The 144,179-nt window shown below is 40.9% G+C and overlaps 1 protein-coding gene across 3 annotated transcripts; it reads left to right on the top strand.

Moving 5' to 3' along the window:
• The first annotated feature begins 28,890 nt into the window (after positions 1-28,890).
• ZEB1 (zinc finger E-box binding homeobox 1) lies at positions 28,891-131,731 on the top strand. Of its 3 annotated transcripts, none has more exons than XM_048952282.1 (9): positions 28,891-28,994; positions 113,858-114,058; positions 117,787-117,846; positions 118,487-118,648; positions 121,324-121,526; positions 124,559-124,664; positions 126,185-127,995; positions 129,165-129,345; positions 131,002-131,731. In XM_048952282.1, exons 1-9 carry the CDS (start codon positions 28,937-28,939, stop codon positions 131,562-131,564), a joined length of 3,345 nt encoding a protein of 1,114 aa, XP_048808239.1. In that variant the 5' UTR covers positions 28,891-28,936; the 3' UTR covers positions 131,565-131,731. The 3 variants fall into 3 exon arrangements, with proteins under 3 accessions (XP_048808239.1, XP_048808241.1, XP_048808240.1); XM_048952284.1 differs by lacking the exon at positions 28,891-28,994 and adding an exon at positions 29,313-29,441; XM_048952283.1 differs by lacking the exon at positions 28,891-28,994 and adding an exon at positions 95,016-95,156.
• Positions 131,732-144,179: the final 12,448 nt, after the last annotated feature.

Genomic DNA, 144,179 nt, shown 5'->3' with positions numbered 1-144,179 from the left:
GGCCACAAGAGCACACTGCTGGCTCATGGCCAACCTGTTGCTCACCAGGACACTCAGATCCCTCTCCACAGAGCTCCTCTCCAGCAGGTCAACCCCCAACCTGTACTGGTGCATGCAATTATTCCTCTCTAAATGCAAGACTCTACACTTGCTTTTGTTAAACCTCATCTGGTTTCTTACTGCCCAGCTCTCCAGCCTGTCCAGGTCTTGCTGAATGGCAGCACAGTGTTCAGGTGTGTCAGCCAATCCTCCCAGCTTTGTATCATCAGCAAACTTGCTAAGGGTGGCCACTATCCCCTCATCAAGGTCATTGATGAAGATGCTGAGTATGGCTCAGCCCACCCAGCGTGTGTGGCCCCCACCAGTGCAGAGCTATTCCACACCAGCACTGCTTGTGGAGAGGCTCCTAGCTTTTGGGAAGGTGACCTCAGCCTTGAGAAACACACTTTTTTGGGAAATACCAGCTTAGTTTTGGGGATAACCATGAGGAGACTGACTACAGTGCAAAAGCTAGGTACTTTCCACCTCCTGGCTTCCTAACAGCAGGGGACTGTGAGATCCAACTGCTGGAAGGGGGGGCCAGGCATGTCCAGGCTAGAAGTAAGGTGCTGCTTTAAGGGACAGTTATTCAGCTTTGAGGCAATTCAAAATTAATGTCTTTAAATTGAGATAGGATCTTCTCACATAACGCCACAGTTCAGGGAGGCTGCAAGTTTGGACCCAGGCCCCTTGTAAGGGGTTCTATGCTGTTAAAGCCCAGGAAGCACAACTCTGGTGCCTCTGGAGAGGGAACTTTTCTCCGTATCAAGCAGAGACTTTGCTCAAGGACAGCACTGTTCACCTCTGTGTTGCAAGGGCTTCCTGTAGCCATGAAGCATTCAGGAAACTCACACTTCTGTAGATGTTGTTCATCCAGTAAGGTCTGGACCTGTTGTGCTGGATTTGGTTCACACCTCTGCAACTTGACAAAACGTTTCTTTGATTTGACGGCAAACACAAAAACAAGTGAGCAAATTGCAACTATTCTAGCCAGATGATCTTCCTTTGGTCTTTGGATATAAGCAAGGATTTATTATGCCACAAAAGCCACAAGCCTTCATCCCAAGATACTGGCTCTTTAGGCTGCAGCTGATGGACCATTCGTGGGACAGGGGAAAGGCCCCAAGTACACTTGCTCTGAGGACAGGCACAAAGACCTTTTTCTCCATATGCTCCTTCCAGCAATTTTACACGACCACCAAGTCCAGAGAGCAGAGAGACTTACATAGAGAAAGATAAATTGCCCTGTCCGTTTTCTTCTAAATGTCAGACTGTTTCCTTAACTCACACGTTCAAAGGAAAATTCCGAGAAAGATGATGTGAGTTTTTCATACAGTTTTTCACTTGAGACCAATATTCTCATTCTTTGAATTCTGCCAGTCATTTTGAGGGTTTCAGTGCAGAGGAAAACATCTTGTCTCCATAACCACAAACAAATAAACAAAGTGGATACCTCTACCAGTTTCAAACTCAGTCTAAGAATTTATCAGAGCTTTTAATATGGTTTGTTTTTAGCCTTTGCAGCTATGAAAGCATTTTGTTACTTAGATTCACAGGTTCAACATTTCTGCTAAGATAACCGTTCAGGCACTGTCTGCTAGGTGGATCCTTCTGCCATCATCTTCCTTCAGGAATGAAGTCAGTGACAATACACACTTCAGCCACCTAAGCTCATTCTTAGAAAGGTGCCACTTCAGAAAACTCTGTGCTGCTTTTAAAAGTAAAGCTGAACACAGTTGCTTAACACATGCCTTTATTATGCTAACCAAATGCAGGAGCCGTCCCTGGTTAGAAACAACTGAAGCAAAGTCTTATCCTTCAGAGAGGAGGCTGCACATCACTGTGACTCTGCTGTGTTTGGCAAGTGTGGAATGTACATTTTTGGCTCTTTTTTACTAATTTGAATCACATTTTTTTTGTTTACTCTTTCCTTCTCCACAAACCCTTCTTATGGCAGCTTGCATATTTTAATATTAAGATTTATTTTCTTCTCATTTCTTAATGTACCCCAGAGACAGTAAAATGACTTGACTATCAGTTAACATTAATTTTAAAACTGAGTCCAAATATTTAATTGAATTGGTTGTGTCAGTGTCTTAATCACCTAATTGCTAGCATTTCTATTTCTGTGGTACAGATTGCCAGTGACTTTGAAAGATCAGCTGTATTGCGAGAGACTGGAAATAATCTCCTTCCAAATGTTATAAATAGCTAAACAACACGAACATACATCTAAGTGCAAACTCAGAGCACCATGTCTGTTGTTCTGCACATTGGTTTTTACAGAATACAAGGTGTCTATTGAGTTATACTTAAAATGATGGCATTATTGATATTATTATTTTGCTTGTATATCCTAGAAACTATAGCTGTGATTTTTTTTTTTCCCCTAAATGTAATCTTGTATTACTTGGATTAAAGATATGGGAGCAATATGCTCATTTTAAAGCATATGCAATCCATATCACAATCTTCAACCATCTGCAGCACAGAAACAGAGAGAACCTGGAGGGCTGAAGCTTTTTAATTCCAGAAGGAAATGTCATAAGAAAAGAGTGAATTAATCTTTGGAAACTTGACATCCTGTATCTTTGCCTTAAAGATGAATTCTAGATAGAATCTCATTATCCTTTCTGTTTTAATTTAAGTCTTTTATATAATGTTGAAAACAGTATTGCTCAGAATCTAGATGTTATAATTGTTGTACATTACAATATTGTGCATTGGTGATTCTGTATGAAGTCTGCCAAGTTCAACCAGTGCTACCCGAGTTGCTCAGCTCAGCTGGGGTCTATTGCAAACCACAACATGTTCCAGAAAGCTGAGGGCTGGCACTGAGTGGGAGCCAGGAGTGAGAGTGCTTGGGCAAGGGGTGCTGTGCCTGCCCTTCTGAGGTGGCTTGGTTTTCATACTCTAATGGCTCAGGAAAGTACAATTCTGTGGCAAATCCAGAGATATTAACTTACCTAAGTCACAGAATCACAGGATATCCTGAGTTGGAAGGGACCAATAAGGATCTAATCCAACTCCTGTGGTTATGCTGCTCTGCTAGCAAAAGAGGAAAAGCCTTCTGGTGACACCAAGATGATCTTGGAGATCCTCAGTGAGGACACAGCCATGAAGGCAAAGGTCAGAGGCTCTATGGAGGAAGCCAGCCCATCAGGCTGGGGAAAGACATCCAGCCCCGTGGACTGCACAGTCACACAAGTACACAGAATCATGCAAGTACACCAGCTGTGGGCAGGACCAATGCAGTGGTTTTCCAAAATATCACACTCTGGATTAAGCTGACTGTGCATGTGCAAAATATCATGAGATGTTGTCAGCACTGACACTCATGGACTTTATGCATCTGGTGACCTTCAAAGGCTGCAGCTGGGTACCGGCCATGTGGCTTCTTCATGGGCTTCTCTACATAGGCCCATCCCTTTGCTAAAGAATTTTAACTTGAACACAGCCAGACAGATACTGCATTGTTCTTGCATTTTGTAAAATAAATTCATTGCCAGACTGGGACCTTGTGTGCCAAGTTAAAGATGAGAGTGCATTTTATGGCTGCATTATAAATCCCTGAAAGAGGAGTTTGCAGTATAAATGCTGACACCGCCAGAACTGTAACTGAGTGAATGATATTGCTATGATATCTTATTTACCTCCAGCAAGGCCTATATCAGGAAAACTAAATAATGTATTCCTGATGTTACAGATTTTATTTGATAGGCTAAAACTAGAAAGTTCATGCTTCGATTAAGGAAAAGTAGCATCATAAGAGCTACCAATTCACACATGATAAAGTGATCCCATATTTACTTAGAATTTATTAAACATCTTTTTAAGTAGAAAAGGGCAATTCAGAAAGAACAGAAATGCATAATGTAGAATAAGTGAAACTGCAGCGGCGGTTTATCACAGCCACTACAAAAGGGATGACCAGGTGACTGCTGTGTGTGATTGAGTACCCAAATACTAGCTGGTGCTGCTTCTTTTTCACATTTGAATAATTTACAGCAGAAGCTCCAGAAATACTCTCCTGCAGCTTGACATCTGCTTAATTGAACAGGAAAGCATTGCACTGAGCAAGTTGAAAACAGGATGATAGGCACTCATAGGTAATGTGCACAAAGCAGTCTGAAAATCATGGCTAGTGGCTGCCATTCTCTGCTGCTAACTACATGGCTGTTACAGATCTAACTGGTGCAGGGTTTCCATAACCAAGTTATGTCTAGGTTGGTTCTTTAGAAGAAACAGCACCTATGCTTTGTCATTTTCCTGCTGTGACCTCTTTGATGTCCAGGACTGGGTGTGGAAGCTGGGATCTGGCAAGCTGCACTGCAAAAGAAACCTGCTAATTTTGAAAAGTGGTGTTTTGGGCTCAGCTGTCACTTCTGGATGAAATACATTCTACCTTGCAGAGTAGACAAATAAGGCTGCCCGTGCAATGTGTAATGTTTTCTTTTGTCCTTTATAAAACTGAAACGACTGAAATAATATTTCAGGAGAAGATTTTGATATCCTTGTTCCAGCGTGCCTTGGCAGTCCCCACGCTGTGAATAGTTTCTCCAGCTCCAGTGGAATGCCTCTTGGATGGAAGATAGCCCTCACAGTGAATTCAGCTGCTCTCCTGCTGCAGGAATTTGCGGGCACACTGTTACACATTATAGAGGGAAAATTACACAAACGTGTCCAATGACAAGCGTACAGTGTCGACAATGTATCCAAGAAAAGCTATTGTATGCACTAAAGAATGTGTCTTTTTGGCACTTGCTGAAATAAGAAGAGGCAAGACTTTGCGGTCTGGACTCTTCTTAGATCTTTACACAATGAGGCACAGCAAGTTTCTGAACACTTCTGCAGCACTTCCCAGTCCCTTTCCCCTCTCCCCTCGTTGACAATTCTGTAGAGCATTTGCTCCAGTTCAACAGCTGCTGACAAATCCTGCACCTTTGTGCTTCAGCCCCTTGTTGCTTACACATGGGAATGAAACAAGCAAAAAATCCTCAAACTTATTTTCTTCCAAGTAACTTGTTTATTTCTAAACCTACAAAGCAAATGCATTCTTTGCTCTGAAATTTAATGTCTGCCTCTTTTTCCGCCAAGGTTGATTTGGTATTTCCTTTACAAACCTCATGGTTTGTTGGCATTACGAACTTGGCCATTTCAACTTGACTGGACTAAAACTTGGCAAACAAATTGTGAGCTAGCAGTTAAATTGTTTCAGTAAAATTTCTTTCTTTTTTATCATTAATCTGTGACCAGCACTTATCTCTGTAGTTCCCACCACACTTCTATGTCCCCTGAAGGTGAATCGCTGGAAGTAACTGGCTTGGAAGTGCAGCTAACTGCCTGTACAAACACTTAAATAAGAGACCCAGAACCCCATAAAAAAATGCAGTTTCACTTTGTTTTTCTGCCTGCTGGCAGCCTTTCTTACACTTCTCCATATCAAGGAAGTGTCCCAGGAGAAGCCACAAGATAGAGTCCTTAACAAAGCAGGAAGAGCAAAGAACCACAAAGGCACATAGCAAGTCACTATTAGGTCAAGGCCCGTGCTCGCCAATCCTGTGCAGAACTGGAGATGCAGTGAGCATTCCATAGGAGCCAGTGGTCAGAGGGCCAGCAAGGGTGGGACTGGAGGAATGGCCATGGAAGATGAGAATGAAGAATTCATGCCGTGTAAATGGTGGCAGCTCTGACACCATTGGGAAAAGGGCTCAGCAGCCTTCTCCCTGGTGCTGTGCCATCAAAAGAGAGGTTTTGGTCTGCAGTTCATCTCAAGAAGGTCATCGGTTATTGGTCTACACAGCATCTTACCCCAAAGTCTTAGGGCAAGGTGTTGTTTGTTAGAAAAGGAGGCATGCCACAAAGAAAAGTTTTTACTTGTGGCACTTAGAGGAGGCTGCACCAACTAACTGCCTAAAAACAGTGGGACAGGAGAGGAATCTGAGTTTAACAATTAGACTGGGAGCTGGGCAGCATTTACTTGGCAAGTCCTTTAGGTCCTCTGTCCAAACCCTCCTTGCTGCTAATCAAGCCCTCCCAGAAGGATTACACCTTTCATTTGCCTTCATCTGTTTTATCTTGCAGCAGCAGTCCCAGGCACTCTGCTGGGATAGCTTAGCATCCCTAGTTTCAGATAGGACATGGAGCTGGGATTTTAACACATATCACCCAAAAACTGTGTTTGGCTAGCCACTGATGATCAATCCTAGCAACACAGCAACAGCAACAAATGCCCCTTGTTTGTTTGTGCTGGAACAACTGTGATACCTCAGAAAGATCAAGTAACTGTACAGCAGAAACTTAATTTAATGGGACTTGCAGTGGGCTCAAGAAGTGTAAACAATTTAAATATGATTCTCTTCTCTTGTATTTCTTTCTCTAGTGAAATAACGGAACTGCCAATGTGGTACAAGATGCAACTGGGATATATGGGGTTTTTTTTTTCAGGGAAATGCTTGTTTCTGTCAGGATCTGGAGCAGGGAATATTTTGCAATTATGTGAACTCAACTCTAGGCAACTGCTGAGCAGATCTAAATGGCCAAGTGAAGCAGAATCCAGTGTTCTTTCACTGCCGCAGAAGTCATGAGTCAGAAAAGCAGACCATCTTCAACAAGCATTCAGCCCTTCAACTGCCTCATGTCCTTCAGCTCATGGCACGGCCTAAGGCTGAGCAGGGATTGCCAGGTCAGCTGGAGGCCTTTAACACAGACCTCTCTATGACACAGGCAAGCTTAGATTCTAAAATCAGGAATTTTAAAAGCTATTGGCAAAGATTAACTGATTTGAGCTCACTAAGTTAAATTACATCTAAGGAATATTTAGGCTTGGTGAAAGTGTGTTTCACTTTATCATATGTGAATCCTGAATCCAAAATACACTAATTTCTAAGAAACACAGCAATTAAACTGCTTTGCCAAAAGTATGGCAAGGATCATTTGGTTAAGCCACCATCTAGCAAAGACATTGAAAGCTCTAAGATGTATGCGGAAAGATAAATATCTATGCTTAGCTTTATCTTTAAGATGTTTTTATAATGATTATTCTGTGAAATAATATTCATAACCTGTGGACATATTGTGAAACAGTTTTCCAATATCAGGGCCATCACTGCATTTTCGGGAGGATGCAACTGTTTCCTTTTTAAAGCTACCAAAGAAACCATCAGAAGAAAAGATTTGTGCTCATCTTTCATTAATCTGACATACAAAAGTAAGTTTGATTTTAGGAAGAATTTTGCATACAAAGCGTCTTGTCATATAAATACTTAGGACCAAGTTTTATCTCTTTCTCTCAAGTTTGGGAACTTTTGTTCCTCAATTGAAGACAGCAGCATGAGCAGGCCATGAATCAGAACGAAATCATAATCTCTGCACATAATTTCCTGCACAATTAATTCAAGATAAAACACAATTTTTCTTCCAACCCTAATCTTCTGTAACATTAATACTGACACAACACTAAGAAGCAATTTGTAAGTTAATGGACACTGTATGCAAGTCCACTTCAGTGCTGGTGAAAGCCAGCCCCTAGTGACATCCCACAGGAGGCTGGGATGCACCAAGTGGGCACTCAGCCCTCTTCCTATAGGAGCATGTCCTGGTGGCATCCCCACTGCAAGGGAGCTCCTTTGAGCTCATAGTCCTGTGTCAGCCAGTGCTGCTGAAGGGGAGGTCAATCAACAAGCATGGCCAGGCATGTTTGTCCAGAGTGAGCTGGTAACTAAAATTTGATCCAAGCAAAGAGAAAACAAACAAACAAAACAACAACAACAAACAAGAAAGAATAAGAAAAATAAACAAATCACTTGCTGTGAGAGAATCCTCGGAATCAGGTGGGAGTGCTCAAAGAGGCAAAGGGTAATAATAGTATTTAGTTCTCTTCCTTATAAAGCTTTGGGTGGCAAGTGTTCACCTTTACCATCTCTGCCTGCTGCCCCACACTGAGGCCGTGCAGCCCATGGGAGCTTGACTTGCAGCGTGGGAGTGTGGAAGTCAGAAGGAAGGCTTCCAGATGTGGTCAGTCATGAGATTCCCAGGAGCTGCTGCAGAGCCTGCTGACTGCTGGCATGTTACTGACACAGGTAATTGCAGCTTTCAAAGGAAGGCCTCTCCTGTAACTGCAAATTTTGGAGAGGAAGGAGATAGCCAGAGGCCTGTGGTTTGAATTCTGGATAGCACCTCCACTTCCGGTCTGCAAGCAGTGAAAGGCCACTGGGGCGAATGGTGCTCCTTATATTCTCCCTCAATGGCATGGGAAAAAATGTTGTAAGCTTCATGTGCCAAGATGGATGACATTAATTTTCTAATCCCAACTGCAGCAGATTCCCTTGGGAGAGGTGGCACAGCATCTGACTCATCTCTGGTGGGGAGTGCTGCTAAGTGACCACAAGTTAAATAAACTCAAATTCCACAGTCATGACTGAGGGATAACGAAGAAAGTTCCCTGCATGTAATTCCTGCAGGTGTTCGACATCTGGAGCTCCCTCAGCTCCCAGGACCTGCTCAAAGCAGAATAAATTATTGTGTTTGGGGGTAAAACAAGTGAAATAAGTGAAAACAAGAAAACAAGAAAACAAGAAATGGTGAACAAGCATTGTTTGTAGATGCTGGCTACAATCATTCCCTTGACAAACAAATTTCCTTTCACTATTACAACAGTCTCTTTGGTTCTTCGCGAGCTGAAAAAGTTACCTGGTCAGAACAGCCCACATAAAACACTCAAATAAATTCCCAGGCATGTAAGTCATTTGTTTTATCATGTCAGAAAAACAGAGTTTACTTATAAAGCCACATAACCCCATAAAGATAACTTAAGCTGAAATCCAGCAAAGCTTCTTATTTTTAGTAGTTGCAGATCAGAAGTGGACATTTTACAAAGAAACCTACAAAAGTTGGTTGTGTGTTCTGGTAGTAATTACCTCCCACAAATATGACTCACTTCTGCAGCTTAAATGCAATGCTTTAGTGTCCCAAAATCAACAGTTTTATAAATAAATCTCTGAATCACAGACCGAATGCCTGAAGCGTTCAAATATTTCTTACTGCTCTGGGAAGCAGTTTTTATTTCGGGCTTTAACTTCGTAACAGTGAGCAGTGCTGATACTAAGGGCAGTAAGCACGCACCGCAGCCAGGCCGCAGCGAGATCTCTCTGTCAGCGCAGCCCCGCGCCGAGCCGTCCCGCTTCAGCGCTCCGTCTAACGTCAGTCCGGGCCGCCCCTTCGCACGGGGGCAGGAGCGGGAGCGGCGGCTGCCGGCACACCCCGGGCAGATGAACGGGAGGCGGGGCGCGGCCTGCACCCCCCCGAGCTGGAGGACCCGGCACGGCACGGGCCTGGCGGGAAGCGCTGTGCAGGCCGCGCCGATGCGGCCGCGCTGGCAGCCTTGCCTAATTTAGAAGCGGTTGAGAAAAAAAAAAAAGAAAGAAAGAAAGAAAAAGAAGAGTAATCTTACCTGTAGGGCTTTGCCCTAAGAGAAATTAGGAAAAAAAAAAAAAAAAAAAAGCAGCACGATTTTGTGTTAAATCCTGTGGGGTTCATCACGTTTAGCAGCACATTACACTCAGATTTTCCCTGCTCAGGAAAAAAGGTCGCGCTCCTCAGTGACACTGCTCTGCCTGCACAACTTTCCTGACTCAGTGTGGCCTGAACTACGCTGATCTGATAGCTCCCAAAGCAGAAATGTCTGCGTGTGCACGTGGAACAAGTCTTGATTTTACACAGCAAAGTGCAAAGCAAAAGCACATGGAAGAAATGCAGATATGCAGATGGAACTTACAGACCTTCCGTCTTTATTTAATTGCAAACTGCCAGTTAAAATCATTTCTGCATCTGGAAATGCTGGTGAAAAGCTGTATATGGGGAGTCATCCCAGAACGTGAGGTCCTTTTTATCTTTTTATTTAATTAGAAGGGAAAAGAATGAAAAAGGGAGAAGGCATAAGAACAGAAAGCTAAAGAAATAGGAGCTGAAAAAAAAAAAAAAAAAAAAAAAAAAAAAAAAAAAAGAAAGGAGGAAAAGAGCAGGGACATTTCTGATGTCATTCTCCAGCAATTAATCACAGATTAGTAAAAAGTTCAAGCGCAGAACCTGCAGCCTTATCTTGGTTTCTAAGTCTCAGTGTGATCTTCAGAACAGCCCACTTAGGAGAAAATGCATTCACCTCCTGGCTGACTCATCCTCAGACATTTGCCTTTCGCCTTTATTTGTATTTCTGCTACTACAGAACCTCTGCTGCTTTGCCAAAAGCACCTTTGCAGGACTCTCCAATCGCTTGTTTCTGCAGCAGGACCGGAGAGAGACCTGCTGCCCTGCCTCCTGAGATGACAAATGCTCCACCTGTGATTTCTTAAAATGCTTTCTTGGGAAGAGGATGAGGAAATTATATTCTCTCAGTTTACTTCCAGAAATTGGAAGGTTTGCTAACTTAGGCTGAGCGTTACATCTGTTTACATTCATTCCATCTAGAGATTGGTATTCCTCTGATACTCTGCAGGTAAAGATTAGGATAAGGCACATCACTACAGACATTGGGAAACTCCATTTTTGAGGACTGTGCACTGTACAGTTGAATTGATTGCATGAAGAAACTGCAGTGACTTCCTGTAAGCTGCAGACCCTGTTCACATTGCTGGCTTCACAAGCCTACAAGCCCCAGTGCAGTGTGCAGACACACACAATCTCACATTATATGAATTGATGCAACTCCCTCAAAATATATATATATATATATAAATAAAACAAGGCAACCAAGTTCTCATGATTTTCCTAATTCTATTTTAAGTTTTACATTATTATTTTATGTACAAGAGCAGTTCCAGGAATATATTAATGAGGATAAGACTGCATCATCAGAATAGCATGTCTTTTCAGTATCAGAATGAGCTAAGAAATAGAAATGAACTGGAACTTACCAGTAGTAAGTATGGGATTAGGATCTTTGAGCAACAACAAGGAGGAAGAGGAAACAACGGAGGAAGGAGTGCATTGATTGATGGCAGGATTACTGTAGCCCACCAGACAGTGTAATTCTATAAATGACAAAAATGATCACAGGGACTATAAAGTGTTGACAAAGAAAAGGGAGAATTAGGACCTTTCTGCGAGGCTCTGTGCACCTCACCTGAAATCCTTTAGTCGTCTGTCTGTCACATTCAGACAAAGTCAAATTGGGATAGGTGCAGAGGAAGACTGCGATGTTAAGCAGTTTCTATTATGAGTGTCCTGCTTTATGAGATTAAGAGCCTGCTAAATAAAGCCAGTCTTCTGTTCTACAGTATGTCCAAAGCCATGGGGGTACTCTCATAGCCTATGAATTCTCCCCATTTTCTACCAAGCCCCACTTCCAATGGGAAGCAGGTTTTTCTTAAATAGCCTTAGGAGAGACCACGTACCCTCTCCTGCATGATGGCTCTAAGAAGTGGCAGCAAAAAGTGCATCAAATAGAAGCACCCCAACCCTTAACCCATCAGGAACAGAGGAAGCCCAGATTCAGCCTTTCCTGCTGCTCCTGCAGATTTCTGCTGCTCTCCCTTTGCTTCCCAGAACAAACACATCACTAAAGGTCACGTTTTTCATCAGGGACTGCGAGTTCCTGCACAGGTTGTGCCCAGGGCAGAGCTGCGGCACAGCGCCCCATGTCCTCACCCGCTCTCACTTCCCTGCAAGGAGGCCAGCATAATTGGCTTCCTATTTTTGCTCTTGCTAAAGAATGCCTGAGAAGGAAAAAAATCTCTTCTAGGAGGAAACAGGTTTGAAAGAGAAGAAATATGCCCTGAGCCTACTGAGCTTAGTGACTGTAGTGATATACCCCCTAGACATGTTTAGACACTTAAAGAAGGTGCTCCAAGTCTTCCTCCTGGTGTACCTGTACTCTGTATGAACACTGGTCTCCCAGAGCATGTGATCCCTGCCGTGCAGAGCTGCAGACAGAGGCATGCTGTCCCAGCACTGGCTGTGATGAGTGGAGCAGAGAAGTACCCGAGGGAGGCATGGGGCAGGTAGGTGCTGGGAGCAGGAGATCCAACCAGCAGATAAAATGAAGCGTCCACAACACAAAAAACAGGCAGGGGCTGTCCTTTGTTTCTTTATTTGTGACTTTGCAATGTGGATTTGATTACAGCGCTCTGAACTCAGCAGATTTCCTCCCCGCGCACAGTGGAAAACATTGATGTCCTATTTACAAAGAATTTCTGGGAAGCCTGTTGCACATACGTATCAACAACTGCCTGCTTGGATGGTTTTTATTTAATAGTGTTTTGAAAAGCACATGGAGAAGATTTCTACTGTGGTACATTTAACTCAGAAATGTGTTGTGCCTGGAGGAAGGAGCTTTTAGGAGTTACGCTGCTTTGTATCTGTGAAGCGTGCTGGTGGAGGGATGTGCGTTTGGGCTCTTGTTTTGCTGTAATCTCCGGAGCCTGTGGCTGGTTTGTACCTTGATGGAGATCTTGGTTTGTATGCAGGCAGAGCTCAGTGCAAGTTCTATTTGGTAGAATTTTTGCTCAAGGCTTTGAGTTTTATAACGCTTTTTATGACATTTGCTCTTTGGAACAATATCTGCGATACGTTCATTTTCCTTTACTCCAAGCTCCAGCAATCACCCTAAAAAGGTATTACATAATGTACCACATCTGGCCTTGAAAAGGACGGTCTGTATTTGGGTCACGATCATTACTTTAATGGAGGCACAGTGAGGAGATTTGGAGATAGGTAATGTCCCCCAAATTTGACAGCGTCCTTTTATGGTATTTGTTTTAACTAATGGTTATTTATTTCTAGACCACAGGAGGAGCCTTTCGCAGCTGGTGCACAGGAGCAATATAGAGTACAAGCAAGATGCGTCTGCAGTCTGTAGGAACCCAACATATCCTGCATGAGCAGGAATTGCAGCCATTGGACCCCACAGCATTTAGCTGCTTTTGACTTTCTGATGATTTTCTCCATTGCAAATAATTTCTGAATTTGTTAGCATGCAGTAGAAAGCTTGAAGACACAAAAGCAAACCAATGTTTTTTGGACAGACTTTTTTATTTCAAAATAACCCAGTATCTGATGCAATTCACTTTAAATAGTACATCCTCAAATTATTGTTTTAAAAGGTTCCTTAAAAAATCATGGGGGACTTTTCTGTTTCCTCACTGAAATTTACAGCGGTCTTTTCAGCAAGGAAGAAACTAGTCAGGGTGCCACATCTAAAAGTCTTTGCACAGACAGCTAACCAAAATAAAGGTAAATGTGCATGTAAAGTCTTTGCAGCAGTCAGACCCAACTAACCATAAAAGCTGTATGAAACAAATAAGAAAACTGTCCAAAGCAGAGAGCAAGCCAGAGTCGTGTGACTGTTTGGTAACTTATCTCAATTTCAGCAAGTTGCAAACATGTAAAGTGCAGATTTCTCAGCTCCATGATTTTAGGGTGAAAGGCAAACCCTCCCCTTTTCAAACAGATTTCAAACAGATCTCACAGTTACTTGAAAGTGCAGCCTGCATTACTTGTAACCAAAGTGTTTCTCTTTCAGGAAATTCATGCTTGAAATCTCTGTAGGGTCAAAAAGCGTACCCAGCCTGGTTAGAAAGCTGAGTTCCCAGTGCAGGCCGAAGAATGCCTTCACAACACAGCAGATAAATATGCAGAACAAATGTATACACACTATGTGTACAGCAGCATATCTGGGAAACAAGAGGGGGAACTGAAAGAGAAAAGAGTGGGAAGTGGGCAGAAGAGGAAAGGAGACTAGAATAAGCACGAACAACCTGAGTCAACATTAACAAGAAAAGACTCCCTGAAGAGAAGAGGTCCCTTTCTCATGACTTCTCTGTTTATTGATTCAAATGGAAGAAGATAGATACCACATTGTGAACCTATCTTCTAATTAGAAAATGAGCTAAAAGATATAATTAAAACATCTGATTTTAAGAGTGCATGAAAAGCAACCTTACTGTTTTGACTACGACCTGTTTAGTCTGCTTTGAGCTTTTTAGAAGCTCAATATCAGAGGTTATGGAACAGATGGAAGAAATCATGCCAGCACATTTTTTTCCCTTTAACCCAAATAATAGGATGTGTAGTAGGTAGATAAACACGAGTGGTAGACAAAAACCTTTACTTAGCTGTTAGAACACAAAAGCACCATGGCCTCTGTGATTTTCAATTACTGAACATCGGTGTTATATCTTTAGCCTGTAAACAAATAGAAATTTGCAGAAATGTGTTAAAAAGCCCTATTTCACATTTTTTAATTGCTTGTATCTTATATGGGTGGGGTGATTTCAAAGCATGGCAAACCAGTTGAATATTCACTGTCATTGCAGCAGTCTGACTTTATCAAAGGCTTCCAAAAGGCTTGGAGGCTGTGCAGTGTCCAGGCTCAGCTCGCAGCAGTCACAACCAAGTGCTGTCATACGTTCCTTCCATGCTCTCTAGGTCCAAGGGGCCTTGAGGACATGTGCTTGCCCTGATCTCACACAGGAGAAGGCTTTGCTGAGCTTGCAGTTAAGGGAAGGCAACTCCTCCAGAGCCTGACCCCACACCGCCAAACTCTCCAGCTGTACTTCCAATGATTCTGTTAGGCTGTCCATCAGGCACTAGCTTTTCTCACTTGTAACCTGCTGGTTTGTGAACCTATCTCCAAACACTCACACAGGAGCAGTGCCAGCAGTGACTGCCCTGCAGAGCAACCTGCAAGGGCAAACAGCCACAGTTGCTCTCTTTGCGTGGAAAGAAGATTGCCACTTTTCCTGCAAATAGAAATAAGGTCATTAAACAGTAGCAGCATGGAATCTCCCCCTTTTTTATTACAAGATTATAGCGATGACAGCAAAAGGAGGATGTGTGCCCAAGTGAGAGCAGGGGGGATTTTTGGTATGGGGAAGCTCTGAAGAAGACCCAGAAGCAGGGTCTCTAGCAGCAGCACACCAGTGACAGCCCTACTGAGTGTCGTATACTGAACTCAGAGCTGATGGAGTTGGATGGATTTAAGACAGAGAGAAATATACAGATAACAATTGATCTCCGCCGGCAGAGTTCCAAAAATATCATCATCTTCACACATCATAGATATCTTGATAGATTGGTTAAAAGCTCCAGTACCCAAAGAGCATTTGGTAGTGCCTTCTGGAAAAACACCTAGGAAGGAGGTGGTGAGTCAGCTTAATTTTTGTTTTTACAGTGATGTTAAGGACCGAGTTCATTTGTAAGAGAGAGAAGTCTGCACCTCTGAAATCTTGTCTATATTAGGGAATTTTACTCATAAAACAGGGAAGCAAAATAACTTTACACATTCCATCAGCTAAGCCCCACTGAAGTTAAAGTTGCTGGGAGGTTAAATATGCACATATTTCTGCTGCCTTTCAGCGTTTTTCCTGGTGGATCAATCAAGTGTTCCTCAGCAGGCTAATTCTGTCCCTGCTTTGGAGCATGCTCAGAGTTGGTGATCTTTATTTTTTACACATTCATGTGCTAAGTTTTAACAAATTTCTACTGCCAGTGTATCAGCTGGGATTTTTCACAGAAAGAAGAAACACCGCAGTAGGTGGGTGACATTGCCAAATTTTAAGCAAGATGTTCAGAGCTTCTGTATATGTTCACAATGTCTTTTTGCTTAGTTGCTTTATAGGCACTGATGAACCGTTACCCACATTTGTCTCTACTCGTTCTCTACTGTAGTTCTCCCCCAAAAATCAGATTGCAAGAGATATCCAGAGAAGAAATCTTCTGCCTAAATGGTTAAAACTTAAAACAACCAGCAGCTGAAATTATAGCCAACTAAAAGCTGCCTCTTGTAATGGAAATATCAGATATTCTTAATTGTAGGTCACCACCAGTTCTGCCTACAACAGAATATGTTTAGTTTCATCCATAAAAATGAATGGAGTTAAGGGGGGAAAAAAAATTCCACCTCTTAAATCCAAAATCCAGGCTGCTCTTCCCTGCCGGGCCAGCGAGCAGCTACAGAATTCCCACCCCTCTTGTTTGCTGTGGTTACACAGCCCTGTGTTATTTCCACTATCTCACATACAGAGCCAAAAGAACTTGGAAGATGAAAAGACTTTTGCTTTCAAATATTTTCCTTTTAAAAGCAGAAAGCTAAGTGTAATTCTATTAATGCATTCTTATTTTGGAGGGACCGCTGAAGTCAGGAAATACCAAGTCAGTGCTCTATTCTATTCATTGTGCAGGCGTACCACTTTCTATTCCTCTTTTCCTTGTTAAATATAAGTTGTTGTGTCATATTTTTATTATGGCATGTGCAGTGCGATGGGTTCTGCAGCAGTGCTGGAATCATCTCCCAGGGAGATTAGTTATAACTGAAAAGGACGGGCAAAAAATGCAGTGTAAAAAATGGCTGAAAGCAAGCCAGCTTGGGACAGAAAGCGGAGATCGTGCTCTGCTGGACCTTCTCTTCAACAGATTCAGAGCAAGGCTCATTTTCAGAGAATTTTCTGGAGAGTCTCACTGATGTCACCGCAGATAGTATTGGTTTTTTGTTCTTTTTTTTCTGACCGTATGCCAAAGATTTTTACTCAGAAATCCTGGGGATGATTACCAGTTAAAATAGTTCGAAATTCTCTTGTTCTGTACCTGTGCTTCATTATGTAGAAACACTTCATTCTAGGCCACTTAGTAGATAAATGAAAAATGTTTAAAGTGACAGAGGAACAGAGCAAAGCAAAACCAACCAAGGGCTCTCAGGGCACTAACGCTGACTGAAGTCTGACCTTTCCGACAGAAAGCCGTCCTGCCCCGAGGCTCTTCCTGACGGAGAAGCATCCCTATCCATCGCCTTGTGCTCTGCAGGGCTTCCAATCGGATCTGGCGGCTTTGTTCTGCTCGATAGCACGGTAATGGGTCGTTTCTCCGACCCGCGCCGTGCCGGTAACAGAGAGGTCGCCGAGGCTCCCACGTAAAGTCACTGGGGTTAGGAATGAGACGCTAGAAGGCAGCTACAGCGTTGCCACTGAAGCCTGTTCTTAGCCAGAGCTTCGCCAACAGAGCTCATTCGCTGGACTTCATCCCCAGAGCACGTTTTTACTCTCTTGTCGGCTTTTTGTTGCATGTCTTTTTCCGAGCAGCTCTGCAGGCTGTGCCCGTGACACCGCCTTCCAGCACTTCTCCTTCCATCCGCACTGAGCTTCGGGGGACAGATTCCTTTCAGCTCTGTCTGTCCAAGAAACAACATTTTGCTTTCTACTGCCCTGAGATGAATGAACTACAGACGGATTACTCCCACCAAGTTGCACTGAAACACTCTCATAATGACACAAAATACTGCTAAATACCAAATGCACTGAAAGAAACCTGCCAGACACCATGTATGACCAATTCAAGCATGGAGACATGGAGGCTGCTCACCAGTGGCTGGGTCTGGAAGAAACATAGCACTGATGCTGGCAAGTTTCATGGTAATGCTTACTACGGACAGCTCTGGGTCATGGATAATAGGTCACTCCAAAATTCCTTCTCCAGTAGGGATCCTCCAGATGAAATCAATTGGAGTGAAGCTGCATATGAGTGCAAGAACAGTTTTCAGGTACCATGGATCATGGGCCTCGCTTTTCATTTTTCCTGGGTGTTAAAGAAAAATAAATAAAGGCTCTGAAAGCACTCCAAGGCTCTGAAAGCTTTCCTCCTTAACTTCCTCACATCCTCAGCTGTAGTTAGGACTCCCAGGGGAGAACTTGTATTCACTTTAATGCCGACTTGACTCAGCAAAATGTAGTGAGGCACTGGCCAAACACTGCCTGAGTCCATTTCAGGGAGCTGTCAGGGAACAGCTTCATCTTCCTCCTCCTTAGGCGCCCTGCAGATTCCTGCTCCGGGATCAGATGGATAGCAGCACCATTGGGCGAGCAGGCAACGCTCCCAGTGATGGCTGAGCTGCTTGCACGCAGAGCGGCTGACAGCCGGCTGCACGTCTGCTGCTCAGTAAAGACGTGGTTGCAGCCTGACAGAGCAGCACTGAAAATTTCATAATGGAAAATGATAACAAGGAGATTGCCTTCAGCCTTGGGGAATGTGATCTAATCCCAAACGGGGGAGGCATGCAAACAAACCTGACACTCTTCTGCATGAACCTTAACCCTTAAGATATTAAGATATTTTAATACATATCTTAACCAATCTTAAGCTTTGTGGGTTATTCTTATTATGTTTAATTATTTTATTGTTAAATTGCTACTCATTATTTTGTGCATAGCACTAAGCCAGTAATTTCTTAAACACTTTGGCTCTCTTTAGACAGAAAGGTTACACTCACTTAGCGTCTAAGACAGGAGTTTAGCTTTTAGCTGATAGTACTTTGCATCTTGCTTCAATATGTCCTGATTAAATATGGCAAGTTGAAATATTCCTTCTAATACTGGAATGATGTTTTTCTTATAAAAGGATCCCAGGTGGCCAGGTAACAGAAGAGAGGTCTCTTGCAGTGAAATGAATACTAATTCAAAAATTGAAGAGTACTGTTTCTAAATGGGAAAGATACAGAAGTGATTGCAGCGCCGCATCCTGTAACATTTATTCTCAGGCTCCAGCTCAATGTCCAGATATTAATTAATCCCTATGTTTTCTTTTTGAGCTCATATTTACAGCTGGGAGGAAGTGTTCTGTATGGTCTGGCCACACTGTCCAAGGAGCACTGGATCCCCTCAGAGAAACATGACTCTTCCCACGACTTCTTGAAAATGGTGGATCTCTGTAACGAAACTGCACATTTACCTTTCATACACCATCTAGGAAAATACAGGGAAAGCCATATGGCTCAAGGAGACATCTCCTATAATTAGATATCACTTAACACAGTACCTAATTGTACGGATGCAGAGCCTACATCTGTTGGAACTGGGCGTAGCATGAAATGTCAAATGCAGATTTAGATGTGAGTAGGACTGCAAAGGGGAAATTAAGCATCTTTGACATTCTTTTAATTGAGAGAGAAAGAACTTTCTGATGAGTTTGTGAAGATTCTGATGGGAAAGAGCAAAAGGTTTGAAAAAATCTGAATCTTTTCCCAGCAGGAAAGTGGAATAAAAAGTACGTGGAGTACTTGTTACCTATCTCCCCATATCACTCCCCCACAGAGAAGCAGAGATTTCTACTTCTAGCTGGTAAATGTATTTTTAGTAGATGCTGTTGGAACAAGAAAGTCCAAATGAATGCTCAAATACTTTTCTTGGTTAAGGAATTTCCCATGTTATGATCTTGGTTAGTCTCTCAAAGCCTTTGGGAAGCCAGCTCTGATGAACTGAAAGTGTGTGACGTGATGTATGATGTTCTATATACTGTATGTCAATTAAGTAAAAAATTAAGTCAAACTTAAACATCCAGCTAAAACTGTCTGCCATGGAAATTCTTTGTTGACTTCATAGTAGGGATTTGCATAAGCTGTATGGCTTGGATTTAGGAACTATTTTGAATAAAGAGGAAAGAAAAACTAATAAATCACTGAACACACATCTTCTCAAAGCACAGAATGAGATGGGGTAATGTTATCATGATTATGGAATTGGAACTGACTGAAAAGAGATTCATTAGTATTTCCTTTCTGTGAAGCTGTCATCCATGTTGGATATAGTTGTAGCAGCTGGGAATAACACTGGTCACACAGCTGGACATGGTAACGTCTTCAGTCCCTTTAAATAAATGGGAGAAAGGCTGAGCCCGCAGCTGCTGGCCCAGCACAGTACTTCTTAGCTGAGCCGCTGCTGCCTGCAGTTTGCTGACACACCGGGATCTGACAGCAGCCACAGCAGCAGCAATCTCCTGGGGAGGGATGAGGGGGACAGCCACAGGCATAACCAAGGGATCAGGAATCTAGGCCAAGCCCACGACTTTGTGACCTTCCTAATCTTTAAAAATAGCTTTATGCATGTGTGTGTGTACAAGCGTGTGCTGTGTAATGACAGATATACGCTACAAATGTTGTGTGAAATTGCTCTGCATATTATTTAATGCACTGAAATGCAGGAAAAGCCAGTGCAGGAAAGGCACTCTGAGCTTTTGTGTGGTAGGACATGAGAAGTATCACTGAGCAGCAAGAAAAAGAACGCACAGCAGAACTTAGACAACATTCCCTTTCCAGCTCAGCTATGGGTTTTGCTCTGGCACATTTGGTGATCCCTGGCTAGCTGGGTACCATTTAGTATTTTCTTCTGCTCGTGAAGAATGGCCTGTTTGCAGAATTTGGCACTTCAGTCTAGGTTGTCACAGCAGTGGACAGATTTGCCTGTTTTTTTTATTCTCCAGTCTTGCCCAAGTCAACAGAGCAGGTAATCCATCACTATAGCACATGAAAGTGACTGTGAACAGAGCACCAAAAATGTTTGTTTAGGATTCATATCAGTATGCATCTTTTTGAGAAGAATGGAGACCCGAGCAATGTTTATGTCCTTCAGATGCATTTTCAGAGGTTGCAAAACTAATGTAGTGCATCTCCATTAAAGAGAAAATGTGACTGATTCTGATTGACTCAGACTGAGGCTACATTGTAGTTAAAATGCCTCAGAACAAACTCTGAAAAACAGTTGCCTATAAGTTGTTTTTTCGCACCAGATGAATTAACAGTAGTTGCAAATATTTTTCAGACCTTCTGCAAGTAACGTTTAAGCAACCAACAAAGTTAAGTCTGGAAATGTTAGAGAACCTATAAATACTATTTAGGAGCAGAGCAGTCTTTACAAAACGATCATCAACTAAAGATAAAACAGTCTAAGGTTAAACACACAATATAGTAGTCCTGCATTCCAGGTGAAGAGTGCTATTGTAGTGAAGAGCTTTTTTATTTTGCCAATTAATCTTGCTTGTAAAATTGGCAATTAATCCCATGAAATTCTTGTCATTATTCAGAATAAATGGCACAGCACTGAAGTAGCATTATTAATAACAACTAAGCAAATCTCTTCTAGCTCCTTGTCAAGATGCTACAACGATGAATCCAAAATACAAGCACATCTGGCTGCAGGAACAAACATCAAGTTTTTAATTATAGATCTTTGTGGGAAAGAAAGGTTTTCACAGTTAACCTCTCTTTGCAAAGATTGTCCAAATGTTTAAAAAGGCTTGAATGGATTACAAATATTAAAAACAAGAACATTTTTAAAGGTATAACAAATGCTTTTGTTGCCGTTGATGTTGTGTGATACATGATATGAGATAAAAATCCACAGGTATATGGCCTTGTCAGGGAACAGTGTTTAAAGATACTATGCAAAAACGACACTAGCTGCAAGCAAGGCAACAAATTGCAGGACTTTTCACCCTACAACACTGAGAGTAAAAGTTGGAGCTAACTTCTTCACGCAGAGATGAAGTCATCTCCATAAACCTCAATAATGTCATGGCAGGAAAACCCATCACAATGACTGGACTGATGTCAAGAACAGGAGAAACTACGTGAGATGCCTGCAAGGTATGTAGTTGTTGGCACCTCATGCTCTGCTGACAAGATCCCTACCAGCCCCAGAGGCAGACTGAAGTGATTGCAGAGGGCTTTACATCTGAGCTGGAGGCAGGTAAGTCCCACAAATTATCACCTACTGTCATTACTATACATGAATTAGTCACCACCTGCAGAAATCAACTGCTTCAGCGAACCAACAGCTACTGAAACAGGTAATTAATCTTCTAAATAGAAATAAAATTACCTAAAAGACAAAATAAAATATTTTTTGTTACTCCGGACAGCTTTTGTATTTGCAAAGCAATGGTCAAAAGCGAGATCTTGCAAGCACCTAAATCCAAAGCTGTCTGTGACCACAGAACTACAAAAGGGCTGAGTTTGGGATGCGCCTCTGTGTCCATCTGGCCTCACCCCTACTCCAGCAGGGACACCTGGAGCAGCAGGCCCAGGGCCACAGCCAGGTGGCTTCTGAAGCTCCCCAAGGAGCAGTCTCCACAATCTCTAGGCAGCCTGTGCCAGAGCTCTGTCCTCCCCACAGCACAGAAGTGCTTCCTGGTGTTCCTCTTGTTCCTTTGTCCCATTGCCTCTTGTCCTGATTCTAGGCACCACTGGAAAGAGTCTGGCTCCATTCATTTGCATCCTCCCCTCCAGTGTCCATTTATGGACATTGGTAAGATCTCCCCCCGAGCATCCTCTGCTCCAGTCTGAACAGATTCAGCTCTCTCAGACTCTCCTCACATATGGGTACATTTATTAATTTTGTGGCACCTCACTGGGCTGTCCTGAGTGCATCTGTCTTCCTACAGCTCCTCTGTGATCCTAGTTACGTTAAGATCTTTCAGTCCAATTCTCCATGCATGTGAACACATGCTTCTGGTCGCCCCTGCACCTTCCTAGCTCTTCCTAGCAGAGCACCTGCGGATCTTCAAGCTAGGCTGTTCTCTACATGTCCCCAAGTGGTTTGGGGCATGCAGAAGATGCCTTGGAAATGCTGGGTGTAATTCATCTTTCATCTGGAAGCACAGTACTCACTGAGTTCCTCCAGAATATTAAAACCCAAGGTTGGATGCTATCCTCTCATCAAAGAAAGGTGAATCATCAGCACTCATAAGCTGATTCACCTCCCTAAAGACAATGAATGCTATTTGTTTTCTGTATCATAATTTAAAATAGTCATTGAACTGGAGAAAGATTATTTTCTAGCCTTGTGGCCAGAACATTCACCTAAGGGGTGAGAGGAGCAGAGGGTATTTCATAGTACTTCTCTTGGGATGACGCAGTCCTTGTCCTTCCTGCTCTCACGCTGTCAGACCACACCAATATGAGAGTACAAGAGTTCTTCCGAGTACCTCAGGCCCAGTGACAACGGGCACTGCCCGCCACAGACATTTCCCTGCAAACCTTCCCAGTAAGAAGGAGCTTGACACAGGGAATTTTCGAAACACTGGGGTCTTGGAAACCACAGAAACCACTGGGTACTCTAAGCTTTTAATGCTAGGGTTAAAAAAACATTTTCAGTTTGATCCCATTTAAAATCTTCGAGCTTTTTCTTTCTAGGAGGGAAAAAACCATAATTATTTGCATAGATCTGAACTACTTTTTCTGTGTTTGATTTTGCAACAAAAAAATTCCTGATATGCATAACACAGGAGAACTATAATTGCTTTCCAATTCCTTATCAGCACATGATCATCCTTGCACTGAAATGCTACTCCCAGCTCCAGAAAACTAACCTCCAATATATTTACACTAGATTTTACACAGCTCTGAAGTGCTAAAATTTTAACCTGTGCATTTTACTTTCAATTATAATGCTGTCCATATGTTTGTATCTAACAGACTGACCCTTATGTTGCCGAATATGAGAATCAGACCAATTAAGCTGAGCTCACCAATCCTTCAGCTCACACTTCAGAGAGAAACTACTACAGCCTCTGCATTTCTTCTTAAGGCACTGAATGAAAATTTGTTGAGAACTTGTAAGCAAAATTAGACTTCTACTTATGTTTATTTGCTTGATTTAGTAGACATTCTTTTTTTTTTTTTTCCTTTATGTTAATTCTGTATATTCAGAATACGTGTTGCAAGCTGCAAAACCATTACAGCTCCAAAACAACAGCTTTCCTGTATGTATTGGTAAACAATCCCTGCAGAAGTACTGCACGCTTTGCAGTGAGAAAAAAACAAATGACAAACAAGACGTAACAAATGAATGGCATCCAAAACTACAATGCATTAAAAAAAAAAGTGTATATATATAAGTGAGAAGAGTGTGCACTAGTATAATGAAGAAACGAATGTTTAACTTGGGATTTAAAGGGCAGAGTGAGCCAGCTGTACAGACAGCAGAATGAAGAAGATAAGTCCACTCGAGAGCCAAATGAGCGATCGCACAAACCTGTGAGGCAGCAAACTGCATGAGGGGTGGGGAGCAGAACTAAATCAGAAACAGAGAGCATGTTACAGAAGGAAATAAACGTGAACCATATGGAAGAATATTCACAACACATTAGTGTTTAATTAGATAATATAATGGATAAGGACACTTCTGCAGCGTCATCATAAACAAAGACGAATGGAAAATGTGCTACTAATAAAAGTGGGTAATGCAACTGCTCTACAACTGTAATTTGATCAATCACAAATTTAAAACAAAAATAATATTTTGATACAATATTTTGCTACTGCACTTAGTCATAGAAAAGGAAGCACAGAAGGAGACGTTCTCATCTGAGGTTCCAGGTACTTCAAAAGCAAACAAAACAAATCACCACAACTGCTTGAAATCTAACACTTGCAGCCAGACCGGCATTCCCATTTCATGGAGAACACACACGAGGTGCCTTTGGGATGAAAAGTATGGAATGGCCCTTCCAAATTTCTTCCTCTTCTAAAATATGATTTAATTGTGTGAAAAGCTCTAAAACAAAGCTAACATCTGAAGTTAATGTTAGCGTAGGAAAATTAACCTGGAGGCCCCAGATTTGTTTTCGTGCATTTACTTTGTACAGGATACCAACCTGACACAAGTAACAGCACAGGTTAATTGCTTATGAGAGAATAACAGCAGGCAACAAATAGAGCAAAAGGAGAGTGAGAGAAACAAAATGGTCTTGAAGGCCTTTGTGATCTTCACAAACACTTCTGAACAAGGATGATTTCTGAAAAGTCAGTCGCATGCGTGCAAGTCATTATAGCTGTGTATAGCTGCATACACACTGATGTTTGGTGGCAGCTCACATCCTTACATCTCTCAAGCAGGATCAGTCTTTTCAAGTTGTGCAAGACAGGATGATTTATTAGCAGTCATAGCTTCAAGCTTTAAACGAATAAATAAAATATGGTATAGAAATAATCAAAAATAGAAGATGAGAAGAGTACAAAAAGATGATTTCTCATTGTAAGTATATACAAACTGCAGTTTAAATGAATGTGCAAACTTCAGTTGGCTTTAACATATTTTTTTTGCTTTTTTTTTCGAGACTGCATAACATGCCAGAGCTATCAGAATGCAGAACCCAGAACTGTGTTCACTCCAGGACCCAATCGGCCTTCTTGGCTACAGGGCACAGCGCTGCTCATGGCCAACCTGTAGGCCACCAGGACCCTCAGGTCCTTCTCTGCAGAGCTTCTCCAGCAGGTTAGCCTCCAACCTGTACTGTTTACCTTCAAAATGTAGTAGATTCACTTGAAAGCAAAACTGGAAATCAGGAGACCATCTGGGAAGGCATTAAAACCACATGTATCAACATATCTCATATATTCTGATATCTCAGAAATTCACTTTTTACTCAGGATTAGTTCCTCAACTAGCTGTAGTTGAGCTGCACATTTCTGGGTCATTTTTCTAGTAAATCTTTCAAATACAATTGCTTTAGAAGACGAAAAACATATTTAAAAATATATAATATAATCCATTAAAAAGTAAATGTTAGGAACTGAAATTCCAAGAAAATACATGGAAGTGAAAATAAAGTTTAACTGATATAAATCAGAAAAAAAAAAAATCTCCAAAAACCAGAAATGAAACAAGAAACTATTCACTGAGTCATGTTCCATTATAATTCTAAATTGATTCAACTAAGTGAACACCATTGAATCCAGAATACTCAGGATAGGATGGGAAACTTCATTTCACAAACATGAACAAGGAGTAGGCATACAAACAGCGGACTGATTGTTTTTATTTAATAATATATATTCAGCTTACACTATGTTGGCAAAAACAGCTTGTAATAATCATCAGCTGATGATATTCCGAGATGCTGTGGTTTTCAAGCATCTCTATTCCAGCAGAATTCTCGAGCTATGATAACTTTTGTCTTCAGTGATGCAAATAAATTTCAGGTGAAGTGTAGCAGACCTAAGATTTCAACATTATGCCTATGCAGGCAGCTGAAACACACCACAATTATGTCGCCAGAGACAAACTGAACAACCACTGCCTTAGACCTCCTCTTATGAATAAATATCTTTCCAAGCCTGCACCATCCAGGAGGATGCAGAAAACATGCTGCTTTGCCTCAGTACTACAAACTAGTGCATAAATTAAGTCCTGCTCTGACTGAGAAGTCAGATTGGAAGCTGTACTCTACAAAAAGGACTCTTTAGTTCTTACTTGCAGGGTGTATGTATAATTTAAATTATGCTTACCATGTGCTCAGATATTGCAGAACTCTACAGAAATAGCAGGAATTTTAACTACTGGATTTGCATCCACAATTAGAAGAACTAATTAGGCCAAAGCACTGTCTTTCACAGTGGCTGCATCATTAACTGTGATATTTTTTAGCAGAGTAAATAAAGAAAACTTTGTATAGAAAGATGTGAGGTGCCCAGTTTTTTTGGAATTAAATATATCAAAATGTTGTTGTTCTTGTTTAAAAAAAAAAGCCACAAACAACCCACCCACACCCCTACTTACAAGCTGTGAATGAAAAGCTTTCCCCAGTGATTATGATAACTGATAACTTGATACAAAACACTGTGCTCTGTGTTTTAGTTTCTAGACCTCCTAGGTATCAAAAATACACTACTCAGAGATTGCTTTGATTTTCTTTCCTCATTTGCCCAGCCATGGCAGCACAGAGGTAGAAATGCTCCTGCCAGCTTCAGTTGTGCTCTCAGGGTGCACTGGGCATGATGTCATTTCTCCCAGCAGCTCAGTGACCTCAGGGCCCTGTGTTCCACTGACACTACAGCTGTGTGTGAAGGAGAACAACAAGCACCAGGAGGATGCTTCCCTCCTCATAGTGTTATGAAGTACAGCTTGCTCAGAATGAACAGACAAGGATTCCTGTACAGAGATGAAGAGAGACAGAACAGAATTCAAACAGGCGACTTGAACATTAGAGGACCTGGAATTTTGTAGGTGTTTTCAGAATACAGGGTCACAGATCGACCAGTATACATACAATTAAGTTATTATTTTTGGTTTCACAATTGCTTCTAAAACATGAGAGGTTTTAAGGAATTGGAGACTTAGCACAAAAACCTGTACATGCCATTTTGGTGACATTCATCCACAGAATGATGAAAACATTCAAGAATCGTGAAACAGTGTAAGCCCCCTCTGTGGGCAGTTCCACAGGCAGGACCATCTTCTACATAAGAACACGGTGAGCCAAGATGCAGAGCTGTTAGGGCAGGACAGAACCAAGATCCTGCCTCACTCTTGGCTATTCACTCTCTCAAGAAAACTTTCCTGACTTCTCACTTTCATCTCAAGTCCCATGCTGTGGTTCTCAGTTACTCTTGTATCTGGAGATCCGATCTCCTAATGCCAAGGCAAATCCTTTGAAGCACCTTCTGTTAGTCCCTGGGAAGACTTTGCACTGTTTGATTTGTCACCCTTCCTTAAGCACTCCCAGGTTGTGAAGCCAACAGCCGATTCACACCCGCTGCAGACAGATATGCAAAATCACTAAACAAATACCATCGAATTTGAGAAGACAGTAAACAAATCACTTATCCCTGTAAAGAAGAGCAAGCTTTCAAGTGAATATTCAAACTGATGTCTTTGAAAAAAATCCCTTTGGATCGTGGCCTGACTCTTTCCTCTTCAGCCCTACTATCCCCTCTGATCCAGGCATTTCTGATTGTGCTGAACTCCAGGGAAGCTCTAGATGAAGGCACTGCTGCTTGCTGCTGGCACTGAGTGGCTCTCTTCTGGAGATGTGCTGTGCTGCCTCCGTGAGATAAGGGGACACATTGGTGGCATGGTGCAGAAATGCAGCACAGGAGAGCTGAGGTCTCATATTTAGCAGTGTACCAAACACTTATTAAAGGGATCCCACTAAGAAAAATGCTTTCAATAAAATTTAATTTGTTTGGATAAAAGCATTCCCCAAAAGCATGGGATTGTAAATGTAGCAAGATAGGAATAATAATAATAAGAAGAAATAAAATAAGAAAGCCTGGAGACAAATTGAAACGTACTGAATTATTTTATTGCCCATGTGAAACACATGAAGAAATAAATAGTACAAACATAGAACCATGGAATTATTTAAGTCGGAAGGGAACCCTGAAGGCCAACAGACCCAATGCCCTGCAGTGAACAGGAACACCTACAGCTCCACCAGGTGCTCAGAGCCCCGTCCAGCCTGACCTTGAGTGTCTCCAGGGACGGGGCATCCACCACCTCTCTTGGCACTCTGTGCCTCATCACCCTTACTGTAAAAAAACTTTTTCCCTATATCCAGTATAAATCTCCCCTTTTAGTTTGAAACCATTTCCCTTGTCCTGTCACAGCAGACCCCGCTAGAGTCTCTCCCCATTTTTCTTACGGCCCCCTGCAGATACTGACAGGCCGCTCTCGGCTCTCCCCACAGCCTTCTCTTCTCCAGGCTGCACAGCCCCAGCTCTCCCAGCCCGTCCTCGTAGGAGAGGTGCCCCTTTCCTTCGGTCATTTTTGTGGCCCTCCTCAGGATGCGCTCCAACAGCTCCACATCCCTCCCGTGCTTAGGACTCCACATCCGGACGCAGTGCTGCAGGTGAGGTCCGTCAGCGCCGAGCACAGGGGCAGGATCGCCTCCCCGGTCACACAGCTAAGGACGCAGCCCACGACGCGTCGGCTTCCCGGGGCCCCGCCGGGCTGCGCGCAGCTCCGGGCGGCACCGCTCCCCGCTCCGCTGGTGGCACCTGGCCGCTCCCGGCGTCGCTCCCCTTCGTGCCGCGCCGCTGACCGCGGGGCTCCCCGCCCGCCCCCGGTCTCGCCCCCGGCGTCCCCCCGCCCGTCCCGCGTCCCCCGACGCCGGAGGGCCGCGTCCGGCCCCGCGCCCGGTACCTGGGGCAGCGCCTTTTCCCCCGCCGCCGTTCAAACGCGCTGCCGTAAAGCGCCGGTCTCCCCTGGCAACAAGGTTCCGGCCGAGCACTAGGTGTAGGAAGGTGATGTAAAAGTAAAACCACCCAGTGTCGTAAACCAGGTCCGGGGGGGAGGGGAGGGCGGGCGGGGGAGGGCGGGGGAGGAGGTGACTGGAGCATTTAGACACAAGCGAGAGGATCATGGCGGATGGCCCCAGGTGTAAGCGCAGGAAGCAGGCGAACCCGAGGCGCAACAACGGTCAGTGAGCGGCGGGGCGGCGGGCGGCGGGGCGGGCCGGAGGCCGCGGGCCGGGTCGGGCCGCCGGGAGCGCGGCGGGGGGGAGGTGGGGAGAAGTAGAAAGTAATTTCCCCGCCGCTCCCCGCCGGCAGCGGGCTCGCCCCGCACCGTTATATCCGCTACCTGGCGCCCTCCTCCGCCTAGCGGTGCCGCCCGGCCGGGACCGTTAGGCGCTGCCTCTCGCCTGCCCTGCCCGCAGCGGGACCGCGGCCCCGGGCAGCGCCGCGCCGTGCCGGGCGGGGAGCGCCGAGCGCCGGGGGAGCGCCCGGCCCCGGCAGCGCCAACTCCGAACTTGGTACCTGCGGGACCCCGGCGCGGGGGCGGGATCCGGCGCTGTGCCGCGCTCCGCGCTGCCCGAGCCCCGCGGTCCCCCCTCCCGGAGCGGCTCCTCGCCCCCGGTCGACGCTGGTTCGTTTAATTCCACTTTTTTTTTTATTTTTAATTCTTTTTATTTTTTTTTTTTTCTCCTCTGCCCTCGCTTTATTTACATTTCTTTTTCCGGGGGGCCCTGTTGCTGCCGCGGGGGGGCCGCCTTCCTGCCGCAGCCCCGCGCTCCCCGCAGCCGGGCCGGGTCGGGGGGGGGAGAACGGAGGGCGGCGAAGTTTGCTGCCTCTTTTACCCCCCCGGCGCGGTACCTGCCCGGCTCGGGCGGGGTGGCAGCGGCCCGGCCGGGGGCCCCGCTACTCCCTGCTACGTGACCACTGCTGCAGTCTATATAAGGAATTACATTTACATTTCAGACTTAAGTGTTGCTGTGGCTTTTCTTTTTTATTTTTTGGGGGATGCGTGTGTTACTTTAAGATGCGTGTTGAAGGTACACAGCCGGGGGAATAAACGCTCCAAACACCCACTCCGTACTTATTATCTGGAAAATAGAGAAGTAGTCGAGTTGTCGTTGCGGCTCTGTGTAATGGGGTGTGCAGCAGGAGGTTTTGTAACCTTCCTTGGCAATTTTGGGTTTTATGTGGCATTTCCTGTGCAGGGTCACAGATAGGAAGGCTCTCGCCCGCGATCCGAGATGTTTTCGTGCGCAGCGGACGCGCTCTGAAATGCACCAGAGGCACTGCTGGTGCCTCCTCTGCGATCCCAACCACGCTGGGCGTGAAGCGCCCATATGCCGTGGCGTCTCTGGGGCTGCCGGGCTCCTTGGGTCTCTTTGAACTCGAGGGAGGGGGCTCTTATTTTTGCTGTGTGCATTTTATAAGGAACATTTTTGTTTACACGATGGCATTAGTAATTTCTTGCACTGGTTTAAATATTTGTATTTCCCTCATGATTTGGCTCTGCAAAAGGTAAGTTTGGAAAGTGCTTCTCTCTTTACCTTATTTAAAATGTTGCTGATCAGAAAAAGGGGCTTTTCTTGCTGCTGACGACATGTGTGTGACATGTGAGCCTGAACCACCCAGCGTCTGTGCAGGAGCTGTAAACATGTTTACCTGAACAGGAAAGAAAATGGATTTTTCTCTTAGAGATCCACTGATACGGACAACGTGCTCTTAAAGCGTATCAACAGATGACTCGAGAGATTCTCTGGAAGCGTAGCTTTTGAAATCAGTGGGAAAAAAGATTCCTGATTGCTGCAGCAAATGGCAACTTGTGCAGGTAGAAAAAAAGATGGTGTTTAGTTTTCTCCTGCATGCATGTCAGCCCCCTCCTGCCTTCTGCTCTCGTTCTCCAGGGAGGGATTTATTTACCATGCTTGCTGTCAGTGTTTTTCCTTTGTGCTTAATATTAGAAAAACAGATTTGAGGCTGTTTAAGCACAAAACGTTTTCTCTGCAGTGTGTATTGCTCACAGAAAACAAAAGGTGTAGGAGATGTGGTGCTGTTCCAGGTATCTTTCATCTTCATCACTTTCGGACCTCAGAATTGCACCCTTTTTATGATGAAATGCCTTTGTATCTTTATCGAGTAGTTCTGCTGTGTAGAATATGTCTTGTTTTAGGCTGTTTCTGGTTCTTTTTTTTGAGGAATTAAAACCAACTTCAGTCATTGTGCACTGAAGCATCAGGATTGGTTAGATAATAGATTCTGGATAATAGAGATTTCTCAGCAGTGGGTTTATGTTTGACTTGCAAATGTTTACTAAAGAAAACAGCTAGACAAATGTTAACCCTTTAACCTTTGAAATAGGTGTGAGGCTTATTTTTTTCTTCTAGATCTTTAAATGCACTTTGCTCTTACAGATTAGTATCTCCTGTTAATCCAAACTTGATGTACAGGGGATGCTTCAGAAACAGTCTTGTTTCTAGTGTGCACTAAATCGATGCTGTGCTGTTCCAGTCACCTTTTTTTTCTTCCTTTTGCGCCAAGTGGGATGCTTATTAGAGGGAAGTCATGCTTTATATCCAATATGCCAATTAACAACACTGGGCTATGGCATCATTAGTGTACTTTAAATTTTCCTTCTGCTTATCTGTTAACGAACATAACCTAGCTATTCTCAAAATGTGAACTTTTGTTTCTTTTTGTCTCTGTGTTTGAGAGCCAGAACTTATGGCTGCCATCCTGATGCATTAACTGCTACTGAAAGACAGTCTGACCTGAATGGTAGAGCTGGTCCCTGTACTACCTTCTTTATTGACCACTATGGCAGATCAGAGCAGAAGAGCTGTCTGATTGGTGCTACCATTAAAGCCTTAAAGCAACAAGATCTGGCAGCTCTCAAACCTGAGGAAAACTATTCTGCGTCACTGTCCTTATTTCTGAGCACTACATGGAAACATCTGCTGCACTGAAGCAGTTAGTGAAGTGTTAAGATAACAGCAACGTTCTGATAAAGCAGGAACGTAGTGCTGGTTGGGAGTTTCTCTTCCTATCTACCTTCTCCCCTTTTTTTGGATAGAGAAAGTGGGAGGAGAAAAGAGGGATGGGATTTTGCCAGTCATCTGCACTGTCACGCTCGGCTAGTACTGTGCGCACTTCATAAATTCAACATCAGCAAAAGTTTTTTTGTTTTTATTCTATTATGAATGGGCTTGCAGGATCAGATTAGTTGCTTTCTCAGCATTTCTATTATATGTTATGATTGTCTTAATTCCTATTAAAAAGCAAAACTAAAAATACTACATCTTGTTCTTCAGCATTACTGAGAAAAGTAAAACCTTTGGAGCATCCCTTACTAGACACTGTAAAAAGATGTCATCAACTTTTCGTGTTGTACTAAAACCACTGTAAATGTACCTTCAGTTCTTCACATGCATTTTCAGCAGTAAAAAGAAAGATAGGTGGAACTGAGTAAATTCTGTATGCTGATGGGTGGATGTGAGGAGAAGGCACGAGGCAGGGTTTTTGTTTGTTTTCTCTCTCCCTCTTGGTAACAGTAAGTTAATAAAATGTTGTGTAGGCTGATTTGTTAGAGTGCTGTTTTTGGTTGCTTTACAGTTCAATTTTTTTTTCCTCTTACCTTCTATTATATAATCACATCATAATTTTTTTTTTTTCTCTTTATGAAGCTGCTGTGTGCAAGAAGCCCTTCAGTGCCTTTGGATAAGCTAGAAGCACGGTGTGTTTCTGCTCACTGCAAGGTGACAGCTGCTGGCTGGGTGTCAGGTCTCCGTGACACTGGGGATGCAGCACTCCTTGCCGTGCCTTGCTTCTCTTGCCCCCTCACTCCAGCATTAATTTAAATTAGCGTTTGGAGAGTTGAGGAATGCAGCCCAAGTTAAAATTCCAAGCACAGTGAACAGTTCTATATGGACAACTGAATTAACTTTGAAACAAAGGAAGTCTTCTCTCATATGAACCAATAATAGTTCTGTTTTAATTTTAGCTACTGAAATATAAGGGAATGCATTTAAAAGTGTTGTAATCTTTTCATTTTTCTCTCAGTGCTTGTTATTCCAATGGTTGTGAAGCAGTGTTTTAAGATCAGCTACCTGAAACAGGTTTGTTTTCTAAGGTGATTAGCTGTCTGAAACACTTTTCCTTGCTTACGGGACTGTGGTAAATATCTTGCTGAAGCAGCAGATGAAAAGCAGTAAGTGGATGAAATTTTCAGCTGGGGCATGGCCTTACAAATCATAGATCATCCAGATAAGTTTTTCAGTTAAGTCTGAGGATTTGGCTCGTGAATTCAGCTAACGTGTGCTTGGAAAGCCTCATCCTGTAGCAGACACTCCTCCTGCTGAGTCTTCCTGCTGCCTGCCCTGGGCCTGTGACCAGCCATTGCTGTCAGCAGCCCTGCGCGGGGTTTAGGCCTCGGCCCTGGGCCTGTACTGGGTCCATTGCTGTCAGCAGCGCTGCACTGGGGTTGGGCCTCAGCCCTGGGCCTGTAACAGGGCTGTTGCTGTCAATAGTGCTGCTCTGCCGTTGGGCCTTGGCTGTGTCACCGAGCTCTTATCCTGACAGTGCAGAGAGAGATGAGTTCTGTAGGCTCTGCCTCCTATCCAACTGCAAGCAAGGGGCTGTTTGAGTCCTGTAGCTTATTACTGAAGTTTTACAGTGTAGGGTAGAGGAAGAGAGAGGCAGGAGTAACTTAAAGTGAAAATACCTGTGTGATGCCTTTCCTCATGTGGCAACATGGTTTTTGTAGGGTTTAAAATGCTAGTGAGGAATGGTAAGGATTTCTGATGTGCATGGAACTGTATTACTGTGTTTAAGAAGTAAAGCCTGGTTCTGTGAAGCTTGGGTTGTGCTTTTATAACTTTTTTTTTTTTTTTTTTTTTTTTTTTTTTTTTTGAGCAATTGCTCTCTAGGACAGGGAAACCTGCTAGATCTATGCTTTGTAGCCAAATGGCTCTGAAGGAGATGTGCTTCTAAACTAAGCCGTTATTTACCAAAAATGTGAATTTGCTGTCTTTAACTCAGCTGTTTATAGTCACTTCTAAAGATCTAGCAAATTGATGTTGCAAGTGGATGAGTGTGTGATATGCTTTGACTGTGAAGCCAATACTTAGCACTGCGTGCTGCATCTGTGGGTGTCTGAGAGATTGTACCTGTGATGGTTTTTAACCTCCTATTTTGTACTTGTGTGTAATCCAAACCAAATTCTTGCTTTATGTAGACTTTTGTACCAATTTGCCAAATCGGTTCTGGATGAACATTAAGTGTTTGATATCAAAGAGGACAGCCAAATTCCTGAAGCTATGTTCCTACTTATGTTTTTGAAAAGGATCTTCCCAGTTATGGCAGAGCAGCAGGATCTGGCTTGCAGCTATGGTCTCAAAAACATTGGTGCTTCATTTTGGCAGCTACAAGAGGGCTGTTCTTTTTAAGAACGAAAGTCTCAAGTGACTTACCCAAGGTCACACAGGAAGTCTATGGCAAGACTGCATCTCGTCCATTTGTAATCCTTGGGGCTACACTTGCATGTGGTTTGATCTAGAGATTTACCATTTAGCAGTTATTACTTTCAGTTTAAGTATTTAAACTTTTTTTTATATTTATTCTGCTGAAATGCTTGTACTTTATATGAACAAGAGACAATGTGCAATACTCCCTATAGTTATTGTAAAGCGATATTATGAGATATCAACATAGATTACGAAACTTCACTAATGATGTGCTAGAGAATTAGAATTCTTATTTTGAATGTTTTGGCTGCTTTTTTTTTTTTTGTATTCTTAATTTGAGTTCAAGGATGTGCAAGTGGACAAATGTAGAACTAAACAGGGGAAGTTAACTTAAGACCTATGCTGTTAAAATCAGAATCCCTGCTCTGATGTGTGGGGTGTTCAGAAGGCTGCTTTCTGGAAGGTTAACATCTGGGCTGACAACTTGTCCAGATTCTGGTTTTGTTGGGGCAAAACAGAGATGACTAACAGAGTCTCAGCATATGACTGTTATTTCTAACATTTTTAAATGTTTTTTTTTTTTTTTTTAATGTTTTTTAAGCATAATTTCTCCTTAATATAAGTTTCCCGCCAAGGCACCTAAATGTCAGACTTTAGAAGCCTATTTGCTAGACCAAACCCATGCCAAGTCTGAGTTTCCCACTGCAGCAGGTGGTTGCAGGGATTGCTGCCACCAAGCAGAGGAGCATTGAGAGAGGCTTGTGTAGGGCTTGCTTGCTGCCCAAGGAGCTTGTGGGGGAAGCAATTGGGTGGGCTGCAGTCTTACCAGAACGTGCTGTGTGGTAAGGAGGGGTGGTGGAGCAGGGAGGGGTGTAGTCTAATTTGTACTTTAAGGTCTGGTGCCTCGTGTCTGACACCATGGTGGCCTTTCAGGGAGACATGAATGTGGGTCTGGGTACTGGCTGGCTGAAGCAGGGAATCACAGTGCAAAACAGCTTTGACATCAACCGACCAGACTGTGCACTGAAACACTGGAGTTATTGGCAGATTCATGTTGGGGTACTTACATGTTTGTTTTTTATGCTTTCTGCTCCAGTGTTAGATTAACAAGTGTGGTGTTTATTTCCTTTTTTTTAATCTCTCTAAGCTGTTGCCTGTGATATAGTCAATTTCTTGTGCTAACTATCAAAGGCACAAGTATTTCTTATGGATCTTGGTTTGCTTTTCTGTCTGTCTGGTGACTTATTTTAAAGTTATTGTAAAGAGTAACAAGTTGATATTTAAACTATTCAGCTATAGCTTTTAATCTTTGCTTGCCTTCCTCTTGTGAAGACAGAGTGGGCTTATTTTAAGCTCTTCTCTTCTGAGGAGTAATAAATTATGACTTAATAATTTATTTGGCTCTTTTTTTGTGTAGATCAGAAAAAGTCCTGTGTTGACAGTTCAGGAGAATACAAGCACACTCAAGAGTGAGGCTTGTAAAATACTGACCACGGTGAAACACAGCATGGCTTTACAAATCTGTTTCAGTATTATCGAGAAATGATGGTGTCTTCGTCACCACCGTGTAAATGCCTTTCAGGTAGTAAAAATAAATGTATGAAGTCTTCTCAGTAACTGTGTCTGTACATCCGATTTCTTGTGCAAATGTCTTGCATGACAGCTTCCTTTCACATCCTGGGAGGGTAGGTGGTAGAGCAGAAAGAAGAAACCTGTTAAGGTTGGATCTTTACATATGGAGCAGCTGGGCAGTGATTCAAATGTTTCAGTTGGTTAGTGCTAAACATGTTAACCAGGGTCCTTTACGCTTGCAAGTTTGTCCCCTGAGGAAACCGTAACAGAGTTGGGGTTTTTTGTGTTTTTTGTTTTGTTTTTTTTTTTTTTTAAGGAAACTTTATCTCTTGTTGAGCTAGTTTATGATACCATTACCGAAATGTAACGTTATCTTTTTACTTTGTTTTTTTTTTTTAAAGAGCAACAGAAATTAACTAAAAATATGCTTTCTTGTCTTTGGGATGTCAATGCTATTTGAAAGCAGCCTGCTTCAGCTTGCTCTTTTTCAGCTGTCATTCCCAGCTGCCACAATTTCTTAATGTGAGGACTTTACTCCTGTTGTTGCAAAGCAGTCTGGTTAACAACTGCTGTCACCCGGAGGTGAAAAACCTGAGAACTGGCATCCCTTATTTTCATTACAAATGCTTGTTGTTTGGTAGTATCTCCCTTGTTCCTTGGGCTTGTTGTCACCATTTATCCTATTTTTAGATAATTATGTAGAGCAGATGAGCACCTGTAATGAATGATTCTTCTGGATCTGTTCAGAGTTTCAGTCATGAAAGAATGGGAAAAAAAAATTAAAAAATTCTGTTCTGTGCTGAGATGACGTTCCATCCTATCCAGTTAGGGTGTCCAGATGCAAATGTCAGTCCTTGAGTAGAAATACTCATGAAACTACTTTAAGCACTAAGGAGCTCATGATTTTGTCATGAGAGAATGGTGTAAAGTGTATCAGGAGAAAAAGAAACAACTCAAACTGCCTCTCAAGTACATATTTTAAACGTGTTCTGGATTTGATGCAGATATCCTCTCTTCCCATGGGCCTTTGTGGCTTCTTTCTCTTTTCTTGAGTCCAGTATAGGAGCTACACTGGAGGAGCCATCAAGAGTGCCAGAGGCAAATGCATTCTAACGCTGGCTCTGCGTCATGCTCCTGAGAGACATCCATGGGCAAAACTTGAAATAAAGGGGTTAAGAATCTGATATGGTTGGGGATTTTTACTTACAAACCAGTCTGCCTGGCCTTATTAGGATCAAATACTACTTGGGTCAGTGATGCTAGATAGTACCTTCAGTTACTGTGATATGAAACATTTTCATTATTTCAGCCAACATTCTTATTCTGACAGACAACTGACAGATACTGAAGGCAATTTTCTGTTTTGTAGAGACATCTGTCTGCAGAGCATCTATGGGAGAAAGCAAAATAAAATTACAAAACATCACAAATGTGGCATGATTGGAAAAGGCCTGGGGAAATCTATTCTGTCTGAAAAAGTGTGAGCTAAAGAACAGCAAATAATACCTTAATTACAGGGCTTACGCTGCTATTTCCTAAACTGATGTCTTTGACCTAAAAATTGAGTTTTCTTGTTTGTTTCTAACAACTCCCCTCACTGCCAGTATGTAACGTTAAGAGGAAAAATCCCTGAAAACATGAGGGAGATGAGGTGTCTCTTTTTTCATACCTGCACGTGTATTTGACCAGTTTTTTTTTCTCAGCATTTTGAAGATTTTTGCCTTGTCCTTTCAGGCATACATTGAATTTTTCTTCTTCCAACATCCTGTTCCATCTTATTTTGCTTAAGATCCAGAATGACATATAGTGTCAGTCCAGTCAAGTTCTAGACTGGAAAAGGAGATAGGATTCAGGATCTGTACCATGTCTACTCTCCTATTTTGCATGTCTTTGCTTTGTTTCTAGTATTTACCAAGTAACTGTTGGGAATGCAAGCTGTGTACTAGTGGGTTTGTTCTTAGAGTAGTGTTTTCAGGATGGACCTTGGTACTGTTAGCTCCTCAAGGGGCATGAGGTGGTGAGCAAGGACTTTGAAGCAGATTTGGCGTTGTAATGACTGGCTTCCTTCCCTGCTGCTGTCCCTTCCCCTTCCTTGCAAGGCATTTTCATTTGAAAGCAAAGGTGTGGTCATCAGGCATATCTGCTCTCAACTTCCAGTAATTTTTAGCTCGCTGTGGAACTAGACCATAATTACATATGCAAATACAATATATTTTTTTATTATTCTTACCTTGTACATGTGGGAGAGAAAGATAAGATTGCAGCTTACCACCAGGGATGAAGGTGCTGCAGAAGTAAGGAAGTTCCATTCCCTGGGGCTTGCCCAGTGCAGGGGTTCAGAGCTTCTTTGACTCAAAGGCAACAAGGAAACTCCATTCTGACAGACCTATCCTTTAGACAGGAGCACTTTGGGTCACTTGTATTATCAATGTTTTGATACATTCTAGCTGTTCTGAGTGCTGAGAGTGAATTTGTTTGCAATAGGAATTGCTTTTTACATTCATATGTACATTATATCCAATACCTTAATCTATTAGTCTGGCTTGAATGCTCCCTGGAGTAACACAAGGTAAATTCAGCAATGATACTATAAAGCACGGAGACTAATCAGTGGAAAAGACTGTTCTGACAACTTATGCTTTTTTGTGATAAGTCTTATCTTGTGCTTCTTGCAGATTTTAAAGTTCACTGACATACTGTATTACTAAAACTTCCAATATGTTTCTAACTAATACTAGAGTTAAGCTGGAATCAGTTAATATATTGTAGTCAACATTCTGGGAGCCCAAGGTGGAAAAAATTAAATAGAAACAAGAAGCAACATGAATTGGTAGTTGTAGCATGGGAAAGAAGGATTGTTCCCTGACAAAATGCAGTGTAATGTGCCATAGTTCTCCATGTTTCACCACATGTGATAAAGCATACGTTCAGACATCAGTCTGCATAGCTGGGAAGAATGAACCAGATTGATACCTGAGTTTGTAACCAACTAAGGCTAGCAGCAGACTCTGTGAGCTAAGCTAGTTCACATAAGCACGAGAACTTTAGCTTTCAAATCATAAAGTATATGAGTAAAGCTAGTTGAGCAAACCTCTGTTGCATGTTGAGATCTTTATGATCCTGACAATTCTTACAAGGTTTGATACAAACTGTCATCTGTAGAGCTGATGCTCCAGAAGTATTCCAGTATTCCTTCTACCAATGAATGCTACCTTTGATTCTGCTGGATGCATCCCTTCAAAAAGGAGAAGAGAGCGGGGCTCTGAAGAACGCTATCAGATATGAGTGTTTGCTTCATCTTGGTATGAAATGGCAAGTCTTCTCCTTTACTTTAAAAGGGGAAAAAAAAAAACAAACCAAAAACAACAACAAAAAAAGCCAAACAGCTGTTTGGTATGCAAAAACAAAGGTAGTGAAATTATATGCTTGTGCATGTAAAAGTTTGGATGCAGGGAGATTTACCATTATTTTAAATAAGTTGAGTTATTTTTCAAGCAGGTAAGAAAACAGAAGTGGTAAAATTGAAGACTTGTCAAATTTCTTGTTCTAGTCGTTTACTATTGCTTATATATGGCACTTCTTTAATCTTCCTAATTATAACCGGTATTTGTAAGCATGCTGAAGTTGCTGTAAAGCAAATCCTTGGAATAAAGATATTTGTGACTTTTCAAGTTAAGATGCACTTCCATGTTTGGGCCTTGATGCCTCTTAAGAGACTTCTTCAACTGTTTTTGCTGTCTCCCCAGCCCATCTGTCTTTAAAGAACTCGTGCATCTTCATCCAACCACAGCAGCAGTCCAGTGTCTGTTCTGTTGGTCCTGGAGTCTGCCGTCGAAGTATTTTGCAGCTGAAGTGCGCGTGCGCAGCCGTGTGTGCTGTTTTCCTGCCCTTCCTTTTGTCTGTCAAGCTCCTGGCTGATAGCAGATTAGCCATCTGAATGCGGGCAGCAAAGAGTAATAGGCTGCACAGAATGCCTGGGGCTGCTTGCGTACAATAAAATGAGTCCATTAGAAAGCAAAAAATGACAAGGCTGCCATGGAGGATATCTGTACTGGGGAGATGGAGAGAGAATAGCCTTTGGTTTATGATCATGTTAACGGGTGTAAAATAAACTTAATTTTTTCCAGCTGTCAAAAGTATTCCTAGGTGTTTTACAGACTGGTGCTGAAGATTCTTCCAGCAGGAAAATACTGATGAGCAAGTAGACGATGTACTGCGTGGTGCGTACACGTGGGGGAAGGCTGGCTGTAGCAGCGTGACAGTTCAGTTTCATTTTCACTGTGCAGGTGTCTTCCTTCTCCTTTCTTGTTAATCTTAGCTTTTAGTGTTTTGATTAGTTACAGATTATCTAATCTGCCCTGCAGAAGTGTGTTAAGTTTAAGTCTTCTGGAAGATGTGCTAATACAGATTTGAAGGAAACTGGGCTGGCTGAGACAGAGGGAATCCAGATGTTGGAGGAGGATGTAAGCAATAAAACTGTAGAGAGTTGGAGAGAGCAGAGGCACAAGTCTGTGTGCAGGAGCACAGTAGCATGAAAAATAGGTAGGAATCCTATCAGGGTTTTGACAGCTACACTTACCTGCTCTGAGAATCTGCTGTTGAAGTAAATGATGTCTTTTCTACAGTTTGCTGTATGCATAAGCTGTAGTGGCTGCAGTTGGCCTCCTAACTTCCAAATACAATTTTCAAGAAGACTTTCTGGATGCTATGATGTGCAAGCTCTAAAAGGTGCTCTACGTTTTAAAAAAAAAAAAAGTGTACTGCTTTCTTTTTTTTTTTTTTTTCCATTCTGAGCAATTAAGGAAGATTCTCTGCTTTGAATAAAAGGACAAATTCATGGGAATGTGAACTGCCAAACTAACTGGCAAACTAACAAAAATAATTCAGCATGTGGAACATAGAACAACTGTTAAAACAGGAAAAACTTGTCCTTAAATTCTGAAGTTTTTAAGACCTCTCTCTGACTTTTTTTTTTCAGTCTGTCTTGCTTGTTGGCCTCTTTTCAGCATGTCACTGTGCACGCAACCTGGAAATACATACTTCTAGCAACAAATGAGCAAGTTATAATTTGTGTTCCCATTTAATACTAGTTACTTTGTGTTACTTTCTGTGTTCTGCCAGCTTCTGCCCAATCTCCCTGCAACTGTTCTGGATGTATATTCGGCAGACTGTGTCCTTTGGAAAAACTTCACAAACTTAGGGTAAATTTAAAAGTGATTATTCCACAGCAGCATTAGTTTGCATAAAATACTTTATTTCACAATTCAAAATCATTTCTAGAGTCATGTGTGCTTCTTGTAGCACTGTGTGCTCTTGCTCTAGCTGCTTATGAAGGAAGCTGGAGTTGAAACAAAAGCTTAGTTATCTATCTCTAACGTTGGATAGTCTGTAGATGGAGACAGCTACAATAAATTCCAGGCCAGTTTGTTCAGAGGAGATCTGCAGGGTTTCTCCTCTGCGTGTCCCTGCGACTGCTGTGGCGGGTGGGGGGCTGTGAAGTTCTTGTCCCCTGTGCACTGAGAAGTGGTTGCTGGTGGTGATACTGGCTTTTCAGTTACAATACAGGAGTGGTCTCTGTTACAGGGGACTGAGATAACTATGTATCTTGTAAATCCTCCGGCATCTGTGATTTAGTTGGCGTTACTGAAAGCAGTATTGTGCATAAATGCAACTTCCCACATGCATTAATGAATATGAATGGAAACTCTAGAACTGTTTTTGTCTTTCAAAATTGTATGTCTAACTGGGAAAGGTATTGCTGCCTTGGGCTGATCTGGCCTGACACAGCTGTGACACTGAGCTGTGTCAGCTTTTCAGGACAGATTTGGGAAAGTTACAGAATACTGGAGACAACAGTAAAGCAGTTGAAAGCTGAACTTAGTCACATGGAGAAGTAGGAAATATGGTTCTTGTTGTCCAAAAGGTATTTAGGTTATAGAAAAAGAAGTTACTCCTTTGGTAGATAGTTTAACCCCAGTTCCCTAGTATTTAGGCTGCAACAGTAGACTAATTGGTTAAAGTACTGTCTATGAAAACTGATGTGTATGGAAGGATCTGTTTAATAAACCTCTTCATGCTAAATTATTCAAGGCATTTCAAAAGTTTTGTGATAGGCTTTACATAGGGTGGGGGGAACACTTGTCATCTTGTTCCTTAGTGTTGTGCCCTTAATGTGCAGTAAGTGATACGGTGTGTCAGGCTGTCTGGCCAAGCTGCGGATCACTGCCAAATGTCCCTTTCAGATGTTCACTGCAGCGAGGAGTGTTTGAGAGACTTAGCTGGGTCTGTACCTGCTAGTTGGCAATAAGCACTTGTACAACCTCACCTGCACTAATCAAGTTTTTCAAAAAGCAGTGCTAGAATAAAGTCCTAGCACACACCACGTATTTCTTCATGTGAGTTTTGTTCTGAGTGTTTTCTTTTTTTTTTTCCCCCATTAAAAGCATTCTTACTGTTACAGACTTTCATACCTTGCTATTTTGCATTCCACTTCTGTATGTGAAATCCCGGTGGCCAACCCTTGCCTTTCCTACTGACAAAAGTACTGCTGTTAACACATAGAAACTCAGGTTTTATGATTATGTGCTGTTGGCAAATTTGCTGAGGCAAATGTCCTGGCTGGTTGAACTGTTGTATGTGTTCTTTGTAGGTAGCTGTACTGGCAGGTGTCATTTGGAGTTGAATGTGGACTATGACTGATGTAGATCAATTTTTCCTAGGTTTTAGGTGTTCTGTACTCCTCTGATAAAAGCTTTTTAGGTTGCTCCAAAAATAATGCCTCTTATTTATTTCTATGGGAATGACAACAGACACAAAGAGCAAATTAATGTTGTTAGACAGAGCAAATTTTCAGCCACAGAATGCTATCTTACAACATATGCATGCGGCAGGGGGTTGGAGATTTATGATCCTTGAGGTCCCTTCCAACCCTGGCCATTCTGTGAAGACAGATATCACTATTAGTTGTGTGGTGTTTTTTTTTTTTTTTTTTTTTTTTGCCAGCAGTGGGGGGGAAAAAAGAGACTGCATGCAGTGCTTGTATTTAAAAGCAAAACAACAAAAAAACTGCACCAGTGGAGGTTGCCATTGCTGAAATGTACCACCAAGCACCTTGCCTTGCTCATGTCTGCTGGTTGGTCTCCACCAGTGTTCACTGAGCTTTGATTAATGCCAAGGAGTGTTATTTTCTCCTCATAGAGGAATTCAGTTTCACACTTCTGCTTCATATGCACTTCCAGGTCTGATGTCATTTTGTCAGACTATCCCTCTGCTGGCATCTGTCGCACAGTAACAACATGGAACAGAATATTGGCGGGAAGGTCCAACCTCTACTACCATACCACCAACACCTGACTGATGTTGTGGGCCAACATAATAAAATTGGGGGCATTACTTTTGGAGCAACCCTTGTAAAATAGTGTTTTTTTTTTTTGTTTTTTTTTTTAATCTTTTTTGCTATATAGTAATGAGATCTTGGGAGCTAGTTCTTACACAGAAGGAAAACGCTTATTTCCTAGTGGGCTTGTTCTTTGTTGAGCTCCACTGGGCTGGGAATGACTGAAATTCCAGCCTGCTTATTGTTACTTCCAATGTCAGTATTCAGATGCACTACTTAAAATTTCCTTGTGATCCAATTACTCAAGTCTTTATGCTGTGAAATAGATGCGTTAATGTTTTGTCTTTGGTACCTCTACAAAAGAGTGAGGAGCATCACTGGTGTCTGTGTTTGTAGGTTTAGAACAGACATGTAGTAAATACAGAGGTAAAGCTGTCACTAACACTGGGTGGAGTGCAGTGGCACTTCTTGGATGGGTCATCTGCTTCTGAACACTAGTCCACAGGTCCCAGATCTGATTAAGATACGAGTTACTCTTCTACCTTTTCATTAAATGTTCATTCCAGACATTTTTTTGGCTCTAAAACTTCTATTCAAAATTGCATTTTTGGGAAATCAGATCCCTTTTGTCTTCAGTGAAGCTAGAGGTTTGAATGTAAGCATACAACCTATTTCAGCACTGTGAGGCTCATGCAACACCCCTGGATGTATCTTGCATCTAGCTTATTTAAACTGAAGTGCCCACTTCTCTTCAGACTCATAGATTGAGAATCTGTATCTCTTTTATTCCTGAAAGGTCTTCTGCTTTGGTTGAGATACTGATTTGTTTGGTTGTTTTTATCATCTAACTGATATTCTTTGTTTCTGCTTCTTCTGTTTGTCTTAGGGCCTGTGTGAGTCCCAGTAGCTCCAGTTTGGTGGGATTTCTGTTCTGTGTGTAGAAAGATGATTTTCTTGAATGTGATCCAGATGAACATGAAGCTTTCACATTTTTATCCTATAGCAATGGTTCTTATGCGAAGCTAAAGACTGCTACGTGTGGTTTTGATGTCTCGTGCTGTTTTATCCAGGTGACCAAGAACTCGAATAAATTAATTATCTAGTGCTCTCTATCCATCAGCCACGAGTTCTGGTAACTTAAGTCATAGTGTGCTGTTTTGCCAGGAAGATGCTTCCTGCTAATGAGGCCATCCTGGGGTTTGCCAGGAGACAGTCTGCTCTGAAGCTGAGGTGGCTGCTGCCAGATGCAGTCAGAAATGTGAGCCTCCAGGCTTGGTTCACTTTCTGAGCATTTGTTTGCGTCATTTTAGGCAGTAGAGGAAATCCAAATCCACATCACCTACAGTTGTTGCCCTAAAAACATGTAGTTTGTGTTCTTGCACATGTGTCGTGGAGGTCTGTCTGAGATCTAAAGGTATCACAAATGGTTGTTCTAGCAGCTTATTATGGGTCTCCTTAATGTCTGTGGGAGCAAAATACTTGTCAGCTGCAGCTATGCAAAAAGTCCATGAATTATGGAAATGCTGTGAAGGGAACTTTTCTGTATACAAACTAACTTATCCTTAAAATCTTTTTTCATGCTGGACTGGAAGAGAGCTTTAAGATACACAGAGCTACAGTACATTTTGATCCCTTTTTTTTTTTTTTTTTTTCCCTCTGCTTCTCTCTCAAGGCTATTTCAGGAAAAAAGTGGGGGGGAGGGGAGGGAACACAACAGAAAACAAGGGAACAAAGCTTTTGAGCTTAAATAAAGCTTATGATCTATCTGCTGTAGTAATAGGTGGTTTAGATTTCTTGAAACAATTCATGTAGTCTGCAAGACTTATGTGAATTCTGCAGCATGCTTCAATACTTGGTACATTGTAGCCAGGAACCCTTTATTTAACTTGCAAAGACTGAAATGTAATCCACAGCAGACCAGTTTGTACTGCATCAAAACAAGGAGTGTCAGACTGTTTCAGAAGACACTTGTCACCTCCAGAATTTTTTAGATTCATTCATTGCACTTAGATTTCTTTCTACTCATAAGGTTAGTCTGGAAAACCACACAGAAAAAACATCTTGATATTCCTGCCTCAGATGCTATTTGTGATGTCTAATCAATATTTCTGATGCTATTTTGCATTAAATCTTACTTCTCTGTACCTCCCTGATTCTTAAACCATCTTGCAGCCTTCATACTCTCCTGCAGAACTCAGAATATTTAATACTAGTCAGCCACTACATCAACAAGATGAATCTGTTCACTTGCACAGCATGATAGAATAGGAGGGGTTTTCATAATGTCCCGAACTTGATCTGGCAGTCATTAGAAAAGCCACGTGCTTTGTTCTCACCGGGGGGACGGAAGGGATTTGGGGAGATATGAGGCCTGTCTTGCCTTATGATGTCTGTGTTGTCATCCCAGTAGCATCATGTAAGTAAGGACCAGACTTTATTAGTCTCCTGTTTCAGGCTTTTTAGAAGTGTGTCCTTCTATTTTTATTGTCTTTCTCTGTTTTTTCAGCAAGTGTGATGCTCGTGGAAAGCCTGTTACACACAGGTTTCCATTTAGGTGTGAGAGCCCTGGAACAAAATAATCCATTTTAAGATTTCATAAATTTCTATTTAAATCGGCTTCCTATTCATGGAAAAGGGTGTAGATGAAGTCTTATTGGATGTCTAGATGTTCATGAGGATCTATTTCCTTAGTAAAAAGAGAATGCAAGCTTTGTGCTTCCTTGAGTTTGCTTTTCCTCATTTGGCAAAAAGAGGAAGGTTATGTGTTCTGCCCAAAGATTATTGAAATTGATGCTTGAGTGTATGAGCTAAAGGAATGTAATGCAACGTTCATCTCAGCTAATGGAGCACATCCTGCTAAACACTTGCTGTCCTGCCATTTCCATCAGAGGCAGCTGGCTGTGGGTTCTGTGTGAGGTGCTACCAAATCCTGTGCCTTTGGAAACCTCAAGATTCAGAGCCTTCCTTTTGGCAGATGCACTTCATGCCTCAGCATGGGGCTAAGGGTAGTAGTAGGGGACATTGCACTTCAACATCTGGCATCATTCAAATCTAGGGAATTTTGGGTTGCTAACGAAGTCAGAAACCGTCTGTTTGCCAACTATGGCAAACCAGCTTCCTTATGTGAAACACCTTCTGTGTTAGAGAGGTTTGACATTATCTCAGGTAAAGAAATCTCATGATACTGTGCGTTGCCATGGGCAGACTGTTATATGTAATGCAAAAAGGCATTTATTTTTTTAAAGAAAGCACTGCCTCAGAAACTGTTTCTTAGGTAGCAGAACTCTTCATGTGTAGTACAAATAATCTGTTTGCTCTGCTGTGACGTGTTTTGGAGTGAGTCTTGCAGCTTTCTCAATCACCAGCTCAGAGCCTAGAGCATGCTTCACAAAAGCTTTGAAAGAATACATTTGTTTTCCTGCACTGTTGTTTCTCAGCAGGTTTTCAGTTGCCACTGCCCCATTCCTGTTAGCCCTGAAGCTGTCCAGCTTGCTACTGTTGAAGCTTACTTTCTAACTTATATCTTTAAATACCCATAATGAATGCTCAAAGACTCTGATACTTGATTAAACTGAGAAAATCAATGAGAAGTTATTAATTAGAACTTCTTGTGCTCTCTGGTTAAGTAATGTAAATGTGACTTTTTAAAATATTTTAATCAGCTGATCAATTTCTAATTAGGTTGAAAAAACAACAGCACAATGACAGAAAGCCAGAGCTTTTTGTAAAGGGGAAACCTTGTAAGTGCTTTGTTCAGACCTTCTTTCTAATAATAATGATAATTCAATATTCTGCAGATTAATTACATGATCTGACAACAGGAATCTGGCTGAAAAATGAAAACCACTCTTCTCTTCTGGAGAATGTTGTGGAGATGAGGTGGTGCCTGTTGTGGTGTTTAAATCTTTGATAAGAAACCATATCGTCTGTAAACTAAGCTTTGCTAAACATGCTATGAAATATTCTTGGCTGGCACAAACTGTATGTCAGCGTCTGTTGCAGTGGGGGTTTAAACTAGTTCATTTTAAACCTTAGCAAGCAGCAGCTGAAATACTGCTAAATGACCTTTGACATAGGGACCCGTGAAGGCCCCAAGTATGATTTCACTTTCCCCACGTTCTTTGTGAATCTGAATGCTTGTCAAATCAGATGTGTGTTTAGACCTTTTCACTGAATGTGCTTGGAGGGGAAGAACAAAGCCTGGGGTCAACTTGGCGTAATCCCTGCGTTTATCTTTATTCTATTATAGTGGCTTGTGGGGGATGGAGTAACTATTTTCTCTGAGGTGAAAGTGCAAGTAGAGTGTAGGTAGGCTATCCATCTTTTCTTCCAGACTTTCCCAACAGCCCGGCTGGTCTCCTATGATTTACTTGCATTAATGTACGGCTGACTGGGCAGGCTGCTGGTTGATCCGTGTGATCCACTATTTGTTCTGAGCACTGCTATTCTGTGGCTGCTGCACCTATTGGCTGATGTAAACAAACATGTACAGCTCCTCTTGGATAACACGTGCAGACACAGATCTGCATCGCACAGCGCTTTGTTCTCCTCGGTGGAGATGGGGAGGGGAGATAACATGGATTTTTATACTGCAACCACTTCTGCTTCAGTGTAAATGATCTTTGTATTTTAAGAGATGAATAGCTTAATAGTTTACTGTATGTACATATTTTTGCTTCTTGCAAGTTGTTAGTCATACTCAAGAAGGGAGTAACTAAGTCTTTTGTCACACATTCAGAGTGGGGGAAGCCTTTGTCTCAAAGGGAGGAATTGTGAAGTTCTACCAAACTCTTGTTACGGACATTTTCCACAGTATTTGTAGATTTTACTCCTGTGGTAAATTGTCTTCACAAAAAAGGATTGTTTCTGCATGGAGCTAGTGTAATCCGAATTGGTAAACGAGCTATTGTGCCCTGAGTGGGTGGAGGAGCCAGATGACAAAAGGCGCAGTTACCTTTACAGTTTGTCTGCTGTACCTCATGCACTTTGTTTCAGAAGAAAAGCACTATTGAAAGACTCATATAAGAAGGCAGTCTTTCACACAGGGCTTGTGGGAAATTTCTCTCCAACTTGTGGGTTTTCAGCTTGTCTAGATTTACCTTGCACATTCACAGGCAGTCCGGAACAGTGCAGTGTTTCTGCACGGGGGAAGAAAAAGCACAAACCACACCTGTGGGGGTGAGCTTTTTCTAATCTGACACTTAACCAGTATTTTCCAATTTACATGTGTGCTTCCTTGGGGCCTTTTTGTTTACTTCTTAAAAATTGACTTCTAAGTGAAGTTGTTCATTGTTTCTTAAAAATTTCCGAGCTAGGATGTAACTTGGCCTTCTTAATTTTAGAGCTTAAGAACAGCATTAAGGAAGATTTTTTTTTTCTCAATTCAGTCTAGTAAGGCCAATTCTGAAAATATTAGTATGCTTCTTACTTTTTAAGCTAGGCTTGAAACTTTCTTCTTTGCTAAATCTTCAGCTGCCTTCAGTTTCTTCCACGCATCTCACCATTTACTTTTCTTTCTCTCAGTGGGTAAGCACTTAAAAAAAATCCTTATCATGCTTGAAAACAAATCTGCTTTGCTTTGCTCCCCACCCATTTTTGGATTTGAAGCCCTTTCTCTATAGGCTGGCAGATGAGCTGCTTTGTTTTGGGCAGAGCGGAGGGCTGAGGCCACCTGGGGTGGGCAGGCCTGGGCCTGGTTGTGGTGTCAGCACCTAGCATGGCAGTGACTGAACAGAGCCCTTGGCCCTGCAGCTGGCAGCCCAGCTATGAGCTCTGATGAACAGGCTCCAGCCCAGCTCAGTGCTTCTGAAATGAAACAGCTGAGGACTGGGGCTGTGGCCACCTAAGCTGTGTGTGCTGTGGAAGAGGTAGCTGCTGGAAGGAGGGCAGAACAGGTCTTCGGGTTGGGAGGCTGGGTTTCGGTAGTAGCTTTCTTTGCCTGTTAGTTTTGTCCTTTGAAATTGTGCGTGTGTGTTGGAGAAATTTCCAGCGTCAGCCTGCTTAGGGCTCCTAATAACTACTTCAGAAGAGTAATTCCAGGGAACTTGCTGTAATGAACAACTTTGGCTGCTTTAAGGAATAAGCTTAGCCTCTTGGTTAAAAACTGTCAAGATGATTTTGCTCAGTGTCTCAGGCTGAGCAGTGTGGTTTGTTGTAGTATTTTTTTCTTGCTTGTTCACCCTCCCACTTCCCATCCCAACCTGCCGTTTTCTGCTCCTTTGGATCTTGTATTTCTGTTCATGACTATCACAAACCTGTTTGCAGATGTATACTCAGCATGGTGTTTTCATTGCAGACTTAGTTTTGTTGTGTCATGTTGATGATTGCAACAACTTACAATTCCCTTACTCTTGTGAGCTGCATTTAGGCTATCTGCATAAAAATATTATATGCCACTCTTTTTCACTGTTTCACATCATAACAAAGCTCTGGAAAAATTCCACCATATGCAATATCAAGTTTTCCAATTGGTAATTAAGCTGCTTTTTATTTTTGCTTTTTTTTTTTTTTTTTTTTTTTTCTTTTTAATGCCACTTTCACTCTTACCTAGTGCCAGCTTGCTAGCTTTTCTCCTTGTCTTTGTGTCTCCCTCTTTTTCTGTCAGGCTATGAAACTATGTCTTGTGTCAGAGTTGTTGTTGGTCTTTTCCTTTTTTTTTGTTTTTTTTCTTCCTGTTAGTTTTCTCAAGGCTGCTTCAGTCTTGATGTCTTGATGTTAAAGAAGGTTTTTCAGTAACTCGTGCCCCATCGGCTTGCCCTGTTTGCTGCCAAATGTGGTGTGTTCTCTCATTTTCTAACTTTAGGGCTGTGAGGGCAGAATTTGGGGAAGCAGTTCTGCCAGCTGCAAGATGAAGTTGTTGAACTGGATGGTAATATTGAAGAAAACAAAGCTGCTATTACATATTAGTGCTAAGCAGTGTGTTACTAGTTGCTGTCTGGGCTTTCCAAAGACTGTTAAAGTAACTGTTCTTCTGCCTGCTTCAGGTGGGATATGCAGCAAAGAGATGAAGCTGTTGAGGAAACTGGATGCAGAGCAGGGAACAGTCAAATGTACTTACTAAGCAGCACTTCCTTTAAATGATATGAATATGGAAAGAGTAACAGGTCTCATTCTTAGACAATATTAAAACCCAGTCATAGAAACAGCAAGACAGTCAAGCTGTGTGCTGTTGATGTAATGTAATGGTCACATTACACTGCATTGATCACAAATGCAGTTTAAATAGGCAGTAAATACTTTAGTACTGCTAACAGTTGACCATTCATGAATGTATACTTAACATATCTGATCTTATATTCCCATTACTGTCTTAAAAAAATAACAAAACATTGGAGGAGTAAATAAACTCTAGTGTACCTTAAAGACTGTCTGATTCAGAGTAATTTAGACCATAAAGTCATGAGCAGAAATGCGTTCAGAACAGAAGTTCCTTGCTGAATAGGTGATCAGTAGCCTGACATGGGATCTGCCCCTGCATCGTGCCTTGTCGTTCTGCTTTTGAAAGCCTGTCGTCTTTGACCTGAAACTTACAGATATGAAGCTTTCATTTAGTCTGCAGTGAAGTCTGTATTTGTAGGAAGCCACTCTGCTCCTGCCGTGGTTTTGAGCTACTGAAGAAAATAATTGAACATGCTAATAATCTAATCTTACAATGTGAAGAAGTTTCCCTTTTATCTGTGAACAGCGGCACTGAATACTGCTGTGTGTGGCCACTGATGGTACTAAGTTCTTATTTTGAGTTTTTGCTAAATACTGTAATTTGTGTATCTCATGAAAACTTCTGAAAGTGAAACTAGAAGTTACCAGATCTGTTCATTTATGTGACTTGTATCCTATAATGCAGCTACTACTAAAGACTTAAGCTGACTGAGCTCTGCACTATTAACTGTGGGACAGTTTTGAAGGTGTTTTTTTGTTTGTTTGTTTGTTTTTGTTTTTTTTTTGTGGGGGTGATTTAGTGCAAGTAGTTAAAAGGGAATAAAAGACAATCTAAATAATAATGAATTTATGTGCTTAGGTGAACTGACAAAGGTTGCTACTGAGAATGACTTGAAGTGTTAAATGAAGGAAATGTAATTCTATTAAGCAAAGGTTTAAGGAAAGTTTTATGTCTGGTGGCCCTGATGAAATCATAGCAAAGCTGTGAAAACAACTTCTGTGAGACCTCAGCAAGACAGAATAATGCAGAATCAGTGTGACATGCTTTAACGCTACTTACAGCAGTACTTCAGTCAAACTTCTTGTGTAACGCCTTCTTGAATTTGTACTTTCACATCTTCATTTTCAGTGTTGTTTAAAAATAATCCTTGGTCAAGTTTGCAGGCAACCTAACGGAGAAAGAATTCAGATGGGCACTGGATAGACCAACTACTGACCTATGAAGCATCAGTAGTGTAGCCTGTGATTTTTGGTCTGTCCTTTCCTGGGATGGAGTGATATTGTGTGAATGATACAGAAACATTAGGCTGCATAATGGTTGAACATGTTGTCCCAGCATTATTTTGTAGACAAACAATTTATGCAGCCCTTGGTTCTGTAAGTGAGTAGGTCTGCAGAAGTACAGGATGTGGAGATTATCTCCTGTATTTTTTTTGTCTGACAGTTGGGACAGATTAAGGTCTGTGTACAACAGTTCAGGGATGTGGTGCCTTGTTTGGAAGCTGTCATTCTGTGTCTACTCTTGCCCTAAAACAGCTTTGCCTGGGTTCTGTTGTATATGTGTGTTTTTTGTTTTTTTGGTTTTTTTTTTTTTTTTTTTTTTTTGCTGTTCAAGAGTTTTTTTTTCATCCAACCTTTTCTTAGCTTTAGTTTATAAAAGTCCAGGCTTGTGTACATATAGCAGCAGTGAACAATGTAGCACCATTCTAATGCAATTCCTTATCAGCCCTTCCCTGCTTACAGAGCTCATGAATGAGGGATGTTCTTTCTGACCAGTTGTGTGCTGGAAATCATTCAGATGCGTTGCTATTTTTAAAGACAGCCTTTGTAGGGCAGGGTCCCTCCCTCCTTAAGTATATCTAGAAACCATTTGCTTTTCATGCAAACTGAAACTTGTATGGAATGTAGCTGAGGAATTCAACCAGCAGCCTTTCTTACACTGCCTTATTTTGTCCTGAGAGTCCATGTTTGGAAAAGGGATTTTGAAGGGCTGTTCTCCCAGCAGTTGCTTACAGCATGTATGCGTGCAGCCTATCAGCATGCCTTGTATCTTGGCTGTATAAACTGTAGGGCTGGCTCACAGACTGAGGCACCTAAATTTAGACGCCAGGGTGTGAGCTCATTGCCTGTGCTCCCATTATAGTCTGCGGAGACCTCATCAGTGGACCTGAAGAGCTGCTCAGCTGACTAAACGTAGGTATCTACTTTGGTGTGAGCACAGTCGTTCTTTAGTTACCCTTGGGTATAGGAGGAACTTAGGCAGCTGGGTGATTCATAACTTCCTAAATCAAGGTTTTGTTAACTGTGAACTGCATGACAGCATGTGCTGTCAGTTGGTTGCAGCCAGCTTTTAACTCGTGTTAATTTCTACTGAAGTTAACGTTTGTTTGCTTCCATAAATAACGTTTTCCTGCTGAACTGATTAAGGCAACTGAAACCAGTGTGTGGTGCTGCAATGAGGGGGGAAGTTCGGAACAGGAAAAGCTGCTTGGAAGTGTGAAATGTCACTGTGGAGATCTGGGGTAACTTCTTAAACAGCAGAGAGTTCTTCAGTGCAGCAGCCTTGAGTTCAGTGCGGTTGGAGTAATTGCTGGTTATGTCAGATCAAGGAAGGGTCAGCTGCATCTCCGAGAGACTTAGTCCAAGTGTCCTTTCTTATTCCCTGTACTTCATATTATGTGGTTTCTTTGGAGCCGGAAAACATCTGCCTGGATGTGCAGATGTCTTAAATTTTGCTACATCATCAATATTGAGAGTACTTGCTAACCATGGGATGCATTCTATACTTAATTAGTGAAGTGACTGGAGAGAGGACGAAAACCTGAAGGGTGATGCTAAAGCAACTTGATGTCCTTAGTTAAGCCTTGCACACTGTGTAGAGCTCCCATAGAAATTCTTCCATCTTAATGCTTTACAGGGTGGATGTTTTTACAGCCTTTAGCTTTATTTATGAAGATGAAGAGGCTTAGGTTAGGACAGGACTAGTTTGTACCACTGCAATAAATTAGTGGATCAGTGAAATACACAATAGGTGTCCTGTATGAATCCAGCTTGTAACTATCAGTTGTAAAATTTCTGATTCTGAGGTCAAGTGATTGGATTGTTTGAAGCATCCCTGCAGGTGCAGAGTTCAGGGGGTTTCTAGAAGGTGACTATAAACTCCCTTACCTCTCAAACTCCATGCATTTTTTTCTTCAGTGTTATATTCAGCAGGTGCTTGCCGTGTGGAGTGACACATCTTTGTGCTTCTCCCATCTGCCTCAGAGAAATCTCTATTTTCAAACAGCAGTTTGTTTGTTTTGTGGCTTCTGCTTGAGAATTCATGAGTGGTCTAAAAATCAAAGGAGCTAAATCTTTCTGTATTAGAAGATTGGCATTCACTTCTCCAAATTACAACTGAAAAGTGGCTTAATTTCGCAGACTGAACGTTATATTCATCTACTTCTGTAGAAATCAAATTTATTAGATGAGAAGATCTGTACACCTCAGTATTCTGAAAACGTGATATTGGAGTGGAAAAGTCATGTAATGTTCTCTTCAGATCTTGCTTATGTCAGAGTAGATTTTAAGCGTTAAGGAAATGCTTTTACATCTTCTTTGCTGTTCTAAATATACTTCGTTTAAGTTCATTAGAAGAATGAATTCACATATGTAGTAGCTGCAAGTCAAAAATATGATTCAAAAGAAACCTGTAGCCTGAAAATAATTTGTTCAGTATGTAGCATTGAATAAGGGAGAACTCTGTATTCACTTGGGTTTATCATATTCACATTTTTGGGACTCCAATCTTGAAGTTTCAGCTGGAGGGTAACTATGGAAAGCAAAATGGTTCTTCAGACTGCAGATGCTCTCTCATAATATGTGCATTGCTTAGAGAAAAGAGTGATTCTGAAAGACCGTAGAATTACAGAATGGCTTGGGTTGGAAGGGATCTTTAAAGATCATCTAGTCCCAGCTCCTCCCACTAGACCAGGTTGCCCAGAGCCCCCTCCAGCCTGGTCTTGAATGCCTCCAGAGATGAGGCATCTTCTCTGAGCAGCATGTGCCAGTGCTTGCCAACCTCATGGTGAAGAATTTCTTCTTCATATCTACATAAACCCTTTCATAGTTTGAAGCCATTACCTCTTGTCCTGTCCCTAAGCTTCCTATCAAAGAGTCCCTCCCCATCTTTAGGAGCTAGAAATACCCTCTAGGTACGAGAAGGCCACAGTGAGGTCTCCCTAGAAACTTCTCTTTTCCAGGGTGAACATCCCCAGCTCTCAGCCTCTCTTCATTGGAGAGACATTAAGGTTTGTGGTGTCTGACTGGCTGTGATCTTTCAGAGGTCTTGAAAGTGGCTGTGTGTTTGTGAGCAGGTAAGTGCTAAGAACATGCTGCTATGTTATGTGTGTCTGTAGTGAACTTCATAGGTGGGATATCATCTCAGCCTCTTGTTGTAGCTCTTCAAAATGACAGCCAGCGTGCTGTGATATTAGGAAAGACTGTGTGTCTGTATTTATTATTGAAAAAGAAACAAAACTTAAGGTAAAAATTGTAATGAAGTTGTTAGTGCTGAGAACAAATATGTGTGGTTTGAGTTTCACCAAAATGAGGGTCAGAAGTGATGTGGGAGTCTGACAGTTCAAAGGAAGGAAGGTCTGAAAGCCAAAGATTTTGGTGGTTCTGGCAGGCGAAGGTGTGCATACATACATAGCTTCTAGTAGTTACTTTTAACATGGCTTCTGCTTCTGACTGCTAGATCTCAAAAGCCACTTATGAGTCGATTTACTGAAAAGTGTTTTGTAATGGCCATAAGTGATTTTCTTCCATCATCTCAAAATACCTTACTAAATAGTAGCTTCCAGATTAACCAAAAACTGGGTTTATGGTGGATGAGGCTTCTGTGATGTGTGCTACTACAGATCAGCATCGTGATGGTGCCTGGTTTCTCTTCAAGTGTGGAGGAGAAACACAGTTCTTTTTGTATGTGAATAAATCAGTCTAGATACAGTTTTTTTTAGTATCGAAGTTCAGAGAAGCTTGTGGGGATACTAGATGGTTTAGAGAAGTTGTGGGGGCTAAAAAAGATGCAGTTATTGAAGATAATGTACATACTATGCTTCTCAGAGCTTGGAGAATACATGCAGCCTTTCCTCAAATATTATTTTAGATAACTTAAATGTATATCTTCTGCACTGTCTTGCCTTAAAATAAGTGTGCTTGCATTCCTGCCCCAGGACAAGTGCCTTATTGTGAAGATATTTGGTGAGCAGTGTTGCTGTCTGCAATGAGTGGCCTTTCATGGGCAGTATGGGAAGAACTTGGGAGCTGCCAGTGCCTTTGTTTTCAGAAAACTGTCTTTCATGAAGAAAAATCACCATGTTTCCAGTTGTCTTCTCCTGTTCTTTCCTTGTCTCTCTCCTGCCTCACACCTCAGTTTTTCCTACGAGGAGAAATGGGAAATGAATGAATTGCTGATTCTGTTTCTAGTATTGAATTGTGCGTGATGCCTGAAGTGTTGTTGGAGGCGATTTGGATTCTTTAGGTTGAATCAGAACAGCAAATAAAGCTGCTGCTCAGGCAGAAGTGTAGAGTATTTGCCTTACTTATCTGTTCAAATCTTGGATCTCTGAATCTTGAGTAATGTACCTGGCCATACTTCCTCTGGGGATTATGTGCTGCCAGATTCACTTTCCTGGTCACATGTGCAGCAGGCTGCCCACAGTAAAGCCAATGCTCTTGGGCTACACCTGGTATCTCAGATTTCTTTCAACCAGATTGTTGTATTGGAAAGAAAAATAAATAGTCTCATTGCACAGTTCTTAGGGCAATTGCATTTGTCACTGTTAGCTCCTTTAAAACTCTGCAAGGAATGAGTATGTTAATGTCCCTCTGCTGAAAGATTTTTTTGAATACTTTTAATTTATTTTCCCCTAGATGTTTGACTATTCATTTTAAACCAATTTTAAACGTGACGTGCTGTTGACTGGAAGGGAAAGGGAAAGCATGCATCGCTAATACTGCCAGTCATCTTTTCTGCTGTTTATTCAGTGTATAAATGATGCAGGTGATTGATTCCCTCTCCTGTGCCAATGCACCTTTAAACAACTGCCATTACTGAGGTATGCTGCAGTTTCACTTTCCGTAGCACGCTATGCAGATCTAGTACACTTTTTTTTTTCTTCAAAACAAAAAGCTCTGCACTGACAGCAAACTACACCTCCCTGAAGGGGAATTGCAGCTGTGTGCTTCGGATGCATCAGTGGGGAGAATGGGAGTATACCTGCAGTCTCTTGGTACAGCTTTGAAGCGTTGAGAAGTTGATCCAGTGCTAGAACAATTCCGTTCAAATTTATCTGAAGTTGGACTAGGTTGCATATGCTTCATCCCAAACTTCTTCATGAATTTACTAAGTAGTTCCTTGCCTTCTCCCCTCCCCTCCCCACCCCCCCACACTTCCTGCATCATTGCAATGCACTGCTGCTGTTTTTCTCTTTAGGTTGTGTTTGGGTTAAGCAGTGATATAAACATGGGGAAAAGGTGATGAATGTACTGGTATAGACAGATATCAAGTTCTGCCTTGTTTTTTGTTTTAAAACAGTACTTAAGAGTTAAACTTGTAATTTAGGCTAAGGTTAGTAGTGATGCAAAACGGTCCTCTAAGAATCTTGTTGAATTAGACTGTATGTGTTTGTGAAGGGCTGAGAACGAGGACCTTCATGCTAAGTAGCTGTTCATTCTCATTACTTTGGATAGGTTAGGGAAGCATGTGTTATCGAGCTGTTTAATCAAGTGAGGCAGCTTCAAATGGGGCAACTAGATTTTGCTAATGAAAATGCTTCTTGAAATGCTTCTGAGTAATTTCTGAAGAGCACCCATGAAAATTTTTTTCAATGCTTAGTGATGCTTTTTGATATCCTGAGCTGTAACGTTTTCTTAGAGTAGAATGCAGGCAACTACCAGGTGTTGTTTGAAAAGCTCATTAACTTCAAGGGGGGAAAAAAAGATAAGAAATTATTATCTGAATAAAACTTTCCATCCTTAAAGCTATTAGTACTATCATAGATTCAGCTCAACTTGTTTCGTGTTCCTTCTTCTAGTTACAAATAGTGCTTTTGCCCCAAACTTAAAAAATGGTGGAGTTTGGGGGGGGAGGGAAAAAAAAAAAAAAATCCTATAATGAGCATTTCTATTACTTTAAGCTCTGAAAACTGCTTCCCAATTTAAAATATGGCTGGCACAGATGAAGCAAACTGATGTAGAGATGTCTGACGTTCTGTTTTGTAGCTCATTTTCAGGCAAAAAGTGTGGTATTTAGCTGATGTTAAGAAGCCGTTCAGACTCCAATTTAGGGTTTCAAGATCGAGGTGTTTACATTTAGAAATAAATGTCACCGGTATTAGTTTTGCTATTTCTGATTCCAGGTTGCCACATGCTATTGTTATATTAACAAATAGCACAGCCAACAAAGTATATTAAATATGGCAGGAGGTGCTATTAACTGCTTCTGTTGTTATCCATGGAGATGAGTTATAAAAGAAGAGCTCCACTTGGGCTTTGAAATGGAAAACACAACTTTGCTGCTCTACTTTCAGCAATCCAAGCCTGTAACCTGTTACCTTCTTGACATAGCAGCTTTTTGAGGACTGCATGAGGACTTCCACCATACTCTGCCTTTGAATAGCCTCACCAGAGAGGAGTCCTGTAGTGCTAGTTACAGTACTGAAAAGTTGAGATGGTTCTATTTTGACACTTCTGCAGAATTTGTATGGATATCTTTTCTACATAAACAAAAGGTACCAAAGGGCTGTATTTTTAAGAGGATGCTCATCTGACTGTGGGTGCCCTCAGTTGTTGTCTGCTCTACCCACAGCTTATTCTGTTTTTACAAATGTTTGTGGAAGAAGGAGAGTGGACTGCATGAAGCAAAGTTTGGTGCACTTAAACAGCTGAACTTTCAACTTCTTGAGGTGGAGAGGTGGCACTTAGCTTATCTTGAGTGGACACTTCTGTGGTTCTTCTGTTGTGCTCTAACTGCTTTTTATGGAGTGCTTAGTGATTTGGGCCAAGCTTTCTGTATGGGAATGTCTTCAGAAGCCAAGTCGTGTAATTTGCTTCTGCTTTTAAGCTCAGACCTTCCCATTAGAAATAGCTATTTCAAGAGTAGTTGTATCTCAAGCTGACAGTCATTTTCTGGAGATAACTGCTTGGTCTTGTCAAGTGGGGATTCTCAGGGGTTAAACCAGGAAAGCAGACACTGATGTTCTCACGTTCTAAGTCATGTTGTGCAGCCATTTGGACTAAAAAAGAAGTTGGTGGAATAGGCTGTAAATACTGAGTTGCGGCAGAGCAGCGAGCAGCAGCACGGTCAGAGCCTTCCTCTCTCTCCCATTTGAGTTTTGCTGCATGTTGCTGTCTCGCTTCCTGTCTGTTGCCATAAGCTTTATGGTTTCAAATAGGTGTTCTGAGGACATTCACGTAGTGGAGTGAGCTCTGTCTTTCAGGCAGCAGGTCACCACTGTATTTAGATAAAAACTTTCAAACACTGTCACCTGGTCCCAAGTTATAGAACAAGTATTTCATATTTACATGCAAATCTAAACAGATTTTTACAGCCTATTCTTGCATTGTATGGTACTTAATACGGTTAACTTGGAATTCAGTCAGGATTCCTGTAGTTCATCTAGGAATTGCCAAATTCAGAGACAATAAGTAAACAAGTTGAGTATCCTCATTCCTGTAGTGTTGCAATACCTGTAAATTTCACATTCTGAATCGTATTGGCCTTTTTCCCAGTAAAGAAGTGTCTATGGACTTTCTTTAACTGTAATTACATATACTAAGAAGGAATTCAGTGTTCTCCCAAGGCCTCTGGCTTAGAGGCTAACAAAGTCCTTATGCTGACTCTGAAGCAGTCACTGTAAAGCACCTCTCAGCTGCCCTGAGGAGAGCAAAATGGCTGTTATGGTAAAGCTTTTGGTGTTATCTCTTGTAACTTTTTTCATCTCTGTTCTGGTAATAAATCACGTGCACAACAAGTCTTTATATTGTGCATGTCAGATATTGAGTAAGCAAAGGCTTCTGCTATTCTATGAAACTAACTCTAAGTGTGCTGTCTAGAAAGGAAGAAGCTTGGCACAGTGTATGTGAAGGGGATGTTTATTGTTGAGTATAGAGAGCTTGTTTGTGGAACTGTGGATGGTGGAAACAAAGTCAGTGCTCCCACCATCCATCAGAGCCTTGTCCTGAAGCACCACAGCACCAGAGTGGAAGTTGGAACCCAAAATGAGATACTGAAGTCTTGTTGAGGTTCAGTGCTTCCAGCTGTGCTGGTAAGAATATGGCAGTGACTTGTGACTGGTACAGCTATGGCAGTAGGAGTTCTCTAAGTGACCTATGAGCTTATATTGGCAAAACTCTAATTTTATTGTAAAAAATTCAGAGATGCTAAGTTATGCCAGTAAATATTAGAACCGCCCTTTCCTTAAGTGGATGAACTGTATAGTTCATAGCTCAGCTGCCTCTACGATACTGCCAGTGCCTTTGGGTTATAAATCTTACGCTGCCCAGAGTGGGATGGGGTTGCCGAGGGCTCTTTGCCCAGCAGTTGGAAGGACAGCACAGTATAACCTCACTTCTTGTGCCCATGCAGTGGTGCGCACATTGTCTGCTCAGATTGTGGGAAGTGAGGGCTGTATGCTGGTAAAACGCTGTTTTGGAGAATCAGGCTTTTCTTCTCGGGACTGTTGAACTGTTAACTCCTCATCACTTCGGGTTCTGCTTTGCCATGCCCTTTATTCTAATAGCAGTGATTCACTGTCTGTGCTGCAGCCTATTTTGCCAGGTTAAAACAATCATCTTCACTCTGTTGTGGTTGTGCCACTGTAGCTGACTCTAGTTGGCTGTTAGCAGTGTTGGGTTACTTGTGAGAGGAAGGGTGTGGAGGAAATGTGATATGGCTTGACAAATGGACTGTAACCCTTTTAGACTGAACCTGCCGGGACATACATGCATAGTCAAGGCCATATGCTGCTTAAAGATTATTTTCTGTATGAAAAGAGAAGGGCATCTGGCATACATAGCTAGCATAAGGTGGCTTGGGAAGTTGAACTGTTCCAGGCCTGAGGCTTCGGCCTTTTGGAGTCTTGCCTGGTTTTGGGAGAGCTGGCGTGATTTGAGGCTGTTCTTTAAATGAAAGGGAGAAAATGAGTACCACACTTGTAAAATTAGCTTAAGGAAAATAATCAGAAAATTGTACTCTGAGTACAGGTGGTTGGTATGGTGTTTTTTTTTTTTATGGGGGATTAGTAGCTGATAAAAGCAGAATGAAAACGTTCTCAGACAAATGGAGGAACTCATAACGTGTTTGAGCACATACTTTAAAGCCTGAATGTGGAAAAACAATCTTGAATACTTGAATACTGACATTAAGTTTCAGCTGATAGCAAAACAAATTCAGACCAAGCAGATTTATGGTCACGTTCCATTTGAAGAAATGACCCCAGGTATTATGGCAGCAGGAAAACCTAGCAGTGATTGGGGTGTGTCATTAAATGTGGTCTGGAGATATCAAAGGCTTTAATAAAGTCTAGTTTTCTCTGACAGTGTTGTTTGCCTGATCAAAGTGCAGTGAAGAGGCTGATCTCAGCATGGTGTGACCAAAGAAGCACTGGAAGAAGGAGCCATGTTCTCCAAGCTGCTTTTTATGTGCATTTTTACTGTCATCTCCCTTACACTTCTGCGGGCTGAAAACTTTTTGTTAACTCAGTTGAAGTTCATCCTCTTCCATCCAAAATAGACCTTTTTTTCAACTACTCATCGTTAGTATCTTCAGCATTTGGAGTAGGTTCAGGCAGTAATGACCTCAGATTGTGTTTCAGAGCTGCTGTGACTTTGGGAAGGTGAGCCTGGTGCTCAGAGAAGGGAGCACGAAAGGAGTCATGTCAGATGTTGTCCTGTGAGGTGCGTTGGTTTTATTTTAATTCAGTGTGAAGTGTGGGAGAAGGCTGTGCTGTATTACAAGAAGTTGTAGGATTCTGGAACACAGCTTTGTGTAAATGAATTATTATATAACAGAATAAAATACTATGTGAGATTTCAGTAAGCATGGACAGATTCAATACATAAGGCAACTAATAGTTATTACAGTCAGCTTTATTATCACAACTGGATTTGTATGATTCAAATCTAAGATCTGGATAACACATTAGAAGGAATCACTTCCTGTATATCTTCTGTACTCACGCCTTTCCATTTTCAATCTGCTTCGTTCCCTTTTGTTTTGTTTTGTGAAGGGGACGAGGGGTGGAGCAGTGGTGGAAGGGAAGCAATGCATGTCTCTTATGTATCTAAAGTAGGTGGATTTTTCAGTAATGTCTTGTAAATGTTAATTCTTAATGATGGCTTCCTGCTTCTTCTGAAAACACACCTTTTGGTTGCACAGTCTGTTGGAAATTTCACTTAAGTTTTGCAGAAGCGATTTGTAATGCTCCATTTAACTGGGAGGAGGGGGTTGCCAAAGGGGAAAACGAATCTGGCTGCAAATTCCATGTTGGATCTGTTTTGATAGCAAAGGTCAACGTGTACGTTTTCACTTCAAGAGTGTTTGGAACTTGTCTTTGCTAGACCTCTGGAAGAAACAGTTTGTTAAGCTTCGTTGCCTATTGAATGAGATTCTAGTGAGTGGTTAAATGCTTTGTATGTGAACTATGACTCTGTTATGACCTGTTTAAAACTAATTAACATGACATGCTTACTGGAAACAGCTTGTGAGTTTTGACTTTGAATAAAAAAAACTTCAGTGAAGACTGCACTGCTTCAGTTAGACTTTAGTCTACTTCAGAAACTGAGAACAAATGAAAACAAAACAAAAAAAAAACCTCTGCATCAGAAGCATAACACCAATATTCTCTACTTTCCTTTGTTACCTTATTCATCCTTTTTCCTCAGTTATAGTCAGTCACAGTGGAAGGCTTTATGTTATGCTAGGGGAGGAATGGCAATAGCATATGTGAAGTTTCAGCGCAGAAGCAGATACAGTGCTGCTTCCTAATTCATATCCAGATACAATTCTCATGCATAACCTACAGCCAGAAGGTCAGTACTGGAAACAACTCAGTATTACACTGATGTTTTGTACTGCTGCGTTTATGATGTGATTTCTCTGAGAAGGGTTTAGTTAGTCATGCTTGCTCCGAAGCTGTGAGTCTGAGAGTTGTGCTTGACTGACTGAAACATATGATTAGAAGTGTCCCCTTTAAGTACTGAATAAGTATCCTATGGAAGTTCAGGAGACTGAACTTTTCCAGAACATTTGGTGGATGGATCACGAATAAGACTTTCCCCTGTCCCCCAACCTTGTCATTATCAAAGAGGGTAGAAAAGAGGAGAAATACACATAAGATGTCATACAATGCCACTGGTTAGAGTATGCTGTCCTTCGGCTGAACAAAGGTTATTCTAAAGATTATTCAAATATCATGTCTAATGGTTAGAAGACATTTGATTTCTAGCATAAAGTAAATGCAATGTTATCACTAGACTTGAAATCACAGATGGCACAGTTTGATTTATTATAAGAAATAAGCTGATATATAATTCAAAATACTGATCAGTTTTACAAGGCGTGCATGAGTGGTATGGAAATTGATACTTAGTTTTTTTTATATACATGGCACTATTCTTTTTACCTACTGAGAGTGCAAAAATTACTTGTAGGATCAAAATCCAGTGTGTCTGGAGTTGTCTTTTCCTGTTGAAGTCTATTTAAGTCATAAAATTATAATAGCTTCCAGTGAAGGTCCTATGGTTTTCCTAACTCATCGGTCCGAAAGAAGTATTAGAGTCAGTTCTAATCACTAGGGCAGCCTCTGCTTGTCAACTGTTCTATGTTCTGGAACATGCAACGTGTACTGCCAAAAAGAAATCTGATTTTCTGTAGCTGGCTGGCAAAGTCTGAAGTCCCTAGAGCTGAAAATTTGGGAAACTGAGGGGCCGAACATAACAGATTGAGTTATATCTCAGTTATATCTCAGTATAACATTTGAAATGTTCTGCCAAGAATTGAATGCAAGTTTGGAAAAAGTAAGGGTATTTTCTTGGTGGTGGGATGGAACATGCTTGTAGGAGTTTCCTTCTGTTCATCTATTTAGGCTTTTTTTTATTATTTTTTTTATTTTATTTTGCTTATGAAAGGTTGGCAGTAAGATTTCTGCAGTGGCCATCTCCCTCTGGCTACCCATGTTAGTAGTTGTAGCAGTACTTACCAAAAGCCAATGAGGTTACTGCTTTCTTAGAAAATAGCTTGTATGTATTGTTTTTTTAGTGTTGTAGTAGAGCTAAGCTGTATCTGAATGTAAAAGCAGCACTCTTACCAGCCCAGCACTGAGCTGCAGCTGTCACTGTTACTGACAGCTATGCTGTGGTGTGACACTCCTCCTGAACAACAGAAATACAGTTACTGGAGGTTCTTGCAGGCCTCTTGTTGAGTTTTCTATCTTCCAGTCTCTTCTGGAGGATAGTATTGCGTTCTTTTTGCTGCACCTTTGTGTGTAGGTAGGGGTTTGGTGACTCCTGTGTGTCTTCTGGGAACTTCTCTGTGTTAGACACCAACAGCAGAGACATTTGGCTGATTGCTTATGTGTTCCTCAGCAGGCAGATGGAGCAAAAAGCATGACAGTCTTTTTGGCACTGTTTCAGCTACACTTGCCCTCTGCACAAAGGACTTTTGTATTTTCCATTGCACTGAGGATCTTTGTATAGCAAAATAAATCATGCCAGGAAAATGAAGTATATGGGGTACTTGTACCCTTTGTGACTTCCTGCTGTCGTGGTCTTTCTATGTTTGTGATTGACTTCATGCTGCATCTTTTGCTCTCTCCCAGGGAATATTGCCATGGCTCATCTTGTGTCTTACAGCAAAACGTGCGAGCTTTGGGGAGCCCAGAGCTCCAGGATCCACAAGAGCACGCTGCTTCCTTGTGTGCGCTGGGGAGTGAAGTCCTCCTACCTATGAACAAAGCCATTCAAAGCATCCAAGGATTTGGGGAGAAGGGGTGGAGGAGGAAATTTATTTGAGACTGAATATCAACACAGGGAGATAATCTCTGTTAGTTACCAACCTGTTAGCTAGGTTAGCAGAACACGATAGCTTGTAAATTTCTGGAGGAGTATTGTGCGTTTTTTGCTTGTTTTATTTTTATTTTTTCCTGTCCTGGTCCCACTGTGCTTTAAACTGTGAATATTTACCTTGTTTGCCTGACAATTTTAACCAAAGGTAGCTTATGGTAGTTTGCATGTGTGTTTATATTTTTAATCACTTAAATCTGTGATAAATAGTTTCTTGATACACAAGAAGTGGAGTGGGTGGGGGGGCTGGGCAGTGGGAAACAACAGAGAGGTAGGTAGAGAAGTCCCAGAATACTTCTGACATTATGCCTGAATTAGGTACATGAGGCAATTTGTTAGATGTTACAAGCATTTTGGTGGCTGCTGCTACATCCATTTTCTGTTGCAAGCTTTAGAGGGACCACTGGCTGCCCACCTTGCTGAAAGTGTGGTGCTTCAGTGCAGGGATGCCTGAATGGTGGGCTGTATCCAGACCCACTTCTGCACTTGCCGAGTTACACTATTTCCTAAAGAAACAGACTTATTTAAAGTTTCATAGGAGGCCATGAATGAGGAATCCAGAAACAAACTTTTGTCTTTTTGTATGGTAACTACATCTTTCTCCTGGAATTCATCTAAATGAATTCGCTGGAGTTCATTTTAACTTTTAACTGAAGAATTTTTACTTGGGAACTTCTATCTGGCAGGTGCAGACCACCACCTTCAGAGGACTTATGTTGATTTGTTTGTTTCTTTGTTTCTATCCAATTTGGTATTTTTCAGCAGAGGAAAACTGAACTGACCACGTGCTGCCTGAGGACTTCATGTTATGTCTCTGTATGGACCTGCATGTGTAGGGCTGTGTGAATCTGTCTAGGAAGGGCTGGTTTTGCTTTCATCTGCTTATGCATTCCTCTGAGCTACTTGTAGTCACTTAGACTGACTGGGTTCTGGCTGCCTGTCATGAGCTCCTGAGGAAATGTTCCTCCTGCTTGTTAACGTCTGCTTTGGACAGAAGCCATCTGTACCTGAGTTGAGGTTTACAGTGGTTTACAACACTATTTCAAATGCACTAAGCAAAGTGGCCCTTGCTTCTTGAGCAAGATGGCATGGATATGATATGTAATGGTAGTGGCTGTGTCTTAGGAAACTTTAAGTTACCTTTGTTCTCAGGCTGAAAGAGATAAGTTACCCTTTTGGTGTTAGAAAGGGTGGTTCATACATTAGTTGTCACTGAAGACTGAAAAATGCTATAGTTCAAGGAAGAAACATGCCATGGCCACAGTTTTGTAAAGGCAACGAATGTAATGCGTAACCACATCACATGGAGGACCTGAAGTAGGCTTTCTTCCTGTTTTACGATCCTGACTCAGGAACTCAAGGATGAGCTTTCTTTTAACGTAGTCTTAACCAACCAGTCTCTGAATAACCTTGATCTATGTGGTCAAAGAAATGAATGCCTGTCTTGTATTACTCCCTCCAAGAATTTCACAAGGTGCAGAAGGTGAACTCAGTTAGCGGTGAGGAAGTTAGACTTTTCTAGCTAACCATTTCAATATTCCCACATTGAATCTCACTACTGTTTCTTATAGTCATTTTTCCCTCTTTTTTACTTTTTTTTTTTTTTTTTTCCTTGTCTCAAAATGTGAGTTTGGGTAAAGGACTTGCTGACAAAGTGAAACCAATGACTGCTGTTAACCTTGCTGGCACCATCTAATTTGAAGAAGTTAAAGGTTTGGTGTGTGTCCTTTTCGTAATAAACAGTCATGGTTTCCTCCCAAATTATATGCTTACTCTTCTTTGCTGTCCTGACAGAACAGTAGGAAGGAAAAAAATGATCCGACCTGTGAAGCAAAAATAAATCTCATCCTCTGCCTCATATTTCTTAATGTTTTTGAATCTTGTGATGTAACCAGGTTCAGAGTAGTTTGGGTAAGTTTTGTGTCAACTCTGATAATCAATGATTGGAGTCTTTCTCTTCAGAATAATTTTTCAGCAAAATGGTAGGGTTGCTTGATAGTGACCAAGGAGTGTTTTTATTTTTGCCTTCACCTTACATAGAGTAATTCCCAATTGATGTGCCTTCAGATACAACTCTATTGTAGTTATTTATGTGGTTCACAACTCTGAGTATTGCCAGCAACACCCAAAGCCTGTACAGTAGGCAGCTGTTGGGCATTAGGTCACTGCAACTCTGCCTTCATGGCTGTGTGCTTTCTGCATTCACCTGTCTAATTTTTAGGATATTACTGCTTTTGACTGCAATGTCTGTGATCTTTAAAGGTACCAGGTAGGTAAATGTGGACTCATTTTGTCAGTACACAGAGATGGGTGCTGGCTTCTTGCATCACAGTAGATGACTGAGGAAGTTCCATGTGGTCTGCTTAAGGTCAAATTTAAAGACTTCTCCAGAATTGTACGGAGCTCTTCTGAGGCTTGATCCAAAGGTTTAATTTGGTGCTAGCGTGTCTTTCTGCTAACGTGCATTTAGTATCATCGTTGATAGCTGATTGCTCATGGCTATGGCAGTTGCTTTGTGGGTTAGGACAGTAACTAGTACTATGCAATTTCAAGAAACACAATGGAGCAAGTGGCTTTCTATGAAGTCCCTGAAACTTTTGAGCCGTGCTCATCTCTTGATAGCTTTTATAGCTTCTGGTGTCAAACACCTTTGAGGTAAATACAGGATCGGGAGTTTAAAAACAGCTTTTGGTGTGCTGTGTTTTCCAGGCTACCATGATTCCTTCTCAGGGTATGGGTATCCCAGCCAATGATTAGAGCATGGTTGGATGTGTTACAACTTGAATCTGCTTAAGGAAGCATGTGTAAAAGGCAGTAGACTCCTCTGTGGTTGTAGGGAGAAAATGCTAGCTGCATACGGTAAATGTATGGTTAGCTTCAATGGGAGCTGTCATAAGTCGATGGGGAAATTAAAGCTTGCAGTTGCTGGTTTAAGGGTGGTGATGGACTGGGTCCATTGCAAGCATTCCCTCTAGCAGAGCCATTTTAATATTTGATTATAATTATTTTTAGCTCTTTGCCAAGACTGCTCTTAATTCATTTTGTTGACCTAAATAAAACAAAGGCTAAAGCAGTTGAGGAAAGTTTTTACCAATTGAAATGCGAGAAACACAAAGTGGGAATTCAAACAATAGCTTTTACCAGTATCAAATCCAGCTGTGACATGGGGGATGCATGCTGATACAAGCACATGAGCTGGCAGGCTCACATCAGCTACCTGCAGTTTCAGAAGAGAAGCTGAGGAACTTACATTCATGTTTGAAAAAACCCAGAGCTGGAGGGTGTTTCTGGAAGTTTTGTTGGTGTCTTAAAGAAGTACTGTAGAACTCTGGAGTAATGTTCTTGATGGAGAAGATCAGTGTGTTACAGACCTAACCAGAAGTGGTTCCACTAATAACTGTAGAGCCGTGGTTCTAATTTAAATTTGGTTTTTATTAGCAAAAGAATATTTTATCATAGTACAAGTTGTAAAAGTTCCTGGATGAAATAAATTTGACTCGGAATGGCAGTTTTTATCAGTAAAATTAAGGTTTTTATAGTACTAATATATCTAAATCGCACGTGTCAGTCTTTTAAACTAGACCTTGTTAGCAAGGCCGCATCCAGAAATGCTCTGGTTTGAGCCATATGATAATGGGCATCTGCAGAAACGTGTGAACATTCGTGTGTCTGTTTGCATTGGAACCTCCCTTCACAGTGTGCAGGACAACAAATAACGACAGCATACTCAAACTACTGAAATAGTACTGAACAAATGTAGGTACTTGCGCTATCAAGTCTAGCAGCTATAGAGCTGTAAGTACATGTGAAGGTCATCAAAAGCTGAGCAGTGTAGTTCTGAAAGTTGAAGGAATAATCAGCTTATGTGAGTTCTTCAAGCCTCGTAGTTGTGTTTGTCAAGCTTTCAAGTACCATAGTAAGGCACTTCAGTGTGTGAAAGAAACACTCCTCCACAGTGGACTGTGCAGTCTGATGGCAGAACCGTGCTCATGTGCTGTGTTGTCGCACCAGTACCAGTGGAGATCCCCTGCACTGCTGCATCCTCCAGCTCCCGTGTGTCCTTCAGACTCCTGCTCATGGCACACGTGAATGGCAGCAGTCTTCAAGGAGGCTTCATGGTTAACTCGTGGCTTTGTATGATTTTCTGCTAGCGGAAGTTGCTGTAGTGCTTGGGAGTCTGCTTTTGAAATTCCAGGTGAAAGGAAACCCAAGGAGCAGCAGGCTGTTGGTTGCCTGTGTAGGATGGAGTGGAGCCATGTGGCCCATGTGTGCCCCTTGTTCTGGGAGGCTATGGGGGCTCCAGCACCAATTACACCAGTCTGTCCTAACATACAGAAGGAACGCTGTCAATCTACTGGGAAGACTGGCCTGCTATTAAAACCGTGTTCTGTATTTCTTGCAGTATTCCTCAAGGAAAACTCAAAGCAGGAGGGGCCTGACTTGAAGCCATATTGATGAGGCTGCCATTTCATTGCAGGGGTTCTGTGAAAAGACCTCCCAGCAATACTAATGCAGCTCTTGCTGTCCTTGCTTCCTTTCAGCGGTCCAAGCCCATGAAGATGAGCCCCTGTAGCTGAAAATAGTGTAATGCCATTAGACCCTTGCTGACCAAGGTGTGTGTATTTTGCTCCAAACTGGAAGTGAGAGAAATCTCTGGCTCTGTGTGTGGAGGTGTAACCACAGCAGCAACTCAACAGCATCACATGTGGAATTGACCTCAGACTGTGATGGGCTGTGCAGGCACTCAGTGGAGGTGCCTGGTAAGTACTAGCGCCACGTGCAGGTGCCAGCAGGTGTGTCCTGCTGCAGTTTCCTTAGCAGGGAAGAGCATGTGTTTCACAGTCTGAAACAATCAACTGGTATAGGACTCCATAGCTTCCTTTTAAATAGAGGTGATCCATCTCTCCTAATTTAGATGAGATTGGTATGAGAGGGTAGAATGAAGGATGATAAATAAAATTAAATACTGGACTTCAGACTGGTGTTTGACCTTTTTTTAACTGCAACCCAATTATAACCTCAGCATTTTGTTTTGAAAATGGTAATGGTGAGTGTTTCCATAAAATTGATTGTGGATGCTGTGTAAAAATCCCTTCACGTGAGTTAGTATTTGTCCAAACACCTTCTATGATAGTTCTCAGTATGGATGTCCACCAGTATTTAACCCAGTATGTCCATTTGTGTATTTAGTTAATATCTTGATGGCTGTTTCCAAGTTGCGGGCTTCATGGAGGCATTAGGAATTAAAGATATAGGAGATGATCTTTCCACAATTAATCTTCTCAGAATAGAATTTTGATCTTGAAGTAGTAATGTTCATTGCTATCTAACTTTATTCACCAAAGCTAAATATACGCTGTGTTTGGGGAGGCTGCTCATGTTTGAGGGGAATATTTCTCATAGGGTTTTTCATGTAATGTTTGCTATCTTTCGGTGTTTATCTGGGCATCTTTTGACTTTAAGTAACCTACACTTGTATCTGTAACCATTTAGCTTTTTTCTGTGCTGCTTTGAAAAGTGCTATACTTTAATGTCATTTTGCAGTTACCAGCACGTTTAGGAGAACTGTCTCTTTCCTGCCTACTTCAGGAATTTTCTTAAAAAGACAGCCCTCCTTGCAGAGGGAAGTGCACAACTATATATGTGCATCACAGATAGTGGTTGCAAATCAGGTCCCTGAAGAATGTAAAAGGTGTTTGTATTTTAGGGCAGAAGACAGCAGCACACACTTTGGTACCTGAGTATCCTTCCTGAGCCCTCATGCCTGCTATACTTAAGCAAGAGGCAAGTGTCCTTGCACTTCTCTTACCTGAATGGTGAACAGCTAAAATTACTTGAAACAATATTTAAAAAAAAAAAAAAAAAAAAAGTATGGCTTTTATGACTGTAACAGACGATATCTTAAATTTTATGTGGATTGCTTTATTTTCAGTGGGGCTTATTGTTCAGGTGATAAAGCACAACCTGAAGCAAATATTTCAATTGCACAAGCATTTCATATAATAGTTTGCCCCATGTCTTCTGAAATTACTCCTGTGGAAAGACTTCTGGATTTGGGTTTTGGTGAGTGTTTTTTTTCCTCACCAATTTAAGTCACTCTCCTTTGATAGTCTTCAGCTATCTCTGTTGTAATCCTTCCTCAAATGTATGCTTGTGCTTCTTTCAAATTTCTGTTCACCTGCAACATTTCCAGTTCATGTAGCTCTGAGAGCTGCCCCAAACAGATTTTTAGAAGAGCACTTAAGAGGTAAACTTAAAGAAGCAGAAGTACTTACAATTAAATAGTTTAGCTCAGAATGAAGAAGGAAACTGAAAGAAAGTAAGGACAGGTGGCACGTGTTCTGATTTTTGTAGCTTCCCATTCTTCCTGTTAAGGAGAACACAGTTTATCTAATGTAAGAGTTAATGCAGAGTTAATTGCTGAATGCTTTTTTCCCCCTCTGCCTGTTAGCAGTGCAAACCCATAGTGCATGAAGCTGCTGGGCCAAGTGAAAGCATTGTCTTTCATTTCTATGAACATCTTTCTTTGTGGCACGCGGTTGCATACAACGGCTATTGCTCTGAGCTCGTGGTACAGGTGTGAATGAGTGATCTTTAGTCTGTACTGTCCGTGTTTGCTGTTTGGTAGTATGAGGAGATAAAAAATAAAATCCTTTCAGACTGAGCAGTATGTGTGAGTGTAAGCTCACAGCCCTTGCCCAGTTCCTTTTTTACTTCTCCCTCTCAGTAGGTAAAGCAGCAGCAGGGAGGAGGAAGCTGGACGTGCCTCTGTTTAACCAGTTACAGAATGTCCTCGCTAAGTACTGAAAGAGGCTGTGCTCTCGTTAGGCTCGTGCAGACGTTGGTGCTGATGGAAACTGCTGCATCACGCTTCCCTCCCGCACTGCCTGCGGCAGCAGTCCAGAGCTTTTGCTGTGTAATGGCTGCTGCTGCTGCGGGACTGACTTCCCCAGGACCAGGTTGCTGCAGAACTGGTGGCTGCTGGCTGGGAATGGAGCAAGAAGGCAGTTTGAATACATGCTATTCTGGATTATGTGAAATTCATGCTGCTGCCAATATGTAATGAATCTCAAAAAGCCTGCTCATTTTCAGTTAAACTTGTAACGTTTGTAGCAGATCCCTCATCCTATGGAACAGGTGGGGAGGCTTCTACTGCACTTGTCTGGTATCTAGAATTATTTAAAATGTGTAAATTTGCAGAAAGAAAGCTATGTTCCAAAGTCGCTGTTAATAGGGAAACAATGTTTTATTGTGCTTCTGTGGCTTATAGTTGAAAATACCTGATGGTAATAAACAAGAATATTTGGCTGAAGTTTTGTACACTAAGTAAAGCATCTCTATAATGCTGTTGTCATACTGAGGTTAGAAAGCATGCAGAAATAAAGCTGTTCCAAGTCCAGAGCAGTGATGGCATTAATTCCTATTACTCTACTCAGCAGAACAACAATAAACCCTGCCAATCCCTCTGCTTGGGAGGGACAGGAGGGTGGGGAGGAATGTCAGCCTGTGAGCATATCTTTCCAGTCCTGTTTGTGATATTTATTGAGCCTGCTAAGAAATGCAAAGTGAGTCCTTAGGAAAGAGAAATAGGTTGCTTGTGTTGTTTTGTGCTACTATGTAATAATGTGAAGTTACTCAGAAGCGCGACAGCGTGCTAACTTTTGTGTTTTGTGGTCCTGAAGACTCTTTGTATTGAATATTGTGCTCTTAAACCAAACAGCTGCATCTAAAGCCCTAATCCCACCTCAGCATTGGTTTCATGGCCTCTCCTTTTTGCCCAGATAGCAGCCTTAGTTGGTAGCCTGACAACTTTCCAAAAAGATTAGAATCGGTGTTGGCACAGGTTAAAGCTCTCAGTGATTTGGCTAGGGAGAACAATGTGAAAAAGAACAGGGTGGTTGTTATGATGTGCCCCCAGCTTTCTTCTTCCTTTTACTCCTGTCTGTATCTTCCGACCACAGATGGATTTCTCTGCACTGGGAACAGCATGGCAGCAGCAGCACACTGGTTAGTGAGGACGGACCTGCCTCGTCTGCTGCTGCCGTACGAATAGCAGGCAGTGCATCTCGTTGGGAGCAGAAAGTGCTCAGCGAGCTCAGAGCGTGCAGCCAGGAGTGTTTGTCCCAAAAGCAAGTGAGGAGGAGCAGTGCCCTGCCTCCCCAGGTTCTGCTTTGCAGGGCGTGTAACTCAGGCATAACCAGCATGTCTTTATCTTCTGCTTCTTCACTGCTAAGCTGCAAGTCTGCAGTTTTGAATCATAATGCAAGATATTATTCTTGCCCTCCTCACAAAGTGATTTGTGACCAAGGGCCCCATGCTGTTTCCGGTCACATAATTTACAAAATGTAGGCAGGTATACACGCTCATTCACACTCTCTTAAGTGTACAGTATTTCAAAGAAACCTCTAAGTGAAGCTGTTGTGAACTGAGACTCCAGGAGGCTGTTTTCTGTCCAAGAGAGCAAAAAACCTAAGCAGGGAATGCGTAGATAGAGCAGTGTTACTGAATATGAGATATTTCTGAAGTTCATACACAAGTGAAATAAACAGCAATACCAGCAGGACTACATGTGCCCCTGGAACTGAGCAGTGTGTGCTCCTGTGTGCATCGTGTTGCTTTGCTGAGAAAGGCTCTGGGGGTTCCTGGGTTGGCTTCTGAGAGGCCCATCACTTGCCACCTGCCAGTCAGTGGAGGGCTTTCTGCTACAAACTGTCAGTGTAATTTTTCTTGTTTCTTCCATTTGTTTGCTTCATTTGTAGGTATTTTGTAAGGGAATATCAGTTTTCCCTGAAAATGATGTCATAACACAGCTGTCCAAAAAGGAGCAGCAAAGCAGTTGCTTTCTGCCCTCTCTTTGTGGCTGAGGTCCCTGTGATTGAGGTTTGTGTGTACCCTGGGAGCCTTTCAGCATGCAGCTTCCTAGCCTCAGGTCTGTGTGCATCTCATTGGTGTGAGTTGAAATCGTGGCCTTTCTGCAGCTGTTGGCAGCTCTGTGTTCTAAGAACCAAAATACACCAGGACTTTCAGAAGTGGGAGCTAAAAGCAACAAAGTGCAGGTCTTGAATCTTTATGCTCAGTGGTGTTTTTGGTATTTTGAACTAAGAACAGTTTTAGACTGAGAAGTCTGCTAACAGCGCCAAAATTATCAGTTGAGCCATGTTTAGCTTCAGCGTTAATGCTCTTACAACTGTCTAGACTTAGGCATCATAAATCAATGGAATCTCACCTGTTTCTTTCTGGAAGAAATATGCCAGGAGGCTTCCAGCTGTGCTGGGTGGCAGGTACAGGAGGAGTCACGCTTTTGAAAGTGCTCCCTGCCATCAGCTGCTTGTGGGGAGCAGGGCTGGCAGCAGGGTTCTGTCAGGGTGTGCTGGGAGGTACCAAACCCCTGCTTTGCCACTTGTCCTGAGAGAGATGGATTTTTAGTTATTATTTTAAGCTCTCCTGCGTATACATATTCCATACAGTTTCTTCTGGCATTGTATGGAGAAAGCAATACTTAATGTTTTCTGTTCTTTTTGTGATAGGGAAATTGCTGAGGGATAAGGTTATGTGAAGGAATAGCATTTTGGGGGTGTAATTTAAAAGGTGATGTGGTGCTTTACTAGTCTTTTAACTCTATAATGAGCATCTTCATGTTCCAAGTTGTGCTACCCTAATTTCTACTTTAATCCTTGGGTAAGTCTTTGCAGCTTCATAATAAATTTTCTTACGGGTGTAAATTAATGGCAGTGAACTTGATGGAGGCAGTAATACCTGACACAGGGCTTGGGAAGAAGAAATGAAACTGGGATAGACACTAAGGAGTGCTGCTTGCGGTCTAAGAGTAGCTGAAGCATAACGCTGTTTCTTTGCTTGTTCTATTGTAAGGGAAGATGTTCTCCCTCCTGCTGATCAGACCCTCTTGTCTGATGCGGGTGTGACATAAGGGCATCCAGGCAGTCATCTGCACAGATGGGAGCTTCAGCTGCAGAAGTGTGGCAGGAACTTCCTCTGCTGAATCACTGCTGACTCTTTGGGTGTCTGCTTTCAGGTATCCCAGCAGGAGGTGTGGAAGTCCCGTACAGCAAAGAGCTAGGCCACATTCAATTACTGTGAAATACTCAGGCTGTCCAGGCAGCAAACTCCTACTTATTTTCTGCTCCTTCAGAATACTGTTTTGAAGACTTTTCTAAAAATACTGCTTTTCAAGACATGCAGACTTCTCTGTAGTAAAAGATTTTTTTATGCATCTTGAATACGTTGATATGTACTTTCTTGCCAAGTTCAAAGCCATTTCTTAGTTATAGGGAGAACTTGGCAAGGCATTTGAAATAGTTTTATACTCACATCCTTTGTGAGCTGCTGTAGGCATGCTAAAGATTAAAACCAAAATATCTCCCACATCAGCTCTTAAGTAGAGGGGATTTCTGTAAACAGTTTTTTGACCTTTAAACGGTATGGTCTTAGCTGTGCCAACGATTGATTGTGGAGATGAGTATGGGCCATGAGGAGGGAGCATAGCTCCGTGGGCAGGGTCAGGGCTGTGGCACTGTTAACATCCCGCTCACACGCAGAGGAAGGACTCAGTCCTTGTTGTTAGTCAACAGCTTGCCTGGACATCATTACTCTAAATGCTGTCTGGCGTGTGTTCAGATTTTCTTTGAATTTGCTTTAGCACAAGTTATGTTTATTGTTCTATGTACTTTAAAAATTCTGCTCTGATTCTAAAGGAAGTTCCAAGCTGTTTCCAAGAGTAACTGTACGGAACTGTTTTGTCTTGACCTACTTACGGGATTGTATGGAAATACATATGCAAGTGTTTCCTCGGCCTATGCAAAGTTTGCCGCTGTACGTGCTTGTGTCTGTCCTGGAGCTGCTTTCTGTGAACGTCACTCTGCCACTTCTGTCTTTCTCTTTTTTCTCCTTCTCACTGCATGCTGAGCGAACTCTTTTTGATGCTTGGGCTGCTCTGAAAGTAACGCCTCCTATTTCCTTATGTTGCCACGTGGTGTTAGAGGTGGATGTTGCTGGTATGGCAGTAGAGGTGGAACCTTCCCACCAACATTCCATTACGTTTTGTTCCCCTTCTGCTGTCATCTGTCACACAGTGGTCTGTCAAAGTGGCATCTGTGTGTATAAAGCAAAGGTGTGTCACTGAATTCCTCCAGGTGAAAAAATTGCACTCACTGATGTTCATCAGCACTTCCTGAATATGGATGGAGACCAAGCAGTGGAGGGGAGCACAGTGAGGCAGTGGGTGGTGCGTCTCAGCAGTGCTGTTTTACAGGTGTCACAGGTGATGTCTCTATGCTTTCTCTGAATTTCTATAACACTTTTAAAGATCGCAGCTGGGGGTTCTGCGCCTAAAACCTTGTTGATAGTCTGCTTTAAATACTTTGCATATGCTCTTTTTCCTATGAATTATTGCTTGCTGTGTGTTATAGACACCAAACATAGAATCTTGTAGAAGGAAAAAATATGTTTGCATACACCTTGTACTCAGCTTTTAATAGTCACATACCTATGTGGAGTTAGAGTAGATTTTATTCTAATTAAATGTTGTCCTACATTTTTATTATTAAAGACAAGTAAAGTATTTGAGTACGTATTACACTTGAGTCTGTTTCAGTGACCTACATCCTTCCTTTATGCACACTTCTGCAGAAACTACAGGAACTTAAATAAGGCAATTCAAAGAAAATTAGAAAGGTCAAACAGAAAAAGGAGCGTATCAGGCATTGAAGGTAAAGAATGCTGGCTCATTGAAAATCCCATTATGCATTTGTGAAGATGCAGATATCACTGTAACACATAAATGATTTTTAGTCCTCTTAGCCAAAAGCATTTCTTCTCAAAGCATTACTTACTTTTCCTATTCTTTCTTCTTCCTTCCGTGCCCTTTCTAATGCTGTTCCAAATGTCTGGGTGCAAAATAGTTTTCTATTATTAACTTATTTTTTAAAGCTTAATAAGAAAACTTCATTAAAAATTCAGTTACTAGTTTGAAATTCTAGCAAAAGATCTTACAGTTCCTTACGTGCACACTGCAGGGGAAGACCCCACAAAACAGAATCTACACAATCATTCTTTCTTCCTTTCCTTCTCTTCCTTTAAATTCAGCCAAAACAAATCCTGAGTGCCATCAACTTCACTTTTAACTGCACTGTTTTGGTTTCCTTTTTGCTTTCAGATTAAAGGTGAAAAGTAACTTTGCACTGCTATGGTATAGTGATGGCTTCCAAGTATTTAGATAGGAATCAACAGCATTCAGGAAACTGTTGTCTAAGGGTCTAGGTGTTCAGGGCAGTGAGTGAAGTATTACTAAATGCTACTTATTTATGGATGTAAATAGGCATCAAAATGTATTATAGTAGTAAACCTGTTGTAAGGTTGGGGCATATATTGCAAGCGTGTTCTGATACGGTAATGCAATTATATGGTTAGGAAACAAAAATCAAATGTACGTGTGCAGGAAGAATAGGTAGCAAATTTATGTTTAAGAAATTTGCCACATCAGTAGTTTGTGAATTTTTGGATGTTGTGTTTGAAGACTGCATTGTAAACTTGAATGAAGATGAGTCCACCGGTAAAATGAAGAAAATAAACAAACTAGAAGAAATAACTCTTTATAAAGTTATGAAGAAAAAGCCATTAGTTGCCAGATCCTTCAAAAGCAAACGTACACTTAAAACAAACTTGATAAACTTCAGGCAGCCTCAGAACATTTTTTATCCTCTCTAAAGCTACGCTGTGATTTCTGTGGCTGGAGAGCATCCACAGTTTCTGCTGAAGTTGATGTAGCTACCAGTGTTTATCATCAAGCACAACCGGCTTCCTTATTAAATAACTTAGCTGCAAGTCCAGAGGAGTCTTCTTTTAACCAGTATGAAATTTAGAGATGCCCTAATTGAAAACACACACTTCAGAAAGGGGGGGAGGAGGGAAGTAGTGTGATTTGGCAGAATTAAGGCCACTTGAAAGATCTAATCTAATAATGTTCTGCTAACCTTTTCACTAGATAATGAAGAAAACAATTTTCTTCACTTGGAAATCATATTACTGTTTTTGGTATGATAAACATTTCCGGCTCCTAATACGGGACTGCTGAATACTGGTAGTTCTGACGAGGTATAAGGAGGTTGGTGAATACAAAAATTTCCTCCTTATTTATATTTTTATACGGCTTTTGAAAATTACTTCTCTTTCAGAGTTCAGCACAGTATTCAGGCCTTTGTGATCCACATTACATACTTAAAAAGGTGATATTCAGAGTTTCCTTGATTTAATGATATCTCTTTTTAAATGAGCATGAAATACTTTATTATACTACTTTAGTGTATAAGGCTCTGAAATTTAAATGTAAATAGCTTTAATTTTAGCATCTATTTGACTTAAAATTGCTTTGATTTGGGTGAGTTGTTTCTTGTTGTGTTGTTGTTTGTTTGTTTGTTTTTTTTAATGTAAATACTCCCTTCAAATTTTACCTCAGAGCTCGAAGAAACCAAAGAAAATAAATGCTTGAGTAACAAAATCTAGAGACAGAGTTATTTGGAGATTATGGTTATTAATTTCTTTAATAAAAATTGTCAGGCTTATTTCAGTTTTAATCTCTGTGAGTGCTGTTGAGACACCTACAAGTACTTCTTGTTTTATGACTGTGGCTGTCACAAAGACTTCTTGTTTAATATAGCTGTCAGCTGTCCCTAAAGAATATCTTTTATATGTACATGGAAGGCTTGTGCATGTAACTTCTAAAATGAAGGCTAGCTATAGTTGCCTATCTTGGTAGGAGACATGATTTTAAAGGAAATCAAATAATTCTATCAAAACACTGGAGTTGCTTCATTCTTACATTTTCAGTGCTTTTGTTAAGTAAGAGTAAATTCCTAACACCCAAATGTAGCCCAAAACAATTTGCTTTTAAGTTTAATTTGGCTGCAAACATTGTTGTGATCTCGAAGAGAAGAATCTTTCAGCAGTCTTATTCTAGCATAGTGTGGGGAGGAATTACTGCTTATTTAATTAGGTACTTGCAGCAGAGAAAGCATGCTTGTAAGCTGCGGAAGTGTGTAAATAAAGCAGTGATTGCTGAAGGGGTGATGGAGCTTTCTGTGCAGGCTGCTATCATGCTCTGAAATGCAATTGTAACTGTATGCACAGTAACATTGGCACCACTGAACTTTGTTGTCCCTTCAAGGTCACAATAAAATCATTTGCCCATAGAGATTTTATTTCCGTATTATGCATAAATAGAATTTGAATGCTTTGGAGCTGCCTTACTTAAATTACAGTTTGTCTGGAATCTAACGATCTTGCAGACATCCAGTCCTTTTTCTAGAGAAGGCAGTGGTAAGTTGGTACAAGAAGTTGTCCATATCCCTGTACCCGTTTGATGCTTTCAATGGTAGGCTGCAGTAAGGCCAGTTTGTTGGGGGGCCTGCAGGGAGAACAGGCTTGTCCTGAGCAGTGTGCTGAACTGGAGTTGGTATTTTAAGTGCCGCTGTTGAAGATCTTCTCCAGCAGTGGTCACACTGTGCTCCAGTCCTGCAGAGGTTCTGAAACTGTAGAACAAGTGCTTTTTATTGCGTTAAAGTCTTCCCCACATGAGACATCTGTAAGGATGCTCCTTAAATACCATACAGAATTAAAAGAGCCATAAGTGGGGTGCATTTTCTGAGCCTCAAAATCTTCATGAGACCTGCAGTGGTTGGCTTCTGTGAAAGGCTAAAACACAAGTGTACCTGATTAGGTGGTGCAATAAATGGAAGTATGGGAACATCCCCTTCTTTGATAAAGTTGAAATGATGCCCAGGGTAGGGAGTAGAAAGAATCTTAGGTTCTGGCAAGCATGCTTTAAAAGCTCAGGAGATGAAGCAAAAAACATATTGGGGTACAATTTACAAGGTATGTGAAAATTAAGTTAAAAAAAAAAAAAAAAAAAAAAATGGAAACAAACAATACGATGGTTCCCAATACATGGATCAAAAGAACGGGTACCTATGTCATCTTTAAAGTACTAAAATCTAGCAAAAAAACCCACTTTTCCATGGCTCTGCTAAGAAATGAAGGAACAGAGAAGCAGCTGCATCAAGAAAATAAATGTAGAAATTCTGTTAGAACTAGTTTTATCTTCTTACAGTTAGGTACAGTTTGAAGCAACATGTGTAGGAAAAGCAGAACTGTAGTTTAAAGAAGATGGAGTGTGAATCTGAACAGTCAAAATGCTGAACGGATACAGAAAAGCAGAATGGAGAAGAGGGGGAGTTAGACCCAAGTGAAATTGCACTTTCCACAATTTTCTTCTTGCTTTAATTTTTGAAACTAGATATTAGTGCTTTCTACTAGCTGAATGTGAGATCAAGTATGTAAAATGCATTTTTCTAGAGTATGAAATTGGCTGATGTGAAATGTGTGACTGCTGCCAGCAGTAAGAAAAATTCCGTAAGCGCAGAAAGTGAGAACTGCAGAGAAAAGGGACTTGGAGTGAGATGTGCTAGAAATTCTATTAGGAAAACTTCTGGCTTGTTATAGACTCTCAATTTATGTTTTAAGCATATATTTAGGCTGCATCTCCACTAAATGGGTACAGTAATGCATTGTGAGAGTAAACCAAACTTGCAGTAAGGGTGCCAGAAGAAGGTTTCTATACTTCATAATATATTGAACGATCATTATTTTCCAAGTCATGTGAAGAGAAAACACCAACAACTTTTTAGTAAGTTGGTATTCAGCATAATCTACTTTTAAAAGAGATTGATATTTAAATAAAAAAAAAAAAAAAAAGATATTAAAAAGAAAAAGCAGAATGGGAAAGAGCAATACAAGGAAAAATGAGCATGTAAGAAGAAAAAAAAAAAGCCTGGGGTATAGTTGCTTTACACAGTTGCTGCTTCACAGAATTACTTCTTCTATAAGAAGAGCCAAAAGAACAGATTAATTCACTGTCAAATCAAATTTTCCTCTGGAGACTGCACATACCATCTGAAATGGGAACAGTGGGTTTGTAGCAACTCTTCATATGAACCAAAGAGTCCTGCAGACTCCAGAGAGCCCATCTAGTTCCCATAAAATCTATTTTCTTCCAGTCTGGTAAGAGGCTTACTTTTCCTCAGTGTTCACTTTTCTGATAACTTTATACGAGATGACTGTTAATATATTCTCTGCTTGGCCTTCAAATGGGAAAGGAAATTCTTGTTTTAAGTGACGCACACCCACTGAAGCTGTGCTCTGGAAGTTGGATTCCAGTCTGTCTTTGGATTTCTTTTTTTATGCTAGTTCAAGACCAGGCTTTGCTGGTACTGTTCAAAAGAGTGCATAAACTTGTCACCAATTCTCTGAATTTGTATTTATTCTCCAGGAGCGATTGACAGATGTTGAGGTTCATTTTGGACAGAGGATTACTATATTTTACAGGGAGATTCATCCTTAGTCACGCCTTCAACATGCACATAAAGTGGGTCACCATTCCCTGTTATTTAGTCGTAGCAGAGAGGTAGAGCAGATGACCAATTCCCGTGCAGTGTTAGTTCTCAGTCTTTGGCAGATCTATGTAGCTTCCTAACCAAAGAACAGAAGCTCGCACCTGAGAGAAAGATTGCTTTCAAAATCTGTGGCATTATCCTGTTAATTCTACTTATTAAACTTTAGCAGAGAAAGAAGCTTTTAATGTTTTAAGTGGGCTGTGAACATAATTTGCCACTTCTGATTTAATTAATTGTTGATACCTGAATCTTGTCAAATGTAATTTCATTGAAAGAAACGCTGCAGCAAATGGAATACCTGCAGATTGCATTCTAGGGCTTAAAAGGCGTACTCTATTAAAAGGAGAAAAGAACACTTTAAGCAAGCCCTCTCTAAACTCCTGTCCTTCATGTGAGCTTTCTGGGTGACATGGAGAGAGCATTCAGCGGTCCAGAACAGCAGGCTATGTGTTAAAGTTGCATCTCACCACTTTTATCCTCTGTTCTTTCTCCTCCATGCACAGATGCTCGTATCATACTGTAAATGTGTATGTGTAATTCTGATTAATTTCCTGATTGTGTTCACTTCTTCCGTAGGGCTCCAGCCTCAATGCAAGATGCATGATATTTTTAATAGGAAACTTGTCACAACTGTTTTCCACAGCGTTGTTCAGTGGGTTGCCTTGGGTCTTCAAGTATAATGTATGAAGTATAATATAGCTCAATGCTATTCCAAGATAAAAATTGTTTTGAAGTAGTTTTTCATAGGACATCAAAATTCTTGTCTCTTTTCTCAGTGTTTCTTTGAGATGGGATTTTAAAAGGAAGTTTTTCTATCAATTTTGGGTGACTTAACATTCTTAGGTGCTTAACTTGTGACTTAAGCACAGAAATAGTATGTAATGTCAGGATGATCTCCCACTGACTGTTGCTGTTTGCTTTAGAAATTCTTGAGGAAAAAAAAAAAAGATGGGTATCTAAAAAATGGAAAAAGGATAAATAATATGGTTTAAGAATTACAATCTGAATGGTCACCTTGGCATTATCAGACCCCATGGCATACAGTTAGGTTAGCTGAGAGATTCTCGGCACTGTGTCATTTGCAACTTCACCTTCCAGCTTTTGCAGCACACAAGCCAAAGATGCTGGGATTCTGGTGTCACATGCTTTGTCACATGCAAGGAGATTCTTGCTCCTTTACATTGGAGGTGCATTCTCTACACTAAGTAGCAATATAGGTTTTGTTATTTTTTTTCCTTTTGGTGTATTCCTTCATGCTGTGCCCCAACCTTAACTGCATCTATCAGGAGAACTGGAAAAGAGCTGTGTTAGTCTGTTTTCCAGCACAGTGGTACAACCTCCTTGTTCCTTCCTCGTGTTCCCAAAGTTTCCAGTCTCTGGCAATAGTCCCTTTTTGTGCCTTTCCTTCTGCCCACTAGTTTCCCACCTTCCCGATGCCCATTCTCGCTCTCTATCCAACTGCTCGCTGTCTTTTATCTGCTGCTTTTCTTGCTGACTTTTAGTCATTCGCCTCTTCTGTCTTCCATCCTCTTTGCCCAAATAATGTGGCTTTCCACTGACCTTCCCTCCAGTTCCCACTCTGCTTGCCAAGTAGGCTCAAATTCCTCCCTTGCCAACTTCCTGTAGCTTCCCACTCACTAGATCTGACACAATCTACTTTTTTTCATTTTCCTTGTTTCATTTATGCCCTTTACATTCCAGTCACATTTTCCTTTCTATGTTGCCTAGGTGTCAGCGCAGAATAGTTGAAAGCATAAAAGAAACTTTCCGGCCTCTTGGTTGTATTTTTAGTGCTTACCTCACCAACAGGCTAAAACCACGAGGGAAATTCATTTTTTAAAAAGGCCAACTTTACCCTTAGAATTAACTTTATTAAACATAGCTTTGTAGAACTTGCTCTGAGTGAAGTTCTAAATCTTTTTGTAGTGCTGCCATGGCAGTACTCTTGCAGATAATGCCAGCGCACAAAAGGTACTTGTTTGTTGGGACAGTGCCTGTATGCTATACTGAAACCATTTGGGTGTTGTAACTGCATGAACTTTTACTCAGGGAAGAATGTGAAGTATAACAATCCTTAACATTAGTGGGCTATCCCCAGTTTTTGGAGATCTTAGCTGTTGAAGTCTGAAAAACACTGAGCCTTGCTGTGGGATATTGTATTCTCACGTTCCCCTGAAGATGTGTTTTAGGTCAGTTGTGAGGGACAAAGAAAGCAAATTCTTACCACATAAGTTACACACTGTTAAACATATCAGGTTCCCTCTGAAAGTGGAAATGCCACCATGCTCAAATAGAGATTGCTCTGAAAGTAATGCCTCCTACTTATTTCCTTGGAAACTACAGGAGATGCAGTGAGCACAGTAAATCTGCTTGATAGAGCAAATTCTCAGCTACAAAGCATTATTTTTCAACGTTGTTGCCACCACTACCTATTCATTTTCACCAGCAATAAATAAGAGCCTGCAGGCCATGCTTGTCAAAATTTACACCGGTAGTGGTGACCCACTGTCACCACAGATGGAGTGCACCACCCCCTGCCTCACTGTGCCCACATCTACTGGTTGATCTCTATCAAAATCCAGCAAGTGAATGTCAGTAGCTGCCGTTTGTTCCTCATGGAGGAATTTGGTGACACACCTTTGCTTCACACATGCTTCTGTGCCAGACACCAGACTGCCCCTTTGCTGCCATCTGTCACACAGCAGTGACATGGAATGCGGCTGGGAAGTTTCAGCCTCCGCTGCCTTACCACCAGTGTCTACTTATGGCATCATGTGCCGACATAAGGAAATAGGAAGCGTTACTTTCAGAGCAGCCCTTGTATGAGGGTTTTGTGCATGTGTTCTGCTTAGATTTTAAATTTTTTCACCTACATTCTTGAACTGTTTGGAGCTGTTCTACAATGGATAACTTCCTTGTTGAGCACTTGCCTCAGATTATGTACCAAAAAAGAGTTAGCTGATGTTACTGTTATAAGCAACTGAAAATACAGTATTTCAGTAGCAACCTGAGTATTGAGCAATCTTTAAATTTTGTTCTTGCAATAACTGCATAATTATAAAGAGTTCTTTTGGAGTGTCAACAAATGCCTTGGTTCCACACTGGTCAGTTAGAAGAGGGAGATATCCTTCAGCTATGGTGACAGGGTAATGGAAGCCTCTCTTATGCCTCTTGACCTCAGCTGTCCCTTTGTTCTTGCACTCTCAGTGGTGAGAATGCAGTTCAACCTGAGCCAAAAGAGTAGTCTGCTCTAGAACTCAGATTTTTAGTACCTCCTTAGATAGAAATTATTTATCAAAGTTATTGTTCAACTTAATCATCCAGTCTTCTCACTGGGCCTGTATTGAGTCAGAGTGAGGATCTAATAACTGTCCTGCACCAATTCTTTGCATGATTTTTGAGCCCCTTACTGAAAGTGGGAACAGGGCCTGGTCTGTGCCTGCATTTGCCTTCTACTTTCAGGCTCACCAGGGATTCCTGTATGGCACATGCTTTCCTGCTGGAGCATTCTACCATTGACTTTAGGCTGTCATCTTTGGGGACTCCGGTGTGACCAACAGCTCCAGATACTGTTGTATCAGAACTCCTTTTCCAACAGCATTCTAAGCTGACAGCCTTCTACCACAATGTATTCAGAACCTGAAAACTCTCCAAGATGGTTTCTGAGGCCAAGTGGATAAAAGTGTGCTCACAGTGTACCTCTTAGGGTCCTCTGACTCGCATTCCCTTTCTGGTAAGAAGACCAAAGGCATGTGTGTATTTCACATGCATCAGGTGGTGGCTTGTCTTCTTCTGTTGTCCCTCACTGGGCTTGTAACTGCACTTTTTCACTTAGCTTGTTGTTTGTATCCTTTCCACCTTAAGTTTCTTAAGCTCACAAGGTATCCTCCTGGCCCTGGCTGAGCCAGCCTCTCATTTCTTCTGGGAGAAGCAGCCTTACACAGGAATCTTGGCAACACGTGGGCCTCTTGCTATACTCTCACGTTTCTGGGCAGACCGCCACTGGGCATCATCCTCCATTGCCCTGGACATCTTTAAGGACCAGTGGGTATTCTCAGGGCTGCTCTGCTGCTGTCTCCATCCAGTTCCCTTCCAGTTCATCTTCCAGCATGCAAACACTTGTTGGCTGTTTCAATCACTGTTCCTCTGCGTCATTTAGGCTGTTGGGTTTTGCTGGGGTAGGACTAATACCCCTGTGTAAGTAGAGAAGAACATGAAAGATTGATACTAGTACCAACACTAAAGGAACTGCGTTTAAAAGGAGAACAGCAAACTGACCAAATTCAGCTGTGTGGCTCCCCTCACTTCCTGAGTTAAAATGTCTATGTTCATTAGAAGTCAGAACAGAAAGATTTATATATGTCTGCTCTATGAAATGCCCTCTGTGTGATCTGGCATGCTGTGCTGTGTCACTCTACCAAGTTTTCTCATTGTCTCTGTATAAAATTGTTGGCTTTTAATTTTGGTGTTCTGATTTTTCTCTCTACGTTTTACTCTGCTTTTTCTAAAGTGTTGGGGTTTTGCTTATAGAGAGACTTCGTAGTGGCAAAATGACAGTAATAGCAGCTATTCTGTATAGTAGTAAATTAACTGAAATGCCACTTACTTTGTTTTTAATGCGTACCAGCAGTTATTTCTACCTGAACTGTCACACACAAAACAAATTGTTTTCAGTGTGTAAAAATAAGCAGTGATTTTCCCATCTGTTTTCACTTATAGCTCTGTAACATGTAACAGCTATTATGAAATCAACTTAAATCTCAAAGCATTGAATGTGTGGAAGCTTGGATAGATTTTTGTTTTCTGAATTAATGTGAGTGTATGAAAGTCGATTTCCACGTCTAACCTTTTGTTTTAGAAACTTGGTTAACACAGTTTTGCTTTCTTACCAACAGAGCAAATCAATACTGAAAAGGCATTTGATGTGGTTGTTTCTATGTGCCTTTACTGGAATTACAGTTACCTTTACCCCAGTTTCACTATGTGTAAAACTAATTTAGCATTTCAGTGTGCTGATCTTCAATTTTATCCTCTAAAACGCACAAATGCGTGTATGTTTGCATTTGTGTACGTGTATATATATATTGTAATTATGGCTCTTTAAATATCTAATTTCAACAAGTAAAAGAGTTACCTTGTGACACAGAGGTAAATCATAGCATAACCTAGAAAATACTTTAGCAAAACTTTGTATTTTCCGCACTTGGTATGTAAAAATAGTTTGTCTTCTGGATTTCTTTCTCTGCCTCCTTCTCATAACTCTACAGTAAAAAACATAACTGTTAGCTCTGTGATTTCAGCAAGTCTGGAAAACAATTAAATTTGCCTTGATGGTAGTAATTTAGGATTTCCTAACATGATGCACCAGGTGTGATTGGGAATGACAATCGCTATAACAAACAGTCTTGATGAAATTGACTGTTTGAATTTGCCTATTTATTAGTTGCATGCTGTTTTAAATTAACTACACCTGTACACCTGCACTTCAGTGCACTTCTAGCTGTTGACTAGTCAGCTTGATCTTTTCTACATGGAAATTTTGCTAGGCTATATTTTTCTTAATTTTAGGTTAAATTTAGGTTATAATTTTCTTTAATTCTGCTTATTTATTCCTTTTTGACTGCTCCTCATTTATCTGCACAAAGTGATATTCCCTTCCCCTGTTTTTCGGTGTTTGGTTTTATGATGCAGCACCCATGACCCTTTAATGACCCTTTGAGATCCATCCTGACTAACATAAGCTGACATGACATAGATCACTTAGGCAAAAGGAGCCAGAAGGATGCTATCTGAGTGATTTGGTTTGGTTTTGTTTATGTTTCTTTTTCTTGGAAAAACTTCAGCTTCGGAAAGTTGTCATAACTGCAGCGTCACCCTGCAAGTGGCACTTGGATTTAAACACTGTAAGTCTGGAAAACAGCAGGAAGCAGCAGCTAAAAATAGCTGTAAATGTTTCCTTATCTTCTCATGCATTAATTGACAAAAATCTATACTGCCCTCATCTGTTCTTTCCTTTCAGTTCTTAAACGTCTGCTTTACTGGCTTTTCTTCCCAACAGCATGATTCAGGCTCTCACGTTTTGAGCCACGCTCTAACCCTAGAACCAACACCTGACTAATAGTTTGAAATAAGTGTTAAATTGATGAAGCACCTGGGTAACACTTGACCTTGTGAAAACAAGTTATATATTTCTTTTTTGGTTGCTTATTACTTTTTTTGCAAGAAGTTCACTATTCTGGCTGGGGTTTGTTTGCCACGTTTCCACCCCAGTGTGAATGTCTCAGTTTTATAAGTTCCTCCTTCCTGCAGAACAACTTTGCAGAGTTCATTGAAGTGAAATTTGAGCAAATCTTTTTCCTTAAGCTCTGAACACGTGTTCTGTGCCATTTGATTAAGGATATTCATTTGCTTTTAACTAAGAAAGGAGGTAAATACGTTTTTATACATATTGTTAAGATTTAATTATCGTCAGAGAGCTGCTAAGTGGAGTATGGTTCATGTTAAACAGTTAAATGATAGAAATTTTTGCCACTGTTGAGAGTAGTTCTCATAGTTACGGGTGCCCCTAAAATGATCCTTTTTAGATGGCCTTCGTATCTTTCAAGTCAACAGCTGACAAAACAGTCCACTCAGCAAGGTCTTTCTGATGACCCTTAGAGATGAGTGTGGTTCCACTGAACATGATCTCCTTAACTGCTTATAATACTGGGATAGCATCTAAAAAGAAAAACGAGGAAACATTGACAGTTTCAAAAATTGTGCAAAGCTGCCTGCAAAACCTTCATTCAACCGGTGATGCGTGTACTTGAGAAAAGGCTTTGCGGAGTATTCTTTAATACTACATTTTGTATGCCACTCACGTTACTTCTGTAATTTTGGTATTACGCTAACTTGAGTGAATTCCATGGTTTAACTGAAAAGCAGTCGTGAAGAGAAGCCTGCAGACTAACGGCTGGCAAAGCGCAGGCTCTAAGGAAGCGATCAAGGAGTGAGATGCTGCTGCTATGCCAGCTTGGGTGGGCAGGAGGAGCATAAATGTTTGTAAAGTGTTCTTTAGGTGCCAGGAAATCCGGTGCAGGTGAAGCTTAGTCTTTGTTCACATATCTCTTGAAGTTTGCTAGTAGTGTCTTTTGAAAACATCAGCTCAAAATTATTTGAGGTGTCTGACGGGAAACGGTTGAGAGCCAAAATAAGATTGCTGTCACTACCAGTAGGGTTGAGAGGAAAGGAGAGCCGCATTACTCCACTCATTTCTCAGAGCAGACAAGATCCAGTGAACCCATGTGGTCACAGCTGAAGGAGAAGAGCACGCGTAAAACATGAAGTGTGGCCTTTCCATACTTGGGACAGTGGTGGTGTGGTGGTCTTTAATTACAGCTGTGTACTTTCCAGCACGTCTGTTCTCCATTCAGTGGTCAGCAGGCAGGCATTGCTCTGGCCGTGTAGCTGTAGGTCACTTGAGTAGGAGCACTGTTCACAGGAGAAACCATCCTGTATTGAAATGCTGAACATTTACATGGCTGCCAGACTGACAAATTGTTGTAAAAACTTTGAAGTACTTCAGATTTACTTTTCAGTTAGTGAGCTCTTGGTTTGTTTGTTCTTTAAGTTTAGTCTTAATTTCTCTGAAATATGGAGCTAGTTCTTCCTACTGCCAGGGAGATGTTGTAAAGAATATTGTGTGAGTACTTGGATGCAAAGAAGGAATACCTTCTGCCCTGTAGTAGCTGAAATGGATGATCAGTCCCTCAGTGATACCTGTGAAAATGAAAAGTGACCAGCTGCCTAATGAGAGCACAGCCTGGCCTGTGCTCTGCATGAGACTGGAGTTGTGCAGTATGGGCAGGTGGTCGTGGAAGTGAAACCTCTGTAGTGATGCCCACTGGGGATTCCAGCTGGCGTTGCAGAAGCAGTTGTGATTTTGTGCAGTCATCTTTGTTTGATTTCCAATTACGTTTTTGTACACAATCTATACTAAGTTATCTTCATACACAGAGTCCACTCTTCTCTCCTCTGCAAGTCTCAGTGCTTTTGGTGTTACTGCATACAACCGTGTTAATGTTCCCTATGCTGTTCAGCATGCAGCTACCAGTGGCTTTCAGTGTTCATTTGGTAGATCCTAAAACTTTTCTGGGGATGATGCAGACGGCAGTATTATCAATTCAAGTTCATTAATATATTTTCTTTGATACTGTTAGCAGAATTAAAAATGCTACCTGTCCTAAATAAAAGCTAATGACTTTTGCTCCTTGTGGTTGAATTGTTTCCATTCTATACACCCAGAAAATTCTGAGCTCTTAGCAAGTTTTTTTTTTTAATTGAAAATTCTAGTGTAATCTGTCCTGCTGAAAACCTCAGAAAATCAACATCCAGAAAAATCTTAATTAAATCAAACGGATGATATGCTGACCTATAGCAAAATGACTTTAACTCTTTTTTTCAAAGAAGCAAAACCTGAGGCTTACCTTAACTTTCTGTTCACATGCACGATTTTCTGATTTTCATCTCCATAATTAGCAGTTACATCAAGCTGCGTAAACTTTGGAATGCAGTACAGTATCAATATTAACATGAAGTGTTTCCAGATATGGCACTCTTCTTTGCACACTTAAAATTGTTTAACACTATTAATATTCAGGTTTTGTTGTAAGCTGCCAACTGTCTTTATTTATGAAATTTCACATCCCTTCATGTGATTCTGAGGTACAGCTGAGGTACAGCTAATGGCTACAGAATAGCAAAGTGGTTTCGTGATTTTGCTTTCAGTACACATCTAGAATTCCAATGCATTGCTATAATAAGCTAAAATGTATTAAAATAGCTTTGTATGTGAAAAGGAACAAAATAAGAATTACGTATTGCTGTTTTGAAATACTAACATTTAAAAACTCCAGGAACATTTTTGTCAAGTACTCTTAGGAGCAGGACTGTGTTTTTTCTTTGTTCTGACATAGATTTATTCTGAAGACAAAGAGTGATATTTATAGAAATGTTGTTGGCTAAGCAAAGCAAAGTCTGTTACACACCTTTTTTTTTTTTTTTTTTTTTTTTTAGTAATAGATTCTGAAAATAGTCTTTACTAAAGAAAAGAAAAATAGAAAAATATTAATGGGCAGGACAACATAAACTTCATTGAATTAATACAGAAACACTGGAGAAACTGTTTGCATTTGAAGTTGTTATCCATGTTAAGTGCAGTTTAATGTCTTGGAGAAGACATTCAGTCACAGGTCCAGAAGCTGAAGACAGCCAAAGTAAAGAGTGTTTTACTTTCTTCATCCTTTCATAGTGCCTACTCTGTAATTGTCAATTTGTCCAGCCACGTCTTCACCCATAATTTGTTTCCTTCTTTGAAGGAGGATAATATGTCACAGATTTCATTCAAGTGGCAACAAATTCCCCTTCTCATAGTAAAATCTAAGAACTAACAAGACCATAAGCCTTTAATGATCACAGGAAAAAGTTTGAGACAAAATGCAGTCATGGAGGAAAAGGGTTGAAAGTGGAAGAGGTGTGTAGACACCATTACTGTTTTTCAAGAGAGGAAAATGAGATTGGCTGATGGCATTGAGAGGAGTAAAGTCCTTTGCTGTCGGCAGTGGGAAGCTGACACGTCAGTGGAAGCTGTGCTGCAAGAAACCCCTTGGCCTTGTCACCAGTTCAGTACTGTCACTTGTCTGAACTTTGGCATTTGGTACTTGGGTGATCAAACAGTTTCTTATTCAAGTATCTACTACAACATTATTTTCTAATTATGTTTTGTAATGCTTTATAGTTTGGCTCTAAGATATTAAGCAAACAGTAGGAGAAGCTATTGCTTTAAGAGGGTTTCTCAAGAATAGAATCATAAGAGTAGAATAGTCTGGGACAGAAGGGACCTATGGCATTTCAAGTACGTTTCATTGTGCTCACACTGTGGTGGAGCAAATTGGAAGCCCTCACCAACAAACACACTTTCTCTCAGGCATTGTTATGCCATCCTATAGTTTATCATTAATAAACCTGATTGTTTAGCCTGATCTTATCACTTTTCCCTTTCAAACCTAACTTGAAGCTCTTGCAGTCAGCCCCACTAAACTGTGAGTAAAATTTCTTTTCCCCTTTTGAAAAAGGTGAATCCAGCCAGGCCATGTGGGCCTGGCGTCACATAGGTAATCCCATGGTCAAAAAAAATCCCAAATTCTGCTGGTGCCACCAGCCTCAAAGCCAGGTATCAGTAAGCTGGGTCCATCTGTTTCTTTAAATGTCACTCCTTACAAAAGGAGGGATAGAAGAGTGCTCCTCATCCCTTTACTGATCTATCCAAAGCCCCGAAGTCTCTTGGTTACTCTTGGGCTTTGTTACTACCCACGTGAAAAAAAGCGAGAGCAGATAGTATCCTGAGGGCTGTACCAGCCTAGGACATTTCCTGTTAATATTTTTGACCCAAGCCTTAAGGATGCACCAACCCTGTGGGTCTGGTCATCAGATCCAGCCCTCTGCCCCCCTCAGAAGGGAATCACCTATGACCGTAAGTAACACACACCATTTGTGTTTCATGAAAGCGATCATAATGTAAAGTCTGTAAATTCTAATCTAAGTGATTCTAATCTAAGTGTAAGTGATTCTAATCTCTGTAATTCTAATCTAAGTGATCATAATGTGAAGTCTGACCTGACTGCTCTAGCACAGATAGATTTGTCATCTGCCTTACTGGGTTTTACCAATTCCAAAGCCTCCTCCCTGTTGTATAAGGGTACCTGTGGTAACCTAATCTCCCTCCACTGCATTGTCAGATGATGTTACACAGTTGTCTCAAGAGTATTGCATTGAAACATATTGGACCACTGAGATTAGTGTATACGTTAACAAAATGCCTCTCACAGTTTAACGTTGTGACAAAAAAAGTGTGAGATTTCTGTAATGCTAATTTCTTTCAAGCCCAGGAATTTGTTTTCCAACAACTTGAAGTGGTGAGCAGGGATGCTCCCAATCATGGCATTAATGCTGATTTGTGACTGCAGTGTGTTACTGAGTTGCTACCTACTGAGATACTGTTCAAAGTTAGATGAAATTAGAAAGATCAAGTGACTGGGGTGTAGAGACTATTACTTCCCTGGAAATAATCTAATTAGCACAGCTCACAGATGGCACATGTCTGGCTGCTGATCTGTTAGCTGCTCGTTACTTGATTCTAGAGGAGGAATTCATTTGTTGGCATTTGCTACCGTTAATCTGTCTTTAGAGATTTTCTGTAGTTAGCAAATACTTGTTAAGAGCTAAAGTTAATTTATAAGCATTTCTTAAACCTTTAATTTCACATGGTGCAATGCAAAAACAACTTTCCCTTTTCACTTTTTCTTTGCTAATCTCTAAGATCACTTTTTAGTTCTAAGTTTAAAGTTGACTTTGTATTATGAGGATTTTTTCTCACCTTCACACATAGTTGTCATTTGTTTAAGTGGCACTGTTCCAAAGGTGCTTTCACAGAACATTTTAAAGGAGATTTTTCTCTGCACAGATTTGAATTAACTAACTTGGGGGGGGGGGGGGAACTGCCGCACAACTTCCTGAAAAATTCCTCCAGAGGAAGTAGAAGTCTTGAAAACAATTTTTAGTCTCAAATACAGAAAGCTACTAAGTGCATACAAAAATTCTAAGCTGAAAATTAGTAGAGTAAATATAAGCACACATTCACAGAGTTGAAGATCTTGCACAGGTATAAAAGTGATCCATTAACTACAGGAACTACCTCTAATATTTAATATACAATAAAGTGCTTTCATATTTTTAACAGTGGAATGTTTTTTACTGCTCATGTCATCACACTGTATGTATCCTAAAACATTGGCTGACATTGCTCACTTTTTCTCCAGGAGGCCTTATGCTAAATTTGAGTATTGCGTTAGTTTGCTAGCATTTTCCTGCAAATAATAAGCTTTTCATAGTTTGTCTTCAGAGTTTGAGCTAATCGTGAGTTTAAAAAATTAAGATGAGTACAGGAATCACCCTCTGATATGTTGTTGACTTGTGAATTGAGGATGATTGAAATATGGATCTGGGCATACATAAATACTAAGACAGAGTAGGAAAAAATTCTCTTCTAGGTACTTCTCTGCAGATGTACCAGCTGCACCAATGTGTGGCTAATTCAGAATGACTTCAGGAAGCAAAATGAACTTTTCCATAGATACTTTCTGACAAGTGGCTCATCTTTTCAGATTATTGGCAAGAACCACATTAAGCCATGCTGTCACTGATCCGTTCTTCATCGGCCTAATTCCTTTGCTCAACAGGAAAACCTCCAAATTCTCCTGGAAATACCCTGCTGGTAAGCTGAGTGAGCTCTGCTGGGTTGCGGAGCACAGGCTCACGTGCACAGCACAGCCTGATTTATGGGATAACTTCCAACCTTGCCATCAGCCTGTCTGTCCTGTGTAAGAGCAAAGCTCCAAATCAAAGAGTAGGTGCCACCTGTTTGTTTTGTTTTGTCTAGTGGCAAGTTCTCATAAAATAAGAATAAGCCTTGAAATTATCATTATCCTGATTTGTTTCTCCAAGGACTTGATAAAACATCCCTTGTACCTACCTGTCTTGATGGCGGCACAGCTGACCCAGTAAGCAGGCTAAGCAGCAGGGTTAGGCTGCAGGATTAGGTTTGTTCACGCTGGGCACAAGGCTGCATCACCAGTGAAGCTTCTGGCTTGCCATCAGCTGGGATGCAGGCAGATGGAGCTTGCATGTGCTTGCAGAGCAGTCTGTGCACTAACGCGGGTCTTTCTTTGCAGTATGCCTAGCTTTAAAACTTAGGCTAGCTCATTGCATTCCAGTGATGTTGTCCTCCTTTGTGCTTTCTGCAGAAATAGGGGAGTTCAGGCATCTCTTCCCAAATCTATTTAAAATAAAATGTTAGGATTCTCCTGGAAATCACATACATGTAGAAGTGTCTTTTAGCAAGGGAGGTGTCTGTGTTTAGTACGTACCCAGAAGAAGTGCTGTAATCGTGGTAACCTCCAGCAAGTCAGAAAGGCAAAAAAGCTGAGAACCGTATGGATGTTATGCAAGACAAGTTACCACCCTTTCCTAATACACATGTACCAGTGAGTGTCTGGGCAGAGACTCAGGTGAAACTTAACTCTTAAAGTCTCTGTTTCCCTTCAAGTGATGCCCAGGTATCCTGTCCTGGGTGTATTCTTCACTGGGTACCGCTTCATTCTCAATTACCATACACATATACAGAGCCAACACACTACTTTTGTCTTTGCATGTGCATTGCCTTCTTTGCCATGCTTTGTGTCATGTTCCCTACCTGTTGAGTAATACTCTGTCATGTGAGGGCTTTGTTTCAGCAGGGTCAGTTTAAGTCTTGGTTCTTCACTGAGCTGAATGAGCTGAGCTTCCACTCCTGCTTCTGCCCTCTGCTCAGCTAGTTGGAAAAAAAGCATCACAAGAAGGGGTGCTCTTCCTTGCAGGATTTACTGTAAGGTTTCCTCTGTTGATTATCTGAATGTCAGATGGATTGTAGCAGTTTTCGAGGTTGTTGAATTTTGCAATTTATTCGTACATATGTGTATGTCTGTTCTTTATATATAGCTTTTAAAACTCAATCTTTATATTTCTTTTTTATTTTTTGTAGAGGTCACCTCTGATACTAACGAATACAAACAACAGGTATAATTTTATTGTGTTTTATGTCTTACCTTTTACTTGTTTCATTGGTTTGGGGGCTCATTCTGCTCTAGGCCTCTTTGTAGTTTGGTGTGCGCTCACTTTGGGTACTGTTGGGAACATGGAGCACCGCTCTTGGTCCCTGGAAGTCATGTGGTTTGATCCATTTTCTTTGCATGATCCTTTCACCCTCTCTGGTGGAGTGCCACGCAGGGCTGGAGCTTTCTTGGTCTCTGGTGGCAGTGCTCAGTAGCTGCGTGCTGGAAGATCTTCAGTTAAAACCTGTCAGCTCTCTGGCTCACTGAGCTTTGTGGATCTCAACTCCATTCTTATCACAGCGTCAGGAAACGCGTCACATTTTTTTCTTTTATGTATTGGAGCTTACTGTTCCTCCATGGCTTCTCCAAGGTTCTGAAAGCAGACTACTGTGAGACTCACAGTAACCACTGAAACCGCTGTGTGCCAGACTTCTCTCAATTGCCAGGTTACAAATCTAGTTCTGTGTTCAACAAGAAGGAAGATTTCTGTTTCATTGCACATAGTTCAAAGAAGATGCATTCTCGGTATTACAGAGTGTCTGAACCCCTCCTCCCAAAATGCTCCTACAGGTAAGAAATCTGTATAGGTTCTGTGTTTCTTCCAGAAACATCTTGTAAACAGCACGCGAGAGGCTTTGTGATTGTGAAAAGCTTTTAGGATGGCAGCACGAAAAATCTCTTCTACAAAACAAATGGAGAATCAGGGAGGGAGGCCAACAGAAGATGATATTCTCAGAGCATGAAATATGGCACAGTTTTTTTTGGAGAAAAGAAGTTTCAGATAGTCATCAGTTTTCCTGGTACAGGCTAAAAAAAAATCCATGAATGAAGCTTAAAGGTATCAGAAGTATTGTTCTATTAGGAAAAGAATTAGGGAATTCAAGGTAGACAGAGGGCGTACACCTAAGAAAATGATGTTTTCAAGCCATGGGGCATGAACCAAGTTGCAGTATTTTTAGGGATACTGTCTTATTGTGGGAATAACTGAAAACATATGTTGGTGGATCCTCTGTGCTGATTTCTAGGGTGTTTTGGGATGTAGCTTTGATAGCTATGTAGTTCTTAAGTGGTCTGAATGGCCTTTATCTGGGAGGTCTCTCTGGTTCCATAGTGAGAACACAAAAAGGCAAGAAGACACAGCTCACATCTGCCCACATCCACCCTGATACAGTAATACAGACTTCAATGCAGCCCTGTCACACCAAGTATTGAGATCTGTTCCCAGACAGGAAGATGTGGGAGCGCTGCCTGCTCATGTAGAATATGAGTTTTTTAAGAATCAAGGCCGTGAAGAATCAAAAGTTCTCCTTCCCCATCAAGGGAACATGTGTTCCAAAGTGAACTGCCCATAGCAGAGCACTGAGAAGTGATGAGTTTTTGCAGAAACAGGACTTTGCTTAGCGACTTTGAAAAACTGTGTCTTTCTACAGAAGTGGGTATCAAATTAGAAAAGCAAAAACTGTGAGGTGATTTCTGGTTCCTATCCCTGTAACAAGCCTGTAGGGTGTCAGTAAAATGGAAACTATGTCTTTACTTTTTACTTCTAATTTTTTCCGTCTCTCATATCGCTAAATTAATTTTCAGTTGCCGTCAATTTCATGTCTGCGTTTATGGCAACATTTCTGACAAAGCGCTACATAGTTTTAAATGCTTCTAATTTTTGTCTTTTTTTTTCCTAAGCTGATTTGTAAAGATTGGAAATTACCAGTATTTTGTCATGTTCCTATCAAGTGTTCTTGAATTTGAGAGAGGAGAGGAAAAGTAAGAACTCACTCGTGTTTATTTAATTCCGTTCTGTTTTTTCTTTATGTGTTCATTCTGAGTGCTTTAAAATCTCAAGAAAGTACAAAACAGGGTTTGCCGTGAGTCAGGGCTCTACTTAAGTCTTTTATTTGTGTTCTGCTTCTGGGAAAGTGCAGAGGAGCTGTTTCATATTCATATAAAATCTTTGCATAGCAGGTTGACGCTTGTAATGCATGTGTTGTATTAACTTCATTTGTATTACTGTATGTTTTTAAATAATGCTGTTGGAGCTGGATTTTATGAGCAAGTTTTAATAGTTTCATTTCTTTCAAATCTGTTTACAAACTATCACATAATTGAGCTGGTTTATTGATCTCACAGAGATTACGCACCTGACACTATTTGCACCAGTTAATAAAAGGTTTTGTTGGCTTTCTTTAAATGGAGTATTTGAGAATGCACAGTTCTGTTATGCTGTAGAATTTAAATTGCTTATGTACTGGAATATTTACTACCTTCTTTGTTGTTTCATTTCAGAATGACCTTATTTAAAAATGTATGAGGCTATTTATAATCGACTCTGTGGCAGTGATTAAAGAGGTGTGAATAATAGCTTATTGGAAGTTGACAGCTCCTTGTTTGCTAAACCACTGCTAGAACGTTTCTGCTGCTCAGTTGTACCTCATTTTTCTAAGGGGGGGCTGCATTTTGACAAGTGCCTAGAATGGGTATATGTGGCTGACATTTTTATTATTAAAAAAAAACCTGACTTCTTTAACTGCAAATGGTCAATTAATTGCTTACCTGTTTCTAATGATCTCTCTGTGGTATATCGTAAAAATAAGACTGAAAATAAAATCCAACATTTTTACTTGGAAAAATTAGATGTTGTTCTTCCCAAATAAAAGTAGATGCTCCAAAGGAATTTGACCATCAGTCAGACATCTGTCTTTCTGATGAGTGCAGTGATTCTTAGTCTGGTCTCTGATGCTTTTGATCTTAGATCAGCATCCTAAATACTTCCAGAAAGGACATCAGGTGCTTTCTCACTGCTATTCAAAAATAAGATTCAAGGAAAATAGGGCTGTGATTTATTTGGTTGCAAATCGTGCTTAAGTAATGTGGGCTTCTGTTCACTAATGAATAGAAATCAATAAGCTTGTAGGTAAGGATGATCATCAGATAATACTGAGTGTGTATCCATGCAGCTGATAAGCACAAATAACTGTATGACTTATACTGGTATTGCTGGTGTCTCATTTGACCTAGTGAACTCATTATGAAGGTAAATTAAAGCCCCCACTCACTCTTGTGTCTTGACTTAGAAGAATATGTAGTTCCTTGTAGGTCTGTAGGCACCCTAGAGACAGCATGAACCTAAGAAATTGAAAATGATTGTTGAGAGCTTATGTCAGAACTTTGCAAGGGCTTTCCTATGCACCTTGAGTTTCTCCAACCAAAAAATTGCTACTCATTTTTCTTCACTGCAGTGTTTTCTTTATCAGTGACCTGAACATACGCACACCTTACCAGACACATCAGAACTGTTTATTGAAAGTGGTGCAGGAATTCATTTTATTCTGTATTTTCACACTTGCTTATTAATAAGAAAGTTATTTCTGAGCTGTCATGCTTAGTGGTCAAATCCCAGTAGAATTATAGTAAGAATTTGTAACTTCTGCTAAAATCTTTAGTAGAGCAAGTGGCTACGAATAAAATGCTGACGTACAGGTATCTCCCTGTAAGAGCCAGCACATCACAGGTTTTACTCCATGAGTATCTAAAATGAGAGAGTGCCGAACCTGTGCACTGAGTTAATGGACTGCTATAGGATCCAGGTACTGGTTAACTAAATATATTCTAAAAATAATCATCGTTATCTCCCTTAAGAGCTAGTTTGTGCTCTTTATAAAGTAGGGGAGCAGTTCTCTGGCTGTGCTGGGATTATGGTGGTACATCCTTTTTCTGGTCTGGTTGGTGATAGCACTGCACTCAGTTTCCCTGAAACATTGCACCTGCGAGGATCATTGCATTCCAGAGCCAATCTCTTTGCCCACTGCAGGCAGCCCAACAGCTGAGAGTTAATTCTCTGGGAAAAAGGAATCTGTCTGCAATGTGGCATGAAGAAATGAGTGTGTGGCTTTGCAAATGTACAGGATTTGATTTAAAAACATATATATTTGTAATAACAAAATTCTGGAACTTTGGAATTTATTCCTAAGCACTAATATGCTTTATATTTCATTTGTATCACTTCTGTATGGTTTATTGCAAAAAAAAATGCCTTAAGGTCTCAGTCATCACCTGTCATTCAAACTCCCAATCACAGATAGTATAAAATGACATTTGTGTTGAGAAAGTTTGGTTCCTTTTGCAGCTGCTAATGGGTTTAAGCTGATGGGAGTGGTGGCACGAGGCAGCAATAAGGCAGAGGAGAAGCCTGGAGTGGAGCCAGCACGGGGAATGCTCACACGTGTTTCTTTGCATGGCGCAGTAATGCTGAGGTTGGAAAAGTTTAATTACCCACCCTCTTACTTTTTTTTTCCTTTCCTTGCTGAATGCTTGTGTGGCCTTGAGTTTGTTAATCAGCAGAGCTCATAAGCAAGCCAGATGATGCATTGTTACAGTACCTTTTACAGCTGCTGCTTTCCGGAGTACAGTGATTACCTGCCGTGCTCAAACCAGTTGCTTCCTATTAGAGTGCAGTGGTTACTAATTGGTCTGAATTTGGCTGCTAAAACAAAGTTAATTTTCGCTTTTACACTGAAGAGTATTTTAGGTCATGTTGTGCTTACACTGCAGTGTGAAGCCTTGTGGGTCTGTTCTTAATTTTTTGCCCTTTTTCTCATGGCGTTCCTCATCCTCCAAAAAGAACTAATATGTCATTGAGTAAAAAGATCGGCTCTGGATGCAGGGGTGAGTGTACTAATTCATATTTCTATGAACGAGTATTTATTTCACCTCACATGTCTCACGCTAGGCTTTAAAAACCCAAGAGTTTTCCCAGCCCACAACAGATGTCTCAGACTTCTACACGGTGTCTTTCACCACCAGTGTTGATCCTGGGATTTCTCCTGGATTTTCCCATCCTTCCACCTTTGTTTTGCCTGTTTGTCTTTCATGGATATATTGATTTTCTATTCAATGACTTCTCCAAAGCCTTTTGTTGAGTGACTGCCCTTAGTACAATTCCCAGCACCTTCTTTCCAGTAGTAGCATTATGGCTTTCAAAAATCAGGATTCCCCTTGAGAGGAAGTCAGAGGATGACTTAATTCTGTCCCAATCCTCATCATCTTAGCTCGTGGTCATCCACACTTGTAACCATGAAGATGTCTCAAGTATTTTCATGAAAAGCAGAATAGTAGATAAATCTTCAGAATGGGTTTGTGTGTAACTTCTTGGGGGAAAAAAATAAATAAAAATCAGAGATTGGAAAAAGTATTTCTCCTGTTTCAGAAGTTCTGAGAGTCAGATCTGATCACGCTGTAATGCTTCATACTTTTTAAATATCATGTTTCCTTACACTTTTTCCCTTACAAAATGAAGGTTCTAGAGGCCTAGAGATGTTTAATATCTCAAATACCAACAGCTGTCTGTTATTAACGTTCATGAATTGAGTAATTAGGTTACAACGCTTTGTTATTAGCTTTATTTTCATTGTTATTTCTTTTTGTGGCATGTGAGTGAATTGCAGTTGGACTGGTCTGACGGAGCACAAAAGATTCTTAAAAATTAAATTCTTGCGTAGAAATACTGTATGGAAAAATCAAAGTTTTGCATGTGCTAGAATAGCTACAGGTAACACCAGGCCTTTGCTATCTTTGGTATCTCTCTGACTTGCAATTTTAGTCAAGCAGCTCTTGGGAAATTTTTAGAAGACTGCCTATGAAGCAATAAAGACAATTAATGAGATGTTTGAAAGGTTTTCTCCCTTTTTAGAAGTTCTGTCTCTTCATAACTCAATCGAAGCCTGCACAGTTTGTTTGGGTTGCTTCTTGTCTTTGGACTGAGTTCTGTTTTCATGGTGTAAGAGCCGATAGAAGAATGTCAGATAAGGGAATCAACCCAAGAGAACATCATATAACATATTTTCATCCTTCAGTAGAAGGAGAAGGAAGGGTCAGCTTCTTTTTGAGGCAGATTACTTGGGGTCATTGTCTCATACAACCTCAGTGAGCATTTCAATAAAACAGCACCATGTATGGAAAGATGGATGATCGTTTGCCTCTGAAACAAAACATTTTTATCCGTATGGGAAACACTTCTATTGGGGCTTTTTAATGCTCAGCTGTTTCTGCAGTAGCCTTCCCAAAGAGGAAGTCTGTCTTTTGGTGTCTAACAGGTGCTTCTTTCCGTCCTTGGTATTCATCTGAAGTCAGGCTCATCTGTTAACTCCCTTTCTGTCTTTCCCATTCACTTGCAAAAGGCTGGCAGGATTACATTTAAGAATGCCTATAATGCATGTCTAATCATTTATGTGAATAAATACAAGTTTGGATTTTTTTTTATTTTTTGGGAAACCAGTCTCTTTATTTAAGCTACCCTTAGGTGATCCCTTGTTGGATTCTTTTTTATTGCAGTTCATTCACCTTACATATGAATTTCAACATCAAATGAAGCAGATAAGCTCTCTTAAGTTAAAGTCTCAAAATATCTAGCTTTTTCCCTGTGTAGACAGTGAGAATTCAGAAATGTTGGACTAAATTGAATACAATTATTCATCACCATTAAAAAGTCATGGGATGTACCTGCTGTGTGATAAATTCCAGTATCGTTTAAATCTTGCTGTTATCCCTCATGCACTGGTGTTTTAAATCATCTTCATTTGCTGGTCTCTTTTTTAACTTATTTATTTGTTAGAAACTTTTCACAAGTGTTTCTGTGCTATGTGTTGATCCTTATCAAACATAAGTGCTTACTTTCTTGGAAATTCAGCGTATCGTGTAGCTGCATACTATAAAGCTTTAGTAAGAATATTTAAGACTAGTTTTAGCATTAGGATCCTAGCTGCCATTTATTCAGCTGACATTACTATAATGTTGCACTAACTGAATAACTAGTTTGCTAGCTCATCTAAATAGTTCATCTGTTGAGAATTGAATAGGGTTTTTTTAATTCTTATTTTTACAGCATAAATTCAGTATTTTGTTGTGTCAGGGTGCATTTGTGCATCTGAATTCCAACCAGAGGATCTGGTATATTCTCCCACTCATCCCTGCAGTACTTCGTCAAGGCTCTGATGGGGAGCAGATGCACTTTTACTGTGTCAGCATGATGTGCAACTTTGGGAGTTCGCCCTATTCTCTCATCAAACCTTTGTGAGCCTGACTCTCATTGAAATGTGATGTTAACTATGTTCATGAGCTATTTTAACTCGATTTAACCAGATGAAGGTTATACTTCAGAATGGGAGCTGGAGAGCTAGTTCTTCAAGTTCATCACAACGTCTAAAGGTCTAGATATAATTGCCTTTGCTGGTAGACTCAGTAGGTATATATGAAAAATCTGTGTACAGGAATGTAGGAGCAAATCCGGATTACAGCTTTTGAAAGTTAAAAATGCTGCCTTTGGAAACAGGATTAGAAGTTACTTGATCTTCAAAGAATATGAAGACCTCACTGAAGTGTGCTGTGGGCTACAGTCACAGCCCTTTGAAGTTCAGAGCTTAGTATGGCAAGGTATTTTTATTTCCTTAGTATAATGTCAGAAATATCCATTCGGTTTCATTCTGATGTGTTTAAATATATATAGTTTTATTTCAACGTGTGAAAATTCCCTAACGTAATTTCCCATTGTTGTTTTAGGAAGGTATGTTTTCCTTATGACACACATCTTTGGAGTATTAAACCTTTCCTTGAGCTTTCTGCTATTCCATTTAAATGCTTTCAATCTGTCATGTGTCCACCTGTTTAAATAGAACACCAGGGAATGTCTGTCCTTGAAATCTAGTAAAATACTGTAAATCCTTCACATATTCTTTGACTGTCTCTTCATCCATGTTCTTACATTACAGTTGGTTTCTGGGAATGATAGCTGCTCATTATCTTGCAAAATAACAAGCTACAGTTGTAGTATATTTCCAGTTCGCACAAATAAAAGATATAAATCATATCTGATTTAATATTTCAGAAAGAACTGAAAGTCAGCAATGTGAAAAATCTGTAAGGTAAAAACCAGTATTGTAAGATGAGGATATACTTAAACATTGGGGAAACTTGGAATTTGTCATAGCACTCCCAGACGGTAATTTTGTATGACTGATGTTCTGGCTGATGAGCTGCGACGATGAATGCAAAAAGTTACGTATGTGTCATTTATTCGTATGCATATTAAACTCAGATTATTCAAGATGCAACACTATATGAAGCAGGCCAGGTCACCCAAATTATACTTACTAAAACTGTGTTCTTCGATGTTTTTATTATCCTACATCTCTTTGTGTTCTTTATTTTCAGATAAAAAGTAAATTAGAAATGTTTTGTATAACATACAGTATCTACAATTTAGTCTTTCTGAATCCAGAAGTCAGGACCCATGTTCTGGAAACTAAAATCTAGCACACCATTGAAAATGCTTATCTGCTATTATGTGAAATCAGAGCAAAGCCAAAATGTGGTTTGTCAACTTAAAAGAAAATTTGAAAGAAAAAATGGAAATTCCCTTCTCTTTTGCCATAAGGAACAAGTTCTAGCCAGGGGAAATACCAGAATATTGGAGTATTTCAACTGTTGGATCATTGTAAACAACTGAGTATTCTACTCATGACAAATTAATTTGAGCTTGAGGTTAAGGAAGACCATTATGAAATGAAATAAAATGATTATTTCTGTATTTTTTTTTTTTTAGATAACCTTAAATTCAGATTATATTTATGCAATATCAGTTCAAAGTTGCATCATTTGTTGCTGACTTTGTGGGATTTGTGAGAGGGTAAAGAAGAATGTCAGAGCTTCCTAAGATGTGTGATTCTTTGTGGTGATATCTCCACCACGTATTTGGTTGTATCGATGTTGAAGAGTTTACTAACAGCACATTATGATAGTCATAAAACTGTGGGTGCTAGAGAGAATTGCTGCAATAGGCTGTTCTTCTATATAAAACGTGTCACTGGCAGTTTCATTTTTCTGTGTCACATCTAAGAGGATCTCAAAGCTGTATAAATCTCTATCACGGTATTTTTAGTATCTGTGAAATAAGTATTTACTGCATATAGACCTAGGTAATGGTGTTATATAAAATCACCAGTATTATCAAAATATACTTCTTGTCAGATGTGTCTTCTGAAGATTACCAATGATACCCAAATTAATGCCTCTAGGTTCAGAGCAACTGATGCATGGATGGATGGTCTGCAAGTGATACCTGTGCAGGGGTTCCACAGAAGTGGAATTATTTCATACAATTATTGAGTTGGCATCAGGGAATGAGTTTACAACTGATAATTTATACTAACCTGAGTTTTCATGAATAATGCTAAATGGGCCAGCTGCTCTATATTGAAAGAAATGCAGCTTTTGAGTGTGGATGAAGGTAATTATCAAACTGTGATTTAGACTTGGTCTTAATGAGGATAAATCAAAATCAGATGTATTGCGGTTTTATTCCATTTTTGCTACAGCTATGGACAGAAATAGGATACTACACTTTTTTAGTGCTGTGGTCAATAGGAAGGAACTTGTAGGTAATTTGTATGCATGCTACTATGGTATGTGCCTGGTTTATGCCTACACATCTCTCACAATGAGTCTCTCTACTTTGCTGCTGTCATATCAATTCTTGTCATTGTCCACGTTCTCCCAGATGAGTGCTGAGTACCTGTTAATGATGAGGCTGGTTTTTTTGCTCATCTTCAACTTTGTGGCATTTATCTGTGTTCAAGGGTTACTTTTTTACTGTGGTAATAAATCTCCTGTTTTTAAAAATCTGTCTTTGGGAAAGTAATTCATAATCTTACCTATCAAATGCTTCTTTTAGTTAATGTTTATTTCATATGTGAGGAGTTTAATAAAAGAAAAAATTTCAAGCATCACAAATAAGAACCTTGTAGAAACAACACAGTCATCATATAAATACATACAGCAAAACGAAGTCATCAGTTGGAAAGGATTTTTTGAAGAGTAAAAGCAGAGTAACTCTGAAATATTTCTTTCAGCCTTTCCTCCTTTTAGTTCACCGTTACGCTTTTCAGTCATTGGAGGCACTAGAAGAGAAAGGCTTCCCAGCTATCTGTACATCTGTATGCGCTGAGCTTCAGTGCTCAACATGCTTGGTTGCCTCTGGGGCCATTAAGCATAGAGGCCCTGTGCTGTACCCAGCTGGGAGAGACAGCAGACAGATGGGGGGATTCTTCTTTCCAGTCTTCTGGGTAAAGCGGTGGGCTATGAAGTCAGCACTGGAAATGTAAAGGTGAACTTACCTGGGCTGAACTGGGGAGGTGAGAGTGAAAGAAAGGAACTAAGGCAGTCCTGCCTGCTGTCAGAGGCTGCATTGAAATTATTGGGTGCTACTTTTACCTCCCAGAGATTGAAAAAAAAAAAAAAAATGCTGGGAGGGAGGAAGAAGAATAATTGGATTATTGCTGTTCTTAAGTTTTTGTGAATCCTTAAAGTATTAGAATCATAGAGCCATAGAATGATTGATATTTTATTCTATTGATCAAATGATTCTATGATTTAAAGTATTAAACTTACTTTAAGCTTCAGTAAAACTTCCTGACAGGAGAACTTGACATGGAATTATACAGATTGTAGTTCCCATTTGTGGAAACCTCTCCAACCTTGTGTTATACAAGGGAGGTAACAGGCAAGGGATACAGTTAACTTTCTCATGTACCTTTGTCTTTCTTGTTTCTGAATGTTAATTTTTTTCTTTTGCGACCTTTTCTACTATTTCCAAACCCATAAGCACCTTGTGGTAAAGCCATTTTTCAAATTATGCTGCTACTGAGAATTTTCTTATTTGCATGTAGAATTTACATGAAGACAGAGGAGAGAGACTGCTTGTTCAGTAGTTAGCTTTTTCATTAGTGAAAGGACCGTCATTTGAAGATACAATAGGGAAATCACCATTGCATGTCCCTCTGTCTCACCAAAAGTCTTCATTTTGCAAAACTGTAAAGCTTCCATTTTAGCAGGAGAACTGCAGAGTAATGTAAAGACTCAAAGCAATGGGCTGAAAATTACATTTCTTCAGTCGCTTTTCTAATAAGTCAAACATTTCAAAATCAAATATTTTTTATGATGGAATAGGTAGAGGTACACGTTTCCAAATCTAATTTTAGATTATCATAACTGAGTATGTATACATACATAAACATGTGTTCTCCTGCGTTTTAAAATTATCGTTGGACCAAAACTGAATACTTGCAATATGTGTCTATCTGCTCAGGTGGTAGGTGGGTAGCTAAAACTGTGTGGGTACCCCAGAAGCTCTGCCGCTGGATGACCCAGCTGCTCTCTGTACTAAATGCTGAGAGGTCAGCCTGCATATCACAGAGTAACTTTACTGAACTGTGTCTACTGCATGTAGCAACTTGGTACCAGTCTCAGAGCTCCCTTGCCATCTGCACATCTTTACCCTCATGCTGTGCTGAGCAATTCGGATTCTTGCTGGCACCCATGTCATCTGTGCCATCCTCCTTCTGGCACCCAGAGGTTCACAGAATCACAGAAGTGTAAGGGTTGGAAGGGACCTCCAGAGATCATCGAGTCCAACCCCCTGCCAAAGCAGGTTCCCTACACCATTGCCAGCTCTGTGACAGCTTTCCTGTAAGACTGTGCATTGGCACTACAGATCTAGACTATTTTGAGGACAGGCTTTAATTCATAGAACTTGTCACGTGTCCTCAACCATCTTCATCTCCAGTATAAGGTTGTTTACTGGTTGAGGCTGGCACCTGTCATGGCAAACTCTTGGCTGCAGTGATATGTTGAAGGACCGCACACATCTTTCAGTGCTGTCACGTCTTGCTGGGTCTGTCAAGAATGTGCTTGATCCTTTCAGTAGTTAAACTGTGAAGAAGTACATGGCCTGGCTGCTTGTAGTAGAGAGGATAGAAACAGATGTCCCAAAAGGTCCCTCCCCTCTACAGGTGGTACAGATTTTGGTGCCAGTCTCATTTAATTGATGCTATAAAGGATGAGTAATAGAAATTTTTATCCTGGAGCCTCTGCAGATGGAACCATGTGTCCCTTCCAGAGACGTCTGGCTGCAGATGCACACCCTTTCAGGGTCTTTGTTCAGATCAGGCTGGCACTCTCACTGTGCATTGATTTGGGAGCCTCCTAGGTACGTTGCAGCCACTAGCAATCAGTCCAAGACCAGAAGAGAGCTAGTTTTGTTGAGAGACAAGCAAGTTCACCGTCTATTTATGTCTGTGTTCCCCCTCCCTGCCTGCTCACATGGGTGCAGCCTTGCTGCTCTGGCCAGCAGAACCAGCAGAGATTCCTACTAAGCCTTTACAGTCAGTGGGACTCCTTTTCAGATCCCTTCCCTGATTCAGTGTTGGGCTCAGCATCCCAGAAATGATAAAAAAAAAGTAAAATCTAATGCCTTAAGTATGTGGCTGAGTAGCTGAGGATATAGGGAATATTTATGCCCAGAGCTTGTGTTAGTCATGGGCAAAGCAGGGCGTTGGCTGAAGCCCCATTCCAGGGGCGGCAGATGAGGCAGCAGCACTGCCTGGTCACTGCTCCTGGCATTCATCCACCTCGCTAGGACAAACTTCAGCTGCTGCTGGGCTACTGAGCAGTGTGCTACCAACCTGCCCTGCTCTGATGTAACTGTGCCTATGGGACTGAGGAAACTCTACGTCTGACCAATGATCAGATTAACAAAGGCAAGCAGCAAAAATGTAATCGCCGAGGCTGGAATATATTGCCAGATTTGCTCCAGGTGCAGCTTATGTCATCACAGAGCCTGGTGCCAGGGCTGCGGCCATTTAGCATGATGCTGCAGAACTGTCTGTACTCACATCATCAGGCTTTGGTCTAGGTCGATAAAGAAATAGAACACAGAGCTTTGGATGTAACTTCAAGTACAGTCTGATTTGAAATCCGTGATTTAAAATTAAAACAGAAAGTTTGTGTTTACACCATTGACTTTAGCATGTGTCGTGGAGGCACAATCCAGCCACACAGCCTCCCTTCTAGAGCATGTAGTAGTGCTCCAGTAGGGCACAGTAGAGCATGTGGCAGTATGTGGTCCCTTTGCAAAGTGTCTGTGTTAAACTTTGCTTGAATTGACCAAAGACCAAATGATTCAGTACATGTGTCTTGGGATGATTTCTGTACAACAGTGCACGTGAAGTGCATCGGATTTTATGGTTTATATTTCGTCAGAATATTCACTCAAAATGTGTGTGTCAGGCTGTATTTGAGCGGGAATTGGCATTAACTTATGCAGTGTAAAAATGTCTTTGAAACAGATTTGTATTAGTTAAACAAGAATCGTGCTTAGTAGGTGTAAATATTTAGTCCTACGTTTGTATAAATATTCGTATATTTATGTAAACACGTGTGGGAGATGTAAGTTTGATCCCTGCAGGCAGAGGAAGGAACTGAAGCCAGTTCCCTTTTTCCTGTGCGGGCAGCTCACATGTGTGTATGTATATAAATAAGCAGTGAGTCACCCTTTATATATAACATACAGTTCTGTTCTCCACAGCTATAGTGCATATACTGCTTTTAAAAGCAGAATGACTTTGCTGAAAATTGCAAGTCGGTTTTCAAATTAAATTTAAAATTGATTATTTAAGAATCTAATCTAGCTTTTTTTTTTTTTTGTAGTTTTCTTTTCCTTGAGTGATTTTATTAACACCATAATACATTTTCCTCACACTTTCCACATAACGAGATCTCATTTTAAATTCTTTTTACTGCTGCATAAGCTGCCCAGGTGATGTTTTGTGCAGCTCCCACTGCTCTCTGCTACACCAGTGCCTGTCCCAGTGCTGCAGGAAGTCTCCCTGCTGCCCAAGGGAGGCTGGGGCAGGGCTGGGAAGCAGTGAATAATTTCACCAAGGGGATCCTGCACTTATTTGGAAGGTAATGGCAATATTTCTAAATAACCAGCTGGCAAAAAAATCTATGTGGATAAAGCAGTGTAAGTGGAGGGTACTGTGGGGTGCACTGTCCTAGCATTTTACTTGCATCATTGGACAAGGGATGGAGAAGAAAACAGCATATTGTTCTCTTGCTTTTCCTATTTGCATCTGCAACCTGAATACTGCACGCACCTGTGTGAACAAGGATGCAGCAAAACAGAAGACAGGGGCACAGAAATGATGAACGGCTTCTCTGTGAGTAACAGTAGACAAGAACTCACAGAAAGAAGGGCTGTGCAAGGAAGCACACATAGCTGTGGAGCTGCTTGCCTTAGAATATTGTGGGTGCAAACGTTTTTGTGAATTTAAAAACTAGATAAATTGATAAAAAATTAGGCTGATGGGCGTGAAGTCAGTGTCTCGTGTAGGAATTCCATAGACAATAACTGTTGTAAATGGGTGGAGAATTAATCAAAAGGCATCAACCTACACTTTCCCTTTCCTTAAGCTTTTCCACATGTTTCTATATCAGATGTTAGCAAGGTTCTGTATGTGTAATTGTATAGAAGGTACTTTCTAATTTTGAATTTGTGTGTTAAACTGGCTCGGAAAATGTGACAACAGAAATATCTCACTGTGCTAAAGACACTGGGCAGCTTATCAGCAAAATGATAGAAGTACAGCATTTCATGTTGCAACAGTAATAAAGTTAATAGTATATCTCCAAATACTGCATGCTAAATTATCAGGTTTCTGCCTTTGCAGTATATTCTGCTTTAAATATTTTAAGGCTAAAGCAAAAGAATGTGTAAGTACAGATTTTCAGTTGAACTGGTAGACACTAAGTGGTCTCTGAGAGATTGTTGTTTGCCGTCAGAGCAGTAATCCATGAACCAAGAATGCCCTTCAAACGGCACAGGAACTGTTCCGGTTTGTAGAATCAAAGGTTTCTGTTCTAACAGTGCTCTTGAGCAAGTTTTCAAAATTTATTATTAGACTTGAAGGAGCTTTTAGAAGTAGGGATTTGTAAAGAGTCAGAATCGCTCACAACTTGTTCTGGATCTCCTGCCTTTTCAATGTTGAGATACTGAGCCCGTGCAACTTCAGTGTGTTGACTGCATGTGTTCATCTCGTTTAAAAAATGTAGGTTGATTGTGTTATTTCTCAAATCCCAAAGAGCTTGTTGTTTTGCTTTTTTTCCCCTATGGAAACATGTAGGATTTCAGATTAAAAATAAAGAGGTATACAAAAGGTAGTAAGAATGTAGGACCATACTCTATATAAATATAGTGACTGCTGGTGAGTACAAAGAAAGAATTGTAATGGCAAGGCCCTTCTCTTTGTTGGCTTCCATGTCCAGGTAATGCAGATTAGAGATTATGGATTCATTTCTGATTATTAGTGCAGTTCTGTGCCATTCCCACCTGATTTCAAATTATTCCTGTATGTGTTCCACCACATACGTTTTTTCCTGTTGGGATATATAAATCCTATCAGAATTAATGTTATTGACTTAACTGGGGCATTCTTCCTGTTGGGAATGGTAAAGTAAAATAACTGTTAATACTCATGTTGTCTACTAATTCTGATCTGGTGAGTGGTGGCCAGGTTCCTACTGCCAGCTATGCTTGCTGTTTTGGGGAATCTTTCAATATAGTACTTGCTGTGGAAACAGTGAGTCCTATAGGCTTTCATCACTGCAAATCCTATAGTCTTTAATGACTGCGATGCTGGTCTTCTCCTTAAATTTCCTAGGAACATGGGTTTTAAATCAGAAAACTAAAGATTATTTTCCATTCAAGTACCATGTTTGAATTTGACAACAAATGTGTATTGTGATTTCATAGCTACATTCAACCAGTCAAATAATGTTTCTCTGTTTAAGCAACTTAACCAGTATTCCATTTGAACACATTTCTTTTTTAATGAGAATGATGCAACATTGCATGTGTTTCCAGCATTCAGGACTCTAAAAATACAGAAAGCAAAGCTCATTTTCTGCAATCCATTTTGCAGTTGTTTGTAATAAAAATGAAAAAGAAGCAATGAAAGTTTCAACCACAGGCACTTATTTATGGTTTAAGAATCAGGATAGTGTAGCAAGAAATCAATCAAAAAAAAAAAATTATGCTTTATAAGATGTATTTTTCATGTGTTTTCAATGACTGTTTCATCTTTATTACAGAAGTACTAAAGATATAATAATTGGTATTTATTTAGGGGCCCTCAGCCATTCCTCACATGTCTTACCCTCCAGATCTTTCCCCATCTTTGCAGCCTTCCTTTGGATGCTCTCTAATGATTTTATGTCCTTTTGATACGGTGCTGCCCAAACTGCACCCAGTGCTTGAGATAAAGCCACAGAACAGGACAACTCCTCCCTCACCCGCTGGCAGTGCTGGGCCTGGTGCACCCCAGGGCACAGTTGGCCCTTTGGCTGCCAGCGCACACTGCTGGCTCACCTTCACCTTGCCATCATCCCGAGCCTCCAGACTCCTTTCTATGGGGCTGCTCTCCAGCCTCTCATCCTCCAGTCTACGCATGTCCAGGGCTGCCCCATGCCAAATGCAGAATCCAGCACTTGGTCTTGTTTAATATGATGTGGTTGGTGACTGCCTGGCCATCTGATTTGTCAAGATCTCTCTGCAAAGCTTCTCTGCCCTTCAGGGAAGGAATACCATGCATGCATCAGTGTGCTACAATGTAATGGGGTTTTAATTTCAATTAGCTGAAAATACATAAAATTACAGAGCTTGATTGTTTTTAAGCCATCGTTTCTATTAATGTATTCTTTGAAATCAAACGCTTGACTTTGAAAGTCAAGCATTCACAAAAAGTTGGAAAATGTCAGAATGGAGATTGTTCAAAGGGTTTTAATTTGTCCCTTGCATGTATGCATAATGATAAGATCTTTAATTATGTGATCACATAAATTTTTCACAAGAGGAATGGTGCCCGGAGAATGAATCAGGGATGCTTATTAAAGGAAGCCCTTGTCTCCAGAACCCTTGCCTTAATTGCTGCAAAGCACGGTAATTCAAGTAGAGGGCTGCAGCAGTCAAAAGCAGACTCTCTGAGGGTCTGAAGGCACCACCGAGAAGCTGGATTTCATTCTCTTTCTTTCACAGAGCAGTTAGGTGGTTCAGGAAGGTCCCATATTCTGGAGGTGATCTGTTCCCAGGTGTCACCCCAGCTGCCTGGACTCTGAGCATATACTGCATCTGGGCTGAGCACGCCTGTGCTTTGGACATGTGAATTGCTATAGGAACGTGAAGTCTTCTGCAAAGTGAGACCCCAGAGGCCTTAGACTGACGTGGTAATGGCAGAATTGCTGACGGAATCCTCTCAGTTTTAAGTAGTCAGTTTGTTGTCTGTAAAATCGAAACACCATCGCCCAGCTACGGCAAAATTAATTAAACGCTTTGAAGCATTTCTGCTGAATGCCTCGGAGGGAAATACCAAACATATAATGAGGACTCTAATTCTGGCATGCTTCCTGTAAAGGAGGCTTTGGGAGCACTGCTGGCTGATGGGACTACAAAGAACGTGTGGGGTCGTGTGCTCTGAGATGAGGAGGCCGGATCCTAGCAGCGCTGGGCCGCACTCACAGCATGCCCTCATTCTGATTCGTTTTTCATCTTCCCTGCAGGCAGAATACTTCAAACCTAATAGAAGGAGTTCTACTTAATTTACCAAACCAAACAGGGAAATTTAAAAAAAATAATTCAAGAATTAGTTACTGTGTAGCTGAAATCTCAACTTTTGCCTATATATCTGTATATGTATTGTGTGTGAATTTTGGTCTCTACTGTTATATCTTTTGCCTGTGGCAAAAGTCTGTATGTCGGGGTTTTATATTCATAGTCCTCTACATGTAAGCATCACTGCCAACTGGACAAAAAGATTTATCCATGTCCTCCTTGTAGTCTTTGTCTATTCTTGACCTTTTTAAAACTTGTGTTTACCACTTTTCAGGCAAGGAAATTCATAAATCTCTTCTGCTGCGGTGAGGGTATCTGTGCATGTCTTACCTTTCACACTATATTACCTCAATACCTATTTTACTTTGGAGGATCTGTTACAGAATATTACGTGAGAATCAATTTATTGATAGAAATGGGTCAAATACTAGTATTTAGGCAATTTTATCTAAATTTGTGCCTTAGAATAGCTTGATAGCTTGATACCATGAATTATGGCATATACTACATTTTTCAAATAACGCTACATGTATAAAATATGGAAACATGATTATTTTAGATTCAAAAGGCTCTTTTGTCATGCTTATGCATATTTGAGATGGGACATTTTTCTCTGAAATGGGGAGGAAATGAGATAGCAGCTTGTCCATTCATAATGTTACTCACTTTCTCTGCTTAAATGCATTTTCAAATGACTAGAGTACCTATGAAAAAAGAAAAAGAAAGAACTAACTTCAGAAGAGCTGGAGTTGAGTCTCCCATTTATCTACATTAATATGCAGTGTTCACGTGAGACAATCAGTCTGTCTTGTGGTGTGCTGACAGTGCCAGTAGGCAGGGGTTGCAGGGTCCTGTGGCTGTGTGCAATTCTACAACCACCAAAGGGCTCCCACAGCCAGGGAACTCTTCTGGTTTGGTCACTGATTACTGTAATCTCTATTAAACTGTATTTTGAAGCATTTCAGTAAGAAGTTTTTGACAGTCGAGAATTAATACAAATATAGAGATTCAGTAAATGTTTAATAGCTTTCAAACTTTCAACACATTTCAACAGGTAGTGAAAATATACTTTTTCTTAATACATAGTCTGTAAGTTGAAATTGTCATTACTGATGTTCTGTGCTCATAGATTAAGGCTATTTTAATAATAATCTGCTTCTATGTGTCAGGAATGTAAGTATCATTTGTGATTGTGTGTCTGCAAGACTCTTAATGTATGATGTCCGTGATGACAAGGAATAGCTATTACCTTTTTGTGGCAGAGAGCTGGAAATGTTTCCTAAGTCACCTCAGAGATTTTCACATTCACGTCTGTACTGCTGAGCCTCCAGCGTGCTCTGGGTGTATCTGCAAGAGCACTTTAGCCCGGAGCAGGAGCACTTTAGCACTTCTAAGTGCTGTATCCTTGTTGTTCCCATTTAGTGCTCCTATCAAGTATTTCATAGAGTAGACTGGAATGTACTTAAAGGAAGCGTATAGCATCCTTCTGTCATCCAAATCGGAATGGCCTGGTGTAACCTCATTCTGGACTGCATGTGCAGCAGTCTCCTGGTTCCTGGCCATGGCAGAAGCCCAGCAGCCTGCAGGTGCCTTCTCCTGTGCCGCCATTATGTCCAGATTGCTTTCATGCTGCTGCCGTCCACATAGGGAAAAAAGAATTAATGATGTGACTCCATAGAGATGCCCTAGATATAGCATCTGGCTACAGTACTGAAAGCTTTAAAGTTTTGTGCAGTAAAGTATGAGTATATTGATCAGTATTTCGCTTTTTATCTGTCTGCAGTCACCAATTACAATAACGTGATAGAAGCAAATTCAGATTCAGATGATGAAGATAAATTGCATATAGTGGAAGAAGAAAGTATAACTGATGCAGCAGACTGTGATGCAAGTGTGCCAGAAGATGACTTGCCAACAGACCACGCAGTGTTACCAGAAAACAGTGAAAGGGAAGGGAGCACAAACAGCTGCTGGGAAGATGAAGGTATGTTCATTTTCACTGATGAGTCTCTGCAGAGTAATGTTTCCAAGAAGAATCGATAGAATTTTTTTGTTACTTTGTTACTGAAATGATTATAACTGATAAACATGTAATTATTGCGTTATACTTAATTTTCTTGATTTGGTGTATGAGATATAGCCCTGTGTGTGCCTCAGCTCCAGCCACAATTCTTTAGCATCCACTTTGCTAAAACTTGTGACTTAAGAATAATTGTGTGACCTCACATCTAAATGAGCTGAAAGCACTCATATGGCCACTAAATGTGGTCCAGCTTTTATGTAGCTTCTCTTGCCAAGGTGTGCTGTGAAATGTGGAACTTGAAGCTAAATTATTAGGTAGATGATTTTCTTAGTTCTGCAAAATCTTTGTTCTCCTGCAGTTGCGTAAAAATGGGCTGCATGGAGACTATTTCTTGACCCAGCCAAACGTGTGTAGGAAACCTGGGGTATGGACTGAGACTGGGCTGAGATGAGGACCAAACATTTCTTGGGGCTACACCTGCAGATAGTTACAGCCAGTATCTTACCTGAGGCCGCTTCTGGAGAGTCTCAGAGCTCTAGATATGTAATGACATCTTTTTTGACTTCCTATTTCAAATGTGCCATTTTAATTAAGATTTGTTGACTAAAATGAAGCATTTGAACCAAACTCTACTCTGTGTCATGAGAATCAAATGGTATTCTCTCTGCCTTGGTCATTGGTTACTCAGCCAGGCTTCCATCAGACAGATGATTGCTTACGGGCTTACTAAAATTACTGTACATTTCTTATGTAAAAATTATGAGTTCTGAAGCCTCTTTTGTAGCAACCAGGAGGATTTTTTTATCTGATAGTAAGGTTTTTTAAAATAGATTGTTTGAACTTCTGGCAAAGGCTGTGTGAGAAAAATGAACGCTAAATTGTGTTTCATGGAGGTTTGATTTGCCGTGGTAAAACTCTATTTGCTTTTTTATGGCTTTCATAGAAAGAAAGGTGCAAGCTGAAAATCACATCATCAGTCTTGGTTGTACATTAGAAATCCTAAAAGTAGGGTATTGAATACGTGATCTTCGTCTCAGAGGGAGCAGTGCTGGCGTAGTGTCTGTGCAATGCTGACACCGTCACTGTGAGTGGCAATTGTCTTTAGTAAACATACACTATGGCAGTTTTACTAAGCTGTTTTTCATCACTGGATTAGTACTGAAAGTTCCTAGTTGTAGTTGGACTTGACAGAATGGGTTTTTTACACATTTATTCAGTTTGCAAGCACACGAGAATAGGAACACACGTAACATCTCTTTATCAGATTAGTTTCCTTCCGTTTCCAGTCATTCTAACTGAACTTCTACGAGACCTTCAGAACAGGTGGTTTAAATATAAGGTGTGTATCTCCAGAGGTTTAACTGCAGCAGTCACACAGATTTGAAGAAGTGAACCACGTGCATCCGGCACCAGTTGCTGGCGGGGTGCCAGCATTCATGTGTGCATCAATCCTATGCTGTGAGCTCTTTTTGCTTTAGGTTAAACTAAAGCCTGTGCTACAATTAAAAAGTGAAATGTCAAACCCTATTGATTTATTATGTTAATAAACTTGAAAAAAGTATTAGTTATGTATTTGAGTATTTAGGAAATCTAGAGATCTCAGACCTGGAACTAAGATAGGTTTAAAAAATTGAACAGTTAAAAAAACTGTGCCAATGGTGAAATAAACTAGTTTCAAAACTAGTGGATTATGTTTTACCTGTAAGGTCCCTCTGGAATTCAACATAACTTTAACATCTAGTGTGTTAGGTTGAGCTTATGTACAGTAAGATAGATTGTGTTCTCTCAGTGATGGATTGCTGGTGAAGGCTGCTGCACTATTTTGTATTAATTACATTTGAGGGGAGGTTTAATGTTCATGGCATCAACTTGATCAAGTTTTCTGCTTACAACCAAATTTTCTGTTTTTCTACTGAGTTATCTTATCCAACTCTGAATCTTTATAATCAGCTTGTGACATCATGGTAGTGTCATGCTTGGTGCCTGTGACCTGGAAATTAGCATTTAGCTCTGGAAGTCCCGTGCAGCAGTTCATGAGAAATGGTGAGAGCCAAGTAGTGCTGCTATGCTGAGGTGGCTGTGGCAGGGCCAGGCAATGCTACGTGGTCTTAAAGAGTTGGTTGTGGTTTCTGAGTGGCTGACTAGATCTAATTCAATGGCTCTACCAGGTGCTGTAGAGATACATAAGAGTGTGGCTGAGTGTCTGTACTCCCACCCAGAGCAAGAAGCTTGCTCAGCCCCTCTGCTGCTTGCCAGCAATAGAATGGAACTTGCTTGAGACACTGTAATTTAAGCTCCTATAGGTAATAACTTACAGATAGTAGCTCCGTGCCTCATAGCCTATTTCATAATGGGGAAAAATCACAAACCTTTTTAGGAAGAAAAATAGTGTAGTTGCTATCATAAATATTTTTAAGAAATGAAATTTTGGATTTGAATTTTCATTGCCTGCCATCAACTGCCATACATACTCTGAACAAAGCCTGTGGTATCAGGAGCCAAAAATACAATTACTTCACAGTCGGGTATTGACTAATATTTTATGTACTGTGGTGAGGTTTTTTTTCAGATACTAATTTGAGTCAGTGAAAGATTTATGTCATACAGTTTCCTTTTTACCTTTTTTTGTTGTTGTTGTTTATGAATATTTGCAGATAGAGCTCCCCCCCCTTCCCTCTTCAGTCTGGTGGGTTTTGTAAAAGTAGACCAAAATAAGTGTCTTTTCCTTTAAGGAAGCCATTTGTATCTGGGATATCAAACTTGACCTAGGATTTCTCATCTCACGTATAAAGGAGAAATTGGCTTTTCCTGTATTTATATTTGGCTCATTCTGCAGTTGTGACTAGACATGCCAAAATTTTTACCCTGCACTGAATTAAAGTGAAGTAATGTAAATAAAAATGTAACAGTTGTCATTTTGGATCCTGTCAGTCATATATTCTAGCATCTTAAATCACGTAAGAGTCTTTCTCTGCACTATAGCTCTGACGCACATACCACCTCCAAAATAAAGCTATGACTATTGACTGCTATTGACTGCTATTGTATTTACACACAGTAAAATGGTATACTAATTGATAAAGGAGTGAAAAAGATGTTACCATTTTGCTATACACTCCTAAGCCATTCTATGTTTCTCTAAAGAAAGGGAAAGCAGCGTGCAGCTTTGCAGACGTGACCTGCAGATCATCAACTGTTTCCAAAAATTGCTAACTGAAAAAAAATGAAGTAAATTTAATATTTTTATGGTACTCTGTTTTCTGGAAATGATGTTGTAGTGTATCAGCTGCATTTAAATGGCTTATTCCATATTTGCTGGAGAAACATACTGTCCTAGTCTTCACCTGTCTTTACCTGTCTTCAAATAATGCCTTAATGGCTAGCGTGTAGTATGGTTTCCTTTGAAAATTTAATTTCTTTCACTGTGAAATATCTCTGTGGTTCAACCAATTATGCTGGAGTAATGTGGAATCCATATATTTTGGAAGTATGTTGTCCTATAATGCAATTAGAGAAGTGGAAAAAATGCTGCAGAAATAGCTCCTCAAATACATTACATTATTGTGTGTATGTGGTTTTGTTGTGTTTCGTTGTTGTTGTTTGAGGGTGTTGGTTTGGGGCTTTTTTTTGTTTTGGTTTGTTTTGAATATTTGTTTCAGAACAATTTCTGAAATGTAATATTTCAACAGGAAAAGAAACGAAGGAAATCCTGGGGCCTGAAGCTCAGTCAGATGAAGTTGGATGTACAGGTATTTGTTTGTTTATCTGTGTCCCTTATTCTTATAGCTTGTCTGCCAAAGCTTCAGCGATGAGAACAAAAGGGGGAATAACACTGGTCTTATTGGTAGAATACAACTGTAGGCTAGTAGGTAGTGTTTTTAATTAATAAGGAATACACCAAAATAAATGTAGGCTGGTACTTATCTCCTTTTCCACTCCTCTACTTGTACTGATTATATAGAAAGCAAAATGAAATGTGGATCTTCAGTATCAGAATCAAACCAGGACAGACTTTTTCAAATGTGGAAGCAAGATGTTAAACTGTCTTTCAAACTACAAGGCCTCAATCATTGTATGTTGCTGCATTTAAGAGTTCTAGGAGAGATAAACATAAGGTGCAAAAATGCATTGAATTAAATAGTGCATTTTTGCAAAGTTTGCAAAGAGTGCAAACGGTGCTCTTAGTCATTTTAATTGTCATTATGCCTCTGTTTCTCTGTGTTAAAACTTTGCATGTTCTTATACCTTAAAGAGCCTATGCTAGTATTCATAAAGAGCTGTGAAATCCTTGGATAGAGGTTGATTTGGAAATGTGAGTTATTGATCTCTTTTCCTGTTTTTTTTTTAAGTTTTCATTTGACATGTTGTATGTTGGTTTTTTGCTCTTAGTAAAAGAAGATGAATGTGATTCTGATGCAGAAAATGAACAGAACCATGACCCTAATGTTGAAGAATTCCTTCAACAAGAAGATACAGCTGTTATTTACCCTGAAGCACCTGAGGAGGACCAGAGACAAGGCACACCAGAAGCTAGTGGTCAGGATGAAAATGGTAAATATGCCACCAGTTCAGTTCGCTCAAAATAAATTATGTTAAGCACTTGACTGCAAAGTTCTGTTGTGTTTTGAAAGACAACAGCACATATACTTGATTTTGTGATGCAAGACATGCACTGGGAGACCGTTGTATTAGTACCTAAATTGTAGTGGGAAGTAAATTTAAGCTCTCGTAAATCTACTGGGGTTATTTTCCCAAAAAGACAACAATAGAGAAAATTGAAACATTACTTATGCAAAAATATTTGTATGTTTCTTAATGGAAGCTCATTGAGAAATATTGCCTTTCCAGTAGGCTTTGAATATATTGTTTCATATTGGAATAAGAAAGTTTTTATTTTATTATAACTTGTTTTTGTTCTTAATTAATTCTTCATGAAACAGGTAATTGAAAATAACTCCCTACCTAAATGGTTTGGAGATGTTCTGATCCAGTTGTTCATTAAAAATGTACATATTTGAAAGATGTCATTGTGGGTGTATTAGTTTACTGGAGTCTAAGGGAGAGCAGTGAAAGGGGTGTTGCTGACAAACTTGTCCTGGTCTCTCAGAGTTCTTATGTTATTAGACATTTTAGTAATAAAAAAGAATATATTTAAGAAATGTAAAATGAGTACCTGCCTATATATTACATAAGTAGGACGTGAATTTCCAATGTTCTGTGATTTACTTCACATGTTTTGTAAAATTCAATTAAGATATATTCTTAACAGTAGCATTTTAAAGTTTTTTAAAATTTTAATCTGTAGTTGCAGTGGCACAGCTTGTCAGGTTAGTTTTACAGACTTGCAGTGATTTCTGTGCAATCATTAAAAATACACTTCAGCATTAATAATTGAAATTGTACCTGTCTCTGTAGGTTCAGATGGAAGTGCTCTGAAAGTCACCATGCTGAACAATGATGCTCAGTGTTTTAATAATTTGGAAGAGAGAATGCCAGGAATGTACTGATATTTGGTAAAGATAGATTCCTCCATAGCAGGGGAGGGACAAGTGAGGTGACAGAGCATCGGAGTATTTAACACTGGGCTTTGTGAAACCTCTGCCATTTTGGCATTTGCTCCAATGGAAGCAGAATTTAAGTTATGCTTCTGACATTTCTACTGGCTTGTATTTGTGCTGCTATGTGGTATTCCTTATGTCGTGTGAATTGAATTGTAGATGTAAAAAATGAACTGAAGGGAAGCATGCTGTATCCACACATGAGCATGTGTTCATTTTACTTAGTCTTGGAGAAACAGAACCTGAACTGGTTAGAGCAGCACAAAAATAGTGAAGTTTGAGTGTTACCAGCTTGTTCCTGTAAGGAGGGAAAAAGATCCTGTGTGACAGAAAAGTTATTTTTACCTAGTAAAGAAAACTGGTCTGACTCTCCACTGTTGCAAAAGCATTGGTGTGTTCAGTGAAAATGGCAGGAAATTCCACACAAATAGGGATTGCTACTGTATAGAGCACATACTCAATCTATGGCAGTAACTGCTGGAAGGTGTCACGAAGATAGATAATTCAGAAGTACTTCAGAAACTACTGGTTAATTTTATCAGTATTAATAATTGCTTATAGTTCAGCAACTTCAAATGACAATCTGTACCCCAGTTGTTTGCACCTCACAATTCAGATCATAAAGTAGTAATCTGTGCAGATGTTCCACTTTTGTGCTGTCACTCAGCACAATGAATAGATGCTTTGTTGCAAAATTTGCTTTCCATTTCCCTTGAAGCATGGTCATTGGATGTTATCAGACCTCATAAACAGATAGTTTGATCCAATATTGTGCACCCTGAATTTTTGTAAGCACTTTTTCCATTAATCTATAAAGTAAGATGTTTTTTAAATCTCAGAACAAAAATATTTTCTAGCGTAGAATAAATTACTATATATGGGGGATAACTAAATGCTGATAAGAAAAAATAGAGTTAAAGCTTCATAAATGATGACTTCTGAGAAATATTCCTGTCAAATTAATATTCAGCTTCAATCTGATTTCACTTTTTGCTGGTACAGAAGTAACTTCACAGAAGCCAAAAGAATAAATCCCACAGTTGTATTAGAATCATATTTATGGCATCACATCTGATATCTCTTCTTTCTGTCACTCATTTGCTTCTCCTGCATAACTATAAAGAGTATCAGCTGTGTTTCTGGTCTTCTTTCTCTTACAGTTTTGTGTTGAGAGACAAGTAAATCATTCTCTGCAGCCTAAAAATGTTGCTCATTCCTCAGAATCTGGAAATAGGGTGACCATTAAGTGTTGCAGTGCTAGACTTATTTTGTGAACATCATTTCAGGGTTGCCAGTGGTAGGGCTAACCAGGCCTACAGAGGTTGCTAGGTCTAAAACCACGTTACAGTGGTCAGAGTACTTTCTCATCAGAGACACGTGCAGAGGCTCTGGTGCTATGTGGGGACAGAGGTGTGGTTTTGGGGAACATCACTGTGCTGCCATCTTCCAGCACACGCTGGGACAGCTGCACCCTACTGCAGTCAGTAACACAATGCCTAAAGAAAAAATGCGAACAGTCGTTGTTCCTTTTCTAAGCCAGACGGAGCTTTCCAGCAGCTGCACGCTATCTTACAGTCGTAAGTATGAATGTAAACTGTGTCTGTCCATGTTGGTTGAGTTCAGAGTTTACATCTTATTTAAATGCGCCATTTTCTCTCTGCTGTGCAGGAACACCCGATGCATTTTCCCAGCTGCTTACCTGCCCGTACTGTGATAGAGGGTACAAGCGCTTTACCTCTCTGAAGGAACACATTAAATACCGCCATGAAAAAAACGAGGATAACTTCAGTTGCTCCCTTTGCAGTTACACGTTTGCATACAGAACACAGCTGGACCGCCACATGACGTCGCACAAGTCAGGACGAGATCAGGTCAGTGGCAGTTGGCTGGAGGCCCAGCTGTCCTCTGCAGCAACGCTTGATGTGTGAGCAGAGACCTACAGAGCATGCTGGATGTTCGTCTCAGAGTCCTGTGGCCTGAAGTGCCGATCCTGGAGCACTTAAACCCACTGTTGAAGTCAAAGTTCTTCCATAGCTAACAAAGGGTGTGATCTGAGTTCCTGTACTTCCGTTCATCTAGGCAGTACGGTTTGGTCTGAATTTCAGTTTTCAGAAGTGCTAAAGATATTCTGAGCTTATTTTCTGTGGTTCATTTGTTGACATGAGGGCATGGTTCCTTGAAATGCCCATGATGAGTTAATCACCCCATTATTGCTGAGGTGCCTGAGGTTCCCCTCTCCCAGCTTTTCTGTTTTTCTTTTATCCCTAGGATTTCCCATCGCCCAACTCCAATTACATGCTTTCATAGCTTACCAGGGGGTGCTGAAGCTCAGCAAGCCAGGTGAAGCTCACTGAAACAGTCAGGAATTAGCCACGAAAAGAGATACAGATTTTTTACCACCAAATTACAAAGAGACTTGGAAACTCTCCCTTCTGAGGTCAGACTACAAAGATTGATACTCCTTTTAGCTGAAAGAGGAGGGAAATACACAAAGCCATGAATAGTGAAGAGAATGTACTTCTTGCAGCTCCAAAACAGCAATATTTTCATTAAACTCAAAAACTCTGACATAAAATTAATGACAAAAAATGAGATGATCTTTTACATGTTGCATATTAATTACTGTTCTTTAAATTATCACTAATTCAAAGAATTTATCAGGGTTAAAAGTGCATTGTCCTTCATCCCCACATGAATACTTTCAGGAAACATTACAAGAAGTATGGGCAATGCTGCCCAAAGGTTTTGCTGTTCTGCTGGGCTTGGAATAACCTCACCAGCGTGCTCTGGCAGAGCTGCTCTGATTTTTTTCCTGTGAACAGTTCATTTCTGCCTTGTGCTCTTACTGCCTTGGCTTCCACTTTAAAGGTGCTATCATCTTATATACAGCTGATATCTATGCCTATAAAATCTATGAATGCGTTTTGTAAGATCTAGTTGTTGTGAGCTGCAACATTTATTTTCAGTTTTTCTGACTAGAAACCTCAAAGCAGAAGAAAAGAGTAGTTGGGAGGAGGCTGGCTCCACTCAGAACCACCCAAAATTCAAACCCTATGTATGAAAGCATTAAAGAAAGAAACGAGAGTAATTTTGGTAGAGTACCAAAGGATTATGCAAGCAAAATACATCCCACACTGATACAGACCAAATATTCTATCCTGAGACAGTTACCTAATATGTGATTCTTCAAATGGTGCTATGTATGCATGATTCCCTGATCATTTTTAATGACCAAGTGATTGTATCTTCCAATATATAGCATCTCTTAACTGAAGAATTAACTTCTTACTGATAATATAATTAGGTTAAATAGTTAAAGCAGGCAAAGGGGAAGTAAATAAGGAGTTGAGCAGAACTTGTGAAGAAAGTCACATGCATCCTGCTCAAATCCTTTATGCAAAAACAACGAGGTTTTATGAAAATACTCCACCTACCTGTGATTCCTATTTTCCATACCCATTCTTTGGTATGAAAAGGGTGGACTTCTGTCCAGAGTGTAGTAAATATTTGACACAGAGATGTGTTAGTTACTACTTAATGCTGATGTTTCTTCTTTCTTTACTAAAAGAAACGCAGGGGATTGTTCTCTGAATGCAGAGGTTCATTCTGTAATGAACAGTTTCATGCAGTGCATTAAAGAATATATCACACATCTTAAATAGGTCTAGGAGTGGTGGAGCCTGTCTCCACCCGTTCCAGCAGCACAGGAGAATTGCCTTCACCTGTGCTCCTCTGGCTGACTCATGGCTCGCCTCAGGTGATCAATCAGAGGTTCGGGCCGTGACTCAGCAGTTCCCATACAGGGAGGTTTAGATTAGATGTTAGAAGGCAGTTTTTCACACAGAGGATGGTGACACACTGGAACAGGTTGCCCAAGGAGGCTGTGGATGCCCCATCCCTGGAGGCATTCAAGGCCAGGCTGGATGTGGCTCTGGGCAGCCTGGTCTGGTGGTTGGTGACCCTGCACACAGCAGGGGGTTGAAACTAGATGAACATTGTGCTCCTTTTCAACCCATGCCGTTCTGTGTCAGTAATTAAGTAACTCTAAGTTTTAGCACGCGTGCTATTTTTGTCATAAAAAGCACACATTAATAGATAATAAAGTTTGTAATAAAATTATATCTAGCATATACACATGTCACGCATCTTTCTTCACTTCTGCTTTTTTGAATCTAGTATGGTGATAAAGCTAAATTAAGTGTCAAAGTTTAAAGAACTTGATAATAAATGCTCTCAAAAGGTGAAATATGACAGAAATAATTACAGAGCATCAGTGCAAACAGTGAAGAACTGTAGTGCTGCATACTGAGGAACTCCATACTGTTATATATTTTAACTTAGGTTTTTATTTATTTTAAGAATTAATTGTGACTGAGCACCTTTGCTGTCACTGAGCCATCTTCTCTTGAGCAGTCCTGTGGCACCATTACATAAAGTAATCCCAGGCCAAGTACTGCAAACACGTAAATGGAAAAATCAAGTCAACTGATTAAACTTTAAACAGACTTTTGTACGCTTTAATGTTTCTCTGTCTTTTGTGACATATTCTGTGGTTGGTGGGCTTGGGCTTTTGTTCGGTTTTTCTTTCACACATTCAATCTGTGTATATGTTGGAACTTACTCACGTAGTGGGTCAGTGCAAGCTTCACCTGAAGTTAGGAGAAGGAGCGAATACTTTTTATTCCCTTTTACTGTACCAGGTTTATTCAGAAGATGCATATGGTTCAGTTTTAACCTGACTTCTGATTTATTTCTTTTTCATGCATAGCACATGCCAATTTCAGTCTCTTAAAATTGTGATTATTTTCAGTTTTGTATTACATTTCCTCTGTCACTGTGTGAAAATACAGGCTTTTTTTCCAGTATGCTGTTCATTGCAATAATTGTAAATTCTTTCTTGCAGAGACATGTGACGCAGTCCAGTGGTAATCGAAAATTCAAGTGCACTGAATGTGGAAAAGCTTTTAAATATAAACATCACCTAAAGGAGCACCTACGAATCCACAGTGGTAAATAAAACAGGCACTGAATTATGTACTAATGCTAGCATTCCTACTCTGTATAACTTTGGTGCAATATCAGTCTTGTAAGTGTAAGTTTAAAGTAGGCTTTCCCTTGTCTTTCTCTAAGACTCTGTACCTACTGACTGCAGCCTTCAGCTGTGCACTGAAAGTATGTAGGATAACTCAAGAGGATTTACATTTGCAACTTGAGCCGTGACATTTAAAGAAGCTTCACGTGTGGCAGAAGAAATGGGGCATCCTTCTGGTCTTTCTCGCTTGTCTGTTTTTTCTCAGCATTTGCAGACCACTTAGCTAGTTGTGAGCCTCTCTAGAAAACTTTAATTGATAGCAATCAGGATATAGCAACTATACTTCCCTACTGTGGCTGCTGTTTTCCCCAGTACATGATGATTAAAATAGCCTCAGGGCACAAATGTGAGATTGTCATACCCTGTTACAGCAGCTTCAATTTATAAATAATTAACTTATAATGTTATGTATTTATAAATATTATATAATAATAAGTATGCTTCAATTTCTCTATCTGACCCAATTTTACTCACTAGCAGTAAGTCTGAAAGCAAGGCGTTAGGCCATCTTTTTCTTTCTTACTGGTTGGTATCAGCCTTGATAATAGCAATTAAGTACACTTAGAAGCCCTTGCTCGGGAAACGTCATCTTCATTTCATTTCCGCAGAGCATGGCGTCTGCTCCTGTGCATGGGAAGGCTTTAGCCAACAGGCTTTTCAGTCTGATGCAGTCCAGCTGTTCTTTTTCTTTCTTTTCTTTCTTCTTCCTCTATAACCCAGATCCTGAAAAGTCACCTCTGTCTGTGGGTGTCACGATTGCATCATTGTGTGCATCTTCCCAACCATTTAACCTGGGGTACATCTCTGATGGCAAATGTTCATCTGTCTCATGCATGTGTCTAGTTTCCCTTTACTTAAACTTTGCTTGTTTTTACTCAGCTGATGAGTGTTCTAGGAAGATACGGGTACATTGTACTTGAGTTTGATTCAATAAAATGTATATAATTCTTTATTTAATTATAATTTGCATTTATGCCATTTATAGTTTTTCTTTGGTTAAGCATATTCTGTTGTTTTTTTCTGAAGTGGTTTATGCTTCTTCTGACATTAGTAGTGTTACTACTGGAATGGAGTTTAATGAAATCTTCAAGTACCACACAGACTCATTTATGTGATATGTAGCCAGTTACGAGAAAGTACTGGAATGTGTCATGATCACATAGGTGCCATTCTGTATGTACTTCTGGGTCAGAGTGAAACTTACCACAGGACCCTGGGATCAGAGGTGTAGATTATATAACTGCTCTTGGTCTTGAATTCAGCGTAAAGGACTTCTTTCCTTACGGGGAAAAATTACCGCTTTCCTTAGGGGTAATTTTAATATATTCTTTTCTAGTTACTATTGTTTGATGAAGCTACATTGTAACCTAGCAAACTATTGCATATGTCTTTTTTCTTTTTTTTTTTTCTTTTTTTTTTTTTTTTTTTAATCTTTAGGAGAGAAGCCATATGAGTGCCCAAACTGCAAGAAACGTTTTTCCCATTCTGGTTCATACAGCTCACACATAAGCAGTAAGAAGTGCATTGGTTTGATGCCCGTGAATGGTCGCGCTCGGTCAGGGCTCAAGACGTCTCAGTGCTCCTCCCCTTCCCTTTCTGCATCGCCCGGTAGCCCAGCAAGACCACAGATACGACAAAAGATAGAAAATAAACCCTTGCAAGAGCAACTTCCTGTTAACCAAATTAAAACTGAACCTGTGGATTATGAATTCAAGCCCATAGTGGTTGCTTCAGGAATTAATTGTTCGACCCCGTTGCAGAATGGGGTTTTTAGTGGTGGTAGCCCATTGCAGGCAACCAGTTCTCCTCAGGGTGTGGTGCAAGCTGTTGTTCTGCCAACAGTGGGTCTGGTGTCCCCCATAAGCATCAACTTAAGTGACATTCAAAATGTACTTAAGGTGGCAGTGGATGGTAATGTAATAAGGCAAGTATTGGAAAACAATCACGCTAATCTTGCATCCAAAGAACAAGAAACAATCAGCAATGCATCTATACAACAAGCTGGCCATTCTCTCATTTCAGCTATCAGTCTTCCTTTGGTTGACCAAGATGGGACAACCAAAATTATCATCAACTACAGCTTGGAACAGCCAAGTCAACTCCAGGTTGTTCCCCAAAATCTAAAAAAAGAACATTCTGTTCCTACAAACAGTTGCAAAAATGAAAAGTTACCAGAAGATCTTACGGTGAAGTCTGAGAAAGATAAAAACTTTGAAGGAGAGAGCAACGATAGCACTTGTCTTCTTTGTGATGACTGTCCAGGAGATCTTAATGCACTTCAAGAATTAAAGCACTATGAAACAAAAAATCCTCCTCAGCTTCCTCAGTCCAGTGGAACAGAAGCTGAGAAGCCCAGCTCCCCTGCCCCATCAGAAACTGGGGAGAACAACTTATCTCCTGGTCAGCCCCCTTTAAAGAACCTTTTATCGCTCCTGAAGGCATATTATGCATTAAATGCACAACCAAGCGCAGAAGAGCTTTCAAAAATAGCCGATTCCGTAAACCTACCACTGGATGTGGTAAAAAAGTGGTTTGAAAAAATGCAAGCTGGACAAATTTCTGTGCAGTCTTCTGGACCATCTTCTCCCGAACAAGTTAAAATAAGCAGTCCCACAGATAATGAGGATCAAGCAGCAACTACAAATGAGAGTGAACCCCAGAACAGCACAAACAACTCACAAAATCCGGCCGATACAAGTAAATCTCAGACTTCATCAGGGGGATCAACTCAAAATGGTTCGCGCAGTAGCACGCCATCCCCATCACCACTAAACCTTTCTTCATCCAGAAATTCACAGGGTTATACGTACACAGCAGAGGGTGTACAAGAAGAGCCACAGATTGAACCTCTTGACCTTTCACTACCAAAGCAACATGGAGAACTGTTGGAAAGATCTACCATAACTAGTGTTTACCAGAACAGTGTTTATTCTGTCCAGGAAGAACCTTTGAACTTAACTTGCGCAAAAAAAGAACCACAAAAGGACAACAGTATTACAGACTCTGATCCTATTGTAAATGTAATCCCACCAAGTGCCAATCCCATAAATATTGCTATACCTACAGTCACTGCCCAGTTACCTACAATTGTTGCCATTGCTGACCAGAACAGTGTTCCATGCTTGAGAGCTCTTGCTGCCAATAAGCAAACCATTTTGATTCCCCAGGTGGCTTATACGTACTCTACTACAGTCAGTCCTGCAGTTCAGGAAACACCACCAAAACAGACCCAAGCCAACGGAAATCAGGTAACTGAAGTCTCTGTGTTCCTGTGCATTGTATATGATGTGTTCATGGTGTATCCTTATGAAATTTACAGAAAATTGTCAAAATAAATTACATAATATTTAGAGTGGTGAAGCGCTGGAACAGGCTGTTCAGAGAGGTTATGGATGCCCCATCTCTGGAGATGTTTGAGGCCAGGTTGGATGGAGACCTGGGCAGCCTGAGCTGCTGAATAGGAATCCTGCCTGTGGCAGGGGGGCCGGAACTGGGTAATCTTTAAGATCCCTTCTAACCCAAGCCATTCTGTGATTCTATGAGAAAATGTAAGCACAAACCTATCCTGAACATTATTCTTGTTTGTTAAGGGGTAATAGATGTCACCATTAACACCTCTGCAAAGCTGGTCAGCACAGTGTAAAACCACTGTAAAGTCACAGTGTATATTTGTTGGTGGCTCCTTATCTCCCCTTTCCCAACATCCAGAAAATGAACTGTTTGTAAATTCTTGATACCTTCTTCACTCTGCTGTGCTTTCTTAGCTTGCAGAGTAGGTAATTTGTCCTACACCATAATGGCACTTTAAACAAAATTCAGAAGTATTTTCAACTGGACCTACAATGGGTATTCATCATACTTTGTTCCTGTTCTGTTCTTCCCTGAGTTCCTCCAGACGTGACATAACAAGACTCAGTCCTGCTGAGCATTACCTACACACATGGAGGCAGAGACATAGCAGAACAGAAGTGGATCGCATAAAGACTTAGCATTTCTAATTAAATCTTTAAAATTGTCTGTTCAGCATTTTATGCAGGCTTCTCTGTACCAGAAACTAAGAAACCTTGAAGATTTATGAGAATGCTTGTGTGTAAAAGTTTATGAGACGTGGTTTAGTGGGGAAATATTGGTGATAGGTGGATGGTTGGACTGGGTGATCTTGGAGGTTTTTTCCAACCTTGGTGATTCTGTGGATATGATTACAGTCGGCCCCACTGGGGATTGGGAATCTGTATGATGGCGGGGTCTACAGAGCAGATAGGTGCAGTGAAAGATTTCGACTATGTAAGTCTATACAATTTTGTTTTTCCATTTACCAAATGGAATGGAAACAACTGTGCAGCTTCAGCTTATATTTTACTGCTGCACCAGTGCTTTTTTTTTCTTGAACCCAACCTTCTTTGTGCTTTTTCTTAAGGACGAAAGGCAGGACACTAGCTCAGAAGGAGTATCGAATGTAGAAGATCAAAATGATTCTGATTCAACACCCCCAAAGAAAAAGATGAGAAAGACAGAAAATGGGATGTATGCATGTGATTTGTGTGACAAAATATTCCAGAAGAGCAGCTCGTTATTGAGACATAAGTATGAACACACAGGTATGTACTAGGAAATGCAGTTTCAGATTCTTTCCTTGTTGATACTGAGAAACTGATAAGCTCAACTGAAATTCAGTTCTCAGAAAGCATTGTAAGAACAGAGGGAAGTATAATAATCCTTATTATCATCTGTGCCCAGCCTTGCTTAGAACCCATGCTTTATGTACTTATTTGACAGAACTGCAATTCCGTGTTTAAATTTGTAAGATCTAAACCCTAAATAGAAATACTGGGATTTTCTTCCATCTGGCTCATGGACGATCATCTGTGTGCTACAATTTGCAATCAATGATTTATTATTTCTAATTTACCTTGCCTGGTTTTAAATAAAGAAAAACTGCAAATTATAAAAAAGGACCATGTGTATGTATGATACTTTACATTGAAAGCCAGTGTACTCAGCATGAAGGGTTCTCCAATTGAGCCATATTTTTAGTTATCTGAACTTACTAAACATTCACTGGACACAGAATGTAATCTCAAAGGAATATCATTTTGGCTTTGGTTTTTATTTCTGATTTTTCATAATTGTTCTTTTTAGTTCCAGTTCTGGTATCTTCAGTCTTTTTTTGAAAAGTGTTACCCTTCTATTTCTTCAGTGATCTCTTCAAAAATGTCTTTTCTTGTTGGTTAATTTTCTACATTATGTTTCTGCATATTAATGTTTTTATTTCATTTTACTCAAACATACAATTGAAAACATAAAAGGCTCCCCTTGGTCTTTACCATTTGTTTAAAACTCTCGACTTGTGTACATTAAGAATGTCTTCTATTTTCATACCTTCCTGCTCAGTGACTCTCTAATCCTCCTTTTCATAACACAGTTGTGCTTTCCATTCTGCTCTTAAGTGAAGTGCAGTGTTCAGAAATGCTGCTTGTTTGACACAGTGTGATGTGGAGCACGAGCAGCAAGCTGCTGTCTCATTGTCTGGGTCTTTCATGTCTGGGCGGAAGCTGAATGAGTTTGTTTTGCCGAACAACTTGGAGTGTTGGAATCAAGATAACATAGCTGGGTCCATGCTGTCTTTATAAGAGTTTCTAAACACAGCAGAGGGAAGGCAAGTAGGAAAGGGGCGAGGAGAAAGCTGGAAAAAAAGAGCAGGAAGAGAAGTAGCTGAAACAAAGCAGATTTTTCCAGTTGGTATACATGCCAATTGGCAGTTGGCAGTCAGGCACTCACCTGTCCCAGGCAAGATTTTGGAATGATTTTCCTTTGACCTGTGACATGGTACAAGGACTTGCGCATGAAAGCTAATGTGGAAGTTCACTGATTTTAAATTCCCATCAGTATAGAAGAGCAGAAATGGTTTTAAGTTTGAATAACTTTTATTGCAAGAAAAATGCCTCCTTTTCTAATCTATTTATACTCACTCTTGTTTTGTGCTCTGAGTTGCATCTGAGAATCTGTTTATCTCTTGATGTTCGTTTTTCATAAGAAAGTTACAAATTACATTCATAGCTTAACAACATGCCCTTGTACCTTGTATTCCTATGCAAGTAACCCAGGCTGACAATGCTGAGAGCAAACTTCAACACAGTTACTCACTGTTGATAATACATTCACCAACAGCATTTTATAATGAAAGCAGCAGCACAGATTTTTAAAATATTAACTTTAAGGAATCCTTCTGTGTGTGTGTGTGCTTTATTTTCTAGGTAAAAGACCTCATGAGTGTGGAATCTGTAAAAAAGCCTTCAAACACAAACACCATTTGATCGAACACATGCGACTGCATTCTGGGGAGAAACCCTACCAATGTGACAAATGCGGAAAGCGCTTCTCACACTCGGGGTCATACTCTCAACACATGAATCACCGCTACTCCTATTGCAAAAGAGAGGCGGAGGAGCGTGACAGCACGGAGCAGGAGGAGGTGGGACAGGAGGTGCTCAGCAGCGAGCATGCGGGTGCCAGGGCATCGCCATCGCAGATCGACTCCGATGAGAGAGAGAGTCTAACCAGGGAAGAAGAGGAAGATAGTGAAAAAGAGGAAGAGGAGGAGGAAGACAAGGAGGTAGAAGGACTTCAGGAAGAAAAAGAATGTAGAAAACTACAAGATGTAGAGGAGGAAGAAGAAGTAGAAGAAGAAGAAGAGGAAGAGGAAGGGAAAAGTGAAGGTAACAAGAACGATGACGTTGTAAATCGAGCAAGCAATGCAGAACCAGAAGTTATACAGAGCAATGGGCAGGTGTCAGAAGAAAAAACAAATAAAGCTTAAATGATAGTTTTTTCTATATGAAAAAGAATAAATCGGTAATGAAGTTCGTTCTATATTATACATGCTTTTCATGGAAACACGGTAGCCTGCATACTGTGATTTCTGTTCACTACTGTGTAAAAAAATATATATATAAAAAAAAGAAAAAAGAAAAAAAAAAAAAGAAATCCAGGTGTGCCTGAACCTCAAACTTAGTAATTTTTCACACAGTTTTCAAAGTTAGGAACAAGTTTGTAACATGAAGCAGATTAGAAAAATACAGTGACTCTGGAAGCGAAGGTTTAACAGGTTGTAGGAAACCTGATTTATTAGACAAGCATCTGGCATTGTTTGTTTTATCAGTATTAATTTTCATTCTTACGTTGATTAATTTTTAAGCTGTACAATTGGGAGAGATTTATATGATTTTTTTTTTTTTAATGGCAAAACATTTCCTAAATCCGCTTCAGTATTTTATTATGTTTTTGAAATGTGAGAACTTCTGCACTACAGAATTCCCTTTTGCAGAAACCTCTAACAGTGCTTGGCTACCTTTGTAAATTCAACCTAGAAGGTAGCGGTTATAACATTAGATGTTGTAGTAGAGCATATTATCATTTAAAGTGTATTGTTAGCCTTAAGAAAGCAGATGATAGAAGAACTGAAGTTTCTTACTCACGTGGTTAAAAATGTAGTTGAAAAGATTGTTGTTGAGTTCTGATTGCAGGGACTGACAGTGTTAATACCGGTAAGGACAGCAAAGTCGTCAAAATCAGTGTTTGTAATTGTGCTTTGAGTATGTAGTAACAATATGAAGGATATGATATGAAGCTTTGTATCTCCTTTGGCCTTATGCAAGACCTGTGTGCTGTAAGTGCCATTTATCAGTATTACAAAGGCTCTCACCGGCCTTTCTCCAATGCGTGGCCTACAATAACTAGCATTTGTTGATTTGTATCAAACTTCTAATCTAATCATGGGGGAAAAAACACTCAGCCATCAGAGAAGTAAGAACACTGGTATCTTTCATTATTTAAGTATTTGGTGGTATTTTTGGTTAATACCTGACTTGCAGAATTTCTCTACGATAATTACAAGGGAAATTTTCTAATCTGCTTTATTGCTTTATCGGTTTACTTTAATTTCAGACACATACATGACATGTTATCTGGCTCATAAGTTTTTTCAAATGTTAGTTATTATGGACCCCATTTATTAACAATGTTAGCTGATTTTTACCTATCAGTATTATTTTATTTCTTTTAGTTTATAGATCTGTGCAACATTTTGTACTGTATGTCTCCAAACCTGGCAGTATTAATACCCTTCTTACTGACATATGTACCTTTTTAGTTTTAGAAAACTTTTATATTTATGTGTCTTATTTTTATATTTCTTTATTTATTACACAGTGTAGTGTATAATACTGTAGTTTGTATTAATACAATAATATATTTTAGTATGAAAATTTGGAAAGTTGATAAGATTTAAAGTAGAGATGCAATCGGTTCTCTTGCATTGAGATTTGATTTAACAGTGTTATGTTAACATTTATACTTGCCTTGGACTGTAGAACAGATGAATTAAAATGGGAATGTATTAATTTTACAATTGCAATCAATTCATTTTACCTTTACCCAGTTTTTAATATAAAGCTCTTAAATTTTGAAATTCACTGTGTGACTAATAGCATGATGCTCTGCAGTTTTATTAAGAGATTAGCCTAACCATAAAACTCTCATTTCCTTAGTAAGCCAAATTAGAATAATCTTATAAACAGTGTTGGGAACAACGTTTAACATTTTTGTGCCAATTTGTTCCTGTATTCATGTATGTATGTTACAAATCTGAAACTTCATTTTTAAGTTCCTTGTTACATCATGGTCATTTTCTAGTTTTTTACCAGACTCCCCATCTCACAATAAAATGCGTCAACAAGTCTGACTTATGTCATTATTGCACTAACTCCACACGATTGCTTTAAGTATCCCTACCCCGTCACTGGGACACGGGCTGCTTCAGCATAGCTGCTCCGTTTTGGTTGTCTGCAAGGAGCGTGCAAGGAAGGGAATGTTTGACTGTGCAGGGAAAAGCATTGCTGCATTACTTTGTCCATTCCTCAAACTGAAGTAGAAAAACACAAGCTTTTAAAACGAGCCATATGTTTCTGTGATTTTTTTCCTCCTTAATCTGTATAATACATGTTTTAATGCTTTATTTAAACAAGACTGCTTTGAAATGACATAGGCCTGTGGCTGTTTTCTTGATGTAGCAATAAGCCAGTGAAAAAGCTGCTGGTGTGTACCGCTGCTGACCGCTCTGAACCTATGGCACCAACATTACAGAAGTGACTTCTGTCACCTAACTATGAAGACTTGAACGTTGTCCTATATCTTCATTTGTACAGCATTTTGCAGTCATAGCAAAGTTGAGGGTGTTATTTAAGCAAATTCCTGCTTATTAATGATTCCTGAAAGGGGATTTCAGTTGTTGAATTTTTTACACAAACGTTGTATCAATTATTTAATATTCACATGTCTAACTTCTGAATAGTTTGCAGTCTTACTATCTCAGCATTGATGCATATGAAAGAGTATTCATTTCAGTGTATTTTTCTGTACAGCGTGCCAAATATTGCACTTTTCAGTGGCGTAAGCTCCTGGCTCAGCAGTATCTCATTCAGATCAACATAAGAAAGATGTTTTGAAAAGTTTCCATTTGTATTGCATCAATACAAATTGTATTGCCTTGTAATTATTACTGCCTTGTAATTATTACAACAGAAATGAATTGGGCGGTCCGGGATTTCTTGCAGGTCCAGCGGGCTCAGCTTTCAGTAATGGAATGCACCTTTGTAAACATATGTTAAGATGGAGATTTTCAGCTAATTCGCGATTCGAGAGCACATTACGTGTCTGTTGCAATAAATCCAGTGAGACATTTGTTGAAAATGAATGCAAAGAACATTTGTGCTGTCTTTAGTAATAGAGCAGAGAGTTGAGTAAATCTGAGGTTGCTCGTGAAGGCTGCACATGAAGGGCCTCCTGCGGCTCTGAGTTCCAGAGCCTTAAATGATGCAAGAGAAAACTGCTTGGGGAGAGAATGAAAGCCGAGCAGTGCCACTGGTTTGAGCTTTTTGGAGAACAGCATTGAATTACAAGTACTCAGATGAATTAAAGCATAGCAAAAAAGAAATCAAGAAGTTGTGTTAGTCAGTCTAGTCCCAAAGTGCCCGTGTGTTTCAATCAGTATTTTAAAGTACAAAAGGATGGGCCATAGAGTATCAGCCCACGGTGTGACAGTTATCCTAAAAAGCAGTATTCTATGGGAGTGCTGAGTAAAAAGTGCTTAAATGGGCAGTGAAGTGTTGTGCTCACACTCCAACACAACTTTCAGAGGAAACCCACAGTCCCTGCGTTGGACTGAGATGGGACTCAATGCTGCTATTTGTACTGGCAAAGTGTGCCGAGGGCGGTGCCCACAACACAGAGCAGCCACATGAAGGCAAAGCTTTCACAAGAGAGAAAATTGGGCTACCAAGACAGAATGCCACAGCAGGGACTTTTCTCATCAAAGCATCAAGATCAGGTATTCACGCTCAGAACCAGCACAGAATTCTGTGGTGTAGAGATGGCCATAGAGGAAATACCTTCAGGAATACAGGAGACCATGAGAGGTTAAGGTAATGGTGTGTAGATGAGAGAAGTACCTTTTGTTCGAGGAGGGAGGAGTGAGGATAGTGGATGGCCTTCAAATGGTGAAGGAGAAAGGGAAGAGCTGACTATATGCTGACCTGAGCTTGTGTTTTTGATTTGGTTTCTAACAATTAGTAAACCTGCACAGGATTCTTTGTTTGGAGGGAGATTTTGTTGTGTGTTTTGCTTTTGCTATTCACACTCTGATACATACATTCACTTTTTTCCTCAACATAATGACTTCTTTGATTTTCACCATTGAAGTCTGCAATGCAAGAAGAAGTTTCAGTATTAGAATATCTATCCTTTGGGGCTGCATCTTATCATTTATTCTTCATGTTTCCCATGGGTGATTGATCTCATTCACTCGGTTTGAAAATGAATACAACAGGGTTATGATGATGGAAATAACACTTGAATGTGAACAAATATTTACTGCTTCCACTTTACTCCTCTGCTCCTTCATGATGTCTGTCACAGTCTTCTTTATTGTGCTTATTAGATCTCTCCTAGAGATTGTATAGATGTTGTCTCTGGGGGAAACAATGCATTATGATGTATTTCATCGTTTCACCAAAAATGACCTCTAAAACTGTGATTAGAAACTAAACTTGCAGCTGGGATTCTACAAGAAATGCGCTGACACAAGGAGCCCTTGGCAGCAAGGTTTGTTCTCAGCATGCTGTAGCATGCTGACTGTGGGTCAGGTGGTGGTCACCTACACCTCGGTAATGTTCTCCAAGATTTGAGATCCCCCAGGAGCTCTTTAAAGATGATGACAGCAGGATATTATACATATATATATAAAATAAATGAAGTGAGTACTCCAACAACACCATTATGGACTTTTCCTGGTGAATCCTAACTTCTGATTCAGCTCTTAGACTTCAACCTTTCTGTAATGTCCTTGTCTTCTCATCTTTGTGTCAGCTGGGATTTGTATTATAATTACAAGCTTTTCATCACATGTTAATTCAGGAATTAAAGGGATAAATGAGTTAAATCCTTTAAAAATGAAATAATTCTACAGTGATTTTGTGTCATTCCCCAGGAGTTGCTGTGCCTCTGTTAACTGGAAAGCTGCTTGCTTGTACCATGCCCTGACTCATGGGCAGGCCCCCTGTGATGGGTGGTGGTATCCCTGACACCCTTGAATTCAGTGACACTGTGTCCATGTGTGGCTGATGAAGTATTTCCTTGAGTTTTAACTACATGCAAGTTATTGTGGAGGTATAGAGGGAACAACTTGCTCATTTGGCATGCAAGAATGAAATCTGTTGGGTCAGATTCTTCAAGAAATAAACTCACTGGAAATTCCTGCAAAATTTTGAAAGTTAAGGTGGCTTCAAATAGCTTTGAGAATCACATTTCTATACACAAAAGGAAACTTAGATTATTATTTTTTTTCCACCCTCTCAATCAGATTAGCCCAATTATGGCAAAATGTTGATGAGGACAGCAGTCCTTAATTCCTTTTGCTGAGGATGAGTGTTGTGCCACATTGGTCTCATCAAAGCAGAAGCTGACCTGCCGCCTCACTGTGCAAGCTTCAGAGTCCCTGTGAGGTGGGTGAGGGGGAGGAAGGATGCACCCCAGTGGCTTGGGCCACACTGCACCTCCCTGCTCCCTGCTGGTGAGGGTTACAGCCTGAGCAGGTCAAACAATCTCAGCTGTGGTTGAGGAGACAACAAAGCTTTCAATCAAGACAAGCTGACCTTGAGGTAAACTCTTTTTCAGACAACTCCAAGGAGTTCCTTCAGTAAGCACTGGCCGCCATGCTTTGGAGGAGCTGCCATCTCCTGCTAGGTGGGCCTGCAGAGCAGCCACCCCTCGGTCTGTGCATTACAAATTCCTGAAACGGTGGCTTGTGTGCTTCAAAACATAGCATTGCCTTTTTATTTTATTTCTTTGCCTTTGTACCAGGCATTTTGATCTCCAGGGCAATGTAATGTGTCGAGTGCTTTTAAAATGTCCTGCAGCTTAGTGAGGGCACTCCATAAACCAAGGAGCAAGCAATTCTAGCATATGTACTCGTGATAAGTGTTAGTTATTTTATTCCAGTGCTTATTGTAGGGCCAACTTTCCCAGCTTAGGAAAACACAGAGCACTGATGATGAATGATGCTAAGAGCTTGCACAAGGCTATTTGGGCATGTTTAGGAGCAGCACTGGGTCTTGAAACTGACCAAGCCTTCAGCCTTAGCATGCAGTTTTTTTCAGCAGTATTACGGTAAGTGCATCATTTTTGTGATTTTTTTTGGCACAATGCAGCTCACCCTCTGGAGCTATACTGAAGCTTATCCTGTTACAATACCATCATGAGGCGGTTCTGCTCAAGCAGCAGAGGCTCTGGCTTTATATATCATAAGAGAGTTTGACACAGGGCCATCAGATGCCAAAAACATACTGGTAGGACACCTGGCTAGATAGTTGGCTGCCACCAGCAATTCCCTTCTAGAAGTGCTTAAAGAAAGCTCTGTTGCTCCCTCCATGAGCCGACGGGAGATTGCTGTGAGAAGCAAAGTGGTGAGCGTGCTGTCAGGCTGTGGGTAGCTCCAGCTCTACCACTGACTCTTAAAGAGGGGAAAGAACAAAAGTGCTGCTGATTCTCCACATGCTCCTGCTGGCCCAACACATCCTCTCGTCCCTCACGGTTTTTTCCTGAAGGTTAAATGTCAGGTATGCATTGTCTGGGTCCTGGTGACTCCCAACCAGCTGTGGGTGAGGGTGAGAGAGAGGGAAATTCCTATTTTAATGTACCTTACTAGAGCAGTTCATCTAGTTCCTAGCTGTATCCTGATCCTTTCTGCCTGAGAGCAGCACTGCTTTGCTTGCCCGTGTGCTTCAGTGAAATCTGAACCTGTTCAGCTCACTGTATCTGCAACTAATTGAAAATAGCTGGAGAATCTGATGCCAAAAAGTGCAGATATTTCATGACCAGAACCACGTACAGGTCAAGGACCATTTATGTTTCTGGTTTTTTAAGCTGTTTATTGAAAAGTGCTGCTCATGTCCATCCTCTGCTCCTTCTGCTCCCAACATTTCTATGCAGCTTTTGTCCTGTAGGCCCATTGCACCCAGCTGCTTATGTACCCTTTGGCACTGTTGGAGATAAATCAGGTTACACACGTGGAGCAGTCATGCTCCAGTGCAGAGCTCTGCTGCTGGGAAGGAGCTCCTTGACAGCTCCCAGACAGGAGGCAGCTCAACTTTGTTGTCACAGCAGAACTGGCTTTTGCAGTCATCTAATTGAACATAGCATAATCCTACACTTCCTTCTAAGCACAAATTTTAATCTCCTGTGGGATTTCTGATGTTTAATACCTTCATCTTTCGCATATAAATCTTACTTGTAATTCAACTAAATGAGCACCTTCCATAGCTTCCAATATTCATTCTGCTCACCTTGCTGGCCAGCCTCATTCAGAGGTATGATGTTATCTGTGTTGGAGTTTCTGAGTGCATGCAGGTGCCCAGCTCTTCTTGCAGAAAGCAGTATGTGTTCCTCTACAAAGGCACTCTGGGGGGAGTACCTGCAGCTGAGGGAGATGCTCTACTGAACCATCAACTGGCAAGGCTGAAAAAATACGGCATAACCTCTTGGGTGCTCTGAATCTGTAATAATGATGTATTCATTAGTTTTTTTTAAAAAAAGGGCAGTAATAAATTGTGTCCTTCAGAAATACTGCTCCCTCGCTATCTGTACCTTGTAAGCATGTACCTTGGTGCTGGTCTCAGTCTCCAAGCAAATGGGATTTGTGAACCTGTGTTCTGTGCTCCTTTCTCTCATCACACAGTTTGTGGCCATGACTATTTCCAGGCCAAAACTGACACAAAAGGTTCCGTGTTGAAGATGAGTCCTTGGATGACTTGTGAATATTGGCCACCTTGGGAAGAGGACCAAATGGGCACCATCTCTGGGCATGGGCAGATAATAACGTCCAATACTTGCTATCCTCTATGCATTCTGACCTACCTGCAGCATGCTGCTTGAGTGATGTGCGACAGATGTGGCTCTGAGCAGCCTGGTCTGGTGGTTGGCAACCCTGCACACAGCAGGGGAGTTGAAACTAGACAATCATTATGGTCCTTTTCAACCCAGGCGATTCTATGATTCTATGATTCTATGAAAAATGATCCCAACTACAGTGTCAGGCCACCATTCACCAGGGCCATTGCCAGCAGGACTGGCACCTCACCTCCGTCACAGGCTAAGGATAACATTTATTCGTTCACTAACCAGCCAAACAAATACGTATGGAATTCTGACGTGCAAAGTAGAAATGACCCAACAACAGCCTTTGTCATCCAGGAGGGCCAGAACAGAGCACTCTGATTTTGAACCTTTTTGTGTAGATAGGAAAGCTGAGTGTAATTTTCGCATTCCCCTGCTGAGTATTGTAACATGGGCCTATTCTATCCTGTTATCCCCTCATCAATGTGCAGCTCAGCCCAAGCACTGTCTGTGGGGGTAAGCTTGTTTCACTGTGTTCCCAGATGATGCAGGTGAAGAGGGCTCTGGCACTGGGCTCTGTGGATAAGCCGTCATGTCGGTACTGGTGGGCTCCTAGGGATGTCCAGCAGCAGATGTTTAATTCTCCTGAGGACTGTACTTCCAAGCACTGGATCTGCAATTAACAACCACTTGCAGTCAGTGTTAACAAGCACTGCAGCAGAGGAGAACACAGCTTTGGCTGTGCAAGGGAAAGCAGCTCAGGCAGTGACACTGCGTGTGTGCTGGGCTGCAGCCTGAGCTTCTCAGGACATTGCTGCCCCGGGGAAGGCCATGGTCCCATTTGTGGATCTAGCCAAAATGCTCTGTAAAGCTGTTCTATACTTAACTGGAAAGAATCATTGACTTCTGCTTGCCTTTTATTCTGTTCTCCCAAACTGTTCTCTGCCTCATTTTAAAGCTGGTTTGACAAAACACTCTGTGGCATTAACAGCTCACAGGTAAATCACAAACCTCATTCTCTGCTCTTAGTTCTGCACCACCACCATCTGTTGCTCTGACACTGGTGTAGTGTGACCAGTGTCTTTGTTCCCTCTATGTGTGGCTGAGTGGATTTTCATCTACTGCAAAAAGTTTCTTCATCGTTGATTTTGTAACCCAAGCAGGTCATTTTGGTCTGGAGCTAAGAGCCACTCCTCTGCTGGTTAACTGAAGGCAGTGCTTCCCCACTCCTACTTTATGTGGTGCTCTGCATGCTGCTGTTTTGGCAGTAATTATGAGCAAGAGGAGGTGAATTGCAGGCATTGTCCTCCTCTGGTTTTACTTCACAGTGTTTCTGTGTGTGCAGGTGAGGTACAAGAGTGAAGTCAAGGGCATGTATTTAAGATTATACTAACAGACAAACATGAGTAAGAACAGGGCAGCCTGCTGGCAGCACAATGCTCTGTATCAGGACTGTCTGCAAATCCATCTGGCTGCTTTAGCCCAGGCTGAGTGACTGTCAGAGCTAGAAAAAGCCCTTTGGCCCATTGCATCCCCTCTGCTTTACTTTCAAGCTGTTACAAGAGCAGAGGCTGCAATTAGCTTTGTTAATCACTTAGCATATTAAAATGAGAATAGGTTTGTTTTCCCTTGCTTACAGATGAGCCACCAGCAGCAGAACAGCATAATGTGAAGTGATGGATTCAGTACAACAAAGGACTTGACCCTGGACTAAAATCCGAGGATCTTTGCTGGGAGAGCCCCCTGCAGTGCAGAGGCACAGTTGGGTGCAGCAGAAGAGATGCCAGCACTGCCTTGGCCCAAGGGTGTGCTTGCAGGCCTCTGCCCATGCATGCTCCAAGGCACATCTTTCTCCCTGGGAGTCTTGTTTTTTTTTTTCCCAGACCTCCTGACCCCTCTGCTGCCTGCATCCAAAAGGCAAAGTTATTTGTGTCAGGAGGAGAAAACCCACACTGCATTAAAACTACCCATCCTGTCATATGGTGAAAACTGAAAACCCAGTAGAAACAGCCTTTTTAGGGCAGGGCTGTTGTGCTCCCTTTTCTTTCCTTGGCAAAATTTTGTCTCTCTAGGCACCAATTGAGAGCTTGGGTAAGAGGAGAGGATGAGGAATGTATATGCAAGCATTGCACCACTGGGGACCTTCCTCTGATCCCGTGGGCAGAGCAGTCCCTTGGTGGAGGTGTCCCTTGTACTCTGCCCCAAGGACCAGACGACAGATGTTCATAGACCACACTGCAGCAGGAGATGACAAGAACCAGAGCTGCGCCACAAAGCAGAATCATGAAGCAGGCCCTGTAACCATGCTGTCTTAAAGTAACACACGTTGCTGCTGTCTGCTGTATTACCTGGGCAAACAAAATAAATAAAAGCCAGCGCACTCCACGAAGGAAACCACCACATCTCTGTGTCAGCTGGATTGCAGATGAATGCCAAAACAGGCAGGAAGGATGCTCTAGGATGAACAGAGGCTTTTGAGTGGGCAGCCCTCAAAAAGTTCGCTCCCTATAATCATGGCTTTCTCACGACTTAAACTAAGCATTCATGCCTTACTTGTCCCTTGTTTTAAAAGCAGGGGACTGCGAGGTGGCTGTCTTCTACTTAATTGCAATAATAATGGAGAGAGGCAAAAATCCTGGATCAGAAACACCACATTCAAGGGTGAAAAAATAGAAATGTCTCTGCAGCAGGAAAAGTCTTTGTTCCAGCTTCCCTGTCTACAGAGGAAGGATAAATATAAATCACCATCCACAGGCCACGGGCCTGGATTTCAGTACTGCATGGTCAGTGAAGCACATGGGCTGTGGGACAACAGATCTCTTACGCTGCAGGTGGGGATACAGCATCACCTGTGGTGCCACGGTCACCTAGCACCCAGCTGACAGATGCCCTATGCAATGCTGGCTTTCCTGTAGTCACTGCCCTTTGAGGAGATGTGTGAGGAGGGTGTTAATGGAGTGTTCTTAGTACTATGTGAGTAGAGGAAAATCATCCCTTTTCTTCCAAAGGCAGCAGCCACCACGGCTCCTTCCTTTTCTACAAAAGCAGGCAGCACGTTGGCTCTATCTGGTCTCTCAGGTCAGCACCAAGGCAGAGACCATGTGAGTGGAAAAAGGCTGCTGTAAACCCTGTTATCTCTGTGCAAGGAGGGGTGGGAGGCCAACCAGGGAGAGGTACAGCATGGGGACATTTGCAGGCTCACTGCCAGGCTCTGGTGGCCACCTATGATGGTTTCCCTAGAATTTGCTCATGCTGTCTGCATGTGAGATAGGAAGAGAACATTCTGCCATTTTACTCTCCAAAATATAGTCTTTATTCCTGCTTATTAGTGCAATTAGCTCAATATTTATTTGCAGAAGTAAAAAGCTCACTTCAATTTCAAGTGTTATGAGATAAAACATCATAAAGAATTACTTTAATATGTACTTCATATGCCTGTATGCACACGGACTGCGGCCCTGGAAGGCTTTTGTGCTTCGTAACTAACCTTTTTGAGAAGCAATGAGCTAAAGAGAAAAATTACAGCAGATAAAACTGGAGGCAGTCATACTTCAACATTATTTAAGCTTGTTGTGCAATACATCAGGGTAATGCCGCTGGTCACAAAGCAGCAGTTATTTACCTTCCTTTCACAGACAAAAATCTCTCCTGGAATCAACCTGATATTTCTCTTTTTTCTTCCAGTGCTTCCCAGTGAGTCACTGCTGGACAACTTGTTCCAGAGGCAGGAAACTGCATCTGAGAGTGATGGAGCACCCTTGTGATCGCCTCGGCAAACGAGCGTCACGCTCTTTGTGCAGCTGTTTCCTTAACTGATTCATGAAGAAAAATTCTCAGTCCTTGCAGCCTTTTGCTCCTCAGTGCCGGCAGTTGCAATTTTGCTCCGTGAAGACCTTTGCCACTGGAGTAACGTGCTTGCTAGAGGAGCTACCACATCGACCTCCGCCTGCTGGCGCAGGATGGCCTCAGGGCAGTCATGCTGGGGGCTGGACACCATCCCTTGCATCCAGCACTGGGTGTTGTCCCACTCATCAAGTTGTATTTCCTTACCCTTTTTCCAGGAGGGAGACAAAATACAGCAGTCCACACACATTTGTTGTGTGATGACTACGGAGACCCAACTGAGAATAAACTTTCCTGAAATCTTGCACAAGAAACTGAGACAAAGGTTAGCTGAGATTCTGGAAGTTGCCCACGTTGCCTTGTAGATCACTGCCAGTGTCTACATCTGTGCACCATATGAGTAAGTGAGAAAGTGTCTTTGAGAAGGGTGTAATGTTGGTCTTGAGTCAATAATGGACCAAGTCCAAGGTACTGAAGCATCTGCTATATATTTCAGCATTTTATTTCTTACACTTGTAAGGATATTCAAGTAGGTGAGCACATACACCTAAAGGACTGTGTTCAAAAGAGAAGCTCAGATGTGGTCAGCACCAGCCAAAATACTGGCTATTCCAGGAGGCACTTTGGACTGTCCTTCAGATAACATGTCAGCATTGAAATCAAATGATCACCACATGTGGGTCTATAAAGCTGCTAAATTAGCTGTGCAGAGAGCAGCTCTGCAACAGTTATTGCTGGATGGTTAAGTGCCAGTGCAGGTGAATTAAATTATTATTGGCTCCAAGCGCGACTCCGTATGCTGTTAATTCATTACCTGCAGATGAATTGCCAGCAGTAGTGCAAATGTCTTTCTCATCTCAGGGAATATCACCAAAAAAGAGGTGATCCATCAGTGGATCATCAGCAGAGAGGCCCATAGGCCATCTTGGATGTGGGATCACATGAGTAGTCAGGTTTGGAAAGCAAAAGCTTCAACCCTGTATGATTTGCTCAGTCCAAATGAGAGGAGAAACTACAGTCTGTTACTCTATGTGACGTGGAAGGAAATGAATCTAAGCCACAGCCATTCCTTCCTCTTCTCCTCTACACTCGTACTGACCTGAAGAGAGGAGCTTCCTTTTCTTGCTTATGCAACATAATTGCT

This window comes from Lagopus muta, chromosome 7 (genome assembly GCF_023343835.1).
Source record: "Lagopus muta isolate bLagMut1 chromosome 7, bLagMut1 primary, whole genome shotgun sequence".
Lineage (NCBI taxonomy): Eukaryota > Metazoa > Chordata > Aves > Galliformes > Phasianidae > Lagopus > Lagopus muta.
Note: the sequence above shows the minus strand (reverse complement) of the source record. Positions and strands in the feature narration are given on the sequence as shown.

Bases quoted from the DNA above. Each gene is read 5' to 3' on its own strand.
- ZEB1 (XM_048952282.1), top strand. From the start codon at position 28,937: ATGGCGGATGGCCCCAGGTGTAAGCGCAGGAAGCAGGCGAACCCGAGG. The intron at 28,995-113,857 runs GTCAGTGAGCGG...ATCTGTCTGCAG, and splicing joins GAACCCGAGGCGCAACAACG to TCACCAATTACAATAACGTG. The intron at 118,649-121,323 runs GTAAATATGCCA...TCTGCTGTGCAG, and splicing joins TAGTGGTCAGGATGAAAATG to GAACACCCGATGCATTTTCC.